General features: G+C 36.5%; 2 protein-coding genes across 5 annotated transcripts; one reads left to right on the top strand and one right to left on the bottom strand.

Annotated features, from left to right (window-relative positions):
- Positions 1-13775: 13775 nt before the first annotated feature.
- Positions 13776-26138, top strand: PPP2R2B_2 (Serine/threonine-protein phosphatase 2A 55 kDa regulatory subunit B beta isoform). Of its 2 annotated transcripts, XM_051215484.1 has the most exons (11): positions 13776-14317; positions 14353-14374; positions 14411-14533; positions 14582-14635; positions 14672-14763; positions 14804-14975; positions 17269-17574; positions 19381-19545; positions 20580-20705; positions 21782-21917; positions 23563-26138. In XM_051215484.1, the coding sequence occupies exons 3-11, from the start codon at positions 14476-14478 to the stop codon at positions 23996-23998; spliced, it is 1545 nt and encodes a 514-aa protein (XP_051065995.1). In that variant the 5' UTR covers positions 13776-14317; positions 14353-14374; positions 14411-14475; the 3' UTR covers positions 23999-26138. The 2 variants fall into 2 exon arrangements, with proteins under 2 accessions (XP_051065995.1, XP_051065994.1); XM_051215483.1 differs by having other exon boundaries at positions 14353-14533; positions 14798-14975; positions 17269-19545; positions 20580-26138.
- Positions 26139-44764: 18626 nt separating this feature from the next.
- On the bottom strand, positions 44765-126157 carry ABCB1_1 (Multidrug resistance protein 1). 3 transcript variants are annotated; one of them, XM_051215480.1, is made up of 21 exons: positions 125327-126157; positions 125218-125278; positions 124886-125167; positions 109290-109722; positions 106069-106175; positions 101421-101534; positions 100142-100249; positions 94664-94789; positions 92759-92962; positions 85733-86065; positions 81127-81258; positions 75799-75864; positions 74170-74316; positions 71268-71375; positions 67657-67734; positions 65909-66136; positions 63428-63579; positions 58976-59116; positions 52203-52434; positions 49615-49953; positions 44765-47026 (listed from the first exon to the last, which is right to left on the bottom strand). In XM_051215480.1, the coding sequence occupies exons 1-21, from the start codon at positions 125383-125385 to the stop codon at positions 46676-46678; spliced, it is 3801 nt and encodes a 1266-aa protein (XP_051065992.1). In that variant the 5' UTR covers positions 125386-126157; the 3' UTR covers positions 44765-46675. The 3 variants fall into 3 exon arrangements, with proteins under 3 accessions (XP_051065992.1, XP_051065993.1, XP_051065991.1); XM_051215481.1 differs by lacking the exons at positions 44765-47026; positions 49615-49953; positions 52203-52434; ... (7 more) ...; positions 81127-81258; positions 85733-86065 and adding an exon at positions 88775-89811; XM_051215482.1 differs by lacking the exons at positions 44765-47026; positions 49615-49953; positions 52203-52434; ... (11 more) ...; positions 125218-125278; positions 125327-126157 and adding an exon at positions 77744-78841 and having other exon boundaries at positions 63957-67734.
- Between the last annotated feature and the right edge of the window lie 17023 nt (positions 126158-143180).

Here is a 143180-nt window from a genome sequence, read left to right as displayed (position 1 = left end):
CGACACACTTCAAGTAGCGAAGTGTCACTACAGGCAGCCAACGAAAGTTATCAACTACATGTTCACCAATCTTTAGTAAGTCACGTAGACTGTCTTCGGACAAACTAAATATTGCAAAGAAGAAATTCAAACACATGATGGAACTAGGTATCACGGGGCAATCTAGAAGTCCATGGGCTTCGTCTTCACACAAGGTTCCCAAAAAGGATCAGGACTGGCTTCCATGTGGGAATTATAGTCGTTTAAATAACCAGACTGCTCCAAATAAGTATCATATTCCTCATTTACGTGATCTTTCACTGAACTTACACGGAAAACAGATATTTTGAGGCTTGACCTAGTAAGATCATACCATCCAATTCCGACAGCGCCAGAGGATACTGAAAAAACAGCCATAATCACACCCTTTGGTTTGTTTGAATTCTTGAGGATGCCATTCGGGCTTAAAAAATGCCTCTCAAACATTTCAGCGATTCATGGACGGGGTCATAAGAAAATCAGACTTTGTATTTGTTTATAGCGACGACGTTTCGATCGCCGGCTCATCTACAGAAGAACATGCACAGCATTTACACATTCTTACACACCACTTCAAAAGTTATAGTGTTGTTACTAACCCTCCAAAGTGCATACTCGGCGTTCCAGCTTTGGGGTTTCTGGGACACTATATCAACTATCAGGGTATCAAACCACTCCAAGAAAAGGGCGAAGCTATTAATAATCATCCAGAACCGAATTCATTAAAATATCTGCGTCGATTTTTTGGCCCTCGCAATTTCTACAGTCGCTTCTTATCCGATTGTGAAGCAACACTACAACCTCTAACAGATTTTCAGAGGCTGGATAGAAAAGAAACGAAGTCGAAAAAGAAGAACCTCTCACTTTATCGCCTGACGCAAAAGCTGCTTTTGTTAACGCAAAGTCTACGATAACAAATGCTACTGTGTTATAACATTTAAACTCTGACCTTACGACACACCTAATTCTCTGCACCGATGTATCTCAAAACGTTGTAGGGGCAGTACAACAACAACGAGTGAATGACATTGTCACTGCTACAGCATTTTTCTCTACACGTCTATCACCAGCTCGAGAACGTCCTAGCACTTTCGAACGTAAATTGCTAGCTTTTGATTTAGCGTGAAGACGGCACAGGTATTCAGTTTTTGACAACGCTTTTACCAGTAACAGCTTCTAATATAACTCGTACCCACCAAGAGAAATCAAAAAACAGAATCAAGGAGATCAGATGTTGTTGCCAATATATCGGAGTTGTCTGATCTAGTCTGGTTAGCGATTGCAATAGATGTTGAGCACGGCGTTCTCGCACGTGATCTGATGCGGATGCATGACAGAGCGCCTTCAGCTAGGTGAGTCCACTAAAACTAACCTGGTCAACATCCAATGTCCAAAACTTACAGAGCTATTTATTTTGGGGATTTATTTACCGCTACAAGCGGTAAAACATTTCGCTTTCTGTAAGATTCATTTTGGATGTTTTGTGTGCTTGTGAAAATCCCTCCATGTATATACTTGCACTTTGTTCCTATTGATCCCCTTAGTTGTACATTGTTGTCTTTTGATTACATTTGAATTGTTAATACTTGTATTTTTATTATAGCTTTTGTTTTTCTTACGCATTCACTAAGTTTGTGTTTCTTCCCGAACTGCATCTGTGTTGTTTTACTTGACACTTGTTCTTGTCGGTAGCCATATTGATTTGCTCCTCCTTTTGTATGTTCTATCCAGTCAGGATAGAATAACGTTCATTTGTTGTGACTGGTAATTTTCCCTCATCTTTCACCAACTACTTTATTTATTGTAATTTAGATCTTATTGGTTGAACAATCATTGGTTGAATAGCCGGGTGGTAATATTTGTTTAGGTAACGATTTACATTTAAATTTATGATGAATTATAGGACCGCTGTTTACCCGATTACTTGTTTTGATTTCGACGGGAAAGGGCGCGTGTCTAACGTACCTGGAAGGCTATTCAGCAGTCCAAACTGTAGTTTGGATCTTACACTTTCCGATTACAGGGAAGTGAATCTACGATAGTAATCGACCATAAACCCTTATGTTATTCCTTTAACACGTCATATGGTCGATATTCCCCATGAGAAGCAAGACAACTGGATTATATCTCACAATCTACAACTGACATACAGTTCATCAAAGGGCACTCCACTATCATAACCGATGCTCCATCTCGAAAGGATATCAATACGCTGGTACAAAAACAAGATATCAACCTAGAAACTACAGTCAAATCACCAGTAGACGGTGCAGATCTGAAATCCTACAGAGAAGACTAACTTGCTTCTCAACTCTTTACCAATTTCTTTTTTAGATTTTTCTATTATCCTCGATGTTTCAACTGGTAACAATCGTCCTTTTGTTCCTAAGGCTTGTCGACGACGGATCTTTCAACGATTACACGACCTTTCACATCCTGAGATCCAAGCTACAGCGAAACTCATCACAGAACATTTCGTCTAACTCGGATATAAAAAGATGAGCACGAAACTCCGTTTAATGCCAACGTAGTAAGGTCCAACGATACACAGTCAGTCCTCTGTAGAGGATCTGGTAGACGCTTTCAACACGTATATCTAGATATCCTCGACCCTCTCCCACTATTGAACTCCTTCACACATGTCCTTTCTGTCGTGGATGAGTTTACTAGATAAACGATAGCATGCCCTATTAAAGATACATCAGCAGAGACAGTAGCATCGGTATCCCTTGACTGCTAGATATCGAACCATGGAGTCCCATCAATTATTACTACAGACAGTGGTCCTTAGTTTCAATCGTCCTGCCTCAGGAGTTTGTAGTGCTATTGGTTTCTAATCACCCGGTCTTAAAAGCTGAACATATAATTACTGAGGAGGTTCACTAGTAACAATGTAACACCGAGAGAGGACCAACAATGGTTAACGCGCAAAAATTCACTCAATCTCTCAGGTGTGGTCGTTTTTGTGTAACCCGTACCTTCTCGCGTTAAATATATTATTTTATCCCCAGCCAAAATGTGTTTTTCCTAAGTGCCAAGTATCATATCGTTAATTATCACAATACGATGAGTCAGTGTAGAAAATAATGTGACTTCCACTTAAGATCTTATAGATTAGGCAGTTACATCATGAAATATCTACAATTTCGGGGTTAGATCTATCATGTGAGTAGCACTAATATCCGAGCGACACCGTAATTCTACACGTTCACCAGACTTTCAGGAGTGAAATACACTAAAACAACAGCCTACCATTCAACAGCGAGTGGTTTGGTCGAGATATTTAACCGCCAACTAAAGAGCTCGCTAATGCCACAGGCTGATATGTCAGAATGAAGTGATGCTCTACCATTCGTACTCCCTGGAATTCACTCAACCGTCAAAGAAGTTATAGGTTGAACATCTATGGTACGATCCCAGTCGTACCAGGACAATCGGTCAACTCTGATGAAGAAAAATCAAGTGATCCATCACGTTTCGCAAGCCGTTTATTACAGACTATGAAGCGGATTAAAAAGGAACTCCAAGGTGAACGTAGACGCCAGGTACAGCTTGGCAAACATCTGAAAATCTGTAAATTTGTCTTTGTCCGAGTCGACACCGTTAAAAAGCCGTTAATTCAACCGTACGAAGGACCTTGTCGAGTAGTTAAACGAACAGCTAAACACTTCATCATTAAAAAAAACAAAAAGAAGGTAACTATCTACACGGAGAAAACTAAACCTGTCTTCTATGGTGACCAACAAGGTAAAAAAGATACTGCCATAGATAAACAACCTCCACCATTAAATACTATGAAATGGGAGGACGATGAATAACTGAGCAATAATTATAAATATTTAAGGCGTTCAGACAGAAGTGTAAAGCCCAGACGTTATGTTCATTTTGCGGGCAAAAAAAATAAATGAACACAATGAAATAAACAGTTCAATTTTTTGTGGGCTTACTAATCGTTGTGTATTTCGGTGTTATTAGCAACCTAAGACACCTTTATTGGTTGCATTTGCATTTCCATTACGTTTATCTACATTCACATAACTCTGTACAGTACCACATTGTAAATTACTAACATGCATATCATATTCTATGCTATCCATAAATCTATTGTCAAAAATTGTTTTTCCGTGAAAAGCAAATGTATATCAACTTTGGCGTTTCCTTTGCTTTTATATTTGTTTGCGTGTATTCTTTTCCTCCCTCATTTGATTTGTATTTTAGTGTTACCTCGGGACACTCAGGTGGATCTTTGTGAGGATAGTTAATATGGACTCATTTTCAGTTGGTTTTCGCATTTATTTGCACTTCCTCAGTAATTCTTATCATCTGTACAATTGTCGTTATTGGCTGTAAAACAGTTGTTTAAAAAAGCATGACCTTTGATTTTCCTGTATATTTTTCTTGTGTGTACAGATTTTATCTAATGTAATAATATATCAGTTTTTTCGTAATATCTTTATCGTTGTTTTTGGAATTAATATTTTTGACTTACTACGATGCGTTTGTTCCAGGACAGTAGAGTTCCTGGATACCATTAGCTTACATATTGTCAGACACGAGGTTGGTTGATTGAAATAGAAGAATATTGAAGTAGTTATTCGCGTTTTAAGAGAAGACGATTGTTTCAAGGATTAAAATATATACCAACTAGTTGTTTATGTGAAACTAATAATAATAATAATAGTTTATTCCCAAATAACAGATTGTTACATGAGGCATGCCAATTTACAGGTAAGATCAAATTGTTACAAATGGTACAATTTCCACTGTAGTAAATAACTCAGCTGGGTTGATAATTTATAAGATATGAATGTAGATAGTTTTAATCAGTATCACAGTTGGCGCGCCTCATGAAAGCTGCGTTGCGAATGTGCAACTGATGGTCAAGGATAGGTTCATTGAAGGTGGGAGCTTCTAAATGTCGCAACCTTATGTCCCTTTGGAATATCCAAGGCTTTAAGGATGGTGCAGGATGAAGTCACCCGTCCCATATCTCAAGGAGGCTGAAAGGGGAGCAAGTAAAAGAAAGGACGAGAGGCAGAGTAGCCAATATTCACGAAGGAATGTTTAAGGTATGATTGCTCAGTCTAATTTTCTTTTATTAAGGTATTTGTTAAGAAAGCATTTTAACAGGTTAAAGAAAATAAGTGTTAACAAGGTGTGAGTGGACATACAACTGACAAATGGAGGCGATTCGGAAAGGAGCTGAGAGTATGGGATTATATGTGGTTATAAAATATAGTGCTAAATCAGTATTGTGATATACAATTGGCTATCTTCTTTTTTTATAGAAGCTACTAGAGCCATTTTCTTTTTTCGCATTATTTTTTTTCTTTTTTAGGTATCATAGGGTCTTGAGTAGGCTTCGTATATCAGCGAATTGTCTAGTTTGTTTGTAATAGGATTACTGGTTAGGAAGTGAGACCAATTCAACGTTCGTAACACGATTTCCATGATAAATCAGCATTATTACCTTAAGTTCGTGACATTTCACTAAACCATAAGGAGCTGTAATTAAACAAAATGTTCTGCCCTACAGACATGGGTGGATTGAATTTATCTCCCCACCATCATGTTTGCTGGTCAGTAACGCCACCCTCCCTCCTTTTGTGGTGTTAGGCTCTCTTACATTTGATCCATTGCAATAGAGGGTTTATAATTCCAATTGACTTAAGTCTGTTGACTAGGAGATTATGAGATGCTTTATCAAGGGGTTTCTTAATATAGAAATATAGTATAACCACTAGTTTCTTCTGGTCACATATGCGAGTAACCTCGTTAAAGAAGTCTATCAGACATGTACTGCAGAACCTTTTTCTAATGAAGCCATGTTGTGACGGGTCTATTAGATTTTCCTTAAGCAGGTGATCAGATAGCTGATTTTGTATCACTTTTTCCATTATGCGTGATATAACTGGAGTGATATTTATAGGTCTGTAGTTTTCGACCAGATTTCTCGGTCCTGATTTGTGTTTGGGAAGAACATACGTTACCTTCCAGGATATGTACCTGTCTCTGAAGATAATATGTATATTTTGAGTAGTAGCATCTGTATGTCCGGTCCTGACATTTTATAAAGGATTGAAGGGATGTCATCAGCACCAGAACTCGCATTTGGCTTAAGGGTTTTAATGGCAGTATGTATACGCCTAATGTCAAAGTTTACGGTACTAAAATAGTTTTTGCTGATGCACTTTATGTTGATATCTGTGGCCTGAGATGTATTCCCATTGTGGGAAAACCATTCAATTAATAGTTTACATATGAGTTTGGTCATTATACGTCACTCCATCGTGCAGTAAGGAGTAAATATTGTGATCAGCCATAACCAAAGGAAGATTGATCCACTCGTCGGTAGCACCAGCTAGCTCGACTAACTGCATTCTTCCTAGCTGCTTCACTTGCAACATCATACATCCGTTTGCTTGCAAACACAGGACATCTGGATAAGTTTCTGGATCCATAATAAGTTGCTTGCTAGGACGGTCAGCAGCATTAGTAATTCTAATTGCCTTCAGGACTTTATTCTGGTGTAGCATATATTCACCGGTCTCTGTTATTTCCCTCCTTCGGAACTTTTGTCTCACATACCAAGCCTAAGTAATTATCTCGAAGCTAATGCGTCACATATGATCCTTAGATGATCCCATAGCCTGCTCTCTACTCCACTGAGCAGCATGCACGGTAATAGCGTTGCCACTAGTGCTCATACTATAACTACAAGTCAAAATAACAAGTCAAAAAATAATCATTTCTAACAATGGGATTATAATAATAGTATATTTCTGCCAGGGCAGGTACACGTCATTTCTAGAAGAAGGATCTACAAATTCCAACATTAGTTTGCTCACAGCATGCTTCCCAAGTAGGGTCATTAAATAGATTAAATCAATAAAAGTAAATAACAGTACATTCGTTCAATGTTTTGGAGCGTTATTAGTTAGGTTTATGCTTTAGTGTTACGCGGGGTATAGTCTTTAAAATATTCCCCATAAGAAAGCTTAAAATGACATCAAGTAAAAAACCTCCGAGTAATGTGCATAACATGGACCACTCAACTCAAACACTAAAACTGAACCTTTAAATAAGCAATCAGGATCACACTCTTGCCAAGGACGCTACATCTAACAAGAGTAGTAGGCAAAAAAGAAACATGATAAAAGTACGTTTCACAATGACGTGGTGTTGATTACTTGAGAGAAACAACACAAAATTGACCACTGTGTCTCATGCTCGTCACCCGTCACAACCAAAATCTCAGCATTTGAATGCGAGTTTCGTAGTGTCTCGTTTATTGTCGTCATGATATTTCAGTACCTAGGCAGTAATACGAGTTGTGGATTTATGGTCAGGTTCGATGTTAGTACACTTATCCTTGCTACTATAATGATAGATTGTATCGATCCCCACCAGTATATTCAAATCTTCAAACACACATGTATTGTAGCCACAAATCAAACTAGCACAATAGGCTGCTGCTAATGCCCCAGTATCTGTAAGCAGTAAGAAGCAGTGGGTGAGTGTTGAGAACGGAAACGGCAAATCATAGCTTCCAAAACGATGAAAATGGGGTCTAAAGACGTCGGATAAAACTCCTGGATCTTAATTATGTTCCTCTGTAAGAGAGTAGCTTATTAGGAAGTATGGCAGCCTTTGATAAAGAGCAGAAGAAGATATCGCTTTAGCCAAGCTGTCTCACCTGTATAAGGGTCAAGACGTAATGAAAGGCAACCCTTTATTAAGGGTAACTTTAGATTCAGCACAGGCCACATAAAAGATTTCACTGATTTCCTAGAGACCACCTCTTGAGAGACCCGCCAAAATCCAAGTTGAACACGACAAACCGTGGGCAGTTAGGGCTGCCTCTAGAAGATCGTCAAACATCCAGGAACCAAGCAGCATAGTGGTTCATGCAATTTCTGGGCAAGCAAGTAGTAGTTTAGTCGGATCCCACGAACACGATGTGCAGCGAGGGTGTTGGCTTTCATTTAGTATAGGCCATCACACCACTGCGGTAATTAGCGTGCCCAGGCTGCCTCATTAGCCACGCCTTACGACCATTAAATCGCTGCGTCTGACGACTGTGAACTTCAGAAATCAAGAGGACTAAACTGAGGCCCTTCGGACCAGATATCACTGAAGAAACGACCTCTCCAGTCATATCAAATGTTGTGGAAGCTGACCGTAGCTGCTACCGTGTTGCGGTGGTCGGGCTTGCCTATCGTGATGACCCAACCGAGCTATAGTGGCTGGAACATATGTTCCTGTGGGTTCTACCATGCCAGGCAGGTCGATTGGAGAATAGTGAGACTAAAAGCAGCAACTCAAGGTCTGAAGGCGAAGTCGTACTGCTGACTGTAGTGGAGTGTGACAGCAGTAAGGTGTTTCTCTCAGACAACCGGCATCTACAGCGATGCTGCCTTCTCACAAGGAAGGAAGGGGTTAGAAAAGGTCAACCCTAAAAATGCCACATTTTACCCTACTTCACGGATTTCCGTCTCAAGCGGTAAGGCTCTTTGAAGAGCGGAGCTAACACATCAATAACCTCCCACAAAAAGGCCATGCGCGACCGGCCTCGAGCAGTTGTCCCCTGGGCTTTGCGGTCATCTCGCGGTTCCCAACCAGGTAGTCTACACCTACCGACATGACTCAGTCTACTTGCCAGTGACTTCATGGACTTGTGGCATGTTTTGATCTGGCCGCCCCTAGCTTTCTTCCAACCTACTCCTATACCACTGAACATCGCACATCGAGGCAGTCGGTAGTTGGGCATACGTAACACGTGTCCCAGCCATCTCACCTGATAAAGTTTCACTACTTCATCAATCGATTTGGCATCCTTACATAGTAAACGTTTCCTAACAACTGTGTTACTTACTCGATGATCCCAGGATATACGAGCAATGTTTCGAAGACACCCATGATTGAATACTAGTAACCTACGAATATCCCCTACTCTTACCGGCCATATTTCACTGTCATAAAGTAGGGCGAAACGAACTGCTGCGCAGTAAACCCGTCCTTTGGTTGATAGACGGATATCTCGCCTACGCCATAAATGACGCAAGTTGGTAAAAGCTAGTCGAGCCTTCTGTATCCGTGCTGAGATTTCGTCACACACCAGACCACAAAGGCTGATGAGACTTCCAAGATAAGTGAAGCGGTCGACACGCTCAACTACTTCACTCCCTATCATTAGTTCGGGTGTCGATGCAACCCAATCCTGAAGCAACATTTTGCATTTCTAGGGGGAGAATCGCATCCCGAACATACTTGCATTGTTGCTTTAAGTGGTCAGAAGACTCTGCATTTTGTCAGCGTCTTCACCAAATAAAACTATGTCATCGGCATATTCCAAGTCAACAAGTGAATCTCCTGGTAGGAGTTCAACCCTTGGAAATTTAGATGAGGAAAGTGTTATCTCCAAAAGTATGTCAATGACAAAGTTAAACAAGAATGGAGAGTGTGGGCAGCCCTGACGAACACTACTTGAGGTAATCAATTCTGATGACAGTCCGATAAAACAACGGCAGCGAAGCCCAATAAAGCATACCTTGATGTCGGTCGATCTTTATCTACAACCCGTGGTACAGGACATAGGTACCATGGTCCTGCAAGTGAGATACGCTATACAGGCAAAAGGCCTACAGCAGTCAGCTCTTATGGATCCGGACAACACACCGTAGGGAACAATCTAACTAAAACCCAGAGGGCGGAAGCTGCTGCACATTAGCACTACGTTGTAAGACAAACCAATAAGGGCCTCTATAGATGCATAAGAGGACTTAAGAGTAAACTAGGGAAGATCAGTAACACATGCGTTCAACTGGACCCGAATATCGTTATTCTAACTAAAATGCAGTTATTGCCTGACACAGTGAATGAAGAAGTAGGGCAGACAAAACTACTACTACTACTACTACTACCGAATTCGCCTAGGTGACAGGACCATGTTGGTGTTGATTCAGGGTGAGCGTCATTAAGTACTTGATTGAAGGATATACGGGGCCCCCAGAGGTTCTAACACCCAAAAAGATGAGACAATAAGGGTGATAGTGAAGCTGCTCTATCTGGGATTTGACCACATATCACTAGCTGGGAACTTCAACACTCCATCCCTAAATCTCAGCAAGCAGGATATAACCCCTACAATGTGGCTCCATAAGCAAGTTGCCGCAGCTATCAAACTTTCAGGACTAACCGAACATGTGGATGATGCCACGAGATGGTATATGGACGGAAAAACCTCAGAATTAGATCATTTGCTGACAAATGGTTAAAATCTAGTCAAGGATATCTATGTTCATGCGCCATTAGAAAGTAGTGACCACTTTTTTTACCTAGGTCACAAACAGGATACTTTAGAGGGAGGAGAATGTTCCATACACTGGAGCGAAACACACGACTATGAGGGAGCATCTTCAACACTCTTTTGTCCGCGAGCGTAGTGGAAGCTAACAGCGGACGAATACATGGTGGTATTGCAGTGTGCTTCTAGGCCAGGCCAGCATCTTAAACGCAAGCTAACCCTAATCGTTTACAGATCGATGGCCAGAAGAAGGCTCAAGAGCCAGGGGACCCATACTGTTGATCGGACAAATTGTAAGAATCTCACTAGCTTAGACAAAGTTCGGAGATGCTGCCTACCCTCTTAGTTCTTCGGTTTATATAAGAATATAAGCGTTTGCGATATTCTATAGACTTCTTACAAAGCCTTTCTTCATATAATCTTCTAGACTTATTGATGGTGGGGGCTCAAATCTTTCGGGCTTCCTGATATTTAAGTTTTGTTTCGTCAGTAAACTGCGACCCAGATCTCTAGCACATTCTTTTCATCTCACGATGAAGGATGTAAGCCTCCTTACTGAACCATGGTGGCGAGTTTTTTGAACTTCTTGTTGTTCAAGGGTCATTCAGTACAGTAATTTTTATGTACACACTTCTGAACACCTCCCAAGCGGTTTTAATGGGGAATTATGATTCTATTGTCCAATCCACTGAAGATGCCGAGTGTATAATTTCTTGTAAACACTTGATCTGGCTTGGGATGAGACATCTTTGTTTTCAAAAATATGGAAATCAAAGACTATAAGTACACGACCATTCTTGCCTAAATGTGACATGTAATTGAGCTTCTCCTCCTCTACGCTTCTGGGTTCTGTAGGCTCTTACAATGTTGAACATTCCCCTTGTGTATGCTGAGGGTTTCTGATGCAGAGACTGCCGCTTCACTGGCTGTCTTTATCTGCATTTGTTCATGTGTGTGCGATAGGAGGGCTAGGTCATCTGAGAAGTCCAAATCGTCTAATTGGTTTTGAGTTGTCCATTGTATTCCGTGTTTTTACTCAGAAGTCGAGGTCTTTGTAACCCAGTCAACCACCAGATAAAAAGGGAAAGAGTAGACAGCCTTGTCTGACTCTGGTCCTTACTTGGAATGCATCTGTCAGCTGTCCTCCATGCACTACTTTGCACTGTAGTCCGTCGTATGAGTTCCGGATAATGTTGACAATCTTCTCAGGAACTCCGTAGTGTCGAAGAAGTTTCCATAACGTCCTCCTATCTACACTGTCAACTGCCTTTTCATAATCAATGAAGTTGATGTATAGGGATGAGTTCCACTCAACTGATTGCTCGACGATGATCCGTAGTGTTGCAATTTGGTCTGTGCACGACCGATCCTTACGGAATCCAGCTTGTTGATCTCGAAGCTGGGCGTCTACTGCATCCTTCATCCGGTTCAGCAACACTCTGTTGAAGACTTTCCCTGGTATTGACAATAGTGTAATGTCTCTGTAGTTTTCACATTTGCTCAGATCTCCTTTCTTTGGAATCTTGACGAGGTGTCCTTCTTTCTAGTCCATCGGCACCTGTTCCTCCTCCCAAATCTTTTTGAATAGAAGATAAAGCATGCTTGTGGTTGCCTCGATGGGAATGAATAATGTGAGAGGGTTAACCATTTGTTCTATCATTTGGTTATATTCATATTAATGATAACGGCAGTCTGTTATATTTATGATCGGTCTAGATGTTAGGCGGTCCATAATAAAGTGTCTCATTAGTGGACGGAATTTCAGGGAATAATTGATGAAGCTCTTTAGTGTCAAGTAACAGTGTTAATAGTCTTTTGAAGTTGATGATAGTGTCACAGTTACGGATTAGTAGTGCCAACCTATTCGATAATAAACTATGCTGTAAAAATCTTACAACGCAATGGTTTCCGGTGTTTTACTGTAAGCAATGTATGTGGGTTGTTTCTGAGTCTGTAGACTGGATTACGGATCACGATTATGCAGGAGGTTAGAAATATGACTGCATGTAATGCTTTGTATAGAAATATTAGATTGTTCCTTAGCCGACTATACTGTAATGGTTCTAAGGAGAGGTGCTTACATCCATCTATGTAGTTGAGAGTGAAGTCACATCCTAGCAGTCGGCGTGTGAAGCGTCTTTAGACATCTACTCTTATCTTGTCCTTAGTATTCATGTTTCGGAAGATACGGTCCATGAGCATCAAGTGTTTACAGACAAAAACTCCCGACCCTTTTAGTTTATATCCATTCTACAGTGTTAATTTCACTTGGTTGGAAGACTTAAATACCACTTTTAACAACTTGGTTTTGTTATGATTAAAGTCCGTATGACTTGAGCCTATAAACATTTAGCAAGGTGATTTTAGGGGTATTTTGAGGGGTCAGTTGTTTTGTCAACTGGTGTTGGAACAAGAATATATTAGTTCCAATAATAAAGTTATTACGAAAGGAAAATGATGTATTAATACATTGGATATAATCCATACACAAGAAAAATACACAGGACGTTACTTAAATTGTCAGAAGTTGGCGTGGTCGAGTTCCTTGTGGCCTTGTAATCCACAGTTATATGTATTTTATTACTCCAACCACTATTTTTATAGTTGGAGATGTATATCCAGACAAAGCATGTAGTAAATATATCACTGTGATCTGTATGCATATATAGCAAATACATTAGAGTTCTGTTATCATAACAATAAGTAATTGAGAACAAAAGGCACATGAGTGTAGCAGTGTATTTGTGAGCGATAATCAGTGTGTCATGCTATGTGGTGTTAGAAAAGGGTACGGAAAATCAAAGGCATGCCTTTCTAAACAACGTTTTCACAGTCATTTGTAGTAAATGTGAAGAAATGAAAGTATTAGCAAAAAATAATTACAAAATAAGTCTGTCATAACTAACTGCACAAAATTCTTATCATGCTCAAAACGATTTTAAGGCTCTGAGTTTCCACTCCCTTTAACCCTAGTAAAGATAACTGATCTGTCGCTATGATAAAGTTTTAACCTCCCAGCTACTTTTAAAGGGTTAGTTTTTCTTTGATAATATTAGGTCGTTCCTTATTCTCGACCTGAACCCACTCATCAACTTCTGATGGGGTAGCGACCACAGTCATGCGAAACACACTATGAGGTCCAAGCTGATTGTTAACGACCTGGGTAGTCAGTTTTTTTCCTGACGGAAATATATCTAGCCATACGACTAGGTTTTTTAGGCGTTTCCTGCTGGCTGTCATTTGGAAGACGGGAGACGGAAGAAACTTTCATTCTTGGGCCTTTATTTCGGATAGACCTCTTTGAAGTCGACCTTTCCTTCTTTGGTCCACATAAGTCAGTCAATGCTGACTTTGTTTGGGGTGAATTTACATCAATCGACCGAGCGAGTACTATCTGACGTGTCTCGACTATGTTTGCTAACAATCTTTCAGCAATGTTTACCACTGAGATGGCCTCGGTTAGCAAGCTGTCCGAGTAGCACTGCTTACGAAACCACACACAACCATTTTTATTGAACCGTTTAAGGGATACAGGCGTTGGATTCATGCTAACTTCATGGTACCATCTATCACACTCCTCTCGCTGCATGCCGCTTTCGACGATGTATCGATAGCTTTTTTTGCACTGTTCAGCCTTGATTCAGAGGTTTTCAAAAAGGAACTAGATACAACAATCCTCAAAGACAGTAGAAACTTATGACCAAAAAAGTGAAAATCTGTAAATTGTTAAAACCAAAATCGCTAACAAATACATTAGAAAAAATGTGCTCAAAGGTACCGACGATAAAATACATTAGAAACCAAAACGATACTCTTACCGGATAGTTTAACTGAAATAAACTCAGATAAAGTGAAAAATAGTCTTGATAAGCAGTAAACCATTAAAACAATAAAACTAACTCAGCGAGGTCAAAACACCATTGTACTTTTAAATAGCGCGCATCCAAGACATTTGATTGCAAAGCTTTTAAATCTGTATACATTGAATTTTGGGTAGGTCTTGCGTATTTTTAAGGTGTTGTAAGTAGCTTAGGCGCTATTATATGTTGGGTTAGTCCTGTAGAATTTACATATAAAGCTAATCAGCATTGAGAAGTGAAGAAGTTCGAACGGGCTAGGCGCACGTGTTGAATGTTGCGCAACTTTTTGACATGCAAAGCCCTATTGGGCAGTATGCTGCTCCGTCCTGTGATGTTGTGGCCCAATCTGGTATGTCGTAAAAGTGATTTCTTACCGTCATGTTTATTTCTACAATAGGCCGACTCAAATGGTACTGCAACGAAATTCTGAGAAGAATCGAAGGTTCAGGACGTAAGTACACATTAATATCGTTACATCGTTTCACAGCTATTTCAGTATTAGAGTTCAACAAAGAAGGCACACATCTGGCTTATGGAAACGCCGATGGGATTGTTAGTGTCATTGAAATTGGCCAAGCGGTTTGTAGACCTAGATTTTTGATGATAATGCTAGAATTAGGATCTTTCTGAAGCAACACACCATTGTCATTCCTGTTCGAAACCCTATCAGGTTTTCCTAAGCCACGAACCAGAGTTTGACTGTCTAAAGTCTCAAGCAATAGAGGAGAAAATAAACCTTATACGCTGGCTCCCGAAATCTGGGCTTTCCCACTTCTTGTTATCTTCCAATGGTAAGCTTAAACTTTCTAATATTACTATGGAAAGAGTTGTTCGAAGATATTGTTTCATTTTTTAGTATTTGCACTTATTAAATGAAATGTCCTGATAAGTTACCCACTCGGAATAATCTTAATCCCTTCTGATGTCCTTGACAATTATTTTTCTAAGCTTTGGAGTTATTTTGAATATTCATAATAAAGCTTCCACACGATCAGTCATGTTATGACTGAGTTGCAAGGCTTTATGTTTGAGGTCATGAATCTTTCAAACTGATTATGTAAATCAGGTTTATAAATAGGTAAACAGTATTTTATCTTTACTTGTATGTAACGAGTCATTGTTCGTTGGTAATCATTAATTAGAGTATTGAATTATGGGGGAATGATTGCTTCCAAAGATAAAGATCTAAAAAGTGGACTAACTAGTTGTAGCCAGTAGATTTCGTCACCCTCGAACTCAAAGTCCTATTTACCAGTGTGGCAAGTGAATACTTATGCTTTTCAAGCTGAAGGTTGGTAACTAGCTAATTAAAAAGGGTGATAGACAATTTTAGAGACCACAGTCAATATCGGTGGCAATTCTAATTTTGCATTACTCAGGGTGCCCATTCTATTATCCTTTATTTCCGTGTTCGATTTTGTCGAGAATAACGGATAGAAATCAGTAACCATGTACATGGTCCTGCCCATCCAGTCAGTAGTCGATGCATCAATACTTTCGCTGATCTTAAGCACAGTGAGTGGGAAGTAAATATTCGTCAGTGACCTCATCAACCATAAATATTAACAGATAACATAAACGAAAGGATTGGGTTAACTTCGTAGTTGTTCGTTTTTGATAATAAGATTGTACAGATTTAGTAAGCGGAATGTTTTGACCTTGGTGTTCAGTAACACAAGTTTTGCGAGATACATTTGGCTAGTTGGGGAAGTGCCCGTGTGCTATCTTACAAGTCATCAAAGTATTTTTATGAGATCAGTAGGAACACTTAGGTCTTAAATAATTTGTGAGAATCATGTTGATATCTGTGCATAAGTTTGTCTCTTCTTCAGATGAACTTACTTCCGTGACTAGCTGTTGTATCCATTGTTATCTTTTGATTACAAGGGAGTTTCGCGTCGATAATTAGATTTTCGTGAGGAATGTTCTCTCCACCATTGCTTATTAATCCAGACTGTCGATCACAACTGAAAAAAATAATGATTCTCGTCTTAAACATCTACCTGATGTTTAAACTATGAGTTATACTATTATATCTAGCAATGGAATCTAAAAACTCATTTGGAATTGGTCAGCTTAATGTATTCCAGTGCAGCTGTTTACACCAACACAAACCCCGTTAAGATTGCTAATAGAGAAACAAATTCTTATAAAGTGACTCATGATATTTAGCTCATATGTACTGGTTTCAGGTACATTCACCTGAAGAGTCCCAAATAGGGAGAAACGCGCATCCTCGATTCCAATGCTAGCCACCATACACCTCTGCTTAAAAATGAGTTATATTTGTTTCATACAAGAAACCGTTAGTTTTAACCACGACTTATACCTAATTTTTTTATTTACTTGGCCCCCAAATGCCCTGGTACGTCCGAGAGTGGGGAGAGTCCTCTCTCTCAAAATGCTCTCACATGGCCACGTGTATATAGCTCCTGCCAGGGAAGTCCTACTCACTACCCTCTCGCAACACGGGTGTTGTTTACGAAATGGAGAAGACGAAAGGCGAATGTCCGGCGCTTTAACCGGGTTGGTGGACATGGAGATTCCACCTAGGGGAGTTGGGAAACCCTGATCCCAAGACAGTGGTGCACATAGGCCCCAGTATCCTGAGGGAAAAAATGGTGTATGAACCTATTGTTGGTCACCGGCTAACATGGGACTGCATCTCCTAACGTTGCTCCACTGCCTTGTGGGCCAGACTTTTAGATCGAAGGCTCTGGGTGTGACTCCCTAAAAGAACCATCTGCTTCTGTTTGGGCACCCGAGCAGTATCACAACCCTCACATATTAAATGAGACTTGTGTAGCGCATATGTATTTGGTGTCTCCTTGTACCAATACCTATGTGTTAAAATAAATAAATATATAATTTACTTGCCTTTTTGAAACGATTAACCCAGTGAATAAAAGTTTAATACTAATGCATATTGGCTGTGCAAATATATATATATATATATATATATATATATATATATATTCAAATCTGAAGATTTTTGGTCAGATGTTTAAATTTTTCTAATACACACTGCATATATGGTACATGCCATCAGATTGATCAGTCCCACCGTTGGTATTATTTTTACAGAACGTACTATAAAACTTTGGCAGTTGACTGAACTACCGACACAATCGTTTACAAATCTGAATTTCCCCGTTGAATCCGGTTGCCGACGTAAAGTTGTTATCAGGTCATTATCCGATATCAAAGTCCCTGTCTGTTTGAAGAATTATGGAAATACAAATATACGTGTACAGAATAAAAAAGTATTTGCTCGTGCCCACGGTTTTTCAATTGTCGGTTTGTCACCCTCTGCTGACCGTGAAACTTTCTTCTCTGCCGATCCACTGAGGATTAATATGTGGAACTTAGAAGTTACTAATGAGGTGTTCAGTATCCTTTTACCAATGACTTATTTAGTCTTTATTAACCAGTTACATTTTGTCTACTATCATTAATTTATTTGGTATTAATCGCTTTTATCTTGAGTCGATTCTACTTTTTCAACGTTTATCTCGTGAAAATAGATTTATATCTATAAAATTCAGAATATAAAAGTTGTTTGTCTCGATTCGTACAAACCATCAAACATTACACAGTTCAATACTGGTGTCATGTTTTCGATTGAAATCGCTGATAAGTTCTGAGTCCCACTTCATAATATTGAAATCTCTCCAGTTCGATTCGATCTTATCTGTGCAGCTACGTAAGTGCTGGTGGTGACCTGAGTGGTGAAATCAACTCATAATGTAAACGAGAGTGGTTTATGCCAATCTGGGTCATCTTTGGCACCTTCGTGATGTTATTCTGGCTGTGAAAGGTCGGGTATACAACGTATCAGTTAGATCAGTTTTGTTTTATGCTTGTAAAACCTGACCCCTTCGAGTTGAGAATGTTAACCAACTGACCATCGTTTTCTCCTAGGGATTGCTAGCCTTCAATGGCAACACCATGTTAGTAATGGGGAGGTTCGATAACGTGTGTTTACGACAGCGACGATAATTCAGTTGGTATCACTATCTTGAAATATAGACTTCGGTGGCTTGAACATGTACTGCGAATGTAGTCCCAACGAACTCCATATAGTTCATTATTTGCAGATGCTTGGACTTGTTCGAAAAATTCGAGAGGTGGTCAGTGTATTACATGGTGTCATAGGATGAAAGAATGCTGAAGAGGAATGGCATCTGCGGGACCTTTAAGACTCTTTTTTGGGTCCTTGAGGTGCTACACCACAGTAGCTTGAAATGTTATCAGAAATGGCTTGGAATAGAAGCTAGTAACGATCCTGATGTATTTTTCTTTTACTTTATTCGTAAAAGTAGAAGTGACTTTTTAACTGGAAAAATTTCTTATGATTATATTTTTCCTAACTGGACTGCTTCTCCCATTATTATTACTGCTCTCATTCTCATACACTAATTTCTATGGATTGTGGTTCATTTGTATTATACTCACTTTACTTTTTATACCTCTTTATAACCTCATTTTTATTGTGTGGTCCATATATCTTTGGCGCCCTTATGCACCAATGTTTATGTGTTCAAATAAATAATCCACAATAAACTTATGGAAGGCATTAACTTTAGAGAAGCTCTTACTTGAAAATCAGTTCATTATGGACCTGTATACAACTATAATGTGATGAACAGAAATTCTTTGGATTGCGAATTAAGATGATTTTCAGTGTTGGAAATTATTTCAAAAGTTTATTGATTTGCTGGATATAGCTTTTCCATATATGTGAAGGACCTTTGAATTTGAAATGAAATAATCATGACTATTTAAAAATGTGTTTAAACTGTCATCTGTTATTCATTGTAATTACCTGACTTGGAACAACTCTAATGTGTTTTTAAAATGAAATTATTTCAGGAAACAACAGTTGTTTTGTCAACACACTTTGGATTTTTTCAATAGTATTTCAGAAATAATTCTAAGTAGTCTGTTTTCAAAGGTCAACTGTTGTGAATTCATGTATTTTCTTAAGGATTCCAACCGTTGTTATAAAATACCAATACACTAAATGTGAAACATCTGTCAAATAACGATGTCATCAACTAACTGGGATAGTTTGAAGTACTGAAAGGAGCATTCAAATATGTATAATCCTGTTTTAATTATATTTTTATACCTGATTTTTTTGGTATGCAATATATTTTTCTTAACTCAAAACTCCTTGACACTGCTAATTTAAAGGTGTCATTGATCATATGCTTGATCGTTTGGACGATCGCTCACATCTAATCACCGGAATTAGTTGTAGCAATTCTTCTCCATCATTATTTGCATATGGCACTAACAGGGGTTCCATTTTTCTTTGTGATACACGGTCAAGCTCTCTTTGTGACCACGCTTCTCTTGGTAAGCATATCATTATTTTCTTACCCACTGGTTTTAAATTATACTATCAAATCACACAAAAAAACTGGGGCATGTCTTTTGGTGCCCTTTTCACTAATGTTTATGTGTTGAAATAAATAAGTGGCCAATCACTAGTAGCCCACGAATATCTATTTTTAATGACTATGTTTCACACCCACAAAGTAGGACGAAGCAAACTACTGCACAGTAAGCTCCCCTTTTATTTGGCAGAATGATCTCACTTACACCACAAGTGGTGCAATTAGGCAAAAGCCGATTGAGCCTTCTGAATGCGTGCTGAGGTTTTGTCAGACACCAAACCATCAAGACTCGTGAGACTCTCAAGATATATGGAGTGATTGATACGCGCAACTATTCCAATCCCTTACAAATTCAGGCGATGATGTAAGCCCAATCCTGAAACAACATTTTATATTTGATGAGAGAGAACCACATCTGAAACATTCTTGAATTGTTGCTTCAGGTGGTCAGAAGACTGGATTTTGTCAGCGTCTTCACCAAACAGAACTATATGATCCACGTATTCTAGGTCAACAAGTGAATCTCCTGGTAGAAGATCAATCTCTGAAAAGTCGGGTGTCCAAAGTGTTATATCTGAAAGCATGCCTATGACGAAGCTAAATAAAAATGAGGGGAGCGGACAGCTTTGAAGAACATCACTTAAAGTCACTAATTCCGATGACAGTTTGCCGTGGGCTCTGACTCAACCAGTAGTCTTCGAGTAGAAAGCCTGTACAAGGTTAATGTACTTCTTTGGTATGCCTTTCAGTGACAGACGTTGCGACAAAACCTGTTGATATACAGAACCAAATGGTGCCTTAAGGTCGAGAAATACAACTATGGTTGCTGGTCGGTAGGTATGTCAGTGTTTCAGAACCTGACTAAGAGCGAATACTGTTTCACCAAATCTCAATTGGGTGGCTCGACACCAAGTACAGGAGTCTATACCTGATTAACTTTTCCCATGACTACGTTTTACCTTTTTTCACACTCTGGTGTTTTTTTTTCTAAAGTTTTTCATAGTCTTGCTGCAGACGAATCAGATGTGCTTACAATTCTCACTAATTCAGTTTCCGATTTGAAATTTGGCCAATGCTCCGATTACATTATATTTTCCCGTGATTATTTGAGCGTTAAAAGTAAACACTCATTTTGGATTTGTTTTTTAAAAGTTTGTATAACTCCTAAACTATAATTTGGTTTTAAAGATATGGAGGGTTCCCGAAATTTTTCAGTTTAAAAGTTATTTCTCATCACAAACTGATATCGACCTAAGGACTGTTGAAAAGCAGTAATCTAAGCAAGTGGCTGGAGATAGTCGGAGGAAACTTCTGCTTAATCTAGGTTTCCTGCCAGTTGAAATTTGTCAACAAAGCGTACCTACAACCTTTCAAGGACTTTCCATGTGATTTGAAACCACTCCACCCAACTTCACAGTTTAAGACGTTATCGTTGAGCTGTTTGGGTCACGACTTTTCTGTAAGAGTGAGGTATTTACAATTGATTGATCACTAAGTATTTGCCGATTTTATGTTGGTCTAGTTCTTTGGTTCCGCCCAAATTTTATCAGTCGAGTTGAAATTTAGCCAGCGGCGTAAGTGGATTTGACTTTGAGTGTACTATGTTGAGATATCATATGGTTGAAATGATTTGTACTAGTGGCTTAATTGACAGAACTGAACCGTCCCCAAAAGAGTAGGTAAACGTAATACTAATCATTCAATGGTTAATTGGTTATAGAACCAGGTGTCAGAGAGCTGTGTTATTCTAGTTTTAACTTTTCCTCTCAGAAGTGCATATCTTTATGACACAATGGGGAGTCGAATCTAAGACCTTCAGGTCTTGATAGTAGTACAATATCCTTAGATCATCCAGTCGTAACCCAATGACAGATGTTTTAAACTATAATAAATGCACAACATTTCTGCACTATAATTGAATGCCGTCGATAAAATATCTGTCTCACTTCAATTTTGCAAATTATTCTTATGGCTTGCATCTCACTAGCGAAACAAACAATTATGTTTAGCTACATGGTTTTCACGGTTCCTTAGTCCAGTTTGAAATCAATTCTTTTTATTACTACTAAGCGACATCAAGTGGATAACTTTTCAACGTGTCTGAAAACGTTGAACACATTCTCACCTTACTTTCGATCGACCATATATATTTTTGTATGTATTTTTTTAAATTTATCCCCATACTCATGGTATAGCTTGGGATTCACGAATGCCAACTCAACCAGTTGAAGTTTATCCTGTCCAACGTCATTTAAAAAAGCATTTAACTGTTTTATACGAAAGTGAATTACTTTTTGATGATTTCAAATTAACTATATCTTCAAATGATCGGTATGTGAGTGGTTAGTTAGTAGTTGATTTTTTGGTCCGGTTTTTCTTAAAAGAGTAAACACATTTCTGTCCAAAAATAGTTTGAATAATTTAACAGCTTCGTTAACATGACGATCTCAAGTGCTGTTGGAAGTGTAAGAGCGGTTGTCACTTCTGGGTTGCCTACACCATAGAATGATATTTATTCTTGACGTATCTCGAAGCGCAACCGCAGAGCCCATGAATAAACTTCCTGAGACCGGTCACACACGGGCTTTTATGGGGTGCTTTTAATATGTTGGCTCCGTACATCAAAAAGCCCTACCACCGAATATGGAAATCCTTGGAGTAAATATGTGACAGTTTTTCTTTGTTGGAGGGCAGCATCGCCTCAGATGCAAGCCCGATCGCCACATCAAAGTAGCAGCTACGGTCGAAAAATTAACAGTTTAGAATATAGATACATATATATTATAGCTTTTCTCTATATTGATGCACTGTCAGTAACTTATTGTACTGTGAAATATTAAAAATTGGTACCTTAGTGGCATGCATTGAAAGTCAACTGAGAATTGTCCAATTACAAAATGATCGACTAAGACTAACTAACAATAATAATGGGCTAGTATTTATAAAAATTTCGTAACTATGTGACTCATGCCAATCTTGTGCACTTATTCTTTCATTTCCGTACCAAGTTATCAGTGATCTGATGTTGGGTCCAGAGACTGTTTAAGTGAGGTTGATAAGTTAGTGTGTTCAATTTGTTACACTTTACAAATCTCGGCACATCAATTAGCCAGTCATTAAGAATCCGAGTAATCCCAGTATATCTGTGCCGTTGGTGTTTTTGGGAGTGACTCCCGACTCTAAATTTAAAAACATATTGGTCACTAACTTCTTTATGTCGGTCATGTTATTTATGAAGATGTTTTACTTACACCTGTTGCTCCTTGTGGAGGAGCATAGGCCACCAACGTATAATCAACTATAAAGTAAATAATTATACAAGATATGGAAAAATTATACAGTTAACTAGTGGTTATCAGTAGCGAATTTTCCTAAAAAGTAGAGGATGCGCTTCAGTTTCATTAATAGAAAATGGAAGCAATACGTTCGTACAGCCATAATCGAAGTACAGTAATCTAAAATGGTAACCACCGAAAGATGATGTTAAGTAAGACTCAATGACATCAAAGAGTTAGTCAATCCTGAAATTCTCTAGACACTTTAATAACATGATATTTGCAAATAATTCAACAAATATAGATGAAATATACGTAAATACAGAGGGTGATAGAAAAAGGATTATACGGAAAGGGAAACACCGAAATGTTGTTATTTATTTATTTATTAGTATTATTATTGAACACTGTTGGGTGCCGGCTCAGTGGTTTAGTGGTAAAGCACTCACGCGCTAGACTGATAGGTCCTGGGTTCGAGTCACGTGAGGCGGGGTCGTGGGTGCGCACTGCTGAGGAGCCCCACAATAGGATGAGTTGGCCGTCCAGTGCGTCCAGGTTTTCCATGGTGGTCTAGCTTCCATTGACTCATGATCTCAACTATTGAAATTATTGATATTGATTGTTCATAAAACTATTTATTCATACGTTCTTTTTTCAAGTTTCGTTTTAACAGTAAAACAGTTTTATTCTTTTTTTCCTAGTTGTATAATGACTGGTTCATATAATAATACTGTGAAAGTATTTGATCGACAAAATCCAATTGAAGGTTCTTATAAACTTATTATGCAAGATGAAGATATGAATGCATTCCATGATGCATTTCGTACAACTGATGATAATACTTCTGTGTTTGTTTCACCTATATCATCATCAACATCATCACCCGACGGTACTGAATTAACGTGGCCACGAAGGATACATGATGATTTGATTGATATCACTGAAAACTTTACCAGATCATCATTTTCAGATAATAATATTAATGATAATACTAGTACTAATAATCCCAATGTCAATGAATCCATATTCACTGTGGATGTTGGACGTAAATGGTTGCAAGTTAGTTGGAGACCTTGGTCTACTGTAGCTGCTGTCAGTCATACAGATGGTATCCACCTTATTGAAGCAATAAATTAACAGAATAAGTGCAATTTTTATATGATTTATATATATATAAATGTATATATATACATACGTCTTTTTTTCCAGAAAAATACATTCCTTGTTGTGTTATTTTTGCCAGCCTTGTTGTCTTTGGTCCTTATTTTTTAGGAAAAATATTTTTACAAGTAATATTATTGGCCTTATAATGATGAACTTTTTCCGACGAATAAGTTTGTTTTATTTCTCCCTGTCTTGAGCTATTTTTTTCTTCAGCAGATAGTCACAATTAACATTCGGCGCTTTTTCCTTTTCCTCATTTGTTCTCTCTTTCGTACTACTAGTACTAATACTTTTACTACAACTGTTATTGTTTGTTACTTATCTTTAAAAAGAAAAAGAAGGAAAAAACCGTATTCTCTTTTTTAAACAGACTACTAATCATTAAATTGTTATATTCATCCTTCCTTCTAACCACAACAACAACAACGATGTACTTCATTTTATCTGTTTTGTTTGCCGTTGGTCTGCCATGTAGTAATTGCATACCATATGCTAGGGAAAATAGACATACACACGCGCGCGCTTTGAAAACTCAACAGTTAGCTTATTCTTCCTTCCTTCCTATTCTCTTCATTACTGATATTTTGTGCCAAACACATATTTCCAATGTTTATGTTATCGCTGTTACTATTACTCATAATAATAGTAACAATTATTATTATTTTCGTTGCCTAGATTTCAATTTATGTGTATAACATATATTTATGCGCATGTATTTTATGTACACTTTTCTCATAGTATGGTATTATTCTTTTCATTCAAAATATGAAAACAACGAAACAGATTAACCAGTTCCAAGTGGAATGAATACACAATGTGTCTGAAAGTGTCTGTGTATGTGACAAAAAAGAGAGAGCCAGAGAAAGAGAGAACAAGACACATACACATAACCGACCATACATACTTCCTTGTTAAACCAATCTCGCTCATTCACCCTATTTTGCTTTCTCACTTCATTGATACATTATTTTATGATGAGTACAATTATTGTTTTACTACTTTATTGACATATTTTAATGAGTATGATTATTATTATTATTTATTTATTTATTTATTTATTTATTTATTCTGAATGTTACTAAAATAGATTATGTTTGGTAATTTCTAGGATAACTTTTCTTAATTTATTTAATATTATTATTATGAACAGAATTTGAAAAAAGTAATTATTTAAAACAAAAATAGACTTTTACTTTTGTGTTATTTGTAATTGTGAGTCGTTTCGTAATTACTTATGCCTGGTACTCCTCGTGCAGGAGCATAGACTGCCTACCAGCACACTCCATCCAACTCTGTCCTGGACAATCCTTTCCAGCTCTTTCCAGTTGTTATTCATCCTTTTCATAACTGATTCTATTTTTCGACGTAATGTGTTCTTTGGCCTTCCTCTTTTCTGCTTCCCTTCAGGATTCTAAGTTAAGGCTTGCCTCGTGATGCACTTTGACAATTTGCGTAATATATGTCCTATTCATTTCCATCGTCTTTTCCTAATTTCTTCTTCAGCTGGAAGCTGGTTTGTTCTCTCCCATAGAAGGCTGTTGCTGATGGTATCTGGCCAATGGGTGTTGATTATCTTGCCTGTAGCTCTTCCAGAGTTACTGCTGGTCCCAAGCCCGGGTAAAAGAAGAGGGTCACATAGATGTAGCACTCGGTATTTATATTACTCTATTTTATTTATTTAAACTTAAACATTGGTACAAGGGGGTACCAAATAGATATGCGCCACGTAAATCATTTGATTTGTGTGAGGGCTGGGATGCTGCCCGGCTGCCCAAACCGAAGCAGGTGGTTTCCTTGGGGGGCTACACCCGGAGCCTTCGACGTAAAGGTCTAATCCACAAGGCAGTGGAGCAACGTTAGGAGATGCAGTTCCATGGTAGCCGGTCACCAACGATTGGTTTATACGCAATTTGTGCCCTCAAGATACTGGACTCCATGTGCACCATTGGTTTGGAATCAGGGTTTTCCAACCCCCCTAGGTGAACTCTTCATGTCCATCAATCCAGTTAAAGCGCCAGACATTCGCTTTTCGTTTTTTCAACTTCATAAGCATCAGTAATGCCGCGAGAAGATAGTTATTAGGACTTCCCTGACAGTGGTTGTATGTACGTATTTCAGTATTCCTTCATACATGCTTTATAATTATGTCTTTCCAAATTATATTCTGAATATTCATTTTTTCTCATAATTATTGCTACTATGTTGTCTCGATTTCTTCATTGTTCACCTCGTTAGTCTCATTTCAAAATACTGTTGTGATATAGTGACGTAAGCCTATGCTCATATTTGTCAGGTCTCATGTTGGTTGACTGACTGATACATTTGGTCCATATAGTTGGAGTAGGGTTAGTGAAATAGTATTTTGTGAATCTATCAATATGATGAACAAAGGTAATGTGTTACATTGTTAAATCCGCCTGCAACTCTTCTAGGGTTACTGCCGCTCTCAAGCCCGGGTAAAGGAGTAGGTTTAGGCATTGGGTCAGCAACCTCATCCCGTAGAAAAATATCTTGCTAGAAAACGCCAACCACATTAAACAAATTAAACCATTTAAACTCTGTCCTTCAAGTTGAAGGAACAATTATGACGCCTCTTGATGAAAGCCGAGATCTTTCGGAAGTCACGAGGCCGATGCCACTTCCAACAACCAGAGCGACAATTAATGTACGTACATGGAATGTTCGGAAAATGGGAGATCGGAACGACTAATCAAATAGCTGCGAAAGTGCGGAGATACAACTTGACGGTAAATTTATTGGACCTAAGCTGAACAGCAGAATTTAGATTAGGGAGAGATGCTTCTGTATTCTGGTCACGGAGAAGAAAATGCTCAGCACACTCAGGGAGTTGTCCTGATGCTGTTCGAAGAAGCACGAAGTGCACTTATAGAATGGGAGTCTCATGGATCCAGAGTCGTCAAAGCATCCTTCAAAACAAAGAAGAAAGGAATCACAACGAATGTTATGCACCAACCAATGGTAGTAACAACGACGGTAAAGATCAGTTATATGAGAGGCGGCAATCGATCTTAGCGAAATGCTCAGGAAAGGACTAGACCATCCTAATAGGAGATTTAAACCCCGAAGTCGGGATAGACAACACCGGATATGAAGATATCATGGGACGGAATGGACTGGAAGAGAGAAACGAAAATGGGGGAAGATTTGCAAATCTATGTGCATTCAACATATTGGTCATAGACGGCGCAATATATCCACACAAACGCATACACAAAGCTACATGGGTCTCATCGGGTCAAGCTGCACAGAACCGGATGGATTATATTTGCATCAGTAAAAATTTCACAAGGTCAATGAAAGAGGTGAGGATCAGGAGAAGGGCTGACATAGATTCAGATCGCCACCTGGTGTTTGTCAATATGAAACTGAAACTAAGGAAGCAATGGACAACTTGAGAAATAGCATCACAAAAGTTTAATGCAGCCTTCCTTCGATATACTGACAAAGTCAACCAATTCAAGATAGCTCTGAACATCAGACTCCAAGCCTTATAGGATCTACCGAAAGAAGAAACAACTATGGAGGACAACTGGAAAGTGATGAAAGAAGCATTAACTTCAACATGTCAGGAGGTTCTGGGCCTCAAGAAGCATCATTATAAGGAATGGATCTCCATAGAAACACTGGACTAGATCAAAGGAAGAAAGAACAAGAAGACAGCAATTAACAACAGAATAACAAGAACAGAGAAGATCAAGGCACAAGCTGAACACACTGAAGTAAACAAAAAAGTCACGAAGAGCATTAGAGCCGACAAACAGAAATATGTGAAAGACCTAGCAACGACAATGGAAAAAGCTTCAACAGAAGGAAATATCAGACAACTCTATGATATAATGAGGAAACTGACAGGGAAATATAGTAGACCAGAGAGACCGGCCAAGGACAAGGAACGCAAGCCAATCACTGAGATTCAAGAACAGAGGAACAGATGGGTAGAATACTTCGAGAAACTCTTGAATAGACCAGCCCCATTGAATCCACCGGACATCGAAGCAACACACACAGGCCTTCCTCTGAATGTCACTACCAGCAATAGACATCAGGATGGCCGGTCATCAGACAAATCAAGATTGGGGAAGCAGCAAGACCTGACAATATACCAGCTGAAGCGCTGAAGTCAGACACAGGAGTAACTGCAAATATGCCCCATGTTCTATTCGAGAAGATTTGAGAGGAAGAAGTGCGGACAAACTGAAAAGAAGTATAACACATGAAGATACCAAAGGAGGATCTGAGCAATTGTGGTAACTACACAGGCATCACGCTAATATCGATACCAGGAAAATTTTTGGACAGAGTGTTGCTGAACTGGATGAAAGATTCAGTAGATGTCCAGTTTCGAGATCAGCAAACCAGATTCCGTAAGGATCGATCGTGTACAACCGAAATCACGACACTTCGGATTATCGTTGAACAATAGATTGAATGGAACCCCTCACTATACATCAGGTTCCTTGACTATGAGAAGGCGTTTGACAGTGTGGATAGAAGAACATTATAAAAACTTCAAAACTGCGGTGTACCTGAGAAAATATTGTGGATACTATGAAAAATAGTTTATAGAAATATTTTTCACTTGAGAAAAGATTTAAAGATATACTGATCTCGGAAAGAAATGAAGTTTCTCAGCAAATATGGTCTGTCTTAAGGTAATCATGATAAATTCACTGACTGAACGAAGCTACTATATACAGTTTATTTAAATTTAGAATTATAAATCTAGTGTCATTCACACTTATCAATGTTATTTAGTTCCACCTGTATAACTATTCCTTTAATGTTAGTCTTTCATCGTACTAAATATTCTTGTCATATATAGACGCTTGGCTGGCGACTACTGTTTCAGACTCAAGGATGAGGATGGAGAAAGGTTTGCGAATAGGCAAGCCAATAGGAGAGTGGCTTACGTTAGCTCAGGGTTAGTGGTGGCAGTCGTGACATAACATTACTCAGAGTTAAGGATACTACGCTGTAGACGAAATACCAGACGTGAAGTAGAATAATTATAATCGGAATAGTGAATTTAGCCAGTGATATAGATTGATGTCGGAGACACAACAAAAATTGTACACATATACCTATGGAGAATTGAGTCTCCACAGTCTTCAAATCAGTAATCGTGATTTCTTTGCTAGTTTGTGTGAAATCCAGAACTAGAAACCTTGTTTGATCTTCCGTATGGACATTGATTTGACAGTTACTCACTAACTGAACAAAATAATCAAAAACAGTAACTCGGTAACCAACGCGTACTAATGAAAATAGAAATACCTATAAAATGTACAAATATATGATACCTCAATAGCTTCTAACCAGGTCTATACACTTTGAAAATGACAAATAAATCAGTTCAATCCGCTCCAAAAGCGAACAGTCAATTACAGGATAATAATAATTATATATCAAAGACCACACGAAAGGTTACTTGCCATTTCATTGTGAAGATGACTGATCAAAATTCTCAACGGCAATACACGTTTCTAACGGTATGCAACTTAGTGACTAGAAGTCAAACCCGGTAACGACTAAGTCACCTCGCCGATAGGAAGAGTTTTAATCGTTAAAACACTGGTCCAGTATAAGGTATTATCATTTGCTTCGATTATGAGTGATGCTATCTGCGGTCGGCTTTGAAGATCCCTCAGTTTTCTAAGTAATAGAACTTGTTCTAGCTGCATCTTGTGTGTTTGGAATAATACTTTTGAAGATTTTCGTAATATGCTATTTAACTGAATACTGTACAGTTTGATAGCTGCCAACTTACATTTATAGCACTTGGTTAACTATTTGGCTACTTATACTTAAGTAGATGGGGTGGGAATTCAAACTCAGGAGTTAATAATTCAAAGCTGAGTGTTGTTTTAATTGCTAGACCATTGTTCTACCGAATCCGTTCATGATAATAGATTATAGACATGATAGTTTTTTCAGAGATCAACTACTTCACTATCTATTTCTCAAAGGATTGTAGTGTGGCGTCGAGTCACGTTTGACTATGATCACCACTCCAGGAAGACTACGTGTCAGTTAACCGATAAGATCCCCCGTAAACCAAATATCAGAAGGCAGTTGACGGCTGTAGTCGAGATGTATTTGTTGGCGATCTCGTGCCAAAGGAGTACAAGTGTGGTTACTGAGCGTGACCGAATTCGTGCAAGGTCACAATCAACGGAAGAATGTATGTGTTTTGGTACAGTTAAACCAACAAGTACGGTAAAACAATCCGTGGTACAGTTAGTTATAATAATAATTGTTTCCATTACACCAATCACGTTCTCTTGATAAATGTAGGTCACTACAGGATAATGAAGGTCTATCAATTACGGAATTGAGCGTAACTTCTACGTTAAGGAAAATCCTACTTTTATTTGAGGTTACCCTTTAGACAGAATCAATTCGACCTATTATTTCGTTTACTCTTGTCTAATATTAATCAGTAAATAGTATTCACAATCCCAATCAGAACTGATTTGTTGCCATCAGTATGTATCTGAGGTTGTAACTCTACAAAATTAAATTCACTTGGTATTGTTTGGCTTGTATCTTCCCATTGAGGTTTAATACTGCAATTGATCAATCTGTTATTGGCATATGTGCATACTGTGCGTATGCCTCTATATTACCTTAATTCACAAGCTTTTTGTAAGCAATGATAGATAGTGGCTAGCAGTGGAATCTAGGACGCGCATCTTCGCCCTGTTTGGGGCGTTTGAAGTGAATGATACTGAGTTCGAGTTCAAGAGTGAACATCAACTCTGAGATGCAGGTACATCCAGCCGACAAGTCCCGAATAGGACGAAACACGCGTCCTGGATTCCACTGCTAGCCACTATCTATCATTGCTTACAAAAAATCCACAAAATTAAATTATGCAAATTCTCTCCATACAATATCATAGTTGTTTTGTTTTTTTCATCGAAAGACTGATGTTCATATGCTTGGTAATGGTTGTTTTGATAGGTTGACCAGGTTAGTCAACTGATGTTCATAGCACATTTTCGTATAACTTAAATTTAATACCTACTAAATTGGTGTTTTGTTTTATCCATTTATTTTCTTGACTTATTAGATAACTAACAAGTTAAGATTGTCTATCTTATGTAAATGATATTCATATAATTATTCATACTGTAATCTATCAGGTAGGAATAAACAATATTAAATATGCATTTGTGTTTATATGTATATACATATATATATGTTTACAATTAAACTTAATTTCATTAGTTGAGATTATGAAGCTAGACCATCATGGAGAATTTGGAAACACTGGACGACCAACTCGTCCTATTATGAGACTCTTCAACAGTGTGCATCCACGATCCCACCTCGTGAGATACGAACCCAAGACCTATCAGTCTCGCATGCGAACGCCTAACCTCTAGACCACTGAGCCGGCATCCAGTAGTGTTAATGTCTAACTTCAACTAATCCACAAAATTGACTGACACATCCACCATTGTCTTCAGTGAGCTCACATCTCATAACAGATGTGGTTGAACTCGATTGGTCACTGCTTCTCATTCCCTATTGAAGCTGTCCAGTGCTTCCAGATTTTTCATGCTGGTCTATTAGCTTCAATTGACTTATGATCTCAACTATTAAAATGACTATCATATCCAATAAATCCCCTTCTGATACACATAATTTATTGTTTGATATGATCAAAATGGCACATAAGTTATGTAATCACTAATAAGTGATTAAGATGATCTTATTGGAAGCTTTACATTGAAGGGGTTGGTTCTATCATAGTATTTCATACAGTATAATCTCATGATCAAACACATGACATATAGTTTCTATGATTAAAATCATTTTTATTTGTTCTATTCAATTTATTATTATTTATAATGTAGAATAGACTGTCCTTAAAACTGTTTATCATAACTATTGATTAAGTGTCAGTTTATATTAGAGTTAATTCTAAGAATTCTTGAACGTTTCATAACCATTAATGATTTATTGTTGTTTAAACTATATATATATATATATATATATATATATATATATATATATACTATGTTAGACGGTTGGAAACAATGGATAGAACGCTCTTCGTCTATATTTTATCCTGGTTGATATTCTTATGTAAGGCGTACTCTTACAATCTTGTGTGAATATACTCTCTGTGAGATTTGAGTTATTGTCACTTAGTTTCACAGTCGTTACCGTTAAGCAATTTGGCGCTTTGTTGATTTCTTGTAAGGTTGATTGTTCATTGAGAAGTAGTAACCAGCGTTGTGATTGTCTACCCCGTTGGTTCTGATCATGTTCTGTCAATCGATATCTTGTGCATTGTATTTTGATTTCTTGTGATTGAAGTCAGATGGCATAATATTGATCTGAATCAGTAAGAAAAATGTCTTTCAACAAGGATTTTGTTTTATTCATCTAGAACATCTTAGCTTTAGAAAGTTCTTCAGTTTGTGATGAAAATTACCACGAAAATATGCCAATTCCTTTTGCAATCATCCTAACTTGTTATATTTTGTTTATCAGTGGAAAGCCAAATATCATGTCTCGATAATCGATTCATTTTATGTAGTGTTAAATGATGTAAGTAACGATGGGAGCGATATATATAATCATTAATATAATTAATTACACTGTGCTCATGTGAAGTGTTTCAACTTGAATTGTTTCACACACTTTAGCTAAAGGTAATTTTAATTATAAACAAACAGTAATCGAGACCTGTAGTTCTTGAGTTCGAGTCCATGTACTGGTGCTTATCTTCAATAAAAAGTTCTTTTGGATATTTATAAACCTACCTTAATAATCAGTAGATAGGATTTTAATAGGCACGGATAGTAATCACGGAAGTTGTTATGCAGGAAATGTGCTTATCTCAATAAAACATTCCATCAATTAATATGCATAAATTCAGTCATCAATGCTATCCACAATTTCCACTTAAATGGTCTAGCAAATGTCAACTTTTACTCATGGTTCAAGATGTAGAAAAACCTGTTCCCACAAGTGTCAGAATACTCTTACGAAAATTAGGCACATGAAAACATTAAGATCATAGTAATTTTCTTCCCAAAATAATCCACATGACTTTAGTTTTGATGAAACCTACAACCTAGAATTAATAGTCACTATAGGATTCAAATATAAACCCATTATCTTCTTCTTAGTTACTGAGCCACATAATGATCATCAACTCTGGTATCTAGGTACATCTAACCAATAAATTCTAAATGAAATGAAATGAAATAAACATATTGAATCAAACTACAATCCATATTCTGTCTATTCTATGTAAATTAGTCTAATATATATATGCGAAAGAATTTGAAACGTATTTTAATAGCATTACGAAATGTATGGTGAATAAAATATGTTGATTATTAATTTACAAATCCATTTAGTTTGTATATTCTTTAATGAATTACGAATCGCTGTTTGGTTTTCACTTTACCAAATATCTGTCTGTTGCTTGATACTTATTCTCAAAAAAAATTTATTTATTTATTTATTTTAACTCATAGATATTGGTACAAGTAGGCACCAAATGCATATGCGCCACACAGATCTCATTCGATATGTGTGAGGGCTGTGATACTGCCCAGGTGCCCAAACTGAAGCAGGTGGTTCTCTTAGGGGGCCACACCCGGAGTCTTCGACCTGAAGGTCCGATCCACAAGGCAGTGGAGCATCGTAAGGAGATGCAGTCCCATAGAAGCCGGTGACCTACAATTGGTTCATACGCCACTTGTTCCTTCAGGATACTGGCGCCCATGTGCACCATTGGTTTGGAAGCCGGTTAAAGCGCCTGACATTCGCTTTTCGTCCCCTCATTTTCGTAAACAACACCCTTGTCACGGGAAGGCAGTGAGTAGGACTTCCCTGGCAGAGGCTATATACACGTGGCCATGTGAGAGCATTTTGAGAGAGCGGACTCTCCCCACTCCCGACCGTATCAGGGCATTTGGGGGCTCAAAAAAATAAACAGAATGGATTGTTATGTTAATATAAAGTGATAGATTTGTCGGTCAATTTCATTGATGAATTGAAGTTAGACATTAACACCATTGTACGCCGACTGTCTCAGTGGTCTAGAGGTTAAGCGTTCACATGGTGAGACTAATAGGTCCTGGATTGTAATCTCGCGAAGCGTGATCATAGATGCATATTCCTGAGATCTTTCACAATAAAACAAAACGACCGTCCAGTGTTTCCAGATTTTCCATGATGGTCTGGCTTCAATGAACTCATGATCTCAACTATTGAAATTAAGTTTGTATTTTTCACCAAACAAGTTTCTAAACTTGGTAATTATGGTTCAACCAATCAAGTAATAAGTTTTTTTCTTCTAATATTATGATATTTATGAACTAATTAATGAATTGATTGTTGGATTTAACATTGAATGTATCGAGCCAAAATTTAGTTTAACCAATTGTGTATAAAGAAATAGTCATGTGCTTTAAAAACTGTTTATTATATCTTATTAACTAGCGTTTGTGGCAAGATTATAATTTATAGATGAATCAATCAGGTATAAGATAACAGATTTCGGATTTTGGCGCGAAATTTACCCATCTATTTGATTAAGTAGAGTTTTGGCATTATGGTTGATGTCAGTTCGTGATGAAGACCCTTAAATCTAATCACCTAACCTTAATCATCAATTGTAAATCATAATTCTAATTCCTCACACACTGTTTTTATAACCCTTATTTGGTTCCAGTTACTAGGTGAACACTCTCAAGGTCAGTTTAACGTTGTTCAAAGGTCGTCTGTAAATCATAATTTCACCACATTTGTTTATTCAAAATTCATTTTATATTGTTCAAGGTTTGTTCTTTTGTAAGTTTTTGTGTTGTTGTTCTGTTTTACTGAATAATTATCAAATAAGTATCCGTATTAGCTAGATGACTCAAAATAGAACAATGAAGATTGACTTGGTATTGTTTGGCTTGTATCTTCCCATTGAGGTTTAAGACTGCAATTGATCAATCTGTTATTGGCATATGTGGATACTGTGCGATGATGGATAGTGGCTAGCAGTGGAATCCAGTTTGACGCGCGTTTTGTCCTATTTGGATTGGTAAATGTTTTTAGATGATTTGTGAGTGAATGAACAGATTATCCATTGGACTGATTTACAATTGACCAACTAACAACATATATTTTTGGATAATTCATAATTTTATCTATGCCCAAAGTATTTAGTACAAAAAAACAATATTTCATTTTCATAGAATAGATATATATTTGTCTAGCAGTGGAGTTCAGAACATGCATCTTGTCCTATTTGAGACTTGTCAGTTGGATGTACCTACATCTCAAAGTTGATATTCTATACCAGTGTGGTGCATATTACATATATTGATAGATATAAATAATACGTAACACCGGTGAAAAGTGGAATGTTTGTCAAAAGAATGACGAGAAGATTGAATTGAAGAAAGTAGAAAGAGAAACAGTAAAGAATTGAGAAGTAGAAGAATCGTGAAGGATGTAAAAGAGTAACTGATAGAATATTTGCTAATGAAGTATTTAATCTATGATTTCCATATTTTATCAAAGAACTCTGTAATTTTGCATTAGATAATAAATTATATACCTTCATCAAGTCTTCATTCACTAAACCAGGACTTAAAATCAGTATCTTTTTCACAAAATAGTCAATATTGACATCAACATCATAATTGTTATCCTTTCTATTAATAAAGTTACTTATCATCTCAGAAAAAATCTTCAATCAAGGATGTAAATGAACATCTCAATGCTCAATATTTTTAATTCTTCACTTTCGTTATTCATAACATTGATCCTTATAGAGTATGTATCATTTTAGGATTAATATTCATTAACTAACTAATTACTTTTTAAGTGTTGAGATCATGAGTCAATTGAAGCAATAGACCACCATGAAATACCTGGAAGCACTGGACGGCTGTGACTAGTAGATTTCAACCAGGTCTATTGTGAGATAGTAACTCACTGATGATAATGGTGGATGTGTCGCTCAATTTCGTGGATTAGTTGAAGTTAGACATTAACTCCATTGGTCTAATGGTTAAGCACCTGCACGCGACACCGATGGGTCCCGGGTTCGTATCTCACCAGATGGGATCGTGGATGTGCACTATTGAAGAGTCTCATAATAGGACGAGTTGGTCGTCCAGTGCTTCCAAATTTTACATGATGGTCTAGCTTCAATTGACTCATGATCTTAACTATCAAAATTACTATCATATTCACAAATACCCCTTCTGATATTAAAGAATTACTATTATTCTACATTATATAGATTATGTTGATTGTATTACACAAAGTTCAGTAAATTAATCCGTCCTTACTTAGTATCTAAGACATAATGATAAGTTTCGATAGTTTCTATGCAAAAAAATATTATATTAATGCATGACTTAATATTTGTACGTATGTATATATGTGCATACAACAAAATATATACATGACCTAGATTACTTAAATCTTGATAGTATACAATGTATTATTGATTTTGTGAGATATATTATCGTCTTAACAGTATACAAAAGACGACTCAATCAATAGTGTATTTTTTTGTTTAATCCAGACCTTCTACACTAATTGTTATGCTTAAAACATAGAAAGTGTAGATCAGGTTCATTTAAACTATATGTATGATGAATTGATTATTATAACAAATCCTTTGATTAGTTATCCGATCAAGATGTTGAAACATATTACGGTTATAGGAGTACTACTAGATGTTTACAATATCCTACTATTCAGAAATGAGTTGAAAGATTAAGTCAGTTGTTAATAGGGCACTTTATACGAACATGATCCATTATAAGTGAAGATAACTAATCCTTCATTAAAACAATGTGTAAACAATTGAGTCACATTTTATTATATTTATAGATTTGATTATGTACGTGGATTCTGATAAGTCTTGCGGATTGAACGCTATATTCGTCTCCTAAGCTATTCTCGCAACCCCCAAGCTAGAACTATGCAGCGACCTGAACAACCAGAGAGAAGATTCAAAGTATGAGAGAAGTAGTTTACTCCAAGGTTCATTTTAACACAGAAAATATAGGGTTTTTATAATATTTTTAAATGTCCTTGGGTTGCTAGAAAATTCTGGAATGCTACTAAACATAGTAGCAGTGTAGCAATCAGCCAATCAGAACCTCTTCATGTGACGTTTCGCTTCCTTGATATTTTCGGCTAAAACTTCAAGTGAACGCTGATTCGATGAACCGCTTCTTAGTGTTTCCTGATGCTTGTTTGTCTTTTGCAAGCAATTTTCTGGATCACTCCAATAGATTCTTAAATGTGATTAGGGTGTGTCCAGTAGTTGGAATGAACTGGCATCATATACACTACATTTCGATATTGTCATTGAAATGTTATGATTTGCTGTTTGATTCACTTACAAAATATAACAATCAAGAGTATTGAACTAGATAATGATTTATAGGCTGTGATCTTGATCAGATGTATAATTCACTTATTCTAATAATATGCTTTGTTTACATTTCTGAAATGTCGTTTCATCTTGTGACAATATACAATTTACCTGAGTTTTACAACATCAAGTGATATGTTCAGACACCTTCGACTTAGAATATTAAAGCAGTTGATCCCTTTGATCAAGTTAGTAGTTTAGCAACTAAACTGTTCATCAGAATCCACTTAACAAGTCATGAATTCACTTTAAAAAAAATAAAACCAATTGTCTAATTGTCTATACAGCATTTTGTTTAAAATATCTGTTTCATAGAAGAAAGTGGATAGTGATTGACTATTGTTTCAAATGGACTGGTTGACTCACAATTGATTGATCACTAGGTAGCGATCAATGTCATGCGTGGCTAATCCTTATTAGTGCAGATCGAATGCTATCGACCAAGTTGCAATATGGCCACCAGCCTAGGTGACTCGACACTGCGTGCACTATTGTGGGATTAGATGGTGGTTGGAGGTAGTCGACAGGAAACCTTGGATCCGGGCTTCGTGCCAAACGGCACCCGTCAGCAAGGTGTACCTGTAATTTTGAGGGAACTGGTGCCTCTTGACGGATTCAATCCCGTGTCACCCAGCTTCACAGTCAGAGACATTACCGCTGGGCTATCCGGGCGGCGACCAACCTCCTGTAGGACTGAGATGTGATCACAATTGATTGATTGGTTGACTGGATGACAGGTATCTTATGGGTAATACATATTTCTTTACTCTTTGTATTTACTTGATCATTGTTAATACACTTGCTAGTCTTTAGTCATTTATTTATCTGAACACATAAATATTGGTATAAAGAGGCACCGAATACATATACGCCAGACAGGTTGTAGTGGTTGTGCTTCGTTAATTAATCACCCTCGAACCGTTATCGTATAATCTTCAACGATGTTTGAAATCAGAAGGCAAAAAGAAGCAGCTACTACAGTTTATTTAGTAGATAATTCGGACCAGACAGCAGAGAGGCAAAATGAATGAGCAAGCGAACTACGATTGTAGCAGTAGCAAGTAGTTGTAGTAGTAGTAGTAGTGAATGGGTGCAAATGTACACATGTATATATGTATAGGAAAATGGATGAGTCAGCGAATAGATTAAGCAGTTAATAATGAAGCTAGCAGAATGAATACATGCGTAGGCGCTAAACAATGTTCAAGCATATGTATTTCATACAAGCATAATAATAAAGATAGTACAACAAGTTGTTATATCATGGATGACTTTGTCCATTAAATAGGTCAACAAAAGACCTTGATTGAACTAAACTCGATTACACGTGAGTCGCTATAAGGTCACTTATTTGTGTATGGGCTATGATACTGCTCAGGTGCCTAAACCGAAGAATGTGGTTTCCTTAAAGGGCCATACTCGGAGCCTTCGACCTAAAGGCCTGATCCACAAGGTAGTGGAGCAATTTTCGGAAATGCAATCCCATGGTAGCCGTTGACCAATAATTGATTCATACGCCATTTGTTCCTTTAGAACCCTTGAGCTCATGTACACCATTGGTTTAGAATCATGGTTTTCCAACTCTCCTAGGTGAACCCTCTGTATCCACAAACTCGATTAAAGCGCCGGATATTCGTTAGTCGGGCAAGTTGAATGTTTTTGATTTAAGTTATGTTGATACATGGTAGATTAACTCCGCCTGGAGTCCCTCCAGGGGCCACTGCTGGTCCCAAGCCCGGATCAAAGAGGAGGGTTGGACATGGGGTTAGCGACCCCATCCCGTAGAAAAAAACTGACTCGCTGGAAAAAACGCTAACCAAATACATGGTAGATTAGTTAGTGACTGGAATGAGTAAATCGTATATGCTTTAAAATCATTTCATTGTTCAACCTAAACAAACTAACATCATGTTAGTATTGATAAAGTGTTGAATATACTTAAAAATAATTTTATTTTTGGGTTTTTAATCAACTAAACTCTTGTTCACTTGATATTAAATGTAAATGAGAGAGCTTAACTATTTATAACGAATCATTAATAGTCAACAATAGCAACACATTAAAACAACTAGAACCATAAAAGTACAAACAAATTCCGTGCATTTATTTATTTATTTATTTTGATCTTGTCTCTTAAAATGTATAATGAAGTTATTGACAGAAAAAAAAGTGAGAGGAAGACAACGGTAAGAATTTCTACTAAAAATTGGCTATTTCATTCGTTGAAATCATGAGTCATTTAAAGCTAGATCACCATGGAAAATCTGGAAAACGCTGAACGACTGTTTCGTACTCTTGTGGGACTCCTCAACAGTGCGCAACCATGATCTTGCCTCACGAGACACCAATGTAGGACCTATCAGTCTCGCAAGCGAACGCTTAACCTCTAGATCACTGAGCCGGTCGGCATTCAATGGTGTTAATGTCTAACCTCAACCAATCCACGAAATTGTGCAGCTATTTTCCATTGTACTGAGGTAGATACCTGTCTCTAACCGACATGGATTAATTTCACTGATCACAAAATTCTAAATTCCGTACATTATTTTTTATTTTGATCTTGTCTCTTAAAATGCATAATGAAGTTATTGACAGAAAAAAAACAAAGTTAGTGTTTTCTATTCAAAATTTTACTTTTTTGTTTTTAAAAGATTGAAACGATCAATCATTATTGTCTGTTTAATTGAGATGATATTCAAACATAAATTAATATTAGACATTTCAATGGTTAAGATCATGGATCAGTTGAAGCTAGACCATCATGGAAAGCCTGGAAGCACTGAACGACCAACTCGTCCTATTGTGGGACTCCTCAGCAGTGCTCATACATGACCTCACCTCCTGAGAGATTCGAACCAAGGACCTACTGTTTTCGCGCGCGAACGCTTAACCACTAGACCACTGAGACCGCCGGCATCCAACGGTGTTAATGTCTAACTTCAATTAATCCACGAAATTGAGAGACACATCCACCATTGTCATCAGTGAGTTACTACCTCACAACTGATTACTTATTGTCTTTTTAACAACTATTCATTGGAGCACTATATTAATAATCCAATGATTGTAGTGAATCTAAATTTGTGAATTAACTAGTTTATTTCTTAAGGCGAGCATTGATAAACTGTCAGTGGTCATCAATGTAGTGAACAAGAACACGAGTGGGGAAAATAGAATGTATTTGAGTATAAAATTACAGAACATCTCACTAAAATCTGAGAACCATACGGTAAATACTTCATTTACAAAATATCAATCCATCGTCTCAAACTTCACTGTCTCTTTTACAAATATCAGCCCATTGTCTCAGGTTTCATTGTTTGTGCATTTTCATATGAATTGCTTTTTGTTCCCGTTCTTTCCTTCTCGATCTTCTACTGAAATACGTTCTATTCCTGGCTATAGTTATATACTACTTATGTAAATATAAGTAGCTCACACCACAATCAGATGTATTTTGTGTAGAACTATGCTAGTGATCTCATCGAAAGAAACAAATCCATTGAATCATCACAGAAAAAAATCCTCTGGATGCATTTTCCGTAACCTCACTTTAGAGACTGGTAGGTTTTTATTAAATAGTTAATAAAATCCAACAGGTCACTAAGCGACCTAGATCATTTGTGACAATGGAGAAATGTTTGAGTGGCCAGTATGCTGTACAATAATTTGTTCTGTGCTTGTATATGACAACGACATTAAAGATAAATGAAATGACTAGGTGATACCTATTTATTTATAGGTATCCTGAAAATATCATTCGCCAACTAGTGAACTATTGAACGGTCAATATTGTAAGTAAAAGCATGGTTCTAAATAAAGAAGATAAACTAATTGAAAAGTCTATGAAACTTAGATGACTGAGTTCGTTAAGGTGTTTGTTACACCTTCCAGGTCAACATAGTATAAATATATCAGTCGTATGATTACACAAATATTTGGTTCTTGCTATTTCGAAGATTTTTCTCTTGTCTGTTTTATAACGTCCTTATGTGCCTTAGTAAAGTTCATGATTTGGACAGACGAGATTGTTATGTCTTGTGGTCTTGTGCTCTAATGATACCGCCAACTAGAGAACAATGATTTATAGACCGGAACAATGACGCATAAACCAGTACGAGCAGTCTAGTGTCTTTACCGGTGAATTTACTAGAGATTAAAGATCTTCACTTTATATCCAAAAAAGTCAGCTAATCAGTATATAAAGAGAGATGTTCTGGTATATTGTAATCCTTTATTATCAATGTTCATGAAGGGAAATAAAAATCAACTCTAGAATAGATCTTTTAGTTTTTATCATGCAATGATATTGGTCAGAAAATCATTGAAAATTAGGAAGCACTAGACAGCCACTTCGTTTTAATATGAGACATCACAACAGTGAGCATCTACAACTCCATCAGGGATCAAAAACAGGGTTTTTAGGTTACAGTAAGTGCTTAACATTTATGCCACTGGTTGCTATTCCGTTGTTTACATATCTAACCCCAATGAATTCATGAGAATATATTATTAAAATCACTATGACTGTGTTTGAGAAAGATTCTCAAAGTTCTAGAGGGAAGCTGTTAACGACTGAGTTCAACGACGTCTTCAAAGAAACATATACAACATTAATATTAGTCGCAGTATATGATAAGCTAACTGGAATTGAAAATGTTTGCACGTCGATTTTAAATTAGAAACTTAAAGGTCATGAATGGGTATCCACTTTTGAGGAGTTTAAAACTACGACAAAACAGTTATCCAAAGGTTTTTTTGGTTCCCAATGGTCCTCATTTTATTATCAACTCTGGTTGAGAATTAATCTTGTAAAAGAAGACTATAAATTGCATGTCGTTTATTTCAAATTAATAGAATTCATAGGCATTACAAGAGTAGTTCAGTAAATGTTTGTGCTTTTTGTTAACCAATCAATCAAATGGAAGAAAACAAGAAACACTTAATGATGATGAACTAATCCTTACAGTTCTTCGAGAGTTATGAAAAGTCAGTGTCATTGTATAAGATTCCATGTTCTATACATTTATCTGATAAGTTCGTCATTATGTATCAATAAACGTATTTGTGAAGAGCATTCTATGCAAAAAGCTAGTAGATTTGAATAATACAGAATATCCTGACAGTTCATATGCTAGAGGATTTGAGGACTAATATCAGATGGGTTTTGTGGATATTATAGTAATTTCAATGGTTAAGATCATGAGTCAGTTGAAGCTAGACCACCACAAAACCTATCCAATATTAATCAACATATGCTCACTAGTGACTGGCTTCAAGAGGTATATCCTGGAGTTCTAGTGAGAAATAGTGACCAGTGGAGTTCAACCAGGTCTGTTGTGAGATAGTAATTCCTTGGCACTAGTGAAACAAACTCATTCTAAATCATCCCTTTATATGAATTACTTCACCTGTAAATTTTCTAGACTCTGGAATAACCTACCACAATCTATGCGCACGATAAAATCATTCCCATTATTTGTTCGCTGCATCGATGCATACTGTTCTTCTGAAAATGCATTGAATGGTCTAGCGCCTTTAAGTGTATCTCACTCCACAAGTGATATTTTAGGAACCTTAAATGTTTAGCCATCTTTATTAGTGAATTCCCTTAGTAAAACCGCCCACTTGCTGTCAATATGTTAACACCGCCCCTAGCAACTTTAACTAATTTGAATAGCATAACCAGTATATCACTGAGTCACATGACACACGCATTTAGGTAGACCGGATTGATATATTTTGGTAATTACTTTTTTGTTGTTCCGTGCTCTCTGTTTTCGTTTTAATTTCTCTAGTTGTAGATAATTATCATTATTTCGATCTGGCACACGAATTGACCTTAATTACACCGTTCATAAATCAACAGGCTGTCCATTTAAGAAATATTAAAAATTCCTGGCTGATTCATCGGATCGCTGTAATATATGTACTACTTAAACAACTGCTGAACTAGTATACTTAAAACTTTCTTTTATCACATGTTTGTTCTGCACGTCTAACGTTATTATTTATATCAAATTGATCATGCCTGTAAACTGGCGTGAATTCTGTAATAATTATTATTTTTCAGAATATAAATTATTATTAATGGTGGATGTGTCGCTGAATTTCATGGATTGGTTGAATTTAGACATTAACACCGTTTGATGCCGGCGGTCTCAGTGGTCTAGTGGTTGAGTGCTCGCGCGCGAAACCAGTAGGTCCTTGGTTCGAATCTCGCAGGTGGTGAGGTCGTGGATGCGTGCCGCTGGGGAGTCCCACAATAGGACGAGTTGGCCGTCCAATGCTTCCAGGTTTTCCATGATGGTCTAGCTTCAACTGACTCATGATTTTAACCATTGAGATTTGAGGACCAGTCTAATACGTGGTAACGAACATAAAATACGATCGTCCACTGAGCTTGGATAAACGGGCACTTAGACTACTAACTATTAAATATATGACTTCCTTTCCTCGAATTAATTTCTATTCGGGACTCACTGAATGTGATTATTTATAAAGTATTAATTGGTCTATACGCTGGTTCTTTATTCTTGGTCATGAATCCTCGATCTGATATAACGTGACTGGTCTCATTATTGTCTTAACGTATTTTCATAGTAAACTCAAGCGAATGAGATCGAGAGAGAGCGAGCGAGAAATATGTATGAAACTATCCATTCTATCAAAGTTAAATATCATATTATGAAATCTTTCGTATTGGTTCATCATCATTTCAATTCAAAAGAGAAATGAAATTTTTAAATAGTTTAAAAATAAACAAACGGTTTTCACAATGAGAAAACTTTGGACAATATGGACAATAGAAGGTATTTTTAATATAAATTTGAATATGATAAATCAATAACTAATCGATACAACGATACTTCAACGATGATAATCATTATTTACGCCTGTTATCTATCATGGAGGAGTATACGCCAACCACCACAATTCTGGTGGACTATCCTTTCCAGATGCTATTCATTCTTTTCATGTCTACTTTAGATTCCCAAATCAGTGTGTTCTTTGGCCTTCCACTTTTTCTTCTCCATTTAGGATTCTAAGTTGGCGCAGTATGATGATTTCCTCATTGTGTCTCCTATCCACTTACAACGACTTTTCCTAATTTCCTCATCAGTTGGAAGTTGGTTTGTTCTGTCTCATAGTAGGTTGTTGCTGATGATATCCGGTCAATAGACATTAAGTATCTTGCGTAGACAATCGTTTATAAATACTTGTACTTTTTTGATGATGGTTGTAGTAGTTCTCCAAGTTTCAACTCGGTACAGTAGAATTGTCTCGACGTTCGTATTGGAGATTCTGAGTTTGATATTGACTTGTGGACAGGTGTTTTGAATTCCATATGTTCTTCAACTGTTGGAATGCTGTCCTTGCTTTGCCAATTCACGCCATTGCATCTGTATCAAATCTTTCATGTTCGTCGATGATGCAGCTGTTCAGGTACGTGATAGTTTCCACCTCTTCCACAGTTTCTCCATCAACTGTGATTGGTTTAGTGTTCTCTGTGTTGTATTTTAGGATCTTGCTTTTTCCTTTCTGTATGATGAGGCCTACTGATGAACAAGCTTCTGCTAAAGTGGTTGTCTTGACGCGCATTTGTTGATGTGTATGATATAAGGGATAGGTAATCTGAGAAGTCAAAATTGTCTAGTTGCATCCAACCTGTCCATTCTATTTCGTGTTCCGCCCTCAGATGTCGAGGTTTTCATAATCCAGTCAACCCCCAGAAGAAAGAGGAAAGGAGAGAGTAGGCAACCTTATCTGACTCCGGTCTTTACTTGGAATGAGTCTGACAGCTGTCTTCCATGCACCACTTTGCAAATGTAGCTCGTCGTATAAAGTCCGGATGATGTTGACGATTTTCTCAGGTACTCTCCAGTGTTGAAGAATTTTTTAAAGAATACCAGAAACCATTTTGTATATATATATAAAGAATGAGAGACTAATGACAGGATAGAAAGCCGGTATCTAAACAACCAAGGAGAAAATCTACCATGACGAGAAATTAATAAAACACATTCGATGTTGTACGAACAACGGGTTGTGTGAATTTGTATTTATCGTTTACCTACTTAAATTGTATTTAAGTAACAAGATTATTTCCGGAATCAAAATTTACTAGCTTCAAAGCAGTCAAAATGATAAATATCGTTATCACTATTCTGGTTGCTTAATTACTGATTCATTGACCAAATACTGTTATTTACGATGCTTGAACGCGCATGTAATTATTTGAATCTATTGATTACTATGTTCAATAGATAAGTGTATAGTGCATTAGCATAGGTAGCAGTACACATTAGGTTCGAGTTTCAATATAAGCATCAACATTGGAATTCAGGTACGTTCATCTGTGAAGCGTCAAGTAGAACTAAACGATCATCTGCGATCTCGCTGTTTCCACGATATATACATTTTAAATAATGTTTATACAAGATATATATATCTTTGACCAATGAAGATTGGTCAAAATTCAGTTTTATGCATCAGCAACGCGATTATCCAAATCCTCATTGATCATTAAACAAATTATAATAATAAGTAAAATAATATATCAGGACTCAGTAACTAAGTGGATAAGGTGATGGAGTTTGAAGTGAACGATACTGAGTTCGAGTCTCAGAGTGAACATCAACTCTGAGGTATAGATACATTCAGCTGACGAGTCTTGAATAGGACGGAACGATCATCCTATATTCCACTGCTAACCACAATCTATGTTTATTAACAATATGCTTTATTTTTCACATCTTATTTATAGATATATTTATGAATAAATAATCACAGAACATTTGTGAATGTAATGATAACTATTGTATAAGTAGCAGAAAGAAAGAGGGTAACAAAAAAAAAAAAACAAAAATGAGTATCATGAAAAGAATAGAAAAAAGAAAAAGAAAAAGATCAATAAAAGTGAACAATAAGAAGTTCGTTTTTCAAAAAAAAAACACAACTAAACCGGTAATTATGATTGTGAAATTATGAAGAATAAAAATTCATTGAATGATTAACTTCTCTCATGAACCAAAAACAGGGTTATTTCAAATGGTTGCTTGTTTATTTGTTTTTTTGGATTTTTTTTTAGAGAGAAGAAAAAAGGAAAGAAAAAAATGAGAAAAATACTCTAATTTATCTTTTTTTGCATTTTTGTTGTTGTTTTCTTTTTTTCTTTTTTTTCCCAAAAAAATCAAAAAAAAATTTATTTATTCATATTTTGTATTATCTAATTGATATAAATTAAAAAATTCACCTTTTTTAGAAAGTAATTCATTCATTTGACCATATTCAATAATATGACCATTTGATAAAACAATAATTAAATCAACATTTTGAATTGTATTTAAACGATGTGCAATAATAATCGATGTACATGTTACCATGGCATCATTTAATGATTTTTGTATTAAACGTTGATTTTCATTATCTAATGCTGATGTTGCTTCATCAAATAATAATAATGATGGTTTTCTAATTAATGCACGTGCTATAGCAATACGTTGTTTTTGACCACCGGATAATTGTGAACCATCTTGTCCAGCTAATGTTTCATATGCCTATTAAATAATAATAATAATAATAATAATAATAATAATAATAATAATAATAATAGAGGATTGACAATAATAACAGTTGAGGTTAGACATTAACACCATTGGATGTCAGCTCAGTGACCTAGTTGGTTAAGCACCTGGCCGGAGACTGGGTTTGAATCTCGTGGGGAGCGGGATCGTGGATGCGCACTGCTAAGGAGTCCCATACTAGGACAAAACGGCCGTCCAGTGCTCTCAGGTTTTCTATTGTGGTCTAGCTTCAATTGACTCATGATTTCAATCAAAAAAAAATAACCGTGATCGAACTTGATAGAAACTGTTATATCCGAGTGGAGATTAAATTACAGGTAAATTCCAAGGACTATTCATGGACTAATATTCTATAAATATTCTTATTGTATAACTACGCAACAATTACACTATGGATATTTATATTCCTTTTATGATAAGCTTTATTTTGACCTATAATTTATTATTGTACGATTTACGGTCCTTAAGTTATGTTCAGTTTATTAACTACTGCCTCCCTCATTCACAGCCACTTTTTGGGCTTATTTGTGTACAATATTATTTCCTATTTTATGGTACGTTGCGGTTTGTCTGATTGATATATAAACCAAGTATGTCTGAAATAAATGATCTGGTCTGATCTGCTCTGATTCGGAAGCTGGTATTGTGTTCTGGACTCAAGTGGAAGGGCTCGTAGGACATAGGACCAATAAGGACGCTAAACTGCCCACACCGGTTGAACGTCATTGGTTGGCCTAGTGTGAAGATTCGTATAAGTCGTATTCGGATTGGTAGATAAGTCGTGTGATCGAAAAGTCAGACATCCAAGGTCATAACAGAAACAGTAATTATAAGCCTCCAAATACCCCAATACGGCTGAGAGTGAGGAGAGTTAGGTCTCTCTCTCCAAATACTCTCACATGAACACGCGTATGCTACACTGTCAGAAAAGTCCTATTCACTGCTTTCGTGTCACACGAGTGTTGTTTACGAAGTTGAGAGGACGAAAAGCGAATGTCCGACGCTTTAACCGGGCTAGTGGACACGGACAGTCCACCTAGAGGAGTTGGAAAACCCTCATTCCAAACCAATGGTGCACATGGACTGCAGTATCCTGAATGGAAAAATAGCGTATGAACCTATTGTTGGTCACCGGCTACCATGAGTCTGCATCCCCTAACATCGCTCTACTACCTTGTGGATTAGACTTTTAAGTCGAAGGCTCCGGGTGCCGTCAACTAAGAAAACCGCCTGCTTCGGTTTGGGAACCCGGGCAGTATCCCAGCCCCCACACAAACTGAATGTTATTCAGGCCCTATTCAAGCCTAGATGGGGTCTGGAAACTGATTTAAAATGACCCTCTTCCAGGGTATATTTATATTTGTGAATGACTGAGCTTTTCAAGCTAAGTACTTTTGAGTTGTTCCGGATAGCATTTTTGAAGAATTCATGCAGTCGAATCAAATAATTGTAGCGTTAACACATAAACCGTTTGACCCGTCAGCTAATTACTGATAATTAAAATAGGACGTCACCAACCATTTGTGACGACAATCGCTCAGAACTCAACCACGTAGTCTATCTTCTAAACTCCGAAATATTTGATAGAATCGTGTACATATATGTATTCACTAACTTAAGTCTATCAACAGTCATCCAGATGGTGAATGAAGCGATAGAAAAGCCCGAGAAACCTCAGTTGGCATATTTATTGGACAGGTAATATGTGGTGTACTGCTTATATCGACATAAGTAGTATATAATGCTAGTCAGGAATAAAATGTCTGGCAGTAGAAGATTGTGAAGATCGAAGAGGGAAGAACGGGAACAGAAATCAATTAGTATAGAAAAGGAGAAACAGTCAAATCTGAGACAATTAATGATGATTTTGGAGTATCATGTTGACGTTGGGACTCGAACCCTGTACCGTTCGCTTCAAGCAGCATCGCGTTATCCACTTAGCTATTGAGTCTTGATAACCACTTGCTTGTGCAATAGGGTGCTGGGTTCGAGTCACAGAGTGAACATCAACTCTGAGATGCAGGGATATCCAGCTCACGGGTCCCAAATAGGACAAAACGCTCGTCAAGCTGGATTCCACTATCGATCTTTGCTTGTGACCTAAGGGAATATCGAGGCAGTCCGCACAGTATGCGCATATACCAACAGGAGACCGGTCAATTGCTGTCGTGAACACCAATGGTTAAATTCAAGTAAACAACACCAAAAGAGTTTCGGAGTGTGTTTTTTCTATCTTCTAAAGTAATTCTGTAGTTTTGTACAGAATATAATCGGTTGTCATCACCTGTATTCTCCTGCACTATAATACATCTATCGAAACAAGCCCTAACTTGGGATCCTGAAAGGAAGTGGAAAACTGGAAGGTCAAAGAAGACATTACGTCGGATAACAGAAGCAGATATGAAAAGGATGAATAACAACTAGGAAGAGTTGGAAAGGATTGCCCAGGATAGGTTTGGATGGAGAGTGCTGGTGGTTGGCCTATGCTCCTCGACGAGGAGTAACAGGTGTAAGTTCGTAATCACTATTCAATATATATTTAAACTTGTAACAAAACTTACATTAGGTAATGATAATATAAAATCATGTATATTAGCTAATTTTGCCGCTTCTATAATTTCATCCATTGATACAATACGACTATTATCACCATATGCAATATTATCACGTAAACTAATATTAAATAATATTGGCTCTTGTGATACAATACCAATTTGTCGTCTTATCCAACATGGAGCTAATTGACGTAGATTAATTCCATCAAAAAATATACCATTCTCTAAACCATAATCTGTTGGATCATAGAACCGTTGTAATAATTGTATAAGTGTTGATTTACCACAACCAGATTGACCAACTAATGCAATTTTACTTCCCGGTTGAATAGAATATGTAAAATTCTATGATGGATTTATAAAATAGAAATGAAGTGTTTAGTTAATAGAATAATAATGATCAATGTAAAGAAATTTGGGATTAAAAAAAAAGAAGAGGAATACTTACTCCAAACATACACGACTCACTTAAACCCATTGGATCGAACACACTGCGACTTTATGGTTTACCCAAAGTTCGCATAACAGATCTTCGTCCAGTTTTAGATATGTATAATACGTTTTATCATAAAATTGCAAAGTGGCTAGTTCGAATCCTAGATCCCTTACACAAACTAGTCATCAACAGAAACATGAAAGACGTCTTGGATTTCATTTCCAAAGTGGGACATTTGAACATAAAAGGGAAACGGATGATATCTCAGGATGTTCCTTCCCAGTTCACAATCAATATTGGAATTCCCGAGGTTGCTCTCAAAGAATTACTTTTGAAATGTACAACGAATGTCCATTTTGTCTTTAATGACACATATTATTGACAAATTGATAGTATAGCGATGGGTTCACCTCTAGGTCTTATCCTTGCGAAACTAGAAACTAGAACTCTCAAAGAGGTTATCAATAAGCTTAACTTCTACTGTCGTCACGTTAATGACACTTTCATTCTTGCCGATCAGAACATCAGATAAAAGAAGAACTATTAGAACTATTTAACAACAAACATCCAGTAATTAAATTTACATGTGAAGAGGAACTAGATAATAAACTATATTTCCTTGAAGTTTTGTTAAACAGAAAACAAAATAGTTCTATCATTAGAAATATGTGTAGAAAAAGCTCTTCATCAAGGCAATGCACACATCTCTTAAGCTTTGTACACCTTCATTATAAGAGAAACTTAGTCAAATGTTTGGCAAATAGAGCTATTAAGATATGCTCAGTCGATATAATTAATAAGGAATTAGAACTCATACATAATATGTTGATTGAAATGGGTTATCCACAAGGTTTCCTAGAGAAATACTTGTATATAAGAAACAAGAAAATAGCGACGTCAACAGCTAGTAAGAAACCTCTCTTCTTGAAGCTGCAATTCAATGGAGATGCAGCTGGTGATATACTACGTGATAGACTGATTAGAGCACTAAAGAGAACGTTTAATGTAGCCAACCTCTGTCTATCGTACTCGATCCGATCTATGGGGATTCCTCAACTAAAGGATAAGTTACCTGGTTATGCCACTTCTATGTGTATCTACAAATTCAATTGCTCCTGTGGAGAAAGCTATATTGGACTCACTATTAGACAACTGAACCAAAGAGTTGGTGAACACCTCCCTTCGTGGTTGGGAAAAGGTATTATCATGACAATACGCAGCTCAGTTCCACCATACGTGATCGATAGCGGTCATGTAGTAGACAGAAATAAGCCGTTTGGAGTTATTTATCGTATTCCTGCTAGTTTTCTTTACATTGTTCGATGACGTCTCGTACACATAACTGTCATAATTGACAAATTACTATGCCGGTTAATATAACATTCCAACTAGTAATATCTATTGTTTTCAAGATCAGGTTTGAGATAATTCGATGACTATTTATTCAAAACACCGGTCTTTATTGTCTCAAATAAGTGAAAATATAATTGTAAGAAGAACATCAAATGAACGGTTACTTTTTGGAAATCATAGTTGGGAGAGGCGAATTTCAAGAAGATAATTATAAAAGTGATGTTGAAGAACCTAGAGAATGGCTTAACTGTGAAGTTGTCATCGTCTTTGCAGACAAGATCATCATTCTTAATAATTGGTTCACCATTTAGTAGTGACTGATGGCATGTTTATCCATCTAATTACATAAGATACTCAATGTTTATTGACCGGATACCATCAGCAACAGCCTACTGTGGGAGAAAACAAACCAGCTTCTAGATGAAGAGAAATTAGAAGTGGATAGGACACACAATGAGGAAATCACCAAACTGCATCACGAGACAAGCCCTAACTTGGAATTCTGAAGGGAAGCAGAAAAGAGGAAGGCCAAAGAACACATTACGTTGGGAAATAGAGGCAGATATAAAAAGGATGAATAACAACTGGAAAGAGCTGGAAAGGATTGTCCAGGACAGCATTAAACTGAGAGTGTTAGTGGGCGGCCTATGCTCCTCCACTGAGAATAACAGGCGTAAGTAAGTAAGTAAATGAATCAGTAATATAAGAAGATATACAAAAAATTGTTTTTAGTACAGATTGTTTATGAAATACTTTAAAGACAATGAATTAACAGTTGAACTAAATACTTTTTTGAATCACTTACGTTAAGCACTTTTGTTTCAGGTCTTGTTGGATATCTAAAATTTACATGTTTAAATTCAATATGACCACTGAATGTTTCTTTTGGCTGATCACCTTGATTAGTATCTATGGTTGGTTTACGATCGATAACAGTGAATATACGTCTCATAGCTTCTTCAGCTTCTTTTGTTTTTGTAGTAAATGCAGTGATTCGACCAAGAGCTTGTGAACACATACTAAATGTGATAAAAACTCTAAAAATAAATGATTAAAGAAAGGGTATATCTATTATTATAATGATCTCAACCAGGTGATGTTAAGGATTGGTGATAAATAATTTATGACGTTTGGACTAGGATTTGGGATATAAATTTTAGGATCTGAGCTGATAGACAACAATAAAAGTGGTGAAGATTTGTAGTTCAGGTGGATGAATTTGATAGAGTTTTGTTCTCTGAGCTGAATGGTTTGGTTATGGAGCTTTCATCGTTCTTCTGAATGATGTCGAACACTTCACTTCTGCCTGAAGTTTGTGCTGATGATGTCGTTCAGAAGAACGATAAAAGTCCCACAACCAAACCATCCAGCTCAGAGAACAATACTCCATCAAAAACAAAAAAGGTAAAAAATCACTATACTACTGTATTTTAGAAAAAATGCTAAATATAAAAATATATATGCAGAAATATTGTATTTCTAATGGAGATTATTATATGTCCACAGCTTACATCATGGACTGAGTGAAAACTTGGAAACCCTACACAGGTATTTCGTTTTAATATGGTAATCCCTAATAGTCCGTACTCATCAACCTGTTAGCGATCAAACTCAGGACCTTTGGTTTCAAAGTAAGTGCTTGACCTTTAGACTAGTGAGTTGGCATCGAGTTCTTTGCATATCTAACCTCAAATAATTTGCGATATTGCACAACCATCTTCAATTGTTTGTGGTGAATAACTGTCTCACATTTAAGGCGACAGAACTTTGATGATCATGATTTTTCACTAGAACTCCTGATATTACACATCGCCTTGCCCCATGGTTTGCAGATACTGGTAATAAGGCTTCGAAACTGAAGATCCAGAGATAGATCCCCCCGTTGGTTCGTGGATGTTCCCTCCTAAAGATTTCCATGTTAAGATAAAACAGCTGTCCGGTTTTCAATCAGTGATGTCAGCTATCAAAATCCATTATTATTATTTTTATTATTATAAGAATATGTCCCCTTTAATGACAACAGTCGGTCAAAATTGACATAAGAGTCTAAATAAAATGTATATGGATCCAAGACAAGAAGCCAGATCAATAATACACGATGAAATCATCATGATGAATATAGGATCAATAGAAGTAATAGTAGTTATTTCGATGAAAGTAAAACATATTAGATATAAAGAATATGATCCAGAAAGGTATAACGAATCCGCTGAATAATATGTATAAAATCACTTTAAAGCCCAAGATTTTAATGAAGATTAAATAAAATATACCAAAATTGAAAATACACCTGATAATGTATCAACCAGCGATTCCTTGGCTACGGTACTTGGAGTTTTATTGAGCAATCTAAGAGAATTGATTACTTAAAAAATTTTTAGTTAAACTCTAAACATCGATCCCATGCCACCGCTATTCATCTCATTAGCTATTCAACCAAGTCATCATAATTCTAATCTGAATGGCAAAAAACCAGTAGTCAAATAGTCAGAATATAAATATCCGTTGGTAACATCAGTTATGATACTGGCAGCTTGAACCTGACTAGACATATCACATGTCACGAAAATCAGGTAGTTTAACTGTCGCCTCAGAGTCAAACAGTGAGCAAGGAGTTACATTCGTGATATGTTATTACAGGAAGTAGGTAATTCCCAAGTTAAGTTCTAAGCCCATATATCGTTATCTTGGTCATAGAGGACAAACGCATCAACACTCATGATTTATGTACATCATAATTCACCTTGATCATTAAAACTTCTAACTCACATAATTTCCTCATTAGCTTAGTGTGTTTCGATATACCGTACGAGGTAAATATCGTAACTGAATCAGACTACAGAGGATAGCACATATTATAGATCAATATGCAAACAACAAAATGTTCATTCACTGATATATACACTAACTTTACATTGCGAATATAACCACTTCAATTGAGTTTTAAACACTACATAGTACTTAGTCAATAACAACGTAGAACTTCGTACCTACGTACGTGCATAAGTTCAGGTTGTCATACCACATTAGCATAGAAATACAGTGGTCGATTCAAATCCCATATTGGTAGAAGTAGTAAAAGTATAAGCAGTAGTTGGAAACACTAGGGTTTCGAGATGTTATTCAAGGAGCATAATATAGTGAAATGAATTTGGAAAGAGAAAAATAAAAGGACATCAAGAAATCATAAGATTAGAATTTGAGAGAACACAAAGAGTGGATGGACCTGAACCATTGCAAACGATTTTGAGCCATGCCATTCAGGGTCTCTAACCATCGGTTGCTATCGTCTCGCTAATCAGAACCAGATAGTCTACACCTACCAAGATGGTTCAGTCCACTTGTCAATGACTTCATGGATTTGTACCATGTTTTGGTCTAGTCGCCCATAGCTTTCCTCCAACCTACTCCTACACCATAAAACATCGCTCGTCTGGGCAGTAGGCGGTTCGGCATACGTAACACATGTTCGAGAGATCTCAAGTGATGAAGTTTCACTACTTCATCAATTAGTTTGCCATCCTTACATAGTACCCGTTTCCTAACAACTGCATTACATACTCGGTGGTCCCAGGATATACGAGCAATGGTTCGAAGGCACCTATGATCGAATACTAGTAACCTACGAATATCCTCTACTATTACCGGCCATGTTTCACTGCCATGAAGTAGGACGGAACGAACTGCTGCGCAGTAAACCCGTCCTTTGATAACATTATTGGTGTTTAGAAGAGGTCATAAATACAGAGTAAGAAAAATTATATCCTTAAGAGTGATGAGTTTTGATCAGTAAGGTTAAATTATTCGTAAAAGATATTTTATACAAAACAGGAATTGTCAGTATGGGATTGTGGAAATTATTGAATTTCATGATTTTTAGACGTAAGAATTAAGAAGTGACGAGTAGCTGAAGACTTAAAAAAGGATAGTAAATCAATACAACTGCATCACTCTTAAAGATTATGTTCGATGTTACTGATCATCTTCAACCATATATTATAATTACTGAGTGGACTCTATTCGAGAAGTCTAAACTCTAACGGCATGACACAAGTAAATAATTAATGCATGATTTTGCTCATTTAGTTTTACATCAGCCATGCAGCCTCTCCACAACGGAAGGAAGAATTGAAGTGTAAAATCTAAAAGTACGACACCTAATTTTACTTCATGTATTTCCGGTGCCGGAAGTAAGGCTTGAAAAGTAGTTAACATAACAAAAACTTCAACGGTTGAGATCATGAGTCATTTGAAGTTAGACCACCATGGAAAACCTGGAAGCACTGGATGGCCGTTTCGTCCTGGCTCGAGACTGATAGGTCCTGGGTCCGAATCCCGCAAGGCAAGGTCGTGGATGAGCACTGCTGAGGAGTCCCACAAAAGAACTAAACGGCCGTCCAGTGCTTCCAGGCTTTCCATGGTGATCTAGCTTAAATTGACTCATGATCTCAACTGTTGAAATTACTACAATCTTCACAGAACCCATTCTGATAATAACAAAAACTGTTCACAAAAAGGTCGTTCTAAAGTAATTGTCTCTTGGGCTTTTTGGTCACATTTGCAGCCCAACAAGAGTAATAAGAACCTAATTTCCTTTTCAGGTACCATTAGAAGAAATGTCCTTTCTCAATGCAGGCAACTGGAAAAGGACGATACGTTACATACATCTGATTGTGAATGTATGAAGGTAATATTGTTCAGGACTAGTAATATTTCATGAACAATTCTTTTATTTACCTTCAATTACTATTGGATAAAGACATAGTGTTCAATTGTAAGTAGGATCTATTGAGGGTACTAAACTAAGGCACGGATTCAAATAAAGATTCATTAATTATTTGTATTGGTCCTGCCACTAATATAGACTTCATGGTTTGGATCCGAGAGGTGATCTTAACCTGTAAGTAAGAGAACTTATGTGATATGACTGTAAATCGGTCACATCTCAGGGATGGTTCATTCATACTCCAACCTTAATTAATGAAAAATAATGCAAATCTATATACAGAAGGATTGTCGATTTCGTTCGGTTATCAGAATGATCATGATCATTCTAATTTGGCACCGACATCGGTATTATTGTTTTAAGCCTTTTGTCTCTCTCTCTCTCGGGTTGAATTTCCCCATTCTCTGTGTGCGTTTATGTTCGTGTTGATATGAATGATAACAATTTGAAGTGATGAATATTTGAATAAATTTCAGTATAATTGCTTTGCATTTCTTAAAGTAAAAATGAAAATGAACGGTAAATTTAATCACTAATGATTACGTTCAGATTTTAAGGTAATTAACTTCAAGACATATCGCTAAGCTTTACAAAGACACGTGATTACATCAGTTCAATATGCATGATTTGTTGATTATAACAAGAGTTAAACAGGAAATTTTTTTGAAATATTTAGACATTTTTGATAATGGTAGCCTAAAAGTACGAGCAGGAAGATAGAATGTCGTGACGTAAATCAATAAAAATGCAATTACAATTGATTTATCACTGAGTGGTGATCAATGTCATGTGTGTCAAGTCTTTCATAGTGCAGATCGACCAAGTTACAATGTGGCCACCAGTCTAGGTGACTCGACACTGCGTGCACCATGTTGAGACTAGATGGTGGTTAGAAGTAGTCGACAGGAAACCCTGGACCCGGGTTTCGTGCTAATTGGCACTCGTCAGCAAGGTGTACTTGTAATATTGAGGGGACTAGTGCTCCCTACAGGAGGTCGGTCGCGGCCCGGATAGCTCAGTGGCAACGTCTCTGACTCTGAAGCTGGGTGACACGGGATCGAATCCATCAGGGAGCACCAGTTCCCTCAAGATTACAGGTAGACCTTGCTGACGAGTACCAAGTAGCACGAAACCCGGGTGCAGGGTTTCTTGTCGACTACCTCCAACCACCATCTAATCAATAAAAGTGTTTTAATCAGATAATCATGTGCTCACTGGTGACTAGCTTCGTGAGGGAATTGTCGAAGTTCTAGAGAGAAACTGTGACCAGTGGAGATGATTCGTTTTGGGTAGAGATAGGTATCTACTTCAGTACAACCCGACCGTTGTTGCTACCCTGACGTGGTGGTCGGGCTTGCTTATCGTGATGAAGCAACCAAGATATAATGGCTGCAACAACCGTTCTTCAAGGTCCTACCATGTCAGACAGGTCGATTGAAGAGCGGTAAGACTAAAAGCAGCGAACCTAAGGTCCGAAGGCGAAGTCGTACTGCTGACTGTACAGAGGTGTGACAGCAGTAAGGTGTTTCCTTCAGACAACCAGCATGACAGCGATGCTGTCTTCCCACAAGGAGGGGTGGGGTTAGAAAAGGTCGACTCTAAAAATGTACACCTCGCCTTATCCCAAGGATATCGTCTCCGGCGGTAAGGTTTCAACAATTACGGAGCTTACACAAGACTTACCCATAAAAAGGTCGTGTGTGACCGACCTCAAGCAGTTGTCCCATGGGCACTGCGGTCACGCTCTCAGGTCACTAAGACCACGTCTAATCCAATTCCCTTTTTAGGCACCTCCAGAGGAACCCTTCCACGGTGTGGGCAACCGGGAAGTGATAACCTCTCTCATACCTCTAACAGCACTCAAGACCATTGACTGACTGACTGACTTCAGTACAATGGAAGATAGTTGCTCAATTTCGTGAATTTGTTGAGGTTAGACATTAACACCGTTGGATGCCGACAGTCTCAGTAGTCTAGAGGTTAAGCTTTCGCGTGCAAAACTTTAGGCTCCAGGTTAGAAGCTCGCAAGTGGGATCGTGGATGCGCACTGCAGAGGAATCCCACAATAGGACGAGTTGACCGTCTACTGTTTTCAAGTTTCTAATGGTGAGCTAACATCAATCGGTTAATGATCGCAATCTAAAATTATTCAACTGAAATTTCATACATATTTTTGGTCAACATCAAGTACTATGTGCAGTCTTTACCACAAAACGATTTACTATCTTTGCTATTTATCTTTCTGGTTAATGAGATTACCATTAGACTGTTAGAACTGAGGATATGGAATTTCGGAGTGAAAAGATATAAATCGATTTGCTGTTGAAATAAAAAGATTAAAAACAGTTTCAGCTCCAAAGTTGACCTCCTTGCTATTGATGTTAATTACTAGAAGTGATCAGTTTGTATTGAAATATGTCTATCCGAAGTGGATTATCTTGATATTGCCATTTTTTCACAAGTTTCAATAAATTTGCATTGTGATTAGCATCGAAGTGAGTTTTATCCCGTCTAGGAATTATCAGCTGGATCTAGTCCTTAGTAATACTTTCATACAGTTTGAACAAGATTTAGGTATCTGAACTCAGTAATTTAATGAAAAACGAGTTAATGTTCAGAGCATAAGTGCTGAATTGGAATCTCAGTGTGAACATCAAGACCAAGGTGCAGTTGATTAATAACAGATAAGAAGCACCTATCCTAGGTTCCACTACCAGCCATAATCCAACAATGACTACAACCTATTTAGAATTATAAATGAATTGAACTAATGATACACATGCATTATATTATGTAACATGTTTTAAAGACAACACGTATACACTCATATGGAAAAAAAAGTCCAAACTAACTTGAACAATGATATCATTGAAATAGCATTCTGTTGTATTAAATAATTTCCTAATGCAAAACATGCAGTTAAACTAAGAACGGGACCAGATAAAGCAAACGATTGAACTAAACCAATTTTAACAGCTTCTATTAAATGTGTACTGTAAAATTTAAATAAAAAGATCAAAATGAAATCATTTGATCGACATAAAATGAACTTGTATATTACTTATTTATTTACTTACTTACTTACTTACTTACTTATGCATGTTACTCTCAATGGAGTATCAGCAGCCAACTAGAATTCTCCAACACACTCTATCCTGAAACTTCCTTTCTGGTTCTATCCAATTGTTGCTCATTCTTTTTATGTCAATCTACATTTCACGCCGTAATGTGTTCTTTGGTCTTCATCTCCTCTTTTGACCTTGAGGACTCCAAGTGAGGGCTTGCCTTGTGACACAGTTGGGTGCTTTCCTCAATGTGTGTCCTATCCACTTCCAACGATTCTTCTTGATTCACTCCTCCTCTGGGATTTGGTTTGTTCTCTCCCATAGTAGGTTGCTGATGGTAGTGTCTGGCCAATGGATCCGAATTGTTTTGTGTGGACAACTGTCAATAAACACTTGTGTCTTCTGGATGATGGATTTTGTAGTTCTGCAAGTTTCCACCCCATACAATAGAACTGTCTTGACATTTGTATTGGAAATTCTGACCTTGGTGTTGGTAAGAAGACAATTGTTTTGAAATGCAGATTTTCTTCAGTTGTAGATATACTGCTCTTGCTTTTCCGATCCGCGTCTTCACATCTGCATCAGATCCACCGTGTTCACCAATGATGTTGACCAGATATGTTTATTTTTTTAAATCTTCCAAATCTTCTCCGTTAAGTGTGATTGGATTGGTGTATGCTGTGTTGTATCGGAGAATCTCGATTATCCCTTTTTGTATGTTGATACCCACTGCTACTGAGGCTGCTGCTACACTGGTCGTCTTCTCCTGCATTTGTTATTGCGTTCGCGATAGAATAGCCAGATCGTCTGCAAAGTCTAGATTGTCCAGTTGCATCCTAGCTGTCTACTGTATCCCATGATTCCCCCTGGATTTTGACGTCTTCATGACCCAGTCGATCACCAAGAGAAAGAGAAAGTGTGAAAGTAAACAACTTTGAGTGACACCGGTCTTTACTTTGAACGATTCTGTGAGCTGTCCTGAACTTGCATATATATGAATATTACAAATAACACAGAGTAAAACTAAACAGATATGACTCCTGTGATGTGAATTTATTCGGGGGTTTAAAATTGTAGGGTTAATATAGGGATTTAAGTTTTTTGTTTGTTGACGTTAATTAAGAACTGATAAGTGATCCATGTAGATTGATATGTGTGGATCATCTTTTAGCTATAAGTTTTGGTGAATTTGAATTTTTTCCAGCAATGGAATCCAGGAAATATGTTCATTGAACACTATGAATTCTTATCTCGCCATATTTAACACATACTTGGTTACGTTGGTTAATTGAGATATCGGGTTATAGACAGTTTGTGAAATGCAGTTGTCTTTGTTTGCGTTATTAATTAGTTCAGTGCCAAATGATCAACTGTTTAGCAAACAAGCTGGAAACAATTCACACAGTGTCATCCAACTTCATTTCAGCAAATACTTTTCATAGTTGAGATCATGAGTCAATTGAAGCTAGACCGCCATGGAAAATTCGGGAAGCACTGGACGGCTGTTTTGTCCTATTGTGAGACTCTTCAACAGTGTGCATCCGCAATCCCACACCGCGAAATCTGAACTTTTCAATTAAAACTAGTAAATCTCACACAAAAGCTTATAATTTCTGTAAATGAATTAATATTGTCTACTAATATACATGTGTATTCAGGGCGTTTCTTCATAACAACATCACAGCTCAACATAAATGATCTCAATAATACATGATCATAACTGAGAAACTAATAAGAATGGATACTACTGAAATAAGCTCATGGAACTTTTGGTTTTTAAAATAAAACATTAAAAAGATATACTACTGAAGATATAAAAAGCAATAATCATCTTCAATCAAATGAAAATCAATTCAGATGTGCACAAATTCGTTGTCTAAACTTTCTTCCAGCCAGTGCATTTAAATTTGTAGACGATCTTTAACGATAATTTCCGTGGTGGCAAGTGACCACAGTTGACCATATACTTATGGATTGGGTTTTTGATCGATTTTTATTGTTTTTTAGATAGCATTTTACCGTAATGATCAGTGTTGTGGATACAGAATAATATGCCAATCATTGTCATGTTAAGTCTATGGTGGCCTTGGACTTTAAATGTACATTCCCTATTGGCTATTATTTAATTCATTCGTTACATATTGTGTAAATGTTGTTTACTATTTTTATGGTACGATGTGGTTTGCTTGTTTGGTATATAAATAGAGCATGTCTGAAATACAATGATTCATATCTCCGAGGCTGTGACTTGTGTTCTGGACTCAACTGACTGGGCTAGACAGGGAAGTGAGACCAATCGAGACTCTAGGCCGTCCGTACGTGTTTATGTGTCATTGAATCGATCGATAAGTACGCTGCTCTCTAATTTTCCAGTCAAGGACACAACAATTAGCACAGGGTAAAAATCGGCCACAACTTAAAGTCATAACAATCAGATATTCGTTTACCAAGTGCCTGCTTTGTACGTTGAATATAACTTGCTTAGCAAAAACAACTAAACCGATAGGTGCACATCAAAGTGATCCAAAGAAGTAGTTTATTCTTGACACTTTCTCGTGTAATTTTCTTACTGAAGAAAACAATTCGAAGTTCTATTGGGTCCAACCGCGTTTTCACAAATCTAAATAATCTATCCTTTAGTATCTCCCCATCCGTATTTCCATTGAATTCAATGGTCATGAATGAAAATTCCTGCAGAATCATGAGAGTAATTTGAACCTAACTTGTTGATCTCAGTTTAATAACAAACAACTTAAGAGGGAAACTATTCTTCAAATAGTGTCCGTTGAATTTTATTCAGCTAATGATCAATTTCGTCTTTTCTGTATATGTCCTCTTGGTCATAAAGATAGAGAACAGATGAAATTTCTGTTTCAAATCATAAGAACCATCCATCCAATTCTGGAAATTCGTATACTATCTGTTCTAAGTTGGCTTATTGCATAAATATCGTTGTGAAGATACATTTCATCTACGTTTCAGTCAAACATTAACAAAACAAAATTCTGAATCCAACTTCAATTCTATTATAAAGCTAATAGGATAATGACAATTTGTGAACTCTTGCAATATTTTATTAAAATCACTCTGTTTTCGTCATAGATGATAACGATATTATCGATATATACATTATTACTGGAATGATATAATTCTTCCAGTTAGTAAGAAAACAGCCTACTAGAAGAGGGCATAATGTAGACCTCATTGGAACACCATTTATTTGTCTAGAGAAATCTGAATTGTATGTTGCAATTGCGACATATTAATTCTTTTAAGAAATGTTTTAGGATGTTGACTTTGCCATGGTCAGTATCATTGGTGAGATTATAATTTAAGGACGACCTATGAGCAACGCTAAACTGACCTTGAAAGTATCCATCTAATAACTGGAACCAAATGAGAGTTATAAAACAATGTGAGGAATTAGGACTGTGATTTACAATTGATGATTAAGGTTAGGTGATTAGATTTAAAGTTTTTCATCATGAACTGATATCAGCTATAATGCCAAAACCCTACTTAACCAAATGGATGAGTGAATTTCGCGCCAAAATCCGAGATCTATTATCTTATACGTGATTGGTTCGTCCATAACGTATAATCTCATCATATAATCACAAAAAAATTAAATTGTTTCTATGACTAGAACATTTGTAAATAGAGAAGTGACATCAACCTAAATCATTTACTTTATTATTATTATTATTATTATTATTATTATTATTATTATTATTATTATTATTATTATTATTATTATCAGCTTTATTCAATATTATATTTTTGGTACAACATAGAATTCTCAGCGCAAAGTATTTCAACAAGTTTCCGTTTCTTTCTTCTTGGTCAGTCCTGGCGATAAATATCGAGTGGTCGCCAGTTAGATGTTAGCAGTTCACCAAATGAACATCTGAATAATGTGCATTCTTTTCGCTGTATATTGCCAGCAACTACATTGTGTCTTATTGAGTTTTTTGTAACTTTGACAACGAAAGGTTGTACACTTTTCAGAAACGCAGAAGAATAGGTCATGCGATTAATAAACATAACGATATATTAAAACAAACAAAAATAGATAACTTGATGAAATATCTAGATGGCAGGAACAGGTAGCCCAGATGTTCAAGCAAGCGCCCTTTTACTGACATCGATTTTTTTAAAAAAAAAAGGGAAAAAAAAAACACATCGAAATCCTATTTCACTTAGTTACTATTCAAAATCAAGATTAAACTATTTTTTTACCTGGCACTTTCAATACAAGTCAATTTAAAACGTTGATAAAAATATTCTTCCAATGATAAACTTTTCATAGTACGATGAGCACTAATTGATTCTTTGGCAATAGATAACCCCTTAGTAACAATTTTATCTTCCATTTTTGATGCATTTTTCATCTAAACAATAAATAAATATATATTTAGTAAACATAAATTTACTTTGAAAACTAGATAAAGAAACTGTTGATTCAATCAATAAAGAAATACATATGATTAGGTTAGGTAGTTAAAGGTAGTTGATAGGGAATTCTTTAGATTTGGCTTTGTTCTAGTCGGTAATTGTTACCATGGCGCATCTCTATCTAGACAAACACTACATTGGGAAATGCCAAGTGATCAATATATGCATATCTATATTCTTAGGATCTCAGAATGTTCTATATAATTTGTGTGTTAACTGAATACCAATGAATGAAACGACAGTAGTTTTATTACGAATGTAAAACTATGAAAATATAAATATACACACAAAATATTATACAATTATCTAGTTTGTGTTCGAACAAAAGTCATAGAGAGAGACAGGTATCTACCTCAGTACAATGGAAGATGGTCGCGCAATTTCGTGGATTGGTTGATGTTAGACAGTATCACCATTGGATGACGGCTCAGTGGTTTAGTAGATCAAGCGTTCGCGCGCAAGACCGAAGGCCCTGGGTTCAAATCCCGCGAGCGTGATCGTGAATGCGCACTGTTGAGGAGTCCCACAATAGGACGAAACGGCCATCCAGTCCTTCCAAGTTTCCAAAGGTGGTCTAACATCAGTCGATTCATGATCTCAATCAAAAAGTCATAGAGTGAGGTTTTTACCAAATTTAACTTGTATCATCAAGGAATCAGAATAATATTCTGTACCTTATGGGATTGATTTTGTCAAACTACATAGTATCAGTCAGAGATATTGTTTATTGATACAAAACTAGTTGCTTGTCAGTTTAATCAGAAAGCGAACGATTTAAATCCTCAAGAGTAATAGACGTTTCTAAGAACGAGGATATATACATGATTCAACTTTCCCCTTGGAATAGACAAAATGAATTATTCTAATCTTATGAGAGCGAATAATGTAGTGAATATGCAGATAAAGACGTCAAAAATGTTGATTTTTGCTTCGAGTAAAGATAAAGAGTTATTTTCAATCTAATCGATATTTACAAATCACTTAACCAAACAAAATAAGTGTTTTGTATTGTAAGAACTGACCACTATGATACTAGTAATTTCTATAGTTATACTCTGATAACAACTTGTAACCACTGAATTAAATGGTCCACAGAAGTAACTTAATGGAGAAGTCTAGTTGCTGATGCATTGAATTCTGTGTTCGAGTTTTAGATTCGCATAATGGGACACAAAGTATACTCCATTTAAATTTTATGTCCAACTACTATCTATTGAGTATTATCAATGCTGTGGTCAAAGTCCATAGTAGGTTAGCTATACAACAAATCGATATTTGAATGTGAGATGAACGGTTCGGCGAGACTATAATATATGGGTGACCTTTAAATGAATCTTAAATGACCTTGAGACAATCAGTAAACAGTTAGTATAGAGTAAAAATATATTATACAAAACTAAAGAATTAAAGTGGATACACTTCTTTTACATGGTTCAAAAACTTGTTAATGTTAGAAAGAGGTTCAGAGGTTCTAAAATCGTAATGCATGTAGTAGAGGAAATCAGCCATATAGCTACAGAAGAGTCGACCACTGGAGCCGTGATAAGGTCGCAAGAATTCTTTCAGCCTTGAGCACATAGCTTCAATATTGTTTGTGTGCACTCCGGTTGTTGAGTACATAAAATGTCACTTGTGGATAACGATACGATGCACATAACCAAGCCTATGTAGGAGTCTGTACGCTCTCCAATCATCCCTAAATATTGTAGTACCTGGCTGAGCCAGGTATTATTATCCAGTTCGCAATAATTGTCATAATTTGCCTTAGTTGTGAATCATATACAGGGTTTTCATCACGAACTGACATCAGCTATAATGCCAAAGCTTTATTTAGCCAAATGGATGAAAGACTTTCGCGCCAAGATCCAAGATCTGTTATCTGATATCTGGTTGGTTCGTTCACAAATTATAGTCTCTCCGTTTTATTTGTTATAGCCTCTCAATTATCACGTTTTGTACAAAAATTCCCTGTGAACCGATCTTATGTTAGCATTAAGTACTGAAGTTGGCGCCGTGGTCTCGAAATCCCTCAAACTCTTCTGATTGTCTCGTCCATAAATTATAGTCTTGCCGAAAATATTGCAACTAAGCTTCACGATTACTAATACTGTCTAATATGAATTGACCTTCAAGTTTCAAGAAGTTTGCATTTGAATAGATTTCAAATTGGTTATTCGTCGTACAAGTTATGTAATACTTAACTTCACCTGAAAATTAGTGCTTAAAGACGAATATAGCCAAAAAAATTACAAACACAACACTTACATTTACACGAGAGGATAACAGTAATACTGGTATGAATGGAACCATAACTAAAGTTAACTGCCAACTATAAATAAATCCAATCACCAGGGAAGCAATGACTAAAACCACAGCTTCAAGTGCTGTACTCAATCTGGAACCACTAATTTGAGCAACTTTTGAAGCATCTGTTGACAGAAATGCAGTAAGTGCACCAGCTCGATTTTCAGGTCGATCGAACCAACCAATCTCCTTAATTTTGATAGAAGGAAAATATCGCGAGGTTTTGTGGAGATTCCAGTCATTTAATAATTGAATTCATGAGTCAATTAAAGCTAGACCACCATGGAAAACCTGGAAGCACCAGACGACTGTTCCGTCCAAGTATGGGATTTCTCAGTGGTCTAAGGGTTAAGTGTTCGAGCGCGAGATCGATAGGTCGTGGATTTGAATCTCGCGTAGTGTGATCGTGGATGCGCGTTGCTGAGGAGTTGCATACTAGGACGAAACGGTCGTCCAGTACTTCCAGGTTTTCCATGGTGGTCTAGCTTTAATTGACTCATAAATTCAACTAAAATGAACATAGTAAAGTAACGTGGTTATACATTTTACATCTAGAAATTTATTGTAATCTTAGTAGTTGTACTGAGAATCATTACATATATTTCCTTAAGCGCCTGATTTTTGAGATTAGACTGATTTTAATCGATTGAGTATCATCAGAAACCAAGTGACGAATATTAAATTAAATGAAACGTTTCATCAGTGTACCTACAGTTGAAAATATCATAGTTAAAATTTAAGGAGGATTCTACGTATAAAGTATGCATACACTGACATAGGCTGATTAACAATGTACTCATATTCGTTGAAAGCTTAGTCTTAAGTAAACTCCCTTTAGAGAAAGTTGACAGAAACTCTTGAATCTAGGTTTCGTGTTACTTGGCACTCACTAACAGTTTGTACTAGCGACTCTAAGGCGACTTATGCCTTCTAGTGAATTCAATTTCACTCATTAAGGACTCCATTGTTTTATCAGTGGTTGACAAAACTGATTATCATAGATAAACAAGTTCTCCGTCACATCGTTTCCTTAAAAAATAATTGAGTTGTAGTAGTGCAATTAACTAATTACTGTTTATTTATAATCGGGAAGTGTTTAAGAGAAACAGGAAATACATATTATTTATTGTTTGATCCTGTTGGTAAGTTTGCCTTAAATGAATGGCAGTTAGTGAGATTGATAACAGGAAAATCCTGATCGGCAAGAACCTCACAGACAAATGGCTGCAGCAAAAGATGGCTAGTTAAAAATTCCGATTAATTTTTGCACAGTTCAAAACAAATTATCATCTGTCAGCAGTAACATTTTCCAGCGTAGAAGCTGAAAAGGTTATTCGAACATCCAGCATTAAAAGGAACTGGTTGTTGATAAACTACGTTCAGAATTCCTTTCAGATAGTGTTATGTAACTTCTAATTGTTGTCAAGTCTAATTAAATTAGTGGATATATTTCAGTTCGGTTGATAGATGTCGACCGATGCTTAAAGAGATGTTCAGACATGGGGTTGACCAGTATTAAGTTATCAATCAGTTGTAAACATATTAGTGCTATAGGAGTTTAATCATTATCTGAATAACTCAATGGTAACGTCTTTCCCTAAAGATTAAATGTACACATTGTTGGTAGGTCCTAACCAACAAGAAACCAAGGTCTAGGAATTCCTGTCGCCTAATTTCAACAATCTAAGATAAATATAACAATAGATTACCTGTTTCAGCATAGAGTCGAACAAGTTTGATCGTAAACGTTTAGTTAAACGTTCTGCAGCGACTCCAAATAAGTAACCCTAATTTAATTTTTAAGGGAATAAAAATATTATTGGAATTCAATAAAATAATGTTACTAAAATGAATATGTCAATTAAATTCAATGTGTACCATATGAATATACACAAATGAACTGATTATCATGAAAGTGTTGTCGTCATCCAACGATGTTTGTCTAAATTCAGTTAATCCACGAAATTGAGTGACACATCCACCATTGTCTTCAGTGAGTTGCTATCTCACAACAGACCCGGTTGAACTCCACTGGTCACTGCTTCTCACTAGAACTCTAGGAAATACCACTTGAAGCCAGTCACTAGTGAGCATATGTTGATTAGTATCAGAAAGTGGTTTTTGAATATTATAATATTTTTATTAGTTGAGATCATGAGTCAATTGAATCTAGACCACCATGGATAACCTAGAAGCACTGGATGATTATTTAATATAAAGAATGAATACTTTCTTCTTGGTATACTGATGTATTTGAAGTCAATATATATTACAATTAGTCTTCGGAACGAAATGCTAAAGAGAATGTCGAAGTATTCAACTTCAAGTGATTAACATACAGATTCAAATATCGCTCCACGTATTTAAGTTTGGACAACTGGGTAATAGTATCACTAACCCTTACATAAAAATTATACACTTAAGAAACTTAAGTAATTAGTTTTCTAACTCTAGTCACTGTTTGACTTTTTTATATAGCATATAACTGATTACTATCTATAACTGAATACCTAGATAGCATTAAGAGCACACTTATCATAAACTGACTGAGATCAATCATATGACGATTGAGAACATCAGGGAACACATTGGAAAGGTGTTAATGTCTAGTATGAGACTTCTCAACAATATACTAACAACAATCAAACATCAAATCGAATTCAGTATTCTCATATCTTAAAGGGAGAAGATTACATTGTTATTCAATGAATGATTTACATAATTTTTATGGTTTTGCATTGTTTTGTAGCTGATATCAAGTCTTCAGTAAAAACTACTATATAAACTAATTTGAATGGTATCAAGTAATAACTGATAGTATGGAATCAAATCAGTTAACTTATATGTATATTTTTTTAAATAGTTGAGTTCATGAATCAATTGAAGCTAAAGCAGCATGGAAAACCTGGAAGCACTGGACGGCCGTTTCGTCCTATTAAGGGACTCTTTAGCAGTGCGCTTCCACGATATGTATACTTCATAGAATGTTCAGAAACAAAGAATATTTAAGTGAATAATTGTTTTCAATAACTTTGTCATTAGACCCTACAGTAATAAGTTCATAATTATTGTATTCTTTCTACAAAAGGCCAAGTTACGGCATGGATTAGTGAACCGGACAATGGTATTATATTGAAAATGGTGAAGTTTTACGTCTGTTATGGCATAAATACTTCAAAATTGTGTCATTTGTAAATTAGAAAGATCAGAACAACTCGTCACAAGGTATCCAGGTATAATGAAAATAATAATTATAACATAAATCATATGTATAACATATGTGGATAATGGGGGATATCGATAGTGTAATAAGAAGACAAAGAACTATGTGATATATTACCGCAATCCATTTCGAACAATCTGATCACACATACACTTGTGAAGAACATTTATATATAAATCGATAAAAGGTCAACTTGTCTAGAAATGGAGGGTAAGAGGAGATAAAGTTTACGTGATTGAAGACGTGACATCAAGAAAATTATTATAAGAAATTCATATGGGTTAGGAACGATGAATGTATGAATTAAAAGTGGAGTTGGACAGACAAAAACATAAGGGGAATTGTTAGTAATGGGCGTTTGGGAGATTGATTAATTTCATTGACCACCATTAAGATAGCCAGGAAATACATCCAGGTTCACAATGATAGTTTAACTTAAATTGATTCATGTTTTCGATAAAGGGAATTGGTGGGTAAAAGGTTTAAAATGTCCAGTTTAATTTAATGGTAATACAGTCCTGGATATGTCAAACATACTTCTTTTGGATACATAAATTAAGCCTTATGGAGTTGATCCCTATGGCTTCAGTTATGTAAATGAGTTGTAATCTTACACTTCTAAACATATTATTTGGGGCTTAATAAAAATAGCAAAAAGGTTCATTTATCTGAATATCATATTTTTTAAATACAAAGTGAAAAAGAATGGCTCAGTGGATAGATTTCGTGTTACCTTTTCTAAACCATGCCGTTAAATTTACTTAGTATTGCTTTACTTGAATCTTCCCATTGATGTTTGGGACTGCAAATGATCAGTCTCTTATTGGCATATGTACATTCTGTGAATATTACCTCGATACTACCTTAATTCACAAACATTCTAAACAAAGATGGATAATGGTTAGCACTAGAATCCAGGATGCGCGTTTCATTCTATTTGAGACTTGTCGGCTGAATGTACCTGTATCTCGAGTTCCAGAATGAACATCAACTCTGAGATACAGGTACATCCACCCATCCATCACGATCATGATCTCAATCGAAAGCTTGATAATCTTCACAACCCTAGACTGATATTACCATGTACTCACTAGTGACTAGCTTCGTGAGGGGGACCCCCCCCTTTTTATTTATTACGTCATTCATTATTTCAACTCCTTCTAAAGTTTAAATTACATCATTGCCATTTTTCTTTAATTCACAACTGACAGATCTCACTTCATATCTTCCTTTATATTACCATTAATCTAATCTCAGTTACTTCATTAAATAATCATCTAATGTGTTTTTTTAATTCCATGAGTCCTAATCACTATTTCAATGTTCTAGAACCTTCCCACCCAAACTTTATTCATCCGAAACAAACAGTTTTTATGACCTTATTAACTCTATTGAAATCTTCATTACATCATGGTACATCTTTAATCATCTTATATATAAGTATGTCAATATCTGTAATAACGTTGATTTGAGAATATGAAGTAATATCAGAAGTGGTTTTGTGGAGATTTTAGAAATTTCACTGATTAAAATCATGAGTCAGTTGAAGCTAGACCACCATCTAAAACCTGGAAGCACTGGACGGCCGTTTCATCCTAGCATGAGACTCCTCAGCAGTGCACATCCACGATCCCGCACCCTGCGAGATTCGAACCCAGAACCTATCAGTCTCGCGCTAGGTCTGTTGTAAGATATCAACTCACTGAAGACAATGGTGTACGGTGGCGCAATTTTGTGGATTGGTTGAAGTTAGACATTAACACCGTTGGATACCGGCTCAGTGGTCTAGTTGGTTAAGTGCCTGGCGCGAGACTGATAAATCCCAGGTTCGAATCTCGCGGGGTGCGGGATCGTGGATGCGCACTGCTGAGGAGCCCTATACTAGGACGAAACGGTCGTCCAGTGCTTCCAGGTTTTCCATGGTGGTCTAGCTTCAATTGACTCATGATTTCAATCAGTGAAATATGAAATACATTGTAAGCAACTGATGAAAACCTAATGCAATAAAATGAATCCATTTATTATTCTGCACCAATCTTTGTTCTTGATCTCTAATAAAGGAAACTATGTTTATGAAATAAAACGTTTATATTTTACCTGCATAGCACCAACAATCAATTGAACAAATCCTAATCCGGCCATAATACCAGAAACTGTATTAATTCTTTCAATCATTTTATCAGGATTATTACGTAATCCAAATACCTAAAATTAACACACAATATAAAGACGATAATGTGTATATATAGATACATATATGGTGCTTTCTCTCATACTGCTATTTTATTTCACTATATTTAAGGCACATCAATCTTATTCCATTTAAAACAACCCAAATTTGCTGTTGTACACTTGTCTTTTTATGTCTTACTTACTTACTTACTTACGCCTGTTACTCCTCGTGAAGGAGCATAGGCCGCTCACCAGCATTCTCCATCCAACCCTGTCCTGGCCAATCCTTTCTAGCTCCGTCCAGTTGTAATTCATCGTTTTCATATCTGCTTCTATTATTCGACGCAATGTGTTCTTTGGCCTTCCTCTTCTCCGCTTCCCTTCAGGATTCCAAGTTAGGGCTTGCCTCGTGATGCAGTTTGACGATTTGCGTAATGTATGTCCTATCCATTTCCATCGTCTTTTCCTAATTTCCTCATCAGCTGGAAGTTGGTTTGTTTTGTCCCACAGAAGGCTATTACTGATGGTATCCGGCCAATGGATGTTGAGTATCTTGCGTAGGCAGCTATTTATAAATACTTGTACTTTCTTGATTGTGGTTGTTGTAGTTCTCCAAGTTTCGGCTCCATACAGTAGAACTGCCTTGACGTTCGTATTGAAGATTCTCACTTCGATATTGGTTGAAAGTTGTTTTGAGTTCAATATGTTCTTCAATTGTAGGAATGCGACCCTTGCTTTGCCAATCCTCGCCTTTACGTCTGCATCTGAACCTCCTTGTTCATCGATTATGCTTCCCAGGTATGTGAAGGACTCTACATCTTCCAGAGTTTCGCCATCAAGAGTGGTTGGATTGCTGTTTTCCGCTTTGAATTTGAGGACTTTGGTTTTCCCTTTGTGTATGCTGAGGCCTACTGATGCAGAGACTGCATCTATACTACTTAAAACAATTCAACATGAGTCAAGGCTTTATTAGTTTACAGTATCAATATATAATGTAAACTATTTGGTGATATGATTCTTGTCTCTAAGACTCGAACCCAGTACCTATCACTTAAAATGCCCAAAACATTATCCAATAAGCTACTAAGTCCAGATGACCGCCCATATATTCAACAAATATGATAATTATGTCATTATTAGGAAAGATTGAAATATTTCTCTGTTGATGATCTTGATTAAATTTTAATCAATCTTACCAGTCATATGTATGTATATATTGTACAGATTGCCAAGATAAACCCATTTTGTCCCATATGACATAAGATACTAAACACTGTTTATTAGCACTTGAAATAAAACTACGGAATATATTTGTGCAAGTTATAAATTTGAAGTCAATTGTACTGGGTTCGAGTCCCAGGGTGAACATCAACTCTGAGATGTAGATACTTCAAGCTGATGAGTCTTAAGTAGAACGAAACTGGATTTCGCTGCTAGCCACTATCTTTTTCTGTTTATGTATATGTGATTAAAAATCTAATAAACTGATTAAACATGAAATCCATCCTTTTTTCCTGCTTCGAAGCTTGATAAAACCTAGGGAAACTAGTTTCATGTACTTTAGTTAATAACTTATAATTCATTTTATACATGGTGAATAATCAACCACAATTTTACATGATATAACATCAGAGATGTACTGTCAACGTGTACATATGATAAGCATTCAAATGGCTTTATTTTGTCGTATCTAAGTGTGTAAAGAACTGTATACACGCTATGAAGTAAACATATACTACTCATTCATAATCATTTCAAATTTTTTTGTGTAAGTCGTAGGCGATGTAAAACCTGTTATATATGTGGATCGGTTCAAGTAGTCATATCACATCAAGACATGATGGAATTATTAAGATGAATAGAAAAGTAGTAGACGTATCAGTGATTATAAAAGACAATATTCATAAGGAATACTGTTGAAGAAGGAAACATGAATTCTCAGAATAATCTGGGAACTAAAGATCTCGAAGAAAAACAAAGAATGAATAATATATGTGCCATCACGTCCTGCTCTTGACCCTACCACCCAACATATTCAGTCAATAGTCATGATTGTTGCGCGTAACCCCATCAGCTATTCTTTATTGGCCAGTACACAGTTTAGTCTAACAGTCAATGACTTTATGGTTTGATATCATGTTTCGATTTGGCCACCTCTAAATTCCTTCTAACAATCTCCTACACTAGCGAATATTGCTCAGTGTAAATAATATTTACAATTGATTAATCACTGGGTGGTGATCAGTGTCATGTACGTCGGATCCTTCTTAGTGCAGATCGCATCCTATCAGCCAAGTCGCAATGTGGCCACCAGTCTAGGTAACTTGACATTGTGTGCACTATGTGGAGATATGATGGTGGTTGGAGGTAGTCAACAGAAAGTCAACAGTTGGGTGACACAAGATCGAACCCGTCAGAAAGCATCAGTTCCTTCAAGATTACAGGTAAACCTTGCCGACAAGTGCCGAGTAGCACGAAACCTAGATCCAGAGTTTCCTGTTGACTATCTACAACCACCATCTTATCAGTGTAAAAAGTGTTGATCAGCAGAAAGTCCTGAATCTAGGTTTGATGATAATTTAAAATTGACAATAAAGCATCTGAGTAACTTTGAAAGAACTGATATTTTGCTGTACAATATGAATTTGTATCACACGGTGTTACTATCTCCTTATTTCAAGTGACAAATGCATACTATAAAGCCTATTATGAATCACATAAAACATAAAACGCATAAAACATTCCTTTATGATACCAAATCCGACTATGCAACAAGAATAGTATTTATATAGTAACTATTACAAACTAACTCATTGTTATATGTTACCTGATAAACTTCAGCGTAAAGAAGTGAAAAAGCTGGTTGTAATAGTCCTGATATAATTGAACAGAAACAACCCATTGTAATGTAAGTCATTTCTGGTTGATTAATGCTTAAAAGACGCAAGTACAAAGAATTGTGAACTCTACTAATCTGAAATAAGTTTAAAGAAGGAAAATTAAAAAAAAAATACTGAAGACAAATTAAATCGTGGTTTATTACGTAACTATTCAGTATAACAATAGAACACATTAAATAATCTAATGGTTTTGTGAATTGTTACCATGATAACTTGAACATCGATATTCAAATGAGTAGTCAATGTTTCAAGATAATTTACTCAGTACCTTTATATGAAAAGGCAAAGTACCGTGTTGTGGTGTAAGATTATAGAAAATTATATGGAGATTAATTAAACAGTAACATTCAGTATTCTTTAGTTGAATAAGAATTTTGGACTTTCCATCATCACTATTATGGATACAAGAAATTGTATCACTTAAAGGTGTTCAGATGGTAACTAATCAAAGTGTAGAAAAAAATACATTCATTTCAACCGGTAAATTCTTTGCATACAATGTCAGGTCCCTCTTAATGCAGATCGAATACTATCAATCAAGTTGCAATGTGGTCACCAGTTTAGGCGACTCGACATTGAGTGCACTATAGTAAGATAAAGTGGTGGTTGGAAGTAATCAACAGGAAATCCTAGACCTAGATTTCGTGCCGTTGGGCGCACATCATCAAGATGTATCTTTATACTTGAGCGAACTGATGCTTGAAATATTTTCAAGTGTCTTACAGTCTTACTACTGATTGAAAAGATGTGTCATATTTCATTTAGAATTAAGCTCAACAGTCAAGATTGAGTTCCTTAAAGACTGATCAATCCACTGAATTGATAACTGATAACTGATTTATAACAATCTAATCATCATATGATTTCATTGTAAATAACTTTATTCTAAGAAAATCTGTTCTTCTGGTTAATAATCATCTTCTCTTATTACATCACTATATATATCGTCGAACGATCAAGATTTCATATTAACAAACGAAAATTCACATCTCAAATCATTGATACTTCCATTTAAAGATCATTCTTGTAATTACTTATGGAAAGTTTCATGTTCTGTTCAGTCAGTCAGTCAGCTACAACGTAGGACCAGGCACATATATGCATCGGTCCAGGTTGCCATACCGCATTAGCACAGCAAGATGAACACCGGATTCATAGGAGTGGTTAGGTCAAAGGTGGTAATATATAGGAGAAAGATTGCATATAAGGATACAGTACAGGAAGAAAGAATTAGTTAGTAGAAAGAAAGATATGAAGTGATTTTAATCTCTTAGTTTAAGGGAAGACAGAGAGTGTATACACCTACGCCATTGTGATCGATTCTGAGCCATGTCACCAAGAGTCTCCAACCATTGGTTACGAATGTCACGCGGACCCCAACCAAGTAGTCTGCATCTACCAACATGGCTCAGACTAGAAGTTAGTGACTTTAAGCACTGATGCCACGTTTTGGTTTGGCCGCCCCTAATTCTGTTACTAACAAGTGGTAAGAATTAAAGTGTGTTTGTGTATGTGTGCGCGTCTATATGAAACTAGATTATAAAGTAATTACTAACCTCTGTGTTAATATTTGTTGCAATCCATACTATAGTTTTATTATGTAAAGAACTCGTTGTAACACTCTACAATGTATAATAGAAATTAATTATCAGTTTTTACTAGAGAGTAAATGAAATAATTAAGAGAGTTAAGAGATCAAATCAATCTGTAATTATAATCAGAAGGAGTTTTGTGGAGATTTTAGTAATTTTATAGTTGAATTCATGAGCCAATTAATGCTAGACCACCATGGAAAACATGGAAGCACTGGATGACCGCTTCGTCCTATTGTGGAACTCCTCAGGAGTGAGTATCCACGATCCCGCCTCGCCAGATTCAAATTCAAGACCTATCAGTTTTGCGCGCGAACGCTTAATCTCTAGATCACTGAACCAGTCGGCATCTAACAGTCTTAATATCTAACTTTAACCAATCCACGAAATTGACTCACCGTCAATATAAAAAGATACATATGTCTAACTAGACTAAATCCAGGAGGTTATCTTATTTATTATCAAAATGTATTTCAATTTTGATTCCAACAATCGACTGTTTCATAATTGAGTCAAAAATCTCCTGTTATGGTTTAGTCTAGTTCTTGATCAAACAGTTGGATAATTGAATCGAGTATGTAATATGATCAGGTATCCTAATGTTGTATCTAGTGTTAGTGACACGAACAATTAGATACATTTTTCGTTATAACAAAAGAACATTCAAGTAGATGTTTAGTTTTAGATAAAAAACTTTTAACTGGTAGTAGGTTACATCAGGGACTGACTTCAATTAGGAAACCATGGTACATTTATGAGTATTGGACAAGGTTTCATCTAAGTATTAGGTTCCTCAGCACTAAGACCACGAAATTGTTGTGGATCAAATATAGGACCATCTGAGTTCACGAAATTATCATTGACGATATCTGACTTATTCCAAGCTCGTGTGACACCTCTATCTTAGATCACCAATTGATTTGAAAGATAATGTATCAACTTTGTAAATTTAAAGCAATGCTGATGTATAAATCTCCATTTTGCCAAAAAAGCATTCTTCACTGTGAGTCTTTGACTATGCATTGTAACTGAGTTCTCATCTTTGGAATTCATTGATTATGAATCACATGTGATATAGCTCGAAAACGTAATAAGATCGTCAGTTTTAAATCATCAGCTGACATTACCTAAACTGGCACCGAAAACCAGAAAACACTGGACAGCTGTCTCGTCCCAGTTTAGAACTTATCAGCAGTGTACATCCACGTCCCATTATGAGGGATCAAACCCAGGACCTAAGATCTTGCCTAACCTCTAGATCTCTAGACTGGTACTCATTGGTGTACATGTCTAGCTTCAATAAAACTGATTGAATAATTTAAGCATTTCAAAAACTTTTGATATTTATTGATGATAAAAACCCAAAATTAATCAAAATATTTATGTGCAACTATGAAGAATGATATATTGCGTCTTATATTTTCATGATATTCATTAGTTTACTCAGTTCTGTCAATCAAACCTTGATGTTTCGTAAGTAAATTGAATCAAGCGGAAAGAAAGCTATGATGAAGTTATTTCAACACTATTATGGTATGATGGTTTTTCAAGTCAATAAACCAATGAGATACTGCGGTGAGAAAACCAAGTTCATCATTACCATATGTGTTATATCATCCGGATACATTTCGAATCATATACTCATCATACTTCTACTTGTTAAGATGTTTATTTGTGAGAAAAGGAAAAGGGAGTCATGGTCATGATTTGTAAATTGAAGTGATTGAACACGCACCAAAATTGGATGAAAAAGAATCAATAAAGTCAAACGATCCAATAAAAACAAATCATAAGATTGATTGTAACTCAATCTTTGTTGTTTGCATGAAAGTTGTTCAGAAAGAATATGATCTGTTTACACTTCAGTTATGTGGAAGTTCAACAGTGAACCTACACCATAGTTACTTACTTACTTACGCACGTTACTCCTCGTGAAGGAGCATAGGTCGCCCACTTTCATACTTCATCCAACCCCTTCCTCTGCAATCCTTTCCAATTCTTTCTAGTTGATATTCATCCTTTTCATATCTAATTCTATTTCCCAACGTAAAGTGTTCTTCGACCTTCCTCTTTTCGTCTTCCCTTCTTCATTCCAAGGTAGGGCTTGTCTCGTGATGCAGTTTGGTGTGTCCTTTTCCCTTCCAACGTCTTCTAATTTCCCAATCATCTGGAAGCTGGCTTGTTCTCTCCTACAGTAGGCTGTTGCTGACGATATCTGGCCAATGTATATTGAGTATCTCGCGAAGACAACTATTTATAAATACTTGTACCTTCTTGATGATGGTTGTAGTAGTTCTCCAAGTTTCAGCTCCATATAATAGAACTGTCTTGATGTTCGTGTTGAAGCTTCTAACTTTGATATTCGTTGACAGTTTTTTTGAATTCCATATCTTCTCCAATTGTAGGAATGCTGTTCTTGCTTTGCCAATCCTTGCCTTTATATCTGCATCTGATCCTCGTTGTTCATCAATGATGCTTCCCAGGTACATGAAAGATTTCACATCTTTCAGAGTTTTGCCATCAAGAGTGATTGGATTGTTGTATTTCAGGATCTTGCTTTTTCTTTTGTGTATGTTGAAGCCGACCATGGGTAACACTGATTTATTTATCTAGAGTAGTGCAATTCATTATGTTTTTTCCTTAATATCTTACAGTTTATGTCATTTGACTTTTTTTCATAGATAAATAACTTAATACTTACTCACTTACTTACTTACGCCTGTTACTCCCAATGGAGCATAGGCCGCTGACCAGCATTCTCCAACCCACTCTGTCCTGGGCCTTCTTTTCTAGTTCCACCCAATTCTTGTTCATTTTTCTCATGTCTATCTCCATTTCTCGGCGTAATGTGTTCTTTGGTCTTCCTCTTCTCCTCCTTTGGCCTTGAGGATTCCATGTGAGGGCTTGTCTTGTGACGCAGTTGGGTGCTTTCCTCAATGTGTGTCCTATCCACTTCCAGCGCTTCTTCCTGATTTCTTCCTCCGCTGGGATCTGGTTTGTTTTCTCCCACAGTACGTTGTTGCTAATAGTGTCCGGCCAATGGATCTGAAGTATTTTGCGTAGACAATTGTTAATAAACACCTGTATTTTCTGGATGATGGCTTTTGTAGTTCTCCAGGTTTCTGCCCCATACAGTAGAACTGTGTTGACATTTGTATTGAAAATCCTGACCTTGGTGTTGGTTGACAGTTGCTTTGAGCTCCAGATGTTCCTCAGTTGTAAATATGCTGCTCTTGCTTTGCCGATCCGCGCCTTCACATCTGCATCAGATCCACCGTGTTCATCAATGATACTGCCCAAATATGTAAAGGTTTTCACATCTTCCAAATCTTCTCCGTCAATTGTGATTGGATTGGTGCATTCTGTGTTGTATCGGAGAATCCTGCTTTTCCCTTTGTGTATATTGAGACCTACTGCTGCTGAGGCTGCTGCCACACTGTTCGTCTTCTCCTGCATCTGTTGTTGCGTTTGGGATAGAAGGGCCAGATCGTCTGCGAAGTCTAGATCATCCAACTGCATCTTAGATGTCCATCGTATCCCGCGCTTCCCTTCAGACGTTGACGTCTTCATGATCCAGTCGATCACCAGGAGAAAGAGAAAGGGTGAAAGTAAGCAACCTTGCCTGACACCGGTCTTCACTTCGAACGACTTTGTCAACTGTCCTCCATGCACAATTTTGCAGTGTAATCCATCATATGAGTTCTGTATGATATTGATTATCTTCTGAGGCACCCCATAGTGTCGAAGAAGTTTCCATAGTGTTGTTCTGTCCACACTATCAAATGCCTTTTCGTAGTCAATGAAGTTGATGTAGAGTGATGAATTCCATTCAATTGATTGTTCCACAATGATCCATAGAGTTGCGATTTGGTCTGTACACGATCTATCCTTACGGAATCCTGCCTGTTGGTCACGAAGTTGGGCGTCTACGCAGTCCTTCATCCTGTTTAACAATACCCTGTTGAAGACTTTTCCCGGTATTGAGAGAAGAGTGATGCCCCTGTAGTTATCACAGTTGCTGAGATCGCCTTTCTTCGGTATTTTGATCAGAAGTCCTTCTTTCCAGTCTGTTGGTACTTGTTCCTCATCCCAAATTTTGCTGAAGAGAATGTGGAATATCCTTGCAGTCGCCGCTACGTCTGCTTTTAGTGCCTCTGCTGGGATGTTGTCCGGTCCTGCTGCTTTGCCACTCTTGATTTGTCTGATGGCCATGCTGATTTCTTCAATTGTTGGTGGGCCAACACTGATTGGGAGGTCCGTGGGTGCTGCTTCGATGTTGGGTGGGTTCAGTGGAGCTGGTCGATTCAATAGTTCTTTGAAGTGTTCTACCCACCTGTTTTGTTGCTCTTCAATGTTGGTGATTACCTTGCCTTCCTTGCTTTTTACTGGTCGTTCTGGTTTGCGGCGATTTCCAGAGAGTTTCTTTGTCGTGTCATACAATTGTCTCATGTTTCCTTCTCTTGCAGCCTTTTCCGCCGTCGTTGCTAAATCTTCCACATATTTACATTTGTCGGTCCTGATGCTCCTCTTCACTTGTTTGTTTATTTCCGTGTATTCAGCTTGTGCCTTGGCTTTTTCTGCTCTTGTTCGGCTGGTATTGATCGCTGCCTTCTTGTTCCTTCTTTCTTGAATCTTATCCAGTGTATCAACAGTGATCCATTCCTTGTGGTGGTGCTTCTTGTGACCCAGGACCTCATGACATGTTGAAGTGATTGCCTCTTTGATCCCCTTCCAGTTGCTCTCCACAGTAGTTCCTTCTCCATTGAGTAGATCATGAAAGGCCTGGAACTTGTTGCTGAGGACTATCTTGAATTTGTTGAGTTTGTTAGTATCCTGGAGAAAGGCCGTATTGAACTTTTGTGATATTGTCCGCCCCATTGTCCAGTGCTTCTTGAGTTTCAATTTCATCTTGGCGACCAGTAAGTGATGATCTGATGCTATATCAGCTCCTTTCTTGGTTCTCACGTCCTCTATAGTCCTCCTGAACGTTTTGTTGATGCAAATATGGTCGATTTGGTTTTGTGTAGAGTGATCCGGTGAAATAACTTAATAAGTAAACATTATTTACTTATTTACTTAAGCCTGTTACTCCTCGTGAACGATCATAGGCCGCCCACCAGATAAATATCTTAATAAGTAAACATGTGATCAGACTATTGTTTGAAATGTATTACGCTTACATGTTATTATGTAGTTCTGATGAATCTAAATGAGATGTATACTTCATGCAACTATTATTATTTCTTCCTTATAATAGAATATATATCATTTAAAATTTACATTAAAACATACATTACATTCGGAATAATCATCTTTTGAAAAGGGAGATGGAAGTTGATTAGTTAAATGTCTTTTTGCTTCATCATTTTGATTGTAATTGTCTTCATCATCTGTAGAATCATCTTGTTCTTTATCGATCCTTTCCTTTTAAATCAAAGCAAAAATAAAGAATGTGGTGTTTGAATTGTGTTTGATAATTGAATTTAAGACATATGCATTATTCCTATAAAGGATTCATTAGTTCGATCTATCTGTGAAGTTACGTTTTTAAAACCTGTCTGACTTTATTATGATCGACCGATAATGAAATTAATGCAATATATATGTCCTACTTATCGAAAGTTCAAGTGCTAAGGATTGCAGATGAGCACATATCATTCAGACTGACCATGAGAGGTGCTGAGTAAGGCTTTCTGGCCTACATAATTTTAGTGTGATTCAGCATTTGTAATGAGACAGATAAAAGCAAGTTAAGAAGAGATAACGAATAGAGTAAGTGAAAAACAGACATATGTACATATAAGAAGCAAGTATTTGATAAGAGCTAAATATGTGTACATAGTGACTCAATAATCATAAATTTGCTCAAAAGTTAGAATAAATCACGTAGGCGTGTATCATTTGTATTACCACACCTTTACATTGAGATCTAAACACAGTAACTACATCATGGGATCAAATAGGATACTACTACTAGGTACACAACCTGTTTAAGGGGTACTTATCATTATTCGTAAAAGTAATTGATCATCTGTATTACTGTTTATTCAAATTAGAATAAAAACAAATGTATTCTCAAAATACAAATCGCGTTCACGCGCGAGACTGAAGGCCCTGGGTTCAAATCCCGCGGGCGGCATCGTGGATGCGCACTGCTGAGGAGTCCCACAATAGGACGGAAGAGCCGTCCAGTGCTTCCAAGTTTTCACTGGTGGTCTAACAACATTCGGTTCATGATCTCAATCAAAAGTGATATTATGATTTTGTTTATAGTTATTCATCCTCATCGAAAAGTTTTATATAATTGAGTTAGAGTTCAAGGTTGTTATATGAGAGATGTTGATACTATTCAATTGTCTAAACTAAACTAAATGGTGAAAATATTTCAAATCTGAGACATATTTAATTAGTATCAAGTGCTCTGAACGTTAAACCATTGGGAAGTTGTGAAATACCATTGACCTTTTACTGATGAAACAACATTTATGTATAACTAACAAATCAAGATTGTTAGGGAATACTTAGAAGCAGGTTAATGGACATCCATTATTGATTAGATAAAATGTATAATAATTATTTACTCAGAAATCAGGTTATCAAGGCAAACAATGTGCCTAAAGTGCAATCTTGAAATTACTAAAAATAGATAGTTACTTCAGGATAGTACACCAGAACAGACTGATTAAAACATTATATATATATATAATTCCGCCTGGAACTCTTCTTAGGTTACTGTCTATTCCAAGCCCAGATAAAGAAGCATTGGGCATGAGGTTAGTAACTCCATCTCGTAAACACAGGTGTAAGTAATATAAATTTCATTCAACTTATCATCAGCGATCAGGTGCCTTTAAGGTATAAGTAATTAAATCACAATCAAACTTAACACGTTATCTTAGATCATGTTTGGAAATAATCGACAGAAATTACTTAATACAATATACGTTAAAAGAATTGTATACATGGCACAAGTCCATGAAGTCACTGACAAGTGGACTGAGCCATGTTGGTAGATGTAGACTGTCTGGTTCTGATTAGCGAGACGATAGCAACCGATGGTTAGAGACCCTGAATGACATGGCTCAAAATCGTTTACAACGGCGCAGGTGCATCCACTCTTTGTGTTCTCCCAAATTCTAATCTTATGAATTCTTGATGTCCTTTTATTTTTCTCTTTCCAAATTCACTATATACTCTTGAAACCCTATTGTTTCCAACTACTGCCACCATCTTATACTTTTACTACCTCTACCAATATGGGATTTGAATCGACAAATGCATCTCTGTGCTAATGTGCTGTGGCAACTTGAACTGATGTACGTACGTAGGTACGAAGTTCGACGTTGTTACTGACTGACTGATAAAATATGAAGATGATCATTTTATTTGATTGATTATTTCTCGTAGTTTATTGATTACTTCTGTGATGATAATAATTGTTACAGAATAATAACAATATAAATGACTAAGTAAACTTCAAAAGGGTACTACATTTTCATTTGTTCATTTGTGTATTACATTTTTTAAGATCGTAATTGCTATCACTTGGTAAATGAATGAAAAATTCCATTCATAAATGACTCATATGAGTATTGTGATAACAGAACAACCATATACAAGATGAAATGTTTTCTTTGAAAAGAAACTGGTTACTGATTTAAACTGTTTAAAATACACTTGAAAATGTTCCAGAATGATGCACATATCATCATTTATATATTTATGTATCTTAGCAATTATATGTACTGGTTAGGATTTCAAATTCCTCCTGTAGCTCTTCTAGAGTTACTGTCGGTCCCAAGCCTGGGTAAAGGAGGAGGATTGGGCATGGGGTCAGCGACCGCATCCCGTAGAAAAATAACTTGCTAAGAAAATGCTAACCAGAAAACATAATTCATACTCTAGGATTTCATAAACATTCGTTTGTTTATTCAATCAGGTTTTTCTCAAGTTTCAATCTAAAGTTATTTTTAAAAAAAAAGTTTCGAAAAAAAGATCTTGACATGTTTGTTGGTATTTGACCATAGATGCTTTAGGAATATTGCTCGCATTTGCTGGGATCAGTGGGTAAGTAATAGTGAGGTTAGACGCAGGGTATTAGGGAATGATGGGTAATCAGTTGATGAGGTTGTGAGTCTTCGTCGACTGAGATGGTTGACCCACGTGTTACGTATGCCTGAACACCGATTATCACGACACATAATGTGGACTAGTGTTGGTGATGGTTGGAAGAAGGCTAGGGATGGCCAAACCAAAACGTGGCATCAGTTCACAAAGTCACTAACTTCTGATCTGAACCATGTTGGTGGATGCAGACTACTTGGTTGGAGTTCGCGTGACTATCGTAACCATTAGTTGGAGATTCTGCGTGACATGACTCAGAATCGATTACAATGGTGTAGGTGTATACACTATTTACCTTCCCTCAAACCGTGAGATTAAAATTGCTTTATATCTTTTTTCTACCGACTAATTCTTTCATCCTATACTATGTCCTTATACACAATCTTTCTTTTATATATTACCACCACTGAATTAACCACTTCTATGAATCCAGCGTTCATCATATTGTGCTAATGAGGTGTGGCAACTTAGACCGATGCATATATGTGCCCGGTCGTACGTTGTAGCTGAGTAACTTACTTTCTTGGTCTATTCTACTATTATCAGTATATGGTTGTGTAGATACAAAGTCCCGCATGTGGGACTAAAACCCAGGACCTTCATAATCTTATACTGATAATCATCATGTGCTTACTAGTTTAATAGCTTCGGAAGGTAATTCTTGGAGTTCTAGTGAGAAGCCGTCGCCAGTGGGATTCAACTGTGTTGTGTGTTAGGTAGTTGTCTACTCAAGACGATAGAAGGCGATCGCGGAAAGTTGTGGATTAACTGATGTTGAAAATCAACATCGTTTGATTACAGCTCAGTGGTTTACAGGTCAAGCGTTTGCGCGCCTAACCGAATGTCTTAGGTACTATTCCGACGTGCGAGGTTGAGAACATGTGTTACTGAAAAGTTCCATACTAGGACGAAACGGCTGTCTAGAGCTTTCAGGTTTTCAATGGTAGTCTAACATTAATCGTTCCATGATCCCATCTAGTTAATTGAAATATTTCAACTTTGATCGAGCAATGGCCTGTTAAGTTTGTACATTACTATTATTATGATTTATTCTAACAAGTGCTGCTCTAACGATACTTTGGACCAGGATACGATTGTTTCTTTCTCAACCTTAAATACTTTAAGAGAAAAAAAGATTTATTTTGAGGAAGATCCCAGGTGAAATTAAATTTCACTCGAATTCATTCAGTTATATGCTATATAGCGGCTCACGTGCAATTGAGTTTGTTCACATTTCATTTGGTTAAGCTCTTTTGTTAACTTATATAACAGACAGAGTCATTCGTACAATAAAAACTTATCTTACATCATTATACCTTTATCATTGTTGCACTTCTATGAATATGGATGCTTGAGCATTGCTTACTGCCTATTCATATATTCATTCAGCTAGCCTTACTGTCGGTCACTTAATTGATTTGATGATTCATTCATTTTACTATGTATATATGTACATTTTAATCCTGTTCATAGTACTCGTACTCGCTGACTCGCTTGCATACTCTCTCATTCGACTCGCACGTTCACTCGCTTGCCTGCTAGTTTTACGGCACTACTCTTTCATCCTTGTTTAGCGTACTTATAATTTTGATTATCTCTACATGGTACAATAATAAACTTAATCAACATTTCATATTCACCTTCTGATTAATACACCGTTGAAAACATTCTCTAGTAACCGTTATGTGAACGAACTCTATATACGACGTTTAAAGATTATATTGATTACCGACTGTCACAACTGATTATATATAAAGAATTGATAATAACTCACTTGACCATAATACATTGTTGCATATAAACCATTTAATTTTAATAATTCTTTATGTTTACCCATTTCACGTATACAACCTTGTTCAAGAACAATAATACAGTCTGCATTGATAATTGTTGATAAACGATGTGCTATAATTAGAACAGTACAACTATTCACAATTTTATCTAATGCTTTTTGTACAATTCGTTCTGATTGTGTATCCAATGCTGATGTAGCTTCATCTAATAATAATAATTTTGGTTTACGTATTAATATACGAGCTATAGCTATACGTTGTTTTTGTCCACCAGATAAACTATTACCTTTTTCACCAACTAATGTATCATAACCCTAAGAATAAAAATAAAAATAAGATAAATAATTTAGTTCAATTTGGGATCTTTTATGGTAAAAATATTAGCCGTTGGTCGGACATTATTAGCAACAAACTACTGTGGGAAAGAACAAACTAGATCTTAGCGGATGAAGAAATTAGGAAGAAGAAGCGCTGGAAGTGGATAGGAAACACATTGAGGAAAGCTCCTAACTGTGTCACAAGACAAGCCCTCACATGAAATCCTCAAGATCAAAAGAGGAGATGAAGACCAAAGAACACATTACGCCGGGAAATGGAGATAGACATGAGAAAAATGAACAAGAATTGGATGGAACTAGAAAAGAGGACCCAATATACAGTGTGTTAGAGAATGCTGGTCAGTGGCCTATGCTTCATTAGGAGTAACAGGCGTAGGTAAGTAAGTTAGTAAGTAATGATAAGAATGTTATATATTTTCAAAGATTTCTGAATAATCTAATAATTATATTCTTGATGAAAAAGAAATTAAGAAAAGACAATGAAGGTGGAAGAGACCGACATTGTAGAAATTATCGGACTCTATATTATGAGGCAAGTGTTAACTTGGAATCCTGAGAGGAAATGGAAAAGAGGGAGACTAAAAGAAATATTGTGTAAAGAACTGGAAGAAGATATCAAAAGAAAGAATAGCAACTGAAGGAGGATACTAGTGAGCAGCCTATGCTCCCCCAGGAGGATTAACAGGCGTAAATAAATAAAGTAGGTAAGTCTATTCTTGCAATTTTGTCTGTATAAAATTACTTCAACAGTAAATATTTTTATATATAATGGTTCATGATTGAAAAGTGAAGAATTTCTGTTAAATTCACTTGGTGTTGTTTACTTGTATCTTCCCATTGTTATTTAGGACTGTAATTGATCAGTCTCTTATTGACATATGTGGATTTTGTGCCCACTGCCTCGATATTGCTTTAATTCACAAGCATTATAAGCAAAAATGGATAGTGAATAGCAGTTGAATTTAGGACGCGTGTTTCGTCAAATTTAGGACTCATCAGCTGGATGTACCTGCATCTAAGTAGCTAAGTGAATGACGCGATGGCGTTCAAGAGTGAACATCAACTCTGAGATGCAGATATATTCAGCTGACAAGTCGGAACTAGGGCGAAACACGCATCCTGGACTTCATTGCTAGCCACTATCAATCTTTGTACAAGTTTATGTTTGTGTCATGTAAAAAGAAATGTTTTGAATTTACTCTTCGATACATTTTAATCCTTGTTATCTAACAGAATTCATCAAGGCAACCTACTCGAATATCTGGGCTACCTGTTCCCACCATATGCACATTTCAACAAGTTATCTGTTTTCTTGTTTTTTTTTTCACACATCATTTTGTCGCATAACCTATTCATGTGTGTTTGTGAAAAATTCAAAAAACATTTCGCTATACAAGTTACAAAACATTCGAATCAGAGAAATCTTGGTTGCTGACAATATTCATCGATGTCGATTTCTGAACTGCTAATGTAGTTTTTCATATTGTCTCAAATTTCATTGTTCATGAACTTTCATACCCGACTGAGTTCCATTTCTATTCTTTGTTTATTGAAATTCTGTTAAAATACATTCTATGCCTGACCACTGTTATATACTACTACTTATATAGATATAAGTAACCCACACCACACTAACATCTAACTAGCAACCACTCAATATTTATCGTCAGTATCGATCGAGATGTAAAAAACGGAAACTTTTTAAAATACTTTGTGTTGAGAATTCTATATTGTACCAAAAACTATAATACTGAATAAAGCTACTAATAGTACTGATAATAATAATAATAATAATAATAATAATAATAATAATAATAATAATGGTAATCATAATAGTAATAAGTTGGTGATAAACTACAAATTACAGTTTAGAGCTAAAGTTCGAAATTCCATTATATAAATATAAAATCTTCATTATTATTAATGTCACTACTTAAAGTGTACACGTAATGGTTAATATTACTAATTATCTATTACTAATCAGTAGTTACTTTATTGTTTCAATAATAAAACTGAACTTTAATCTTATAATTTAGAATAGTTTAATAAGATAAATAAATAAATAAATAAACATTTTCAAACTTTTTCGTTTATTATCAGAAGTGGTTTTATGGATAGTATAGTAATTTTAATAGTTGAGATCATGAGTCAATTGAAGTTAGACTATCATGGAAAATCTAGAAGCACTGGACGGCCGTTTCGCCCTATTGTGGGACTCCTCAGAAGTGTACATCCACGATCTCACCTCGTGAGATTCGAATCCATGACCTATCGGTCTCACACTTAACCTATATACCACTGAGCTGGTCGGCATCTAACAGTGTTAATGTCTAACTTCAACTAATCCATGAAATTCAGCGACACATCGACTGTTATCTTCAGTGTGTTATTATCTTACAACAGACCTGTTCGAACTACACTGAACACTGCTTCTCACTAGAATTACAGGAAATACCACTTGAAGCCAGTCACTAATGAACATATGTTGATTAGTATCAGAAGAATTTTTGTGGATATTATAATAATTTCAATAGATGAGATCATGAGTCAAATTTTTTTCTGTTTATAATAATTGAAGACTTGAATCACAGAGTTTATCATTTTAATAAACAATTTTTTTTGTTGTTGTTGAGAATTTGAGTACAAATTTAATTTTGAGACAACTTAAAAATAATGTGTTTTGATTGAGAATATAAATGGATAAATGTTAGAACACCACTGAGAACCTTGAAGCATAGGACGACTAACTCGTCTTAGTATGTGACCCCTCAGTAGTGCGCGTTCACGATCTCGAACGCAGGATTCGTACCCAGGACCTTCAGTCTCGCGCTCAAACTTCTAATTTCTGGAACACTGGGCCGGAATCCAACGATGTTAGTGTCTAACTTCCATCGGTCCATGACTTAAGAACGATTAAAAAATTGAGAGAAAAAAACATAGCTGTTTTATTCATTTTTATTTCATTTTATTTATACAAAATCACACACATCCTCAACAATGTTTCATGTGGTATTTTGTACTTTGAAGTGTAATAACGGATTTGACATAGTTTAATTATGAAACTATGATCAATTTACAATATTGCAATACAAATATTCAATGTTTTCTTACTTCACCTAGAAGAAATACTCAAGAATCTTGGGGTAACTTCACTAATTTTGTGGTGTGGGTTACTTATATCTATATAAGTAGTAGTATATAACAGTGGTCAGGCATAGAATATATTTCAGTAGAAGATCAATGAACAAAGAATAGAAACGGAACGCAATTGGTATGAAAATGTATGAACAATGAAATTTGAGACAATGGACTGATATTTGCAAAGGAACAGTCAAATTTGAGATGATGGATTGATATATTACACATTAACAGTTTACTAGATGGTTGTCAGATTTTATTGAGATGTTCTGTAATTTTGTGTTAAATACATTCGATTGTCCCACTGGTGTTGCTATTCACTACATTATTAGCAGTTCAGGAAGCGACATCTGATTAATGTATATTATTTTCGATGAATATTGTCAGCAACCAAGATTTCTCTGATTCGAATGTTTTGTAACTTGTATAGCGAAATGTTTTTTGAATTTTTCACAAACACACATGAATAGGTTATGCGACAAAATGATGTGTGAAAAAAAAACAAGAAAACAGATAACTTGTTGAAATGTGCATATGGTGGGAACAGGTAGCCCAGATATTCGAGTAGGTTGCCTTGATAAATTCTGTTAGATAATAAAGATTAAAATGTATCGAAAAGTAAAGTCAGAACATTTCCAGTATCCTAAAGGAAAAAATGGCGTATGAAACAATCGTTGGTGACCGGCTATCATGGCACTGCATCTCCTACCGTTGCTCTTCTGCCTTGGGGATTAGTCTTTTAGGTCGAATGCTCAGGGTGTGGCCCACTAAGAAAACCACCTGCCTCTGTTTCGGCATACATGCAGTATCTCAGCCTTCACAAAAATCGAATGATTTATATGGGGCATACCTATTTGATGCCTCTGTGGTGGTCGGTATTCGATATATCCCTTAAACTTCGTATACAATTCATCTTGATAACCGTCCTATTTAACCCCAACGGTATATTATTCAGAAGGCGAATACGAAGCGTTGATTACGTTTATTTCGAGACCACACACACACATGTCCAAAATTACAGAAGCATTAAACGAGCATTAAGAGTTGTGTCGAACGGCAAACAGGCAAGCGAGCGACTGAGCGAATATAAGCAATCGAGTACAATCAAGCGAGAGAGAAAGCAGAGTCAGAGTCAGCCATATGAATAACATGGACATATATATAGCATGTGAAATTAATGAGTAATCGAATCAAATAAGCGGTTAGTAGTGAGACTAGCAGAGTGAATAAATGCGTAAGCCGTAAGCAATATTCAAGCATGCGTATTTCATACAAGCACAAAATAATAATAAGGGTACAATAAATTGTTATAGTGCGGATGGCTTTGTCCGCTAAATAAGTTAGCAAAAGGGCTTAACTGAGTTAAATGAGAATAAACCCATTTGCACGTGAGTCGCTATACCTCTTTGTACCAAAGTAAGGCAAAACCGATTGAAACTCATGATGATAATCAGAGCTCCTGCACCATTTCACTGAATCTAACGCATACTGATCAAACTGATTTAACATATGGTTGTAATTTCACATAAGTTTTTGAAGAGAAGTATTTTATGGTCTGTTAGTCAGTCATATGCACACATAGAACCTGTCACATATGTGCATCGGTTCACGTCACCACACCACATCCGCACAGCGAGATTCTAGATTTGTATAAGCAGTAACAGAGAGTGTCCATCTTGCACAGATGGAAAATCCTGATTCCAAACCAACAGATCAAATGATAAAATGAAATTTCCCATAATGTTGTAGAAAGTTCTTTACTATGACACGCGTACGTGATTTATTCTAGCTTCTGGACAGAGTTTTACAACTTCCCAATACCTCTTTTTTCGTCATCAGTACTTATAACCTTCAGAAAATATCCCTTTTTTCATTCTACACCTTTATGTCTTACGTATGCTCGTGTGTGTCTGTAGGCTTATCGTTGTATTCAATGACTGTCTCCATGTTAGTACCATACATGGCTTTTTGGAGTTATACTGACATTTTGTGATGAATAATACTCTGATGAGAAGACTGGATAGTCTTTATCCACGATGTATTTCTTAAGGTCTGTCTGGATAAATCAATATTTGGAATATACATGCCTGAATCATTATTCATATTCGACTTTTCATTAATACTTTGTATTAATGTTATTAATATCAGATGGTTTTTTTTTGGGAGATTGTAGTAATTTCAATGGTTAAGATCATGAGTCAGTTGAAGCTAGACCACCATGGAAAACCTGGAAACACTGGACGGCCGTTTCGTCCTGGTATGGGACTCCTCAGCAGTGCGCATCCACGATCTTAACCATTGAAATTACTACAATCTCCCAAAAAAACCCATCTGATATTAATCAACATATGCTCACTAGTGACTGGCTTCACGAGGTATATCCTGGAGTTCTAGTGAGAAGTAGTGACCAGTGGAGTTCAACCAGGTCTGTTGTGAGATAGTAACTCACTGAAGACAATGGTGAATGCGTCGCTCAATTTCGTGGATTAGTTGAAATTAGACATTAACACCGTTGGATGCCGGCTCAGTGGTCTAGTGGTTAAGTGCTCCGGCGCGAAACCAGTAGGTCCTGGGTTCGAGCCTTGCGCGGCGCGGGATCGTGGATGCGCACTGCTGAGGAGTCCCATACTAGGACGAAACGGCCGTCCAGTGTTCCCAGGTTTTCCATGGTGGTCTAGCTTCAACTGACTCATGATCTTAACCATTGAAATTAATGTTATTAGTCAACGGAATATATGATAAGTATGTCATGTCTTTCAATAATATCATATATCGTTTAATTATACGGGAGTAGGATGGGCACTAAAATATCATTGGTTATAGTCATTTCTATCTAATGAATTGGTTAATTTTAGTTGTAAAAAAGTGTAAACTAACGGTTTTAATTAGTTTTCCAATTAGTATCTATCAGTTTATATATCTAAATTTTAGTAGCACGAATGAAACTCCGTATATTCAAATGATGATATTTAATGGAATACAACTTTGTTTTAAGCTACTTAATGAAACTAGAGGTACTTGTACAAGGGAAGACGGAAAATAACCTTAATGCAGTAACTTATTAAACGGTTAGATACAAATGAGCAGGTTAATTGTTGTACGAATAGTTTAATGGTAACTTCTCAGATTGCGAAACTAGGTGATGCTAGTTCGAATCGTACAGAAACATTAGCTCCCTGAAGATTACTTTTACACTTTGTAAAAGAACGAAATTTAATAAAAGTAAAGCTTCTTTACAGACTACATCTGATCACCTTAGAATACAAAACAATATTGTATGTATAAGAAGAGATTTTGTAGAGATTGTAATAATCTCAATAGTTGAGATCACTGTTGGATGCCGGCTGAGCGGTCTAGTGACTAAGCGCTCACGTGCAAGACTGGTAGGTCCTGGGTTCGAACCCTGGGAGGCGGGGTCATGGATGCGCACTGCTAAGTGCTTGGCGGCATTTACTGGTTATTTAAGATGAAAAAGCATTATATAATCAATCAGTAGATTATTAGTTAACAACAATATAAAATACAACTAACTTGTGGTAAACGTATTATAAATTGATGTGCATTAGCTTTGATAGCAGCCTCATAAATTTCTTCATCAGTAGCACTAAGTTTACCTAGTCTAATATTTTCACGTATTGTACCATCAAATAATACAGGTTCTTGTTGTACGCATCCTATTTGATTTCTATAATTGTGAATATTTAATTCACGTAAATCAACACCTTGTATTAAAATCTAAAATGAAATATAAGTAATAAGTAGAATAAAAAAACACAAGTCAGTTTTGCGATGGCGGAGAAGATTTGCAGCTCAGGTGGATGTTTTTGATAGATTTTTGTTTTCTGAGCTGGATGGTTTGGTCGTGGAGCTCTCATCTTTCTTCTGAACGAAGTAAACAATGACAGGTTTATGGTCAACAAGGATCAATCAACATCGAGGTCTACAGGACAAACTGTGAACCACATGTGGAGGAATTCGAACGCTTCACTTCTGAAGTTTGTGATGATGATGTCGTTCAGAAGAACGATGAAAGCTCCACGACCAAACCATTCAGGTCAGAGAACAAAACTCCATCACAAGTCAGTCAGTCAGCTACAATGTAGGACCAGGCACATATATGCATCAGTTCAAGTTGCCATACCTCATTAACACAACAAGATGAACACCGAATTCATAGAAGTAGTTAATTCAGTAGTGGTAATATATAAAAGGAAAAATACACAAAGTAGCTAATATTGAAAATCTGTTAACTTATTGAGTAATATTAAGGCTGTATTGTAATTTTTTGCAAGTATAAATTATGTCATTGAACAACGATTCCATGGCTTTGATGGTTAGACGTTTACCATGAGACCTGAAAGTTCTGAGTACGATCTCTATACTCTCGTTCAAGTAGTCAACTTAGGGTAAGTGCATAGCATACCATGTGTCAGTATCGGATTTCGCACAGCGCACATCACAATAGGCTCGTTAGGACAAAATTCTAATAGATGTAGTTAGAATTTTTATTAAGTGATGTTCGCTACCGATGATTAACCTGTCACTCTTTTTATAAAAATAGTTCGCTGACTTTTTTACTGATCAGATTTCTAGCTTTGCAATCTGTTATCGTTCTATTAATTGGTTGAGAGAATGAATATATTGCAGTACGCTCATTTATTGGTAAACGACTTAAATAGGTAACTTTTAAGAATCTCTTGACCATTTAGTGTTGACTCTAAGAAGGGAATCGGTATTATCACAAGACCAACTCTTGTACATAATCATCTACATGCACTGAACTGAACAAAGAGAATGTTGCGGTACTAGACAATTAATTAGTCTTCATGGAGATGATGAAAAACGTTATATTTCGTGGGACAGTTGTAACTTATTTTGTAGGTATTTGATTTCGTTTGTCTCAGCTTCTCTCAGATTAAGGAGATCTATTCTTAAGTGTTTTAAAAGTCCAGTGGTGATACTTGGGATGTTTTGACAATTTGTTATTCATAATGTGGACATCAAAAACACTGGGATGCAGTTAACAAGTACCAAATAGGACAAAATGTCAGTACTTGACTTCACTTATATCCACTATCCAACTTCATTTCGAAGTAATGCGCTAGGGTTGTTGATGTGCCAAAAACTAACTGATCATTTGACTTCTTGGCATTAACAACTGGGAGATTCAAAGCCTTGGGATATAAGATTACTAACCCTTTATTTTCTCCGTATTGTTCTTTGTTCATAATGGTGCAGTGTATGAAATTGTGGCCAACTAAACTAGTACTTGATTCGATCAGGTTTTATTCAATTTCAATCAGTTAATTAAACACCAAACTATTATTTGACTTCTCTCTCCATTTATCAGACAACAAATGGATTTTAACCCATTTGCGTTATTAAAACTTTTGACTAAAGAAAGAGTTATAACATAATGAGTAAAATACTACTTACTTCACCCTGTGTAGGATCGTAGAAACGTTGAAGCATATGAATCAGAGTGCTTTTACCAGAACCACTAGAACCGACTAGTGCAATTGTTTGACCACTTTTAACAGTTAGACAAAAATTGACAAGAATCTAAATTATGAAAAGAAGAAATTAATATACATTAGCCAAAATAAAAACATTCAATTGAAAAGATAAATTATAGCTAGCAGTGGAATATAAGATGAGCATCTTTTTTCGTTTCAGGGTCTCGTTAGCAGGGTGTACCTACTTGTGTCAATGTTAATGTTCATACTGAGACTCTGAATTCAGTAGTTTTTGCCTCAAACTTTTACTTACTTACGCCTGTTACTTCTCGTAGAGGAGCATAGATCGCCCACCAGTACTCTCCATCTTACCCTGTCCTGGGCAATCCTTTCCAGCTCTTTCCAGTTGCTATTCATCCTTTTCATATCTGCCTCTATTTCCCGACGTAATGTGTTTATTGGCCTTCCACGTTTCCGCTTTTCTTCAGGATTCCAAGTTAGGGCTTGCCTTGTGATGCAATTTGGTGATTTCCTTAATGTATGTCCTATTCATTTCCATCTTCTTTTCCTAATTTACTCTTCAGCGCGTTAATTTACTGAATCAACTGAGACTGATCAAAATATACTTCTGAATGTCAATAATGAAATATTTTAAAGTCATTTTAATAATTAATAAAACTCTTTTTTATAGACAATCTGTATGGGTATGTACCAATGTTACCTTAATAAATAACCGAAGGGGAAAGAGAATTCTGTACATAAGAACTAGAAGCTCATTTGTTTCCTCAAATATCACTTTAATTACCGAGCCTTATCTGTAAGTTTTTTTCACGACTATAGAACAAGAACTGTTATTTGAATAACGATCTCAATAATGTATGACTGAAAAGTCAGTTTATTTAACAAACTATTGTTACATGATACATAGAATTAATACATTGTGACTTGTAACGAGATCCAGAACACGCATTTTTCCTTACTTCAGATTATGTAACTGGATACACCTGGATCCCATTGTCAAAACTTACATTGTGGCTCGAAACAAACGCTCTACGTGACACATATTCGGTATATTATCCACTGAGCTACTCAATCCAGATAGTCATGAACATTTCCAACAGTTATGATGTCTATATCATCAATATTATGGATTTGAATTATCTGTTTTCGGAAAACCCTGAATGGATTTTGGTCGGTCTTCATGGGTGAATGTGTACCCTGTGCAGATTGTCTGAATTTACTCATTTTACGATAAATTTTATAGTATACATGGATTTAAAATATGCAGTAGATGATCATGTGGTTTCTTCCTTGTACTAATTTAAACAACAATTTATACCATCTACGATGAATTCCGAGCAAAGATGGATAGTGGCTAGTAGTGGAATTCAGGACGAACGTTTCGTCCCGTTTGGGACTCGCCAGCTGGATGTACCTGCATCTCAGACTTGATGTTCACTCTGGGACTCGAACTCAGTATCATTCGCTCCAAACCCCATCACGTTATCCATTCAGCTACTGAGTCCTGATAGCCACTTGCTTGTGCAATGGGGTGAAATTTAATTCACTTGATATTGTTTTACTTGAATCTTCCCATTGATGTTTTAGGACTTAAATTGATGAATTCCTGATTTATTTTTCTGCTTTCACTCCAGCTACTTGTAAATCAAGCAATGAATTGCTCACCAGAGGATAGTAGTTGAAAGAGAAGATTGTGATATTGAAAATAACGTTTACTGATAAAGTATTTATAAATATCAAAAGGGGTTTTGTGGATATTATAGAAATTTGAATAGTTGAGATCGTGAGTCAACTGAAGTTAGACCACCATAGAAAACCTGGAAGCATTGGACGATCAACTCGTCCGATTGTCGGACTCCTCGACATTGCGCATCCACGATCACGCCTCACAAGATTTAAACCCATGACCTCTCGATCTCGCACGCGAACGCTCAACACCTAGACCACTGAGCTGGCCGGCATCCACCATTGTCTTTAGTGAGTTACTATCTCACAACAGACCTGGTTGAACTCCACTGGTCACTGCTTCTCACTAGAACTTTAGGAAATCCATCTTAAAGCCAGTCACTAGTGAGCATTTGTCCTGGGTTCGAATCTCGCGAGGCGGAATCGTGGGTGCGCACCAATGAGGAGTCCCACAATAATACGAAACTGCCATCCAGTGCTTTCAGGTTTTCTATGGTGGTCTACCTTTGACTGACTCACAGTCTTAACTATTAAAGTTATTTATAAATAAATAGAAAGTTCAAGAAAACATCGGAGAATTCTTGATTACGTCAGAAGTTAAGACGAAAGCTAGTATGATACAGTCAATTACAATAACCCATTGGTTTTGTAACTAAATGCCAAAATCTTTCAGAATTCTAATCTTTGAAACGGCAGAAAAAATTAGCTATTCTGAACCGTGTAGACAACCTCTACATACAATAGAGATATGTCTAGACACTTCATTTACCTTGACCGATTTCATGTCCAATAAGTCAGTAGTTATTTTAACTATTGGATGATTTGATCTGACTAAGCTGCATGCATTTCCAAGAATTCTTTAATGATCATTTACGTATCTTTGTATCATTCTTGATACTTTTTTTAAAATACAAGAATGTGTATTATAGGGGTTGTGGAGATTATTAAGTTTTTGATTGAGATCGTGAACTGATTGATGTCAGACAACCATTGAAAACCTGGAAAAATTGGATGGCCGATTCGTCCTATTGTAGGACTCCTCAGCAGTGCGCATCCATGATCCCGTTCGCGGGATTCGAACCCAGTACCATCGGTCTCGTATGGTCAATGTCAATGTCTAACTTTACCCAATCCACGATATTCCGTGTCGGGCAGAGACAGGTATCTAAGTACAATGGAAGAGACTGAAGGCCTTCTGTTCGATTCCGGCGAGCTTGATTGCGGATGCACACTTCTGACGAGTCCCACAATAGGACGAATTGACCGTTCATTGCTTCCAGGTTTTCAATGGTGGTCTAACATCAATGAGTTGATGATCTCAAACACAATTTAATTTGACTATTCATCGTTCTCATTAAATTTATCTGTACGACTAACATTTTGGACATTAAACCTGCTAATAATTGTCTTATCATTCTTCAGTCTACGTGGTTATCATGCTAGAACATTTAAGCTAATATAGCTTGTTTGGATGGCTATGACAGATATAATTGATCAATATATGTCAAAACAAAAGCTACAAAATGCTTTGTCTTGAAGCTACCAAGCTATGGAGAAATTTGTCAACAATATAATATTAAAGATCAGAGAAGATATTACATGGATCAGTATGTGACAATCGATTTACAACAAAATAATCTTAGTAAACTTCATCTTTAGAAGAAAACTGTTTATCCAAATAAATGACGTCTATCAGAATTTTTTTTTGAAAATTGTATTTCTCCAAAAAAGATATCATATGATTGTATGTGTAAGTAGAAATTAATTTGTCAATATAGTAGTTGTAGAGACTGTTAAGTTTTGATTGAAATCATGAACCGACTGATGTTAGGCCACCATTGAAAACCTGGAAGCACTGGATGGCTGTTTTGTTCTATTGTGGGACTCCTCTGCAGTGCGCATCCACGATCAAGCTCGCCAGAATCGAACCGAAGGCCTTCAGTGTCTACCTCAGTACAATGGAAGGTGGTTGCGCAACTTCGTGGATTGGTTGAGGTTAGACATTAACACCACTGGATGCCGGCTCAGTGGTCCAGTAGGTTAAGCGTTCACGCGCGAGACTGAAGGCCTTCGGTGCGAATCACGCGAGCGGGATCGTGGATGCGCACTTCTGAGGAGTCTCACAATAGGACGAGTTGGTCGTCCATTGCATTCAGATTTTCAATGGTGGTCTAACATCAATGAGTTCATGATCTCAATCAAAATTAATTTGTATTTGATATGATGGAAAGAAAAGTCATTCTCGATTTATTTTACTCATTATGAGTTTAGTTCAAGATGACTTCCGTTTTGATTCAATGTAATGATTAATCAATGTAGTATTCGGTTTTCTTTTCTCGTATGATATTTTATTCTGTATAATATACGATAATCTTGTATTCCATTGACATCAACTATGCTCAGTATGTGATTTGTTATATATGTGATTTCATCCTAATTATTAATCAAAATGGGTGTTTGAATCAATATATAAATGAGTGTATTTTCTACTAAAGTCGTCGTCATCGTCGTCGTCGTGTTTTGGAGTTAATAAATCATCACTTATACAAGTCTTTGTGTACTTACTTTCGCGTCGTGTGAATCGCAGATGTCCCTCGTTCCTAGTATAAATGATAAGCGTTTCCGACATAACAATCAGCGAAGACCAGATATAAAAAGTAGCATTAAAAGAGCCAAGACAATAAGCATTCAAACGACAAGTTATAACAGTATTATACACATTAGTCTTGAAATAATATTCAAGTAGACAATGAAGATTTGTAGAATGATAATGGTGAATACGGAGCACCTACTTAAGAGAGTAAGAAATCCCAGATTTCAAACCAATGGTGCACATGGACTCTTGGATCCTGAGTGAACAAAAGACGTACGAATCTTTTGTTAACCACCAGTTACTATAAAACTACATCTCCTAACGTTGTTCCATTACCTTGTGGATTAGACGTTTAGGTCAAAGGTTCGAGGAGTGGCTCCTTAAGAAAATCACCAGCTTTGATTTAAGCACCCGGGGCAGTATTCCAGCGTTCATACAAATCGAATGATGAAGTGAAGCCTATATATATTTGGTGCTCCCTTGTACTAATATTTATGTGTTTAGATACATAAATAAACAAGAATACTAAGGTATATATTCGATACTATGATGGAAGATAAAACTGTAACGGAACTCTTGAAAATAGACTAACATGAAGTCAGTAAATTATAACCCATATTTGTCTAGGGAATAAATGTGCATGGGCTATTAGTTGTGACAATTCAAATGAGCAAAGTAATAGCAAATTAACAAAATAGAATAATAACATCAAGGTTAGTGGAAAGTAAACATAAAGGATGTTTCTAGATAAATATACACATCTAATATTAAGAGTAAAGAATGTCGTTTATTTGTATACATTATGTTGTACAGTTGAGTTGGTACCCAGTACATAATTGAACAAACATTTAATTCATTCAATGAATAAATTACTATTTCAATAGTTGAAATCATGAGCCAATCGAAGCTAGACCACCATGGAAAACCTGCAAGCACTGGATGGCCGTTTTGTCCTAGTACGGGACTCCTAAGTAGTGCGCATCCACGGTTATGACCCCCGCGAGATCCGAGTCCAGGACTTATCAGTCTCGTGCGTGAGAGCTTAAACATTAGACCACTGAGCCGGCCGACATCTAACAGTGTTAATGTCTAACTTCAACCAATCTCCACAAAACCCCTTCTGATAAATTAGTATTATTATTATTATTATTTACTTACAGGTATATCTGCACGTGAAGGATAACTGAAATTCACATGACGAAATGTAATACTTCCATCAAAATCTGGAATAATTTTGCCTGTATCATTTTTCTCTATTACAGAAACCTACATTTATAAATTAGAAGAAAAATAAATAGAGTTTATGGTGACTGTTAAATTTTCATACAAAATCATTTGTTCCTTGTTTGGGACCTTACAGGAAAATGAATTCAGGATATGGATATCACCTAGAGAAGGTATAAGATTTTAAAGTATTAAGTCAACGTCTAAGAGTTGTACATTCGTCACTCTAATTAATTCGTGGTGTTATATAACGATCTCTCAATGTTACATACTGGGTCATTGTTTCACATTTGACTCCATTGGTAATAATTTCTTGTTAGAATTGCCGGAATTACATTGTGAAATTAGTCGATAGTGAGCTCAAATATTTCTAAAAACTCTTTATAACAATAATCATAGTAGTCTAGAGTCATTCGGTGGTAAAAACTATGAGACATTTCAATGAGTAAGATTGGAGGTTTACGGAGGTTATATCATTTAAAGATAGTTTCATATTACAGAATGACATCAAATGGACAATTATTGAGACCTGAATTGAACTGAATAGCTGTTTCATTTCAGTATGGAAATTTTTAGTAAAAAGAAAGAACAAAAAACTAATAAGTGAAAATAAGATTTTTTAGAAATGGAAGGCATGAAATGCTATTAAGCTCCGGGTTTAAAGTAAGCTACAAAATGTATGGAACCGAACTATGAAGATTATTTTCGGGATTCTCCTCCCCCGTCCGTTATGGAACGTCTACAACTTTAGATAGCGACTATCCAGTGGATATCAACTGGAAAGAACTGCGCGCTTACCAACGTTGTTTATACCGAGAAATATCCCTGTAGTGAACAGAACACGTGTGGCGACGACTGAACCATATCTAACACTTAATTACAGAGTTACTTGGCAAAATAGAAAAACCATATAGTAAATCGTTAATTTGAAAAATATTAATCCATCATATCAACCTGGACTGTTCCTTTTGCAAACATCAATCCATTGTCTCGCATTTCATTGTTCATGCGTTTTCTTACAAATTGCATTGTGTTCACGCTCTTCCTTTCTTGATCTTTCCCCATCTTCTGCTGCCAGACATTAAGTTTTTAACTCGCGTCATATACTACTTACATCAATATAAGTAGCACGCACCACATCACCACATGAACAATCAATAATTTATTGTGGTACAATAACGAAACATAATAAAGTTGACGAACAAAAACTCACATGATTTATTGTAGCAAATATGTCTTTGGATGATGTCACAGCTCCTAGAATATGAGGAATATTTGGTAATGCATTGCCTAGAAATATACTTCCTAGAAGAATATTGATAAAAACCTAGAAGAAATACATATAACATTATTAATCATAATAAAGAAACTTAGTGTAATAATAAAAATATCATACGAAAGAGAAAAACAAAATACGAGGAAAAGACTTCAGCAGGGTGTTGTTAAACAGAATGAAGGACGCCCAACTTCGAGACCAACGGGCTGGATTCCGTAAGGATCGATCGTGTACAGACCAAATCGCAACTCTACGGATCATTGTGGAACAATCAATTGAATGCAGTTCACCATTCTACATCAACTTCATTGAATACTAAAAAGCATTTGATAGCATGGACAGGACAACACTACGAAAGATTCTTCGACACTACGGAGTGCCTCAGAAGATGGTCAATATTATACGGAATTCCTATGATGGATTAAACTGCAAAATCGTGCATGGAGGACAATTGACAGACTCATTCGAAGTAAAGACCTGTGCCAGGCAAGGTTGCTTACTCTCACCCTTTCTCTTACTCCTGATGGCCGACCGTATTACGGAGACGTCAACATCTGGAGGGTCGTGCATGAGATACAGAGGACAGCTAGTATGCAACTGGACGATCTAGACCTCGCAGATGATCCGGCTCTTCTATCACAATCGCAACAACAAAGGCAGAAGAAGACGGCCAGTGTAGCAGTGGGTAACAACATAAACAAAGGGATAAGCAAGATACTCCAATACAACACAGCATGCACCAATCATATCACATTTAACGGAGAAGCTTTGGAAGATGTAAAAACATTTACTTATCTGGGCACCATCATTGATGAACACGGTGGATCTGATGCAGATGTGAAGACACGGATCGCGAAAGCAAGAGCAGTATATCTACAACTGAAGAACATCTGCTACTCAAAACAACTGTCTTCAAGTCAACACCAAGGTCAGAATTTCCAATACAAATGTCAAGATAGTTCTATTGTATGGAGTGGAAACTTGGAGAACTACGAAATCCATCATCCAGAAGTTACAAGTGTTTATTAACAACCTTCTACGCGAAACAATTCGGATCCATCCGCCAGACACTATCAACAACAACAACCTACTGTCTGAAGGAACAAACCAGATGCCAGAGTAGGAAGAAATCAAGAGGAAGCATTTGAAGTGGATAGAACACACATTAAGGAAATCACCCAACTGTGTCACAAGACAAGTCCTCACATGGAATCCTCAAGGTCAAAGGAGGAGATGAAGACCAAAGAACACATTAGGCCGACAAATGGAGATAGACATGAGAAAAATGAACAAGAACTGGATGGAACTATAAAGGAGGTTTCATGACAGAGTGTGTTGGAGTATGTTGTTCGGCTTCCTATACTCGATTGTGAGCAACAGGCATAATAAGGGTGAATATTTGAATAATTAACATTTTATTCTACTTCAAACTAGTCAATTACATGTACCTGGGTTTTTCAATGTTATAATATTTCAACTATGATTTTAACTTATCTCTTCATATATCAATGGATAATACATCCACATATTAACTTCAACTATTCACTAACTTATTCCTTATGTATGATATAATTTGTAAAGTATTTCACTATAAGAAAAAGAAGAATTCAGCGCTGAATTATTCTTTTTCTTATTCAATGACACTATGGGTTATTTCAAGTATTTCACTATCTTGTTTATTTGTAAATAAGAATTTTTTTTAAATATTACACACGTTCGTTTCATTAACATTGTGAATACAAAGTACAGTAACATAACTATACTAATGTATAGAACTAATTTCAATTTGATAACAGAATAGAGACATTAAAGAATGTTGTCGAAGTGTTTGCATTGTCTACATACTATAAATTGTTTATAATGATGAAAGCCAAACAAAACATACTAAATAAACAAGAAAAAAATAGAATAGTTAGTTACGTAGATTGACCTTGTAAATATTCATTATCACTAGAAAAAGAGAGATTGTCAGTCAAGTTTCGATATGATCATGAAGAAGAAAAAGAAATTTGATGCACTTTTTTTAACTGTATAAAAGAATACTATGTAAAATGTGATATAATAACGAAATGAGATCATGAACTAATCAATATTCAGATCATCATTGAAAACATGAAAGCATTGAACGATTAACTCATCCTAGTATAAGACTTCTCAGCAGTGCGTGTATGTATGATCTCGCATGCGGGATTCGAACCCAGGACCTTTGGTCTCGTCCTGTAAAACAGTACCAAGTGAATTGAAACTTCATTACATTACACAAGCAAGTGACTATCAGGACTCAGTAGATAAGTGGATAGTACGATGCAGTTTGAAGGGAACGGTACTGGGTTCGAATCTTGAAGTGAACATCAACTATGAGATGCAGGTACATCCATCTGACGAGATCCTAATTGGACGAAATGCTCATCAAACTGGATTCCACTACTAACCACTATCCATCTTTGTTTATAATGCTTGTGAATTAGGACAATATCGAGGCACGAAGAGCAGTATGCACATATGTCAATAAGAGACTGATCAATTGAAGTGCTAAACATCAATGGAAGGATTCATGTAAAGCAATATCAAGTGGATTTAAAGTAAAAGTGATATACTTGTAATATCCCAATGAGTAGAAAAACTGAATTTTCTGACGTTATGTGACTGAATGTAAGTCACTTCTTCAGAGAATAAATAACCAAGTTAAATTGAGTTGTTTTAAGCTAGATCACCATTGAAAACCTGAAAGCACTAGACGACCAACTCGTCCTAGTATGGAATTCCTCAGCAGTGCGTATCCATCATCCCACACATGAGATTGGAAACCAGGAGTTTTAGTCTCACACGCGAATATTTGACCTCTAGATGACCACTGATATGGAGTCACATACTAAGACGGAACAGCCGTCCAATGCTTCCAGGTTTTTAATGGTGGTCTAACATTGATCGGTTAATGATCTTAATTAAGACACAAGAGTCTCCACAACCCCATACTGGTAATAACGAAATGGTTTGAAATACAAACATTCAAAGAAAACAACAGTTGGATTGTGGTTATGATCTATGGATCGTTGTCAAATAATTGAAACTTAGGATGTTTCATCGTACTTGTAAATCAAATCCTTACCATTCAGTTTAAGTTCATTGAAAAATCTGTGATTTCACGTTATATATATTGAATTTAGAGTAGAAATATTAATTGATATAAATTGTAGCCACCTAGATCTATGTTACATTTGGCAACATAACAATGGTCTAGAGGTCAAGCGTTCTCACGTGAGACCTAAGGTCCTGGGTCCGAGTCCCGTGTGTGGAATCGTGGATGAGCGCTGCTAAGTAGTTCCATTCTAGGACGGAACGTCCGTCTAGTGCTTCCAGGTTTTTATTAGCGGTCTAGCTTATATTGACTCATCTATTCAACTGTAACGATACTACAATCTCCACAAACCCTCATTCCGATAATAAATTAAATAATTTAACAGCAACCCTCTCGTTATTGCTAATGAGATGTAATTGATCCAACTCATTTTCACACACGGGTTTATAACCCTTATTTGGGTGGATATTCTGAAGATCACTTTAGAGTTACTTAAAGGTCGTTCATAAATTATAGTCTCACCGAAAGAAACTCACGTTCTGAAGTGTACTTATCTAATAGTCTATCACGAAGTATTTGGAAAAATTATTTTCTTAGGTCATTTATCAATGTTAGTTCAGTATAAAGATATTTTTCCGTCGGTCCCATGCGAGATCATATATAAGGGCAGATATAATGTAATAGAAAGATGACATTATTCAGGTAAATACTTTCTGTAACAATTTAGTGTGAATTTCGGCCTGGATGACAAGTGAGAACTTTGTTCATTTTGACGATTATATTCCCCTTATCAATTCCAGTGAACCACATTCGGTGTGTGATTTTACAGTAACCTAATGTAGTTTTCCCTATATGTGATATTATTATGTAAAAATTATTATATAAATGATTTTATTTTGGTATAATAACGGCATGATTTTCGGACTTGTTTGAGGACGTTTTTTCAAGGAATCAATGAAATCTTCATTTCTTAAGTCTTTCGTGTCCTTACTTGGTGTTTTGAGAATTGAAGTGGTGTCCGTTCCAAAGTATAAGTGGTAGGATGGAGAAATCACAGTGGTTTCCAATTGTCAATTATAAGCAGTACGACTGCAGTCCCAGCATGTACAGCGATGACAACCTCAGACATCAAGATAAGGACGCACAGATAAAACCCTGGCGGCCGAAACATAACACTTACCTTTTTGTTTATTTTGTATCTTACATACAATTTGTGAATTTATACTGACCTCACAAATAAGTTACAGCAAAAGATGACTTAATCATAAGAAATTTGATCAATGACATTTTTGGTGGTTGGAAGTGGTCGGGAGGAAACTCTTGTTGATCTAGGTTTTATGCCAGCTGGCGCTCATTATAGTATGGCATATCAGAAGTCCTGAGGAAACTGATACTCCCTGTGGACTACAAATGAGCGTCATTCAGCTACATGGACTGAGAAGTTACCGCTAAGCTATCAGGGTATCGATTGATATGAATAATTCAGGCATGAGTTCACACACTTACTGCAATTACAGCTCCAGGATCAGCATCTTCGTCTCGAATTAATTTAACACCAAACCAAAACACTAAAGCCGCTGATGAAAATATTACAAGTCCTATACACCCTCCAACTAATCAATAAATAAAGATGAGAACAGAATAAATAAATAAATTGAGGGATTAAGGAGGAAATTACCAAATTACATATGCATAATAATTGTAAAGTATATTTATTTTACTCAGTTAGTTTGTCTGCATATATGATGAACAACCAACAGTGTTAGTACAATACAAAATTAAAATTATTTGTTTATCTGCAGCGAGGGATTGTAATTAGCAGTGGGACCCAGGACGCGCGTTAAGTCTGATTTAGAACTTGTCAACTGGACTTACCTTTATCGCAGAGTTGATATTCACTCCAGAACTCGAACCCAGTACCATTCGCTCCAAACTGCATTATGTTATCTATTAGGTTTTTCAGTGAACCACAACTCTGAGATGCAGGTAAATCCGGCTGAAGAATCTCAAACACGTGTCCGGAATTCCACTGCCAGTCACATTACATCTATTCTTTATTGTTATTAATTAGAAATAATTGAATCATGGAAAAGTAAATATCAAACCACAAAATCCCTAGTGCTGCATTGAAAAAGTTCAGAAGCTCAAAGAACCTAATGAGAAATATTAGTTAGACTGTTCAATGTGGCCTTTAGTTGGCATACAAACTATCATGTTCATAGATAAGAAGAATAAATCATATAGGTGTCTATCTCCCGTTTATAAAACGTAAAAACAATAAATAACCGAAGTGAAATTGATATCCTGAACATTATTTGAACCGTTTATCTAAATCAATAAAGGAAGATTACACTAAATAATCAACTATACTGAGATTAAGTACTTTTCCGACTGTTGTGGTTCTATTACAATGATTATATCAAACGTTTCAGCTTTTGTATACAAAATTTCATTGCATTGCATTCTTTTAGAGTCACTTGAAAAGGAAATTGGGTTAGAGGTGGTCTTAGCGACCTAAGAGCGTGACAGAAGTGCCCCATGGCCAACTGTTTGAGGTCGGTCACATACCACCTTTTGTGAGCAGTTTTCATGATAGCTCCGTAATTATTGGGACCTTAACTCTTGAGACGGAAATTCATAGTATAAGGCGAGGTGTTCATTTTTAGCGTCGACCTTCTCTAACCCCACCTTTCCTTGTGGGAAGGCAGCACCGCTGTTATACTGGTTGTCTGAAGGAAACACCTTTCTGACGTCACACCTCTGTACAGTCAGCTGTATGACTTCGCCCTCGGACCCTGGGTTTGTTGGTGCGTTGCGGTCTGTTTGCTTGATATATAAACACAGTATTTTTGAAATATATGATTCGCATAGTGAAAGCTGTATTTGGTGTTCTGGACTCAAGTGGATGGGCTAGGCGGACATAGGACCAATAAGGACGCTAGACTGCCCATACCGGTCGAACGTCATTGGTTTGGCAAAGTGCGAAGATTGTATAAGTCGTATTTTGATTGTTGGATAAATCAGGTGATAACTAGCCGGACATAGAGTCACAACAGACTCTATACGATTGATTAATGACTATGCTTTAACAGCAAGACAAGATTGGTGCCTTTTCTTCTAAAAGATTTTTAACGCCGTATTCGCTTATTTTAAAAACCTATCTCATGACAATGGAATTTTGTTTTTACAAACGTTTGATGTTGCGCCAAATTTATACTTAAAATTTTTTAAATTCTTCAAAAATTAAACATTTGAATTATCAGTGGTAAAGTTTGTGGTTGTTATGCTACTAATGTTTACCTCTGTTTTGAACAGTTTCAGTTGTTACGTAAGTTAATATAATAAATAAAGGCTGTAATGAATAATATCTATGGTAACCGTGAAACTCTATATTTCTAATAATCCTCTTTATTTTTGATTGAGATCATGAACTGATTAATGTTAGATCACCATTGAAAACCTGGAAGCACTGGATGGCCAACTCGTCCTAGTATGACTTGGATTCTAGATCACTGGTCAGGTATCCGACGGTGTTAATGTCTAAACTCAAACAATCCACGAAATTGCTCGACCATCTTCCATTGTACTGAGGTAGATATTTTGTTTCTGCCCGACACGGATTAGCTCCACTGGTCACGACTTCTCGCTAGAACTCCGAAAATTCCCTCAAGAAGCTAGTCAGTAGTCTAGAGGTTAATCGTTCGCGCGCGAGACTGAAGGCCATGGGTTCGAATCCAACGAGCAGAAAAAAAGATGCGCATTGCTGCGGAGTCCCACAATACGACGAGTTGGCCATCTAGTGCTTCCAGGTTTTCAATAGTGGTCTAACATCAATCAGTTCATGGTCTTAATCAGTCAGTCAGTAGCAACGTAGAACTTCGTAAGTACGTACGTCAGTTCGAGTTGCCACACCAGATTAGCACACAGATGCAGTGGTCGATTCAAATCCTGTAGTGGTAGAGGTAATAAGGAAAGATTTGAATGTGACCAACTTGGTCTCGTGCGCTGTTACGGGTATGAATGCTGATATCACTTCCCGGCTGCCCACACCGTGGAAGGGTATTTCTTGAGGAACCTGAAATAGAAGTGGATTAGTGTTGGTTTTAACGACCTGGGAGCGTGACCACAGAGCCCAGGGGACAACTGCTTGAGACCGGTCGCGCACGGCCTTTTCGTGGAATGTTTTTAATGTGTTAGCTCCGTTCTTCAAAGGGCCTTACCGCCGGAGACGGAAATCCGTGAGGTAAGGTGAGGTGTGACACTTTTAGGGTCGACCTTTTCTAACCCCACCCCTCCTTGTGGGAAGGCAGCATCGCTGCAGATGCCGGTTGTCCGAGGGAAACACCTTACTGCTGTCACACCCCTCTACAGTCAACAGTGCGACTTCGCCCTTAGACCTTGAGTTGCTGCCTTTAGTCTTACGTTCTCCAATCGACCTGCCTGGCATGGTAGAACCTACAGGAACATATGTTCCAGCCAATATAGCTCGGTTGGGTCATCACGATAGGCGAACCCGACCACCACGTCAAGGTAGCAGCTTCGGTCGGGCATGATCTTTTTTCTCATGATCTTAATCAAAAACTTAATAATCTCCACAACCCTATACTGATAATCCTCTTTATGATCAATTCATAGTTATAACATCTTATTTGAATACTGTAATACATGAAGACAATAGTGCTCAGAAACAAAATGAAACTACACAAATATATGTATATATCACTTACCACCACCAAATGCTGTAGCTTTTTTAATACCCATTAATTCAGCTGATGTTAATTCTTTTTGATATCTTAATGATTCACGTTTTTCACCACCGAATGCAACTACAGTTCTAATTGATGATAATACTTCATTTGATACTGTGCATGCACGTGAATATGCATTAATTTCTTTATTATGAAATGATTTAAATGCAATACCAAATAAAGAGAAAGCTATCACTACAAATGGTAGTGTAGCACAAGCAACTAATGCTAATTTCCATTTCACAATAAAACCAATAATAATACCAGCTAAAAATCCACTCATATTTTGATTGAAATCACTTAATCTTGTACCAATACCAGATTCAATAGAATTTAAATTATCTGATAGATTATTTATAATATCACCAGGTGAATGTTGATCAAACCATAATACATCTTTATGTAGAACAGCCTGATGAAATAAATAATAAAAGAAACATAAATGACAGATAGTAGTAGTAGTAGCTTTTAAAACTGTTTATATAAATAAGCAAAGATAGATAATGGCTAGCAGTGGAATCCAGGACGCGCGTTTCGTCCTGTTTGGGACTCGTCAGCCGGATGTACCTGCACATCTCAGAGTTGAGGTTCTCCCTGGGACTCGAACTCAGCACCCTTCAAACGCCTCAAACGCCATCGCGTTATCCACTTAGCTAATGAGTCCTGATAACCACTTGCTTGTGTAATGGGGTGAAGTTTAATTCACTTGGTATTGTTTTTACTTAAATCTTCCCATTGATGTTTGATGACTGATCAATTTCAGTCCTAAAAAACATCAATGGGAAGATTCAAGTAAAACAATACCATGTGTTTATATAAATGTTTTATTAAAGTTGGATAATGATTAGGAATGAAACTCAGAATGTATGTTTCAAACGTATGTTTGAGATTCGTCAGGTCAGGATGTACAAAGACTAATAAAGAGACTGATCAATTCATGATCAACTCAGTTAGACAGATGAACGAGACAATATTGTGTAAAAAACTATGTTGTAAAGGACTGAATAGAATATCTAATAATTCCTGACCTTGACATGAACATTTGATTAGTGAGCCAATCATGAGCTAGGTAAATAATCCATCTACTCACTACAGCTTTTCATATTGAGCTCTGATTTTGAGTTATTATGACCTTTGCCCGGTATATCACATGACCTTTAAAATTTTGGGCATCGGTTACAAAAAAGTATTCCCGCTGACTGACTATTCGGCGTTTATGTGGTATAAGTTAAGCTTGAGAATGGAATACATTCAACTGCAAATCGAAAAGTGAACAAAAGCTTGTTTCGAACTACCCTACTACTGGGATGCAGGGTTGTTTTGCACATGAGTGGGTGACCCCAATCGGTTAGGTTGTTAATAAAATATATTACATAGAAGACATAGAGAATTAAATCCTTAAATTTTAATATTTAGGATCATGAGTCAATTGAAGCTAGACCTTGAAGCACTGTACGGCCTTAAATTTTACTTTTTTTAAACACATAAATACTGGTACAAGGTGGCATCAAATAGATATACGTCACATAGATCATTCTATTTGTGTGAGAATTAGGGCCACACCTCGAACCTTCGACCTACAGATCTAATCCACAAGGCAGTGGAGCAACGTAAGGAGATGTAGTCTCATGGTAGCCGGTTACCAACAATTGGTTCAGACGCCATTTGTTTCCTTAGGATTCTGGAGTCCATGTACACCATCGGTTTGGAATCGGGATTTTCCAACTCCGCTAGATGGATCTTTTATATCCATAAATCCGGTTAAAGCGCCGAACACTCGCTTTTCATCCTCTCAAATATCGTAAAGCACACCTGTGTTGCAAGAAGCCAGTGATTAGCACTTCTCTGGCAGTGGTTATATGCACGTGACCATACTAGATCATTTGGAGAGGGAGAGCTGACTCTTCTAACTCTCGACCATACCAAGGCATTTGAAGGCCCAAACAATATCTTAAGGTAATAAATAACATCGTATTATTGTTGTTGAGAAAATAAATAAGTTCTACAGACTGACTTAAACAACTGAAGTTTAGATTCACACACCACACTACAGTTATCTGACAAAGACATTAAATTTCTTTACAATCAAATGTATTATGACTGTTTATAGTACAAAACAGTTAACGTCAACTAGTGTGGGGTAACTGTTCAGCAGTTACTCTGAACAAATAAGTGATCACTGATTTGTTGTTTAATGAAATAACGAACTCATACACTAAATTAACAAACTAAGACAAAGACAACCTTAGGTCTATATCAATCACTATACATTTGTTCCATTTCCATTTTTTTATAATTTGAAACGACCTTAGAAGCTTTCAACAATCAGGCATTTTACACTAACTATTTAATTCCTAGAATAATAGGTACTGACGATTTTTCTGAATTCAACTTATCATCAATCAACTGCATAGTGAATCATCAATAGGAAACTAAGAGAGACATTGGACATTTGATTTCTTTTAGCAATAAATATACGAAGCATTTTTAACTGAATATGAATCTATTGAAGCTGTAGACTACAAATTGACCTATTACTATACACTAGTTTTACTATTTTCAGTTTGTAATCAGAATGGAGGTTTGTGAAGATTATAGTAATTTTAACGGTTGAATTTATGAGTCAATTTATACTGGACCACCATTGAAAACCTGGAAGCACCGGAAAGCCGTTTTAGTCCTAGGATGATACTTTTCAGCAGTGTGCATCCATGATCAGTGAATTCATTTGTATAATTAATTGGTACCAACAATTAACATAAACCTGTTTTGTTTTCCTAAAAAGTAATTCTGGTTTATTTTTGGCAAATTAATCAGTGGTCTAGAGGTTAAGCGTTCATGCGCGAAACCGATAGGTCCTGGATTCAAATCTCACGAGGTGGGATCGTGGATGCGCACTGCTGAGGAGTCTCACAATAGGATGATTTGGCCGTTCAGTGCTTCCGGGTTTTCCATGGTTGTCTAGCTTCAATTAGCTCATGGTCTCAACTATTGAAATTACTATAATATCCACAAAAACCCCTTCTGATACTAATCAACATATACTCACTAGTGACTAGCTTCAAGAGGTATTTCCTTGAGTTCTAGTAAGAAATATTAATCGGTGGAGTTCAACCAGGTCTGTTATGAGATAGTAACTCACTGAAGACAATGGTAGATGTGTCGCTCAATTTCGTGGATTAGTTGAAGTTAGAGATTAACACCGTTAGATGCCCGCTCAGTGTTCTACAGTTTAAGCGCTAGCGCTCAAGACCCATAGGTCCTTGATTGAAATCTCACGAGGTGGGATCGTGGATTCACACTGCTAATGAGTCCCACAATAGGACAAAACGGCTGTCCAGTGCTTCTAGATTTTCCATGATGATCTAGCTTTGATTGACTCATGATCTCAACTATTGAAAAATGATAACATTTAGTCATAAAACCTAGAAATTAACTATTTTATTACTTTGATTGATGTTTGTAGATTAAAACTTACTTAACTCTGTTATAATTAACAATTTATCATAAGAAGATACAATGAAATTATTTGATCACGAGTAGATAAAATTTGGCACTACTCATTTACATTTTCTTGTTTTATTGACAGTTGTATATCTTGTCAGATCAGATCATTTGTCGATCATTTACTTAGTTGGTAATGATTCATGTAATTGCTTTTGGATTGTACTGATATTATTAATATGTATACTTGTTAGTTAATCAACAAAATGTTTTTAATAGACATCCACTTAGTTAAGGTATACAAATATTTTTATACACATATATAAGCCTGATGAAGAAGATCTGTAGCTTAGGTTGATCATTTAGGTGGAGCTTTATTCTCTGAAGTGGATGGTTTAGTCCTAGAGCTTTCATTATTCCTCTCAACAACATCATCAGCACAAACTTCAGGTAGAAGTGAAGTATTCAAATTTCTTCACATATGATTCACAGCTTGTGCTATCGATCTCGATCTTGATTAGTTATTGTTAACCTTTAACCTATCATTGTCTACTTCTTTACTTTGACTGTATCAAAATCAATGGGAGATTTAATGAAAATAAAGGAGCAGGCAATAACAGGTTAAAGGTCAACAATAACCAGTCAAGACCGAGATCGATAGGACAAGGTTTAAATTATATGTGAAAACATTTGAATACTTCACTTCTACCTGAAGTTTGTGCTGATGATGTTGTTCAAAAGAACAATGAAAGCTACACGACTAAACCATCCAGTTCGGAGAACAAAACCACCTAAAACAATATCAGCCTTCTAATTGTTTAGATATACAATTATCTAGGGGATAATATGTACTTTACAGTTGTTAGAATAAGCATTGAGGTTTGTCAGTTCGATATTATTTCGAAATTTCCCATTTGAAAATTTTGATAAATTGGTTTTGTAAGTTCTCTTAAGGACATAAATTAGATTGGTTGAAGTTAGAGATTTATACCATCGGATGCCGGCTCAGTGGTCTAGTTGGTTAAGCGCCTGGCAGTAGACTGATAGGTCCTGGGTTCGAGTCTCGCGGGATGCCGGGTCGTGGATGCGCATTGCTGGGGAGTCCTACACTAGGACGAAACGGCCGTCCAGTGCTTCCAGGTTTTCCATTGTGGTCTAGCTTCAATTGACTCATGATTTCAATCTGTGATAAATTTGTTTCATTATAACAACACAATAGGTTCATTAACGCTTGTTTGGTTTTCGTCATAAACTGACATAAATTGATGAACCATTGTAAATCAATTAGGATTGACTATACTAAATTATAAGAATATGGAACTTCTCATAAACGTTTATTCAAAACTTTACATAAAGTAGCAGTTAAAGTTGTTATGCCTCGAGTTACTGAATTGAATACACTTCCTGAATTCAATAAGTAACTAATGTACATTCTTTTACTCATTATGATTTTTCGTTCAACATGAATTCCGTATGCTCAATTCAATGTAATGAATACTCTATGTAGTATTTATTTTGTTTTCTTGTTTGATATCTTATTCTGTACGACATACCATACTCTTGTATTCAATTAACATGGACTATATTGAACATGTGATTTATTATAACCCTGAGTATATATGTGATTTCATCCTAATTAATAATGAAAATGGATGTACAATCAATATATAGATGAGTGTGTTTTCTACTAGAGTTGTCGTTGTCATTGTGTTTTTTGTAGCTAATAAATCGTCACTTATACCAGGGTTTTTTTGTGTTTTTACTTTTGCATCGTGAGAACTGCGTTGGTATAAATGATAAACGATTCTGACATAATAATCAGCGACAATCGGATATAAACAAGTGGAGTTCATCCAGAAGATATAATAAAAAGTCATGTTCATCAGATATCAAAGAGTGTATTACTATTTTGCCACCAAATACCCTGGTACGGCCGAGAGTGGGGAGAGTCCGCTCTCCTTCTCCAAATGCTCTCACATGGTCACACGTATATAGCCTCTGCCAGGGAAGTCCTACTCACTGCCTTCTCGTGGCAGGGGTGTTGTTTACGAAAATGAGAGGACGAAATGCGAACGTCCGGCGCTTTAACCGGGTTGGTGAACATGGAGAGTCCACAGAGGGGAGTTGGAAAACCTTGATTCCAAACCAATGGTGCACATGGGCTCCAGTATCCTGAGGGAATAAGTGGCGTATGAACCAATCGTTGGTCACTGGCTAACATGAGACTGCATCTCTTCACGTTGCTCCACTGCCTTGTGGATCAGACCTATCGGTCGAAGGCTCAGAGTGTGGCTCCCTAAGAAAACCACCTGCTTTGGTTCGAGCACCCTAGCAGTATCACAGCCCTCACACAGATCAGATTATATTTGTGTGACGCATATGTATATATACTTAACAGGATAATCAATATTCATTAGTATTTCATATGTTGATGATGAATTCATCAAAACAGAGAGGAAGGATTAGGGTTGCAAATGATTAGAAAAAAGGAAAAGACAATGTGTTAAAAACAAGCTGTTAACAAAAGAGTAACAATAAAAGCATCTTATTTAACATAGAATCGAAGTGAACTTTAACCATGCTAAAGAATTAATCTTCTCGAAATAACTGTCAGCCAGTATCAAAGTTAAACTCTTCAGTAAGAATATTAAGACAGTCCTATTGTATGAAGCTGAAACTTGAATAACAACTATACATTCAGAAGAGGTTTGTGGAGATTTTAGAAATGTCACAGGTTGAAATCATGAGTCAATTGAAGCTAGACCACCATGGAAAACCTGGAAGCACTGGACGGCCGTTTCGTTCCATTATGGGGCTCCTCAGCAGTGCGCATTCACGATCCCGCACAATGGTATACGGTAGCGCAACTTCGTGGATTGGTTGAAGTTAGACATTAGCACCATTGGATGCCGGTTCATTGGTCTAGTTGGTTAAGTGCCTGACGCGAGACTGATAGGTCCTGGGTCCGAATCTCGCAGGGTGGGGGATCATGGATACGCACTGATGAGGAGTCCCATACCAGAACGAAACGGCCATCCAGTGCTTCCAGGTTTTCCATGGTGGTCTAGCTTCGATTGACTCATGATTTCAATCTGGGAACTATACATTCATCACCAAATATGTACTAGGTATTTACAAACAATTGTCTACACAAGATACTGTCCGTTGACCGGATACAATCGGTAACAACCTACTATGTGAGAGAAAAAACTTCCATCTGAAGAGGAAATTAGGAAAAGATGTTGGAGGTGAGTAAAACATACATTAAGGAAACTATCAAACTGTATCAAGAAGCAAGTGCTAACTTGGGATCCTGAAGGGAAGAGGAAAAGAGCAAGGCCAAACAGCACATTTCACCGAGAATTGGGAAGGATTGCTCAGGACAGAGTTAGATGGAGAATACTGGTGTTTATTCTATGCTTCTCCATGAGGGCTAACATGTATAAGTAAGTAACTAAGTTAAAAATATTGTGTTCCTCATGTGTTTTAAGTCATTTCGAACCAAAATTTATTGATTATAGAATGTAATAAAATTTTCTTGTAAACATACTACTAATGTCAGTTTAGGTTGTTTGCAGCTGAAGAGAAACCTTGAATTCATTTTAATACTGTATGCTTTGTTTTTCTTGCTTTATTCAAAATTTTATGTGTCTAAATGATCAGGTATCAAACAAGCCGTTGTTTTACTCGAAGCACTCAGTGGTTATATACAATTGACTGTAAAGAAGATAATAGAGAATTATGTCTACTTAGGTTCTTTTATGATCTGGTTATCTATGAAACTTAGAATTTAACAATAATATAAAGGTACCATTAAATTGTATTTAATTAACTTGGTAATATAATATCAAAGATGGATAGTGACTAGCGGTGGAATGCAGGACACGTGTTTCGTCCTATTTGGGACTTTTCATCTATATGTACTTACATCTTAGAGTTAATGTTTGCTCTAGAACTCGAACCCAGTACCATTCGCCATTATTCGCTCCAATTCACTCATGGTTTTGTATAAATATCTCTCTATACTATTATTGGGCAATTGTTTCACACTTGGCAAGACTGAATTGAATCAGTCATGGCTTTTCATAATAATTGCTAGGATTACCTCTTAAAAATAGTTACTAATACAGAAATGAATAATTATTTATAGTACAAAGAATTTGTGAAGATTATTGAATTTTCATAAGGCACGGGTCGGAAAAGCAAGAGCAGTATATCTACAACTGAAGAACATCTGCAACCCAAAACAACTGTCTTCAAGTCAACACCAAGGTCAGAATTTCCAATACAAATGCCAAGACAGTTCTATTGTATGGGGTGGAAACTTGCAGAACTACAAAATCCATCATCCAGAAGATACAAGTGTTTATTAACAGTTGTCCACACAAAATACTTCGAATCCATTGGCCAGACACTACCATCAGCAACCTACTGTGGTAGAGAACAAACCAGATGCCAGAGGAGGAAGAAATCAAGAAGAATCGCTGGAAGTGGATAGGACACACATTGAGGAAAGCACCCATCTGTGCCACAAGGCAAGTCCTCATATGGGATCCTCAAGGTCAAAGGAGAAGAGGATGACTAAAGAATACATTACGCTGAAGAAAATAGACAGACATGAAAAGAATGAGCAACAATTGGATAAAACCAGAAAGGTAGTTTCAAGACGGAGTGTATTGAAGAATGCTGGTCGGTGGCCTATGCTTCATTAGGAGTAAGAGGCGTAAGTAAATAAGTAAGTAATTGAATTTTCATAGTTTAGATTAAGTGTAAACAACCATTGAACTAACTGTTATTGATCTTTGAATCTTACGAAACTCATACTATCAGACAATTTTATTAATCGTCATATTAAAATTATAATTGATAGCTATTGAATTTTGTACCTTAGTGTAAACCATTATATTCAAGTGTGTGTGTGGGGGTTGATAAGTAAATTGAAATGACTGAAAACAAAAACATTTAAGATCAAAGTTCTAGTAATTTTTCACAATGATCAAATAGAAATAGAAATATATTTTATCAAATACATATAACTGACACTTGTGTATGTGATTCTTTGAGAATAAACATAAAATGTGATACGGATTGAGAAAGTTTGTTTGACTTTTGCCAACTTATATCACATGTGGCGGAGGAGAGATATCCGTCTATCAATTAAGGGACGAGTATACTATGTCGCAGTTCGTTCTGTTTTACTTTAGACTGCGAAACGTGGTCATTAAGAGTAGAGGATACTCGTAAGTTACTAGTAGTTGATTAAAGATGTCTTAGAAATATTGACCACATCTGCTGGGATCACCGGGTAAGTAATAGTAAGGTTAGACTCAGGGTATTGGGGAATGACGATGATGAGGTTGTAAATCTTCATCCACTGAGGTGGTTGGACCACGTATTATGTATGCCTGAACACCAGTTACCATGACGCACGATCATGACTAGTGTCTTGGATGGTTGGAAGAAAGTTAGAAGTGGCCAAACCAAAATATGACATAAGTCCACAAAGTCACTAAATTTTGGTCTGAGACATGTTGGTAGATGTAGACTACTCGGTTGGGGTCCATGTGACTATCGAAACCAATGGTTGGTGATTCTAGTTGACGTGGTTCAGAATCCATCACGATGGCGTCGGTGTATACATTCTTTGTCTTCCCTTAAACTATGATACTAAAATTACTTTATACCTTTTCTTCTACAAACTACTTCTTTCTTCCTGTATCAAATCTTTATATACAATCATTTTTTGTATCTTATCAACACTAAAGTATCTACTCCTATCAATTTGGTGCTCATCTTGTTTTGTTAATGAGGTATGAAAACTTGAACCGATGCATATATGTGCCTGGTCCTACGTTGTAGCTGACTGACTGAATACTCATTAATTTACAACAGTATTCTCATTTCTAAGACCATTGATGGTTTATGTATATAATCGATATAGGGTGTTATAGAGATTACGAAATTTCCAAAAACTTTAAATAATGAGCTGATCTTAGACTATAATGGAAAACGTAGAAGGACTGGGCAGTCTGTATGTGCACTTCTGGCTTGTATCATATAAGGATGAAACAGTACTCCCAGGTTGGTAATGATGATCAAGCCAATATATGTTTGCGATTTACAATATGTAAAAATTCGATGACGTCCACAAAACTATTCCGGTAATTACCATATGCTCACTTGTGACTCGCTTTCAAGATGCCTGAAGTTTAAGTGAAAAGCTGTGACCGCTAAAGTTCAACTACGTACAGTGTAAGACAGTTATACCCAACAGAAAATAGGAGAGGGTTGTTCAATATCGTAAATCGACTGAAATTTCAAATTAACACTGTCTGATAACAACTCAGTGATATAAAGATTAAGCATTTACATGCGAAACTGAAAGTCGTAAGTTTGGCTCCTTGTAACGGGTCTTGGTCGTGCATTATTGAAGAATCCCAAACTAGAACAAAACTCTAGGCCAATGTTTGCAAGTTTTTAATGATTGTCTAACTAACATCACACTTTAAATCTATTCATATATATATATATATATATATATATATATATATATATATATATATATATATATATATATATATATATATATATATATATATATATATATATATATATATGAAACTTTTAAACTGGGACGAAAAATGTACATTTTGAGAGCATTTACCATCAACAGTCTCATCTAATATCTGATAGATATTTTGGTTAATTTAGGGATTGCTGGACAGCCAATGAGTCAGTAATAGTTAACATGGGACTCTGTTATGAATTTGTACGGATCACTGTTGCTACATCTTGTATCAATACGAGAAAGTTAACAAAATGAAGGGGGAAGGTGAGAAATTTAGACTGAACTGGAAAAAAAAATATATCATAGAATCAAAACTATGAAATATTATTAAACTTCAGATTCAAAGAAAGTTAAATAATGAATACAGATGGATTGTTATGATCAGTTTAAAGCCATATTATCCAGTATCACCAAATATAGAAAGTGTCTGTTGTTTGGATTCTAATCAATAAGTTTACATTTCTTTTTATGGCTTTTAGAAAAAGCATTATCACTTACACATTGTGATTGGAATCCACTCAGTCAGTCAGTCACTCAGCTACAACGTAGGACCAAGCACATATATGGATTGATCCACGTTGCCACACCTCATTAACACAACAAGATGAACACTGAATTCGTAGAAGTAGTTATAACAATTGTAGTAATATATAAAAGAAAGATTGCATATAAGGATATAGTATAGGAAGAAAGAATTAGTTCGTAAAAAGAAAGATATAAGGCAATTTTAATCTCATAGTTTAAGGGAAGACAGAGAGTGTATACACCTACGCCATTGTGATTGATTCTGAATCAAGTCAACTAGAATCACCAACCATTGGTTACGATAGTCACATGGACTCCAACCGAGTAGTCTGCATCTATTAACATGGTTCAGACTAGAAGTTAATGATTTCAAGCACTGATGCCACGTTTTGTTTTGGCCGCCCTTAGCTTTGTTTTCTCATAATCGAGAGGTAAACAGTTGACTTTTTTTTAGAATATATGACTCCTCAGAAAAATAACAACGAAGGAATTTACTAAATGACATGAGTAACTTATTTTACGTACGTACCAGAAAACATTTCAGAATGTTAAGGAATATCGAGTGCTAAATTGTGACAATCATCTTTGAAATATATATTTGGTTATATCAAGTTATTAACCGTTAACATTCACCATACATATTACCTCATACACATATAGATGGATGATTTATACATATAGTATCTTCCTTTCATTTGTAAATAGTGAAAAAAAAATCAATATAGTTTAGTAAATATTTGTTTAACACATTTTATTACATACATGATGCACAGTTATATGTATGTTAATCAGAGATTATATAGTATAGGGGTTGTGGAGATTATTAGGTTTTTGATTGAGATCGTGAACCGATTGATGTTAGACCACCACAATTGAAAACCTGGAAGCACTGGACGGCCGTTTCGTCCTATTGTGGGACTCCTCAGCAGTGCGCATCCACGATCCTGCTCGCGGGATTCAAACCCAGGGCCTTCGGTCTCGCGCGCGAACGCTTAACCAACTAGACCACTGAGCCGGCATCCAATGGTGATAGTTTCTAACATCAACCAATCCACGAAATTGCGCGACCAACTTGCGTTGTACTGAGGTAGATACCTGTCTCTACCCGACAAGGATTAGCTCCACTGGTCACGGCTTCTCACTAGAACTCCGAGAATTCCCTCATGTAGCTAGTCACTAGAGAGCACATGTTGATTACTAGTATAGGGGTTGTGGTTGAGATTATCTATTTAAAAGCACTGTACAATTTGTATAACTGATGAGTAGGGAAGGAGATTCTGTGAATTCAATATTGACTTATTATGAATATTAGAAGGGGTTTTGTGGATATTATAGTAATCTTAATAGTTGAGATCATGAGTCAATTGAAGCCAGATCATCACTGAAAATCTGGAGGCAATGGAGTTCAACCGGGTTTGTTGTGAGATAGTAGCTTACTGAAGACAATGTTGAATGTGTCAGTCAATTTCATGAATTAATTGAAGTTAGACATTAACACCGTTGGGAGCCGTCCGGCCCAGTGGCCTAATGGTTAAGCGCTCGCGGTCCTGGATTGTAATCTCACGAGGCGAGATCTCAGATGCGCACTGTTGAGGAGTCCCACAATAGGACGAGTTGGCTTTTCAGTGCTTCCAGGTTTTCCATGGTTGTCTAGCTTCAATTGACTCATGATCTCAATTATTATAAATAATCAACTACAATGTACACTTTATTATTAAGTGTTGAGTAATATAGGAAAAATTTGGTTTAGATCAAATCAAAATATGTGATATTCCCATGAATTTCGTCAACTAATGTACTCAGTCATGTCTAAAGCTGTATATTTTATATTTGGTTTCTTTCAGATAGTTGAATTTGTTATGTATTTTCTTGTAAACCCTGAGCATATGATTATTCCATGTTTTTTTTACACCATGACAATATCTATTTCATGTTGACCAGTAAATTATGTGTTCAATTTTTCACATTTATTACCTTCTTTTGATATAATAGATGGATTGTGATCAGTAACGAAATTTGTGTGTGGTATGAAGGTACGCACTGAAGACAGTGTGACATGATTCTGCAATACAACGGGCTGATTGGATATAGATATGTACACTACTGAATGCCGGCTTGGTGGTCTAGAGTTTAAACACCTGCACACAAGACTGAAGGTTTTAAGTTCGGTTCCTGGTTGCAGGGTCATGACTGTTCATTGCTAAAGAATCTCATACTAGGATGAATCTAGACCCTCCAGTTCCGTCCACGAGTGCTTAATCTCTATACCACTGAACCAGAATCCAGTGACTTGGGTATCCAAATTCAGCTATCCAAATCATATTGCGTAACTCTCTACAATCGTCTACCATGGACATATGCTTCATAATCGAAATGATTGAACTCCACTGGTCACGACTTTTCTCTAGAACTACAGAATCATCTGTTGAAACTAGTCACTAGTAAGTCCATGATAATTACCAGTTAAGAGATTTGTGAAAATTATAGAACTTTAATTTGTAGTAGTTAGTTAAAACATTATCACTGTCCATAAGATAAACAAGGATCGTAATGAAATGAAAATTGACCAAGTCTTCTCACAAATATAATTTAAACTGATCAGCTGAAGACACTGAGAATACGTCTCAATTATTGTTTATCGAAAATTACAATACATTATGTCAAGGTTATACAATGACCATTATAAGCTGTCACAATCATAGTTAAAGCTTATTAGTTTTTACATTACGTTTGTATTGCTTTTAGAGTTTCAATGATTAAAAAAAACTGCAAAACATGTACTACATATGCAAAAGAAAACATTCTAAGTAATTAACAGACAAAATAATTAAAATTGTGACTTGGAAAATGTATATCATATTATTAATACTTGAATTTTAATTTCGATTTATCTTTAGGCCTCAAATCTCCTGGTACGGTCAAGGGTGGGGAGAGTCAGCTCTCTCTTTAAATACTCTCAAGTGGCCACGTAGATACGACCACTACCAGAGAAGTCCTAATCACTGCCTTCTGGTGGTGGGGATGTTTTTTTTACTAAATTGAGAGGACGAAAAGCGAATGTCCGGTGATTTAACTGAGTTGGTGGATATGGAGGATCCATCTAAGGGAATTGGAAGACCCTGATTCCGAGCCAATGGTGTACATAGACTTTAGTATCCTGAAAGAACAAATGGCATCTGAACCAATTGTTGGTGACCGGCTACCATAAGACTGCATCTCCTTACGTTGCTCCACTGCCTTGTGGATTAAACCTTTCAGTTGAAGGCTCAGGTTTCGGCCGACTAAGGAAATCACCTGCTTCAGCGTGGGCAATCGGGCAGTATCACAGTTCACACACAAATCAAGTGGCTTTTGTGGCGCATATGTATTCGATTTTTAGGGAGTTTTACAAGCTCACACCAAATTTCTTCTGTAAAATAGCTGATGACTGTCAACGCACTGATTTCCGCATATAGTTCTATATAGTTAAATTATTAGGTGGTATATTTTTCTCAGTTAATCACATTTTTTTCTAAATTAACATGAACCATATAATTGAGAATATTCTCATAGTTGCTTAGAAAATACCATGAGCTTTATATTAAAAAACGATTTCGCTGTTAGACAGTTTTCTTTGTTGACTTTTTCTTAGGAAAAACATCTAAGCTGAATTCAGGTTAAGTATAGTTTTTCAGGTTCAGTCACTTTAAAGTCAATAGCTATTGACGACTTAGATTTCTTGGCAATCAATACATAATGAATACAATTAAGGATATGATATCATTAACATTTTCATAGTATCAGAAGGGTTTTTTCTTTGTGGATATTATGATAATTTCAATGGTTGAGATCATGAGTCAATTGAAGCTAGATCACCATGGAAAATCTGGAAGCACTGGATTGCCAACTCGTCCTATTGTAGGACTTCTCAGCATAGTAGGCAATTGTCGTAGAGATAAAATACTGGACTATAAGTCACTCAATTACAACTGGAAGTGTTGTGTATCATTCCAAAAAGTGCGTAAGCCAATGTAGTTATCTCTGAGATTGTGTCTTATAAATGTTTGATAATATCATATTTTATAGTCTACAGACCGATATTAACTTGGGGTAAAAATCACTATCGAATAATGTTAACAGTCAAAATTGTATTATTGGCTATGAGACCTGAAAATTCTGGCTTAAATCAACGGAGTCATGAGTGTATAATAATGAGGAACTCAGAACAAGATGAAACATTTATTCAATCTTTTCTGTTTTCCAGTGATACTATAACTAGATTATCCTATGACGAATAAAACCTGTGAATTAAACCAATTTCCACTAAAACCCCTTCAGTAAGAATAAAAATCCATGATCATTTCATGGTTGATAATGAGTACCATTTTATCTGAGCTAAGGTCATCACTAGAATTATCTTCTCAAACAAGTTTAACTTATTAATACAACATATGCTCACTTCTGAGAAGGCCCACGATAGGAAGAGTTATCCATCCAGTGTTTTCAGGTTTTCCATGGTGGTCAAGCTTCAAACGACTCATGATCTCAACTGTTTAAATTAATACAATCTCCACAAAACCCCTTCTGATACTAATCAACATATGCTCACTAGTGACTGACTTCAAGATATATATCCTGGAGTTCTAGTGAGAAGCAGTGACCAGTGAAGTTCAACCGGGTCAGTTGTGAGATAGTAACTCACTGATAACAATGGTGGATGTGTCACTCAATTTCGTGCATTAGTTGAAGTTAGATATTAACACTGTTGGATTCATAACCGGCTCAGTGGTCGAATGGCTAAGCGCTAGCACGCGAGACTGATAGGTCTTGGCTCCAAATCCCACGAGGCGGGGTAGTGGATGCGCACTGCTGAGGGGTCCCACAACAGGACGAAACGGCTGTCCAGTGTTTCCAGGTTTTCCACGGTGGCCTAACTTTAATTGACTGATGATCTCAACTATTCAAATTACCAAAATCTTCACAAAATCCCTTCTGATACATATAAAAAATGTTGAACGAAATGGATAATACACTTTAAAATTTTAAAAATATCAATTACCTGATAATAAAGTAGTTGAATTTGTTTCACTATACGTTTTGAAGAGAATTCAACACAAACACATTTTGACATACATAATACAAATATTAAACTGGCCATTAAGAAATACCATCCCAATAATTCATATATATTATTCGAAGAAGAAGAAGAAGAACTATTCAACATTCCATTGATCATAGAACGAAAAACCAATATACTAGCTGGGAATATTATACCCAATAATATTGCACATATATTTCCAATGATAATCAATAATTTATTACTAGTGGAAGCATATTGAAACTACAAAAAATAATGTATCATATTTCAACAAATACAAACAAACTACTTACAAGTTTACTAAATGAAACATTCTTCTTCTTCGTCTTCTTCTTCTTCACATTTTCATCATGACTGAAAAGAAAAAAGAAGAAATTGTTTCAAAACAAATTACATCATTACTTTATAGATTTGTGGCTTAAATTGATTCGAGTACTGGGTAGTTGATGATTATCAGTCATTACATTGAACAATGGAATAACAAGGGAGTACAAGAATGATATATAAATGTAAATGTTATTACTATGTTTGAAATGATCAACGTTTGATTGGTTCAATTTTTTTTTTTAAAAAAAAAGTATCAATGTAATTTAAACCAATAGAAGTTAACTAAATGCTTACACCAATATTAATGGTTAAGATCATGAGTCAGTTGAAGCTAGACCACCATGGAAAACTTGGAAGCACTGGACGGCCAACTCGTCCTATTGTGGGACTCCTCAACAGTGCGCATCCACGACTCCGCCTCGTGGGATTCGAACCCAGGATCTATCAGTCTCGAGCGTGAGCGCCTAACCATTCGACCACTGAGCCGGTTATGAATCCAACAGTGTTAATGTCTAACTTTAATTAATCCATGAAATTCAGCGACACAACGACTGTTATCTTCAGTGAGTTATTATCTTACAACAGACTCGTTTGAACTCCACTGATCACTGCTTCTCACTAGAATTCCAGGAAATACCTCTTGAAGCCAGGCACTAGTGAGCATATGTTGATTAGTGTCGGGAGTCTGTAGATATTATAGTAATTTTATTGGTTGAGATCATGAGTCCCACAATAGGACGAAACGGTCGTCCAGTGCTTCCAGGTTTTCCATGGTGATCTAGCTTCGACTGACTCATGTTCTCAGCTGCTGAAATTACTGCAATCTCCACAAAACCACTTCTGGTACTAATCATTTGGTATTTGTTTGTTTGTATCTTCCTATTGTTGTTTTTAGGTGTGTAATTGATGAATCTTTTGTTGGTATATATATATATATATATATATATATATATATATCCTATACAGACTGTCTCAATGTTGTCTTAATTCACAAGTATTCTAAGCAAAGATGGATAAAGGTTAGCTATGGAATCCAGCTTGACGCGCGTTTCGTCCTATCTGGAACTTGTCAGCTGGATGTACTTCCATCTCAGAGTTGATATTCACTCTGGGACACGAATACAGTACTATTCGCTTCAAACGCCATCGTGTTATTCACTTAGCTATTGAGTCCTAATATCCTCTTTCTTGTACAATGGGCTGAAGTTTTAAATTTACTTGGTATTGTTTTACTTAAATCTTCCCATAGATGATAAGGACTGTAATTGATCAGTCTCTTGTTGGCATATGTATATCCTGTGCAAACTGCCTCGATATTGCTTTAATTCACAAGCATCTTAAGCAAAGATGAATAGCGGCTAGAAGTGGAATCCAGTTTGATGAGCGTCTCGTCCTATTTGGAACTCGTCAAAACGAATAGTTTGACAAAAACTGGATGCCGAGTATAAAGAAGCCATTATTTATGAAAATTATATTTAAATTGATCTCAATGATTGAAATTTGAAATAATTCCAACGTTTCGTCCAACAAACATGTTTGAACTTCTTCAGGGTAATAAACTATCAAAGATAGATTACAAACATACTGCCTCAATGAAAAAAACAGGTGAGTTCTCAAATATATAGACAGATCAATCGTGACATACAATAAAAACTAACTTAATCAAGAAACTAAATTGTAAAAATGTTGAACTAAATTTGAATGAGGAAATACCAATACATAACTGTAATGTACATATTTGAATTAAATTTCTGAATATTTACGACCGATTTTAACCTGACAATTTTTAGACTACACAGTTCAGCTATAATTTTAAGATTTGAGATCATGGGTCAATTGAAGTTAGACCACCATGGAAAACATGGAAACACTGGACAGCCAACTCGTCCTAATGTGGAACTTCTCAGCAATGCGCATCCAACCAAGGATCTATCAGTCTCGCGCGCTAGCGCTTAAACATTCGAACACTGAGCCGGTTATGAATCCAACAGTGTTAATATCTAACTTCAACTAATGCACGAAATTGAGCGACACATCCAATATTGTCTTCAGTGAGTTACTATCTCCCAACAGACCCGGTTGAACTACACTCAGCTATAAGATATTTTTCCCAATTTAGTGATTATCTGATTGTCTAAATAATCAAGCCTGAATTATTGGTTGTTGAAATTTCCAATCAACTGCCCATTGGTATGGAGAATAGCTGAGTTGTTGGAATTTCTCAAGAAATATGATTAGAAGAAACAGAATTTAGCGAAGAAAATTTTACTTTCAACGAAATCATTTACTTAAGCTGTACATTCGTTTATATAGTTATATGGAAATTATATGTCTATAGAAGGATAGAAAAAATTAAATCATAAGTTGATTCGAGACTCTTATTATTATCGAAACATACCAATAAAGGGAATTAAGGCCAAGGAAGAATGTGAGTTTGGACGAATCGTTTCTGCACGCAAAGTTCGCGTTTGAGTTCATGGATAGCCCTATGCCACAGCAGTGCATAAAATATTGATTCGACATCCTTTCGATCCAATTCATTTGACTGTGTAGATTACTTTAAAAGAATACTTCTTTGGAGTGATTGATAAAATACTCCTGTATAGAACTAGTAACTGTTTTACATTCTCCTTTTAAAAACCATGCCTGATAGTTTTCTGAGATGCATTTGTGCGGCCAATGTAACTTATCCCACATGAAAAAGTAAATTTATAGGTGCACATTGATGTGGTCCAAAACGGAAGTTTATCTTTAATACGTACATGAATGGTAGGCAAGCTTGAGAAAGCAATTCGGAGCTTAGCTGCGTAGAACGTTTTATTCAACGATTTTGAAATCCGTTTATTTAAGATTTCAGCAGCTGTATTTCCTTTAAATTCCACATGCACAAAACGGTTTTCTTTTGTACTGTCGTTGCTTTTCATGATGATTTCTAGGTGTTAAGTTGCTATCGACGAATTTGGGAGGATAACTATTTTTCATGAGGGTCTGTCGAAGTTGAAATAGTTCTTCATCTATTTTGTCAGTAGAATATATTCGTCTGATCCTTGAGAATAAAGAGTGAATTAAGTTCCTCTTTCTACTTAATCGGACTCAGCTGTAAAAATTCGAGTACTGCCCTTTCCAGGTTAATTTTCTATATGTAGATCTCTATAGAAAACTATCCGGCCTTATTTTCAATCGGATATCAAGAAAATGAAATTCATTGTTTGCCTCTACTTCTAAGGTGAATTGAATTGAGGAATGGCAATTATTGAAACTATTCAAAATTTTCATTGAGGTCGATGTCATCTTCACAAATAATAAAAATATCATCCATATATCTCTAACGTAAATGAAATCTCTCTATTATTGGTCGAAGTACCAATCATCATTAAATCTAAATTCCACATTGAGATCACATCGTAGAAGTAGCTCTTTTAATTAATGATTTGGGATACAAATATCAAGGTTATTGTTTCCAATATAGTAACATAAGAAAACATAGTTTCTGTGAGAGGAATGGTTGTAAAAAGTGAAGTGACATCCAATGAGATCATTTTCCTACCATTTGCATTGATATTTTTAATGAAGTCGAGAAAAAGTCAAAGGAATCAAGACAGTTGTATTTAATGATATGATTTTTAACGTGTTGTAAAATATTGGCTAACCATTTAACAACCAGGTGATACGGAGAGTTGTTCATATCAAGTATAGGACGTAAAGGGACATTATTCTTATGAATTTTTGGGAGTCCATATAGTCTTAGTATAACGGAACCAGATAGTTTAAGATGAACATAAAGGTCACAATTGATAATAAACTCATCTTTTATCTTCTTTAGGGTTTTAATTAGCATCTGTTCTGTTTTTTCAGTTGCGTCTTTTTGAACGGTTTCTTTGGAGAATTTGACAGGATCAGATAATATCGAGGACCGTTTGATGACATAGTCATAACAATCAATCAGGATAATTAGAGCAACCAATTGCATGAAATCAGGATAATTCCTACACCCTTGTCTGGGCGACATAACACTAAGTCCTGATTTCTCCACAGATCAGATAATTGAGATTTCAGGTTTCCCATGGTGGTCTAGCTTCAATTGACTCATGATTTCAATCTGTGAAATTAAATTTTTTATTATAGATCTAGACTACTATATAATTTATAACAGTAAGGTGATAAAAGTAAAGAGAAAAGTTTCATTTTGGCGTACTCATTTACTTAAGTTGTACATTCGTACTTATAGTTGTGGTGGTCGGTATTCTATATAATCTTTAAACTTCGTATACAGTTCGTCTTGATAACCGTCACTAGATAACTTCCCAACGGTTTATTAATCAGAAGGCGAATAAGAAGTGTTGATTATGTTTATTATGGGACCACACACAAATGTCCAAAATTACAGGTGCGTCAAACAAGCATGAAAGAGTTGTGCCGAAAGGCAGGCAAGCAGGCAAGTGAGCGAGCGAGCGAGTGAGTCAGTGAATATGATAACGAGTAAGCGAGTACAATTAAGCGAGAGAGAGCAATGAACATGAATAACATGGACACATATATACATAGTGAAATGAATTAGTAAGGCTAGCAGTGTGAATAAATGCGTAGGCACTAAGCAATGCTCAACTATACATATTCATACATTCGCAACAATAATAAAGATACAATGATATAGGTAAGTTGTTGTTGTACAGATGACTCAGTTCATTAATAAGTTAACAAAATGTGAACCAACTCAATTGCGCCTGAGTTGCTATAATTTGTGTGGTGTAGTGTCAGTCATCATTTTAAGCCCAAATATCTTATCCTAGCTTTCGGACATTCCATTCTATTCATTCTACTTGAGTCATATTTTGACCTTGTTATTTATTCGCTTATCAATCTAGACTGTTTTTATATGAGCGTATATGTGTGTGCCCTTCTTATCCCATGTCTCATCACATGTCTGTAGCTTTATTTTGTCTGCCTATAAATATTGGGTAATGCTTGACTAAAATGGAGTTGGCTTCCCAGCCATCCTCCCTGCGCGTCATTTTGCTCTGTTCTGTTACATTCACTTTACATACAAAATATATGTATTCAAACGCCATTCTCGTTAATTGACTTATCTAAATTCCGTTATTGACTAACGTGATTTAGGTCGACGATCATATACGAGAATAGGCGATAACAAACATTCGTACGATCTAAAATGGAGTCGAGAACTATGGGCCACAAAAATTGGTGAGCCCTTCAACGAACATCTTCCGATCTAAACGAGGGCAAAATCAAAATGACGGGTCTGAAAAGTGGTAAATATATGTCTATAGAGGAATAGAAAATATTGGATCATTTAGCCATTCGAGACTATGATTATCAATTGACGTTGCTTAGTAATCAGAGGGTTAAAGAAGAATAGGGGGGTGAGAATAATTTACGGGTTAGAATTATGAAAGATAATTGTTCGCTTGACAGATGTGAAGAAAAAAGACGTACGTAAAAATGATTAAAAAAAGATGGATAATGACTAGTAGTGGAATCCAGGATGCGCATTTCGTCTTGTAAAGCAATACCAAGTGAATTGAAACTTCACCCCATTACACAAGCAAGTGACTATCAGGACTCAGCAGATAAGTGGATAGTGAGATGCCGTTTGAAGTGAACGGTACTGGGTTCGAATCTCGAAGTGAACATCAACTCTGAGATGCAGGTATATCCAGCTGACGAGATCCAAATTGGACGGAACGTTCATCAAACTGGATTCCACTACTAACCACTATCCATCTTTGTTTATAATGCTTGTGAATTAGGACAATATCGAGGCACGAAGAGCAGTATGCACATATGTCAATAAGAGACTGATCAATTGAAGTGCTAAACATCAATGGAAGGATTCATGTAAAGCAATATCAAGTGGATTTAAAGTAAAAGTGATATACTTGTAATATCCCAATGAGTAGAAAAACTGAATTTTCTGACGTTATGTGACTGAATGTAAGTCACTTCTTCAGAGAATAAATAACCAAGTTAAATTGAGTTGTTTTAAGCTAGATCACCATTGAAAACCTGAAAGCACTAGACGACCAACTCGTCCTAGTATGGAATTCCTCAGCAGTGCGTATCCATCATCCCACACATGAGATTGGAAACCAGGAGTTTTAGTCTCACACGCGAATATTTGACCTCTAGATGGCTACTGGTGTGGAGTCACAGCCGTTCAGTGCTTCCAGGTTTTTAATGGTGGTCTAACATTGATCGGTTAATGATCTCAATTAAAACTCTCCACAACCCCATACTGGTAATAACGAAATGGTTTGAAATACAAACATTCAAAGAAAACAACAATTGGATTGTGGTTAAAATCTATGGATTGTTGTCAAATAATTGAAACTTAGGATGTTTCATCGTACTTGTAAATCAAATCCTTACCATTCAGTTTAAGTTCATTGAAAAATCTGTGATTTCACGTTATATATATTGAATTTAGAGTAGAAATATTAATTGATATAAATTGTAGCCACCTAGATCTATGTTACATTTACCGATACAAATAACAATAGAATTGAAGCCAGTATAACGATTTGAATACGTTGGTTTTCAATAAATGGTCAGCTTTAGAACTCCATTTATATTTGTTTTAACTAAGCAATCTAAAAATGGTAGCTCATCGAGTTCATCTTTATTCTCTTTCGTTAATCTGATGTAAGATGAGGGTGTACTTATCAGCTTGAAAAAAGATCTCAAATGAGTCTTTTTTGTGACAACAAAAATATCATCGACATATCTTAACCCAATTCGTGGTTTAATGTCATTGGCGAAAATATTTAATTCGATGTGTACCATAAACAGATTGGCTACAATTGGGGACATGGAGGATCTCACAGCTACTCCGTTAGTTTGCTTGTATAATGTACCGTTAAAAGTAAAGAAGGTTGAATTTAAGCAAAGTTATAAGGATTTCATGATTAGACTGAATAACTAAAGGACATCTGTCAGATAGAACTCAGATAGAAACCCACTGGACCCAAGCTGGACAGAAAAGGCTAACTACGGGAGAGATGCTGCTATACTCCGGTCACGAAGGGGAAAATGCTCCACACACTCAGGGAGTTGCTCCAATACTGTCCAAAATAGCACGAAATGCACTTGTAGGATGGGAATCTTACGGATCCAGAATCATCAAAGCATCATTCAAAACAAAGAAGAAGGGGATCTTAATTAATATTATCCAATGTTACGCACCCACCAATGATAGCAACGACGACATTAAAGATCAGTTCTACGAGCGGCTGCAGTCAATCATTGAGAAATGCCGAAGAAAGGACCTAACTATTCTGATGGGAGATCTAAATGCCAAAGTCGGAATAGACAACATCGGATATGAAGATATTATGGGACGACATGGACTGGGACAGAGAAACGAAAATGGAGAAAGATTTGCAAATTTGTGTGCATTCAACAAATTGGTCATAGGGGGCACAATATTTCCACACAAGCGTATACACAACGCTACATGGATCTCACCGGACCACACTACAGAGAACCAAATAGATCATATTTGCATCGAAAAAAATTCCGAAGGACAATGGAAGATGTGAGAACCAGGAGAGGTGCTGACGTAGCTTCAGATCACCACCTAGTTGTAGCCAATTTAAAACTGAAGCTAAAAAGAACTGGACAAGTGGACAAACAGCACTACAAAGGTTCAATACAGCCTTCCTTCGAGATACTGACAAACTCAGTGAATTCAAGATAGCTCTCAACAACAGGTTCCAAGCCTTACAAGATCTACTGAAAGAAGAAACTACTATGGAGGACAACTGGAAAGGCATCAAGGAAGCATTAACTTCAACGTGTCAAGAGGTTCTCGGTCTAAAGAAATACCATCATAAGGAATGGATCTCTATAGAAACACTGGACAAGATCAAAGAAAGGAAGAACAAGAAGACAGCAATTAACAACAGCCGAACACGAACAGAGATAGTTCAAGCACAAGCTGAATACATAGAAGCAAACAAGCAAGTGAAGAGGAGCATTAGAGCCGACAGGAAGAAATACGTGGAAGAACTAGCAACGACGGCAGAAAAAACTGCTAGAGAAGGAAATATGAAACAGCTTCACGATACAACGAAGAAACTAGCAGGGAAATACAGTAAACCAGAGAGGCCGGTCAAAGACAAAGAAGGCAAGCCAATCACCGAAATTCAACAACAGCGTAACAGATGAGTAGAATACTTCGAGGAACTCCTGAATAGGCCGGCTCCAATGAATCCACCGAACATCGAAGCAGCACACATAGATCTTCCTATAGATGTTAACCCACCAATGACGGAAGAAATTAGAATGGCCGTCAGACAAATCAAGAACGGGAAAGCAGCGGGACCCGACAACATACCAGCTGAAGCACTGAAGTCAGACATCGAAGCAACCACAAGCATGCTTCTCCTTCTATTCAAAATGATTTGAGAGGAGGAACAAGTGCCGATGGACTGGAAAGAAGGACACCTCGTCAAGATTCCAAAGAAAGGAGATCTGAGCAAATGTGAAAACTACAGAGGCATTACACTACTGTCAATACCAGGGAAAGTCTTCAACAGAGTGTTGCTGAACCGGATGAAGGATGCAGTAGACGCCCAACTTCGAGATCAACAAGCTGGATTCCGTAAGGATCGGTCGTGCACAGACCAAATTGCAACACTACGGATCATCGTCGAACAATCAGTTGAGTGGAACTCATCACTATACATCAACTTCATTGATTATGAAAAGGCATTTGACAGTGTAGATAGGAGAACGTTATGGAAAATTCTTCGACACTAAGGAGTTCCTGAGAAGATTGTCAATATTATCCGGAACTCATACGACGGACTACAGTGCAAGGTCGTGCATGGAGGACAGCTGACAGATGCATTCCAAGTAAGGACCGGAGTCAGACAAGGCTGTTTACTCTCTCCCTTCCTCTTTCTTCTGGTGGTCGACTGGATAATGAAGACCTCAACATCTGAAGGAAAGCACGGAATACAATGGACAGCTCAGAATCAATTAGACGATTTGGACTTCGCAGATGACCTAGCCTTCCTATCGCGTACACATGAACAAATCCAGGTGAAGACAGCCAGTGTAGCAGCAGTTTCTGCATCAGTAGGCCTCAGCATACACAAAGGGTAAACCAAGGTCCTCAAATTCAAAGCGGAGAACAGCAATCCAATCACTCTTGATGGCGACACTCTGGAAGATGTAGAATCCTTCACATACCTAGGAAGCATCGTCGATGAACAAGGAGGTTCAGATGCAGGCGTAAAGGCGAGGATTGTCAAAGCAAGGGTCACATTCCTACATTTGACGAACATATGGAACTCAAAACACCTTTAAACTAATATCAAAGTGAGAATCTTCAATACAAACGTCAAGGCAGTTCTACTGTATGGAGCCGAAACTTGGAGAACTACAACAACCACAATCAAGAAAGTACAAGTATTTATAAATATCTGTCTTCGCAAGATACTCAACATCCACTGGCCGGATACCATCAGCAATAGATTTCTGTGAGAGAGAACAAACCAACTTCCAGCTGAAGAAGAAATTAGGAAAAGACGATGGAAATGGATAGGACATACACTACGCAAATCGTCAAACTGCAAGCCCTAACTTGTAATCCTGAAGGGAAGCAGAAAAGAGGAAGGCCAAAGAACACATTGCGTCGGATAATAGAAGCAGATATGAAAAGGATGAATAACAACTGTAAGGGGCTGGAAAAGATTGCCCGGGACAGGGTTGAATGGAGAATGCTGGTGGTTGGCCTATGCTCCTTCATGAGGAGTAACAGGTGTAAGTAAGTATCTGTTAGATAGAGTATTGTCGTTCTCTGGTAAGCACTAATACATTTTGAGCATCTATCAATGAGAATACTATTGTATAATGATACAGCATATTAGTTTACCATGATTTCATTTTCGTCGATAATTTACTCCAGTATTTTTTATTTAAAGTCATAGGAATCTTTAATTATATTATGTTGAAGTAGCTTTAAATATGTTGCTCAAATATTTAAATAATTAATATATTAGCACGTTTGTGAAGTCTACTATGGGTCTTAGTGGGATGTTTATATGGTGTTTGTATGAATTAATGAGTTCTTTGTACTTGATGACTACCTGATTTCGAATTTTAAATGAAATACATTCTTTTGTACTTATCTAGTTCTCTTTGGTGTGAAGTGAGTTATTTCGGGAATTCCAAATTCGTGTATTAATTCAATTACTTCTAATCATCACATTAGTGTCGCTATGGAATTTATGATGGAACAATTGGACACACATTCAAATTTTGATGCTTTTGAGAATTATATGAAAAGGTTCGAAATCTGGACTATGACGAAGAAAGATGTTGAGGTTGGTAATATACAACTTTCAGGAAAGTACTACTAGACCATGTGAAGCATACAAATCTTGAATGCTGCAAAGGATGAAAACTTCATAAAATGATTCCACAACATTACTACGTCATCCTAATCAAATGCGTACTTAACGTTATGCAGATAAATAATTCATTGAAGAGTTAGGATGCAGTTCATGAAGATGGGCACAAGTTTGGTCAGTGTTTGTCTTGTGGCAAGTTCCACTTTTTTAATTCATGTAAATTTCATAATTCTAAATGCTTTAAATGTGGTGATATTGGACATATTCAGTCAGTTTTAATACTACTGTTCATCTTGCTGCAACTAATATTAAGTCTTGTAATTCTGATTCTACTAAGTTGAGTATTTATAGTGATTATTTATCCTTATCAACGATTTCAAAAGACCGTGTAGAGTAATATAGCAGTTCAGAGTTAAGTGGAACTCAGGATCCTTGTGAGACAACAGTTTCTTATCAATCAACTTATCATATTTCTCATTTTTATGTACCAGATGTGGTTTTTCCTAATGATTCACATATTTCTGATGAAGTTCCTTGCAAATCTGAGGAAAATATATTGAATGAACCTAGTCATGATCGAAAACCTGATGTAGTTTTGATGGGTGCTGATTTTTCTAATGATCCTTTACTCTGCAATGACATTCCTAATAAATTTGAGGAAACTATTTCAGAACAATCAAATCGTAATGTTCTACCAAATATTTGTCCTCATAGTGCATTTGTTTCTTGTGGGAAACTTGTTCAATGCGAAGCACAAGTACTAAAGGAGCTCGAGTTTGATTACAATTCGGATGATTTCATATCAACTGCTGTTTATCCTTATCATGAAGTCACTTCTCATGTATACTCTAATCAATTTGAGAAATATGTTTTAAATGAAGCCACATCATTCACGACTTGGGGATATGGAGATCCAAAATTATTTCGTAGGGGAGGATAGTGTTGGAAAATCTATGGTTCAAATTCTAGATATTAGTGGTTTCGGCATACAACTGACACGGTGATTGCACACAACCCAAGGACCCAGGTGAGTCTGTTCCAATTTCGGTTGTTAATTCTAATGCTAATGAGTACATTCTAGATCATACAGAATCTTTATCCATACATTGTCGGACAGAAACAGGATGAACTTAAGAAGAAGATGTACAATCGATTACAGACACTTAAACTCCAGTTTAAGCTGTTTCAGATATGGTGTTTAGTGAACTTGTAGTGACTCATTTTTATCGCGAGAACAATATTGGTTTATTGAAAACAATTATTAATACAACTAAATGTACCAGTGCTTGTTTAATGTGCTCTTTGTTTAACTGTGCTAATGACAGCTATATCATGCTTCCATTATTCCTCTTACACTTTTGATTGTGACCTCGCGCGAATTCAATTACGTTCTGTAACCAAGCTTGTATCTTGGCACGATCTCGGTATCCTTTCGATACCACGAGATCGCCAGCGAATATATCCCGACTCGGTCCATTAACTGCCTTCTAATAATTGGCTTCCGGGGTATTTATTTGGCACGTGTCTCTCTGTAGCGGTGTTTCTAGTCAACCGCGACCCGACGCCACGCTACAAACTAATGATACCATTGTATTTGTTGAATGCTTGATTTCGAATTCTAAATACAGTACATTCGTTTGTGATTATCTAGCAGTTCTTGATCTGATTACGTTATTACTGGTATTCCTAGTTCATACTATAATTCAAATACTTCAAGGTATTTTATCTTATTAAATTGCATGTTTAAAATGAATAATACTCTGATCAGATTCATGATGTTGTTTTACCAGAAATGCGTCGTTCTTATGGTTAAAGTATTTCTATTACAATTATTTGCAGTGATGTGGTAGATATATTGAGTGTACCAAATCCTGATCAGAATTCTGATGTGATTTTATCAGATGCGGTTTGTTCTAATGATTCATTTATTTATAGTGAAATGTTGGTTAAGTGTGAGAAACTAGTTCTAAATAAGTTGAAATCTGATTACAATCATTATGCATCGCATCATATGTTATTTGATCGCACAATGGATTTATCTCTAGTGTTATCCCTAATGAATGTGACAAATATGTTCCGAATGTGTTGAATTCTAGTCACATTTTCGATTTAACTGTATCATATATCAGAACCACTGTGTCAAATAGAATGTCCAGTTAGTGGTATGATGAATCAGATGAAATAGAAAGTCAGAGAACCAGTTTGCCCAGGTACGACGTTTACACAGTCGAGCCCAAGATTATCTTGGTGAGTATAAGGTAGTTACATATTTTCTATTCGATAACTTTACCAGTCGATCTGGTCAACAGAATGCCAAGAAGCATTCTTAAAACTAAAACAACTGCTGTCATCAAACCTTTTGCTTACACATTATGATCCAGATATTCCGATTGTGGCCGCAACAGATGTGTCAAGTTAGGGAATCAGAGCAGTGATTTCAGGTACCTACCCTGAAGGATCTGAAAAAGCAACTGCTCACGCTGCACGATCGCTGACTACGACAGGAAGGAACTATAGTCAGATAGGGAAAGAAGCCCTATCCATTATATTCGCCACAAAAAGGTTCCTCAAGATTCTATTAGGCAGACTGTTTACCTTATTAACAGACTATAAACCGGTACTGACAATTTTGGACCCAAGAAGGGTATCCCTGTATATACAGCAAACCGTCTACAGCGATGGACAACTACACTTCTGGGCTGTGGTTTATTGATAAACTATCGACCGACGACCGATTTTAGATAAGCAGATGCCCTCTAAAGACTAACTGGTCCACATACAAAACAAGAAGAAATGCCTGTAGCTGCCGTGGATGCTGGACTTAGGTTCAAAAAGCGTTGGTAAACGCAGTTTCCGGACTTCTGGTCACATTTGAAGCCACTAAAGAAGCTAGCTAGAAGGCTAATGCGTTAAAGATTGTTCGCTACTGTATACTCAACAAGTGGCCTCCATCTAGACTACATAGGGAGCTCCTACAATATTTTCGTCGACGAGATTCCTTGACAGTTGGCAGTTCGTGCATTATGTTTGGTCACCGTATCGTTTTCCCCAGACATCTTCGACACCAATTCATCAAGCAGTTTCATAGCGAGCACTCAAAGACAAGTGAAACGAAGTGAATACACATATTGGCCGTCAGTGGACCATGATAGAGAACAAAAAGTGTTTCGTTCGTTGATCCTGTCTAGAGGCCGCGAAGAATCCCACTAAACTAGAACCACAACCATGGATAAAAGTGGACGGATATTAGCAAATGATGCGCTCTGATTTTGCCGGTCCAATACAAGGTAGAAATTACTTGGTTGTTGTAGATGCTTTCACAAAATGGCCATAAGCATATGACATGCCGAACACAACGTCAGAGAGTACAATAAAAAAGTTGTTAGTATTGTTTGCTTATTTTGGGGTTCCAGAGATAATTGTAACTGAAAATAGCATTCAGTTTGTGCTATCTGCTTTTAACCGGTTTTGTAGTGAAAATGGCATATGGCATCTACACTCTCCCCCGCACTATCCTCAGTCGAATGGCCAAAAGTTGTGTATACAGTAAAAAGAGCTCTGGTTAAAGGAGGAGGAGAGTGTATACCGGAAAAAGTGATCTGTTAATTCTTAATGTCTTACAGACTTACCCCAATCCGATAGTGCCAGAAGGTAAGTCATCAGCTGAGTGTATGTTCGGAAGGAAAATTCAGGCAGTCTTCTGCAGTATTTTGCCGCCCAGCAAGACAAAAGAAAATTAGACTGAGTAATCATACCTTAAACATTCCTTCATGAATATTGGCTACACTGCCTCTCGTCCTTTCTTTTACTTGCTCCCCCTTTCAGCCCCCTTGAGATATGGAACGAAAGATTTTATCCTGCACCATCCTCAAAGCCTTAGATATTCCAAAGGGACATAAGGTAGCAAATTTAGAAGCTCCTACCTTCAATGGACCTATCCTTGACCATCAGTTGCACATTCGCAACGCAGCCTTCATAAAACGCGCCAACTGTAGTACTGATTAAAACCATTCACATTCATGTCTTATAAATGATCAACCCAACTATGTAATTTACTACAGTAGATATTCTATCATTTGTATCAATTTGATCTTGCCTGTAAACTGGCATGCCTCATGTAACAAACTGTTATTTGAGAATAAACTATTATTATTATTAAATCTATAAGCGAGTATCGGATGGTCACTCGTAGATGCCAGGTGGTTGAAGGGGTATTTGTCAAGTCATGTCAAGGTAATAGGAAGTGGAAACCAGGGGTTGCAGAACGTTGGACTGCAAATGTACTATATGTAGTCCGGAGAAATGTCAGGACGCGTATAAGTCATAAATCAAGTTCGAAGTGATGGCTGAACATTGATCACACAAAACCAACTATTGTTTCAAATGCTCGTGGGTTCATCGCAAAAAAGCCCTAAGGAGAACGAATGTAGAATATATAAATACGAAAGAGCAAAACGACAGACCTTGAAGAGTGATGGACCGCAAAGCGAGTGTGGTAACAAAGTCTCAGGTGGATTTCGGGTGTATGTTTTACTCTAGCTCTGAACTCAGGTTGCACTCGATTTGGTTTATGTCTTGCATGGTTTGTCGTTACGTACTTTGTTTCTTTAAACTCAAACATCGAATGTTTGTGATGAAAATTGTTGTTATAATACGTTTTAAACATTTGAAACAATTATGATCTAATAATGTAAATGATGTAATTTGATTACTTATAACTCGAGTATTGTTAGTTCAGAACTTCGACTTTTAATTTTCTACATATTCAGTTGCAGATTGCAAAATTATCGGCCAATTACCTTTCGAAAAAGGGTCACAGTATGAATTTCAGGCATAAAAATAAAGTACGAAAACTAGTAACCTGACAGAAATGACATTGTTCTGGTTATACAGAGAACATGGTCCTTCTATTCAGGACAAAATTGTATAGCATCAATCTGTGATCTGAACACTGAAATATACGTGGGTGATGGTGTCCTAGTCAACAGAATTAGGCAACCCATGTCAGGTTTAGAACTCCTGAAATCCAAGGCAGTTAGTAGAATCGGGTTGAAATTACCATTTGGATCACTCAGGCTCCTATAGTCATCACAGGTACACCATATTTTGCCTTTCTTCGCTACCATATGTAATGGAGACTCTCAAGACCTGCTAGAAAGCCGAATTGTTCCACAAATTTTTCAAGTTCTAGTCTCTGTGTACGTGGCCTCGTCGGTCGTTCTTTCATTCCATCATAATGCAGTATTGAGCCTTTAACCTTATCGTCGCGTTGAATATGCTTTGTCGTTTCTGGATATTTACGAACAACAGCGATGAAATCGCCATTTATTGATGCGCAGATCTAAAATAAGTGGTCGCTCTCCGGCATTCTTTATTTCCGTTTTATTTACATCACTCAGTGGATACTTACTGCTCTTATTTATTGACTGTCGAGCTTATGTGACAAGGATTGCGCTGACTTTGGCTTCTGTATCTACTAAAAAATTTGGATCTGAAGCCTTATCTAATATATAAAAAGGGAGACTAAATGATTACCCAGCCCCATCTGTCACTACCACTGCTTTGTTCCTCCACTTTTCGATGGTGAGAAAGCCTTAAACAATTTGCAAGTAGTGATGGATTTTCGACTTCGTTTCCTTGTCTTCAGTGGTACATACAAACAGCGTCTGTATCTCTTGAGGATTTTGAATACATTCGTCTTCCGACGTGTCTACTGGGCCATGTTTGGCTCCTTCGTGTAGATACGTCATAAACCGTCGCCTGTATTGTTTTTAATTTAGACGTAATTTCCAGAAAACTGGCAGCATTGTGAGAACGTGGCCCTGCTATTTCCTCATAATTCCTCAGAGTATATTTTTCTATCAGTGAGTGTTTGTATGAATTGAGTATTACTTCTAATATCTTACCTGGCATGCCGGTTAGGTTCTCCAAATCTCAAGGTTGGCTTGAAGCACAGAAATTTTTTTAGCCACCTTCGGTAATCGTTACAGTCACATTTTCTTCAGAAACATATCATACGACCCACAAGGTCCAGCCAGCGACTTTATGCAGGGTAATAATTGAGACACTGACTTGTCGCTTGACTCTTACTTATGTTGCAATTTTCGCAATTTTATTCATCTGATACTGAAGTACTCTGTTTTTACACATTTTATAACTGATCATGGCCTACCGATACCGGAACAGTTTCTATGAGATCGTCGGAGGAATTCCAAGCGCGAAAGAGTATTTTGATGCTTGTGAACGTATGTTGCGTAGATGAAACTGGCGGTCAACTTGTGCAAACCAAGTATAAGTATACTAGACGGCAGCACATTTACTAAGTCAGAAGTGCATAACTCCGCTGACTCGTTACTCTAGATAATGCCATAAGATTCAGATAGATGCACTATGAATGTACGAGAAATGACTATCAATAGGGAACAAACGCTGTGAGTGAATTCAAAATTATGGTTTCGAAGAAAAATGCCTGGCTCATCAGATTTGTAGTTGACTCCAGTCAAAGAAGTTGAACAAGATATGGCTACATGCCTAGTTAATAATGATATACCCAAAAATAATATTAACACTGTAATCTGAAATTACCGCCCGTGAATAAAACAAGGTAGCAAATAGCACGTATAGTAAAATAATATCTTAAGTAACAAAAATGATAAAATCCATTGTGAAATGGGTGTCACTTTTGAGCTCCTTCTGAAATAACAACTACGAAAAGATTTCATTCCATTAATAAATAGTCCTCTTCGTGGTCAGCATTGACAACGCGAAGCGAAATATACATCTGAAGGCGTCACTGAATAATAATTCAGTCCAAAATCTCATAGCGTCGATCGACCTAAAAGTATGACCTCTAATCACCCAATAAACAATAATTGTCCATAGCTAATGCAGATAAGCAATAGAAATTAAATATAAATGCGATTACACTGAAAGTGTCAAGACAAAGAGAACATGTGATCTTTATTTCTGTCGTTGTAAAGATCGTGGAATATACACGTTACTATGGACTGTCGCATTCGTACTCTAGTAATCATATGCGCACCATTATTCAACCCAGAGAAAAGTCTGCGAGAAAAATGGACAGTATTTTGTCTGGAATTCGAATCAAGCGCGAAGCCATATTCAGAGAATTATGTAGATCTTTCATCAAGGATAAAACGTATGCATGAGTTAAGGATTGTAGAACTCGAGATTTGCTATTTGATGCCTCACCAATTATTTTTCCCAATACTACAACTCTCCACTTCACTGCAAGAGTAACAGATAACAAAATTGCGTCTATGTTTCGTCAGCCGCCTTTTACTTGTCGGATTCTGGAATACATAAATACTAACCAGCAAGTGACTAGAGAGATCGTTTTCGACTTCAAGAAATATCGGACCAAAGGTTTCCGTAACACTGTTCCCCATTAAACCTTGTTTAATTTATTTGTTTCAAGAACACTAGTTTTATCAGGACTGCTGGGGAAAAGTGTACTAAGTTTCCAACCTCAGGTGTTATTAGTCCGGGTGGCTAACTTGCTCAATTTTATTTAAATTTGTCATGACTGTTCT

The sequence above is a fragment of the Schistosoma haematobium genome, chromosome 4 (assembly GCF_000699445.3).
Source record: "Schistosoma haematobium chromosome 4, whole genome shotgun sequence".
Classification (NCBI taxonomy): Eukaryota; Metazoa; Platyhelminthes; class Trematoda; order Strigeidida; family Schistosomatidae; genus Schistosoma; species Schistosoma haematobium.
Note: the sequence above shows the minus strand (reverse complement) of the source record. Positions and strands in the feature narration are given on the sequence as shown.

Excerpts from the sequence above, each read along its gene's own strand:
- PPP2R2B_2 (XM_051215484.1), top strand. The coding sequence starts at position 14,476 with ATGCAAAGCCCTATTGGGCAGTATGCTGCTCCGTCCTGTGATGTTGTG. Across the intron at positions 14,764-14,803 it reads TCATTGAAATTGGCCAAGCG|GATCTTTCTGAAGCAACACA; the intron begins GTTTGTAGACCT and ends TGCTAGAATTAG. Across the intron at positions 21,918-23,562 it reads ACTATATCTTCAAATGATCG|TTGTATAATGACTGGTTCAT; the intron begins GTATGTGAGTGG and ends TTTTTTTCCTAG.
- ABCB1_1 (XM_051215480.1), bottom strand. The coding sequence starts at position 125,385 with ATGACTGATAATCATCAACTACCCAGTACTCGAATCAATTTAAGCCAC. Across the intron at positions 125,279-125,326 it reads TTAAGCCACAAATCTATAAA|TCATGATGAAAATGTGAAGA; the intron begins GTAATGATGTAA and ends TTTTCTTTTCAG. Across the intron at positions 81,259-85,732 it reads CAACAATGTATTATGGTCAA|GAAAGGATCGATAAAGAACA; the intron begins GTGAGTTATTAT and ends TTGATTTAAAAG.